At 47.5% G+C, this 121,896-nt stretch overlaps 1 long non-coding RNA gene across 1 annotated transcript; it reads left to right on the top strand.

Moving 5' to 3' along the window:
• Positions 1-323: 323 nt before the first annotated feature.
• LOC138283297 (uncharacterized) lies at positions 324-114,873 on the top strand. Its single transcript, XR_011201172.1, has 5 exons — positions 324-481; positions 70,806-70,865; positions 97,501-97,582; positions 102,668-102,749; positions 114,459-114,873. It is a non-coding gene; the product is annotated as an uncharacterized lncRNA (long non-coding RNA).
• Positions 114,874-121,896: the final 7,023 nt, after the last annotated feature.

The raw sequence follows: 121,896 nt of genomic DNA, 5'->3' as shown, positions 1-121,896 counted from the left end.
CAACAGGATACCCATTGCATTGCAAATGCTTGTTTTTCCCGTTGGCAGATCTGCAATATGCAGCCAAATACGTTACGATAAATTCAAGTTAGCCACTCAAGGAACAACACTACTGCCTGGCGTTGCCATAAACGGAATCCAATTGGGACTACCCCCGGATGCGTTCTTTAATGCAGTTCAATGCAGGCAAAGCAATCGCCACTGGTTTGCCCGGGAAAATACAACTGTACCAATGGCGCCCTCTGGTGGGTCCAGCCGCACATAAAATAATTGCTGCCATTTATTTTCCATGAACACGTTTGAAAGAAATTGGCGCGTAAAATGACAGCGGAATACAACTATTCTAAGTAAATTATCGGAATCACTGAAGTGAAGAATGGGCCTCAGCCTTGTTTGTAAAGGAGCAATTCAGAGTTTTGCTCTTGGCTTTAAGGTTGATGGGATGGTGACGATAGCAGAAGAAAGAGCCTGTGGTCTTGAGGTGAGTAACTAAGGCGCATTAAACTAAAATCATTGCTGGCCTGTGTTCTGACTGCCTCTTATTCTTAATGTAATTTTTGTACTGTATTGATGCATCTGTATAGCGCTTCATACCCTGGCATCGTTTCAAAGCTCTCAGATTCTCTTCGTTTTCTGGGATCCCTTCCAGAGATGATGGTCCGTGGGGGAGATTGTGTGGGAGAAGTTAGTTGAGGTAATTGTAGTGCTTGAGGTTTGAAAATATGCTGTAAACATGGGGCCGTATTTATAGGCCCCTAGCGCCACAGGAGCGTCACTTCTAGTGACGCTCCTGTGTCGCTAAACACAGCTCCGTAGTTACAAGGTGGCGTTAAGCCACTTTTTGTGGCTCAACCCCACCTTGTAAATACGGCCCCTTCCCACACAGCACTGTGCGTGGAAGTGGCATGCAATGGGTGTTGCTGTGGGCATGCCACAGCAACGCCCATTGTATTTTGACTCTGCCTCAGATTTATGAAATCTCATATACCTGAGGCAGTGGCAAAATCTAACGCCACTCCTCCTCGTTTTTTGCTTTTTCTATGCGTGCTGCATTCTGCCGCACGCATAGAAAAAGCAAAATGCCAGAAATGATTGTTTATGTGCGGTAAGGTGTCCCTTCCTGCACATAAATAATCATTTGAAAATGATTCTTTGGCACTTCTGTGTGTGTTGCATTGTGCAGCACACACAGGAGTGCCAAAGTGCCATTAGTGATTGTTTATGTGCAGGAAGGTACACCTTCCCGCACATAAACAATCACACCCCTCAACACAGACATCCTTGCACGATGGTGCAAGGATGCCTGTGTTGGTGCTGGCAGCTAAATTTAGCACCAGCGCAGGTGGAAACGCAGGGGTGTGCTGTATTCCCTTAAATACAGAGCATCCCTGCGTTTCTAAAGTGACGCAGTGTGGAGCTGCCAATTTTGGCGCAGCACCGTGCTGCACCACTTTTCTTTAAATCTGGCCCACGGTGTGGTATACGTCACAGCACATATGCATTGCAGAGAGTGTGAGACAGGACCTCCAGGCACGAGTAGGGGCGTAGATTGGTCACTATGATGGGGGGAGGGGTTAGCTTCAAATTTCCTGACAATCCCGCTGGCATTATACATTATACGACAATAAGGCGCACAAGAGGGGCTTAAGAGGCAGTGGAAAGGGAGAGGAATGCAGATTGGTAGGTGTACTAAGTGAGAGAAATTGCATTATTTTGTGAAATAACCAACATTTTTTAAGTCTTGCCAAACGAAGAGAGGGAGAGAGAATGTATGTGTTTTTGTCTGTGTGTGTAAAAATTCCTGGTGAAATCCAACAGACACTTACCATACCATACCCCACTGAAAGCACCTGCGCCCAACTGTTTATCACAAAATACATTGATTAGGGGGGTGTAACACCCCACACACCCCTGAAGCAATGCCCCTTGGCACGAAGCATGCATGCCTTAGTAGCCCATCAAAAAACAGACTCTCCACTGTAGACTCCTGAAGCAGGAGTACTGAGGATATTGATTGCAATTTAGCGGCGAAGATGAAGTCCAAAGCCAGGGAACTGAGCATGGACTCTGGAGAAACCTCCTCGGAGAGTCTCTCGCCCACCTGTGTACAGCGCAACTCCGTACACCAGGCACTTCCCAGCAAGGCTGACCCAGATCACTGAGGTGTACTCAGTGGGGATTAAGCCTCTCTATGGTGGCGGTTCCCAGTGCATTTCTTGTGTCCTGGGGATGGGGAGGCAAGCTATGCAAATTAGATGTAACCGGACCTGAAACAAATCGGAAAGTACGTGTAATGGCTACACTAAGGGCTTCTTTATAAAAATCAAGGGGGCTTATTTACAAGGCTCTTCCATCGCCAAAGCATAATTCTTTTGACGCTGCGGCCACGCAAAAACAACTTGAAATCTATAAAGTGACGCTAGAGGCCTGTGGTATTTCCAAAGAAATCCAGGAGAGTATGAAACATTAATAAGCAGGTATTTATTCACAGTACAGCATCCACGCCACTCTGGTGGTCATTAAAACCCTGGCAGTCGGTGTTAAAGTGGAGGTAAGACCGCCAACAGGCCGGCGGTAAAAATTTTGCATTTACGACCGTGGCGGAAACCGCCAACAAAGACAGCCACTTTAACACTCCGACCACCACGGCGGTACAAACAAACAGCGCGGCGGTCACCGCCAACAGACAGGCGGGAGACAAAGTACCGCCCACAGTATCACAACCTACCAATCCGCGGATAAAAACACGGCGGAAACAGGATTCCGAAGGGAAAATGCTCACCCCACGAGGAACGAGGACACCATGGATCCGGAACTCCAAATTCTCCCTGCGATAGTCTTCCTGCTCCTCTACCAGGAGCACGAATGCCATCGGCGAAGACCACAGTGAGTACTGCACCTACGACACAGGGGCGGGGGGAGGGAAAAAACAGGGACACACACATGCAACACCCCCACCCTCACCCACTACAACACACACACTAATACATATTGATACATCACAGTTACACCCCCCAACCCCCACCCCCGGAAGAATGCAAAGACCAAAGAAAATGAGTGTACCATTGTAATATATTAAAAGCAAGTAGGCAAAAATATATATATACACCATTAACAAAATATACACCAAGCATAGTAGTCCAGGTAGTGCTCCAGTTAAGTCCGTGGAACACTGGTCCCACACGGTATGGGCGAGGCCCACACAAGATCCCCGACCATGACGGAGAGAACACTGCAGGGGCATCAGAGAGCAACAAAACAGGCACCTCAGGGGGAGGGAAAGGGGGGGCACCTCAGCCGGTTGAGTGCACGACGCTAAATCCACGAGGGGGCCACATGCCCACTGTTCAATCCTGGGGAGTGCAAAGCCACAGTCTCTCAAGCCTATACAGTGGGTGGGTTGCCCACTGTTCCATCCTGGGGAGTGCAAAGCCACAGTCTCTCAAGTCTCTACAGTGGGTGGGTTGCCCACTGTTCAATCCTGGGGAGTGTAAAGCCACAGTCTCTCAAGTCTCTACAGTGGGTGGGTTGCCCACTGTTCAATCCTGGGGAGTGCAAAGCCACAGTCTCTCAAGTCTCTACAGTGGGTGGGTTGCCCACTGTTCCATTCAGGGGAGTGCAAAGCCACAGTCTCTCAAATCTCTACAGTGGGTCGGTTGCCCACTGTTCAATCCTGGGGAGTGCAAAGCCACAGTCTCTCAAGTCTCTACAGTGGGTGGGTTGCCCACTGTTTCATCCTGGGGAGTGCAAAGCCACAGTCTCTCAAGTGGATAACAGTCTCCACTGGTTCTGGAGGGGGCATGGTGCCCAGAGTGCTTCATCCTGCTAAGGACAGAGGTAGTGGATGGATCTCTCCACAGGTTCTGGAGGGGGCATGGTGACCAGAGTGCTTCATCCTGCTAAGGACAGAGGTAATGGATGGATCTCTCCACTGGTTCTGGAGGAGGCATGGTACCCAGAGTGCTTCATCCTGCCTGTGACGGACTCAGTAGCGTCAGTGCCCTTGGTGCTCATGGGCCAGCGTTGCTTGAGACGGCGGTGCCCAGTTCAGCGGTGCTTGAGATGGCGGTGCCCTGTTCAGCGGTGCTTGAGACGGCGGTGCCCAGTTCAGCGGGGCTTGAGACGGCGGTGCCCTGTTCAGCGGTGCTTGAGATGGCGGTGCCCTGTTCAGCAGTGCTTGAGATGGCGGTGCCCTGTTCAGCGGTGCTTGAAACGGCGGTGCCCTGTTCAGTGGTGCTTGAGACGGCGGTGCCCAGTTCAGCGGGGCTTGAGACGGCGGTGCCCTGTTCAGCGGTGCTTGAGACGGCGGTGCCCTGTTCAGCGGTGCTTGAGACGGCGGTGCCCTGTTCAGCGGTGCTTGGAGCGGCGGGCTCCTTTGCAGTGACTTAGCTGCTGGCGGTCCTTCATGGCCCAGCAGGGCTTGTGCTGGCGGTCCTCTCTAGCCCAGCAGGGCTTGTGCTGGCGGTCCTCTCTAGCCCAGTAGGGCTTGTGCTGGCGGTACTTCATGGCCCAGCAGGGCTTGTGCTGGCGGACCTTCATGGCCCAGTGGGGCTTGTGCTGGCGGTCCTCTCTGGCCCAGCGGGGATGATGGCGGTCGCCTCCTGGGCAGCAGGGATGGTGGCGGTGGCCTCCTGGGTAGCAGGGCTGGTGCTGGCGGTGGCCTCCTGGGCAGCTGGGCTGGTGGCGGTGGCCTCCTGGGCAGCAGGGCTGGTGCTGGCGGTGGCCTCCTGGGCAGCTGGGCGGTGCTGGCGGTGGCCTCCTGGGCAGCAGGGCTGGTGGCCTCCTGGGCAGCAGAGCTGGTGCTGGCGGTGGCGTTCTGGGCAGCAGGGCTGGTGGCCTTCTGGGCAGCAGGGCTGGTGGTGGTGGCCTCCTGGGCAGCAGGGCTGGTGGCGGTGGCCTCCTGGGAGCAGGGCTGGTGCTGGCGGTGGCCTCCTGGGCAGCAGGGCTGGTGCGGGCGGTGGGCTCCTGGACAGCGGGGATGATGGCGGTCTTCTCCGCCGTGCTGCTCTTCCCAGACTTGCTGAGTGTCTTGTGCACCTTCCCCACCTTGGAAGGTGTCGCTGCTGACTCCACACTCCCACCTGTACCCCTGGGAGAGGCTTTGGTGGCTGGAGTCTTCCCCCTCTCCCGCCGGGCACTGGCCAACTTCTGATGCTTGACAGGTGGGGGACTGTCTGTGCTGTGGCTCCGTGCCACACTGGCTGCCCTGGTGGCCAGTGCACTCCAGATTCCAGGACCTACAGGCACCACTGGTCCCGGAGATGTTGTGGCTGAGGTGCTAGTTCGGGACCTAGGAGACGGACGGGGTGGGGGAGGTGTGGGAAAGAGGTCAAGGTTGGACAGGAAAAGTTTTTTGGAGACACTGGGACGGGTAGCTGGAGGGGGTTTGGGAGTGGAGGAAGAGGTTGTGGTTGTAGGAGGTGTTCGTTTGCTGACTTTGGGTGCAGGTGCATGCGCTGGAGGCTGTCGTGAGGTGGATGGCTGTTGGGTGGGTGTGTGCCTGCGTTTTTGTATCTTGGGAGGGGGCGTCACAGACACACTGGGCGAGGACACAGGGGATGTGTGAATGGTAGTGGGGGTGGTGACTGCACGTGAGCGGGGTGTGGTGGTGGGTGTGCTGGTGATGGACGTAGTGGCTGTAGAGGTAGTGCATGCAGGTGTGAGTGTAGACGAGACTGGGAGGGAGGAGGGAGATGAGGAGGAGGGGGACACAGTGGAGGCAGTGGATGTTGGTGTGTCTGCATGTGTCTGATGCTTGCGTGAGTGCCTGTGGGATGTGTGGTGCTTATGTTTGCCTGAGCTTCCCTTGTGTGTTGACGTGTGTGCATGCTGGTCTAGAGGTGTGCTTGGGATAGGCTGGGGTACAGGGGATTGGGTCTGGGTGGAGGAAGTTGGAGGGGGAGGCTAGACACAGGGACAATGGCTGCCATCAGTGCTGAGGCCAGAGTCTGAAAAGCTCGCTGAAGGGCCGCCTGACCAGAATGAATGCCCTCCAGGAATGCATTTGTTTGTTGCAACTGCCTTTCTACACCCTGGATGGCATTCAAAATGGTAAAGTGCCCAACAGTGAGGGACCTGAGGAGGTCAATGGCCTCCTTACTGAGGGCAGCAGGGGTGACTGGGGCAGGGCCTGAGGTGCCTGGGGCGAAGGTGATGCCCACCCTCCTGGGTGAGCGGGCACAGGGCAAAGGCTGAGGGGCTGCTGGGAGGGTGGTGCTGGAAGGGGGGGTGGTGGCTGTACCTGTAGATGGGGGGGCACAGATGTTGCCGCCACCACAAGGGAGCTCCCATCAGAGGACGAGTCTGTGCCACTGGTCTCAGCTCCTGTCCCCGCCGTGGAGCTCCCCTCGCCCTCCGTCCCACTGGTGAAGTCCGAGTCCGTAGTGTGGCCCTCCATGGCCATGTGGGATGCAGCCCCCTTGTGCTCCGGTGCCACTTCTCCTCCGCCTGATGATGCTAATGCACACAAGAACAGGGAGACCACAAAAAGGGGGACGACGACAGAAGAAAGACATGTTGAGTGCATGCATTACCGCTACCGTTGGCGGACACAACAGACACAGAAGCCCCCTGCACTACGCCGCGCTCTTGGGCTCCACTGTTCAATTCCAGGGAAATGGCCTATTAGGCTATGGACGACATCTGCACACATGGATGACACAGGGGCATGACTAGGTGTAGTTGTCACTCTACAGAGGTGCGGTGGGGTGCCACATGGCCTGCCTTACGGAGGGACCTTGCCTACGGAACTCGCCCTGGCCTAGGGAAACCCACAGCCCACCTCCCCCACCCAGACCCCTCCACTGTGCGCAAAATCAGCAGAATGAGAGTGTACTTACCCCCTTGTGGCTGCTATGATGCCCTCAAGCGCCCATCCAACTCCGGGTACACCACCGCCAGGATCCTGAACATCAGGGGGGTCATGGTGCGACGGGCACCCCTCCCACGTTGGAAGGCCATCCCCAGCTGAGCCTCCGCCGTCTTCTTGCTCCAGCGGCGAATGTCCTCCCATCTTTTCCGGCAGTGGGTGCTCCGTCTGTGGTAGATCCCCATGGTCCAGACGTCCTTGGCGATGGCACGCCAAATATATTTTTTCTGGTGGGCACTGACCTACATGAGTTGTACAGGGGGAAGAGAAACTTATTACCAACTGCACCGTCAAAGTGATTGGCCCCCATCCCTACCCTTGCCATGTGGCACATGCACTCACCGTCGTTTCATGCACGCCGCACTCTCCCCCCTTCCTTCTTACATCCACCCCTCTCCACACAGGCATAGCCCATACAGCATGCTCCCAGTGTACTTACCTGTTTGTCCGGAGGACCGTAGAGTAGCGTGTACTGGGGGAGGACCCCATCCACGAGTTTCTCCAACTCCTCCGGTGTGAAGGCAGGGGCCCTTTCCCCAGACACTCGAGCCATTGTCTCTGCCAGACCGATGGTCACAGCAGCACTTGCAGTGTAGGTCCTCTCCTGTCGAAGATCAGGTATTGAGTGATTGAACAGATAGAAAATGGCGGTCACGTCCGCGGCGGTGCGTACCGTCACCGCCGGCGTACATCGTCATTGGCTCCTGGGACCCATAGGGTCCAATGTTAACCAATGCAGCATTGCGCCGCGGTCTTCGCGTCCCATTGTCCCACTTTAAAGGTCAGGCAGCTGCCATTTCAGGGGCCCACATGGCTTCATTTTCAACTGCGTCACACATACCTAGGCCTAGACTCAACACACATACAGGACACTTTTTATATTATGATTGGTGTTCTGTGTAAGCTGTGGGTACGTACCTCTGAGTTGTTTGACTCTATGCTCGCTGTTGTCCTTCATAGGCACCGTCCGCTGGGACATGTGAGGAGATGGCGGCATCCTCCGGTGTACCGACCGTTGGTGGACCTGTCGACAATGGAGGAAAGACATGAGATAATCACATACAGGCTTGACTGTGCCACAATCCAGGAACTGTGTACCCAGTTGGAGCCAGACCTGATGTCAGCTATCCGCCATCCCACAGGAATCCCCCCTCAAGTGCAGGTGCTGTCAGTACTCCATTTCCTTGCAAGTGGGTCATTTCAAACAACAGTGGCCATAGCATCAGGGATGTCCCAGCCCATGTTTCCAACGTGTTGTCCAGAGTGTTGTCTGCCCTGCTGAAACACATGCGGAGCTACATCGTTTTCCCTCAGGTGGAGGATTTGCCTACAGTGAAAGGTGATTTCTATGCCCAGGGACATATCCCCAACATCATAGGTGCCATTGATGGGACACATGTGGCTTTGGTACCCCCCTACAGGAGTGAACAGGTGTATAGAAACCGGAAGAGTTATCATTCGATGAATGTACAGATGGTATGTTTGGCCGACCAGTACATCTCCCATGTGAATGCCAAGTTCCCTGGCTCAGTGCATGACGCCTACATCCTGCGGAATAGCAGCATCCCTTATGTGTTGGGTCAACTCCAGAGGCACCGTGTGTGGCTATTAGGTGAGCACCTGGAAGCTAGTCAGTGGGAATGGTTGTCTGGGTCTGGGGATATCCCTCCAGGTTAGTGTGTGTCTAACAGTTGTCCCTCGCCATTTGCAGGTGACTCTGGTTACCCCAACCTGTCATGGCTACTGACCCCAGTGAGGAATCCCAGGACAAGGGCAGAGGAACGCAACAATGAGGCCCATGGGCAAACTAGGAGGGTGATCGAGCAGACCTTCGGCCTCCTGAAGGCCAGGTTCAGGTGCCTCCATATGACAGGTGGATCCCTATTCTACTCACCAAAGAAGGTGTGCCACATCATCGTGGCCTGCTGTATGCTTCACAACTTGGCTTTGCGACAACAGGTGCCTTTTCTGCAGGAGGATGGTTCAGATGGCGGTGTTGTTGCAGCTGTGGAGTCTGTGGACAGTGAAGACGAGGAAGCAGAGGAAGAAGACATGGACAACAGGGACTCAGTGATCCAGCAATATTTCCAGTGAAACACAGGTAAGAATACAAACCTGCCTACTACATGTACTTAAACACTACTACCTCTCTACTGTCTGTCGTTTTCACCCAGTGTATGGTCACTGAGTTGTCACTTTCCCTTACGATTTCACAGTGTGACATCTGCTTTGATTCCTCATGGACTAGAGCTGTGTGACATAGGTATGTTGACATTACAAGTGAAAGAGCTTTTTGCCACAGTAATTGCTAATACAGTATTCCGAAATCACAGACTGACTCCAGATTGTTTTGTGCTTTAAGGGTGTTTATTTTAGTGCTCATAATTGGAGGGGGTAGCAAAATGGTGAGGGGTGATGGCGGAGGAATGTCCATGGCAGAGTCCAGTCTACTAGTCTCACAGGTGCATTGCACAAATGGGCATAGGAAGTGGAGCTGGGGCAGTTTAAGGATGGACAGGGTGACAAAGTGGGACAGTAGGACGACAATCAGGGTGGTCTCATTTCTTGGCAGGGGTCTTGGCATCGTTCTCTGTCTTGTTCCTGGATCTCAGGGACCGTTTGCGAGGTGGTTCTCCCTCTGCAGGGGGTGGGGTGCTGGTGTGGTGGTCCTGTGGCGGTGCCTCCTGTCCACTAGCGCCGGCAGAGGTGGTGGGCAGTTCATCGTCCAGGCTAGTGTCAGGGGCCCCTTGTAGTGCCACAGTGTCCCTCCTGGTGTTGAGTACTTCCTTCAGCACCCCTACGATGGTGCCCAGGGTGGAATTGATGGTTCTGAGTTCCTCCCTGAAGCCCATATACTGTTCCTCCTGCAGGCGCTGGGTCTCCTGAAACTTGGCCAGTACCGTTGCCATTGTCTCCTGGGAGAGGTGGTAGGCTCCCATGATGGAGGAGAGGGCCTCGTGGAGAGTGGGTTCCCTGGGCCTGTCCGCCCCCTGTCACACAGCAGCCCTCCCAGTTCCCCTGTGTTCCTGTGCCTCCGTCCCCTGGACCGTGTGCCCACTACCACTGCCCCCAGGTCCCTGTTGTTGTTGGGGTGGTGGGTTAGCCTGGGTTTCCTGTAGTGGTGGACACACTGCTGATTGATGTGTCCTGGGGACAGAGGTATAGGCCCGCTGGGTGGGTGCTGTGCTGGTGTTTCCAGAGGGGGGTAGCTCTGTGGTGTCCTGTGACTGGGTGTGGGGAACCGACTGTCCTGAGATCCCCGATGGGCCGGGCTGGTCATCTAGATCCAGTTGGACAGAGGTGCTGTCATCACTGTGGTGGTGTGGACATGTGTGGACCCTCCTGTCCGGTGACGTTGGGTAGGAGTCCTACAGGGGTATAAAAGGATGTTTATTACATCTGTGTGTGGCATGGTGTGCAATGGGTGGGTGACCGTGTACCCCAGTGCTTGCATTCCTGTGTGGGACCTTGTGTGATGATGGTTTAAGGGGGTGTATGGGTATGTGCAGTGGCCATGCTTTAGTGATGTTTGTCAATGCGTTGTTGTTGCATGCAGGGCTTGGTGTTGGGATGGGTGGGTTGTGATGTTGGGACATTTGTGAGGAGTTAGAGTGATGGTGGTGAGGGTGAGGGTGGGGGTATGTGCTGGCATGCAGGTAGGGTGGGGGATGTAATATTTAAGATTTGACTTACCAGAGTCCATTCCTCCACCTACTCCTGCGAGGCCCTCAGGATGCAGAATCGCCAAGACCTGCTCCTCCCATGTTGTTAGTTGTGGGGGAGGAGGTGGGGGTCTGCCGCCAGTCCTCTGAACCGCCAGGTGGTGTCTTGAGACCACAGAACGCACCTTCCCCGTAGGTCATTCCACCTCTTCCTGATGTCCTCCCGATTTCTTGGGTGCTGTCCCACTGCGTTGACCCTGTCCACTATTCTTTGCCATAGCTCCATCTTCCTTGCAATTGAGGTGTGCTGCACCTGTGATCCGAATAGCTGTGGCTCTACCCAGACGATTTCCTCCACCATGACCCTGAGCTCCTCCTTCGAGAACCTGGGGTGTCTTTGTCGTGCCATGGGGTGGTGTAGGTGATGTGTGGGGTGGTGTGTGGAGTGATAAGTGTGCTGATATGTTGTGGTTGTAGTGTGAGGTGCGTGGAAGTTATGTGGGTGATGGTGTTGTGTGCCTGTGTATGCTAGTATTGTTGATGGTGGTGTCTCTCTCTGGTCTTCGTTCGTGAATTTTGGTCGAAGGGGTTTGTGGGTGATGTGGGTGTGTGTTATATATTGTATTGGGTGTGTGGGAGTGGTGTGTGTATGTGTATCAGGTGTGTGTATTTCGAATTGTCCAATGTGGTAGTGTTTTGTATATGTGTGTGTATTTTGAGCGCGGCAGTGTGTACGGCCAATGGAATACCGCGGTTGAAAGACCGCCGCGTGGATTCGTGTGTCGTGATAGTGTGGGCGTATTTCTGTTGGCGTGACAGTGGAGGTTTTGTTTTCGCCAGTTTATCACTGACCTTTGGTGTGGCGGACTTGTGTGGGTGTCTCAATTTTGGCGGATTCTGTGCTGTGGGTCATAATAGCTGTGGCGGTTTTCCGCGGCCGCAGCGGTGTGTTGGTGGTCTTTTGCACAGCGGTAAGAGGCTTTTACCGCCAATGTTGTAATGACCGCCTCTGTGTCTGCACAGCTTCTAGTCCAGAATGCACATTCTGAATTCTAAACAGCTGATACAGAGTGGAGCAACACAATTGAACACATTCCTTTGTTACACATTCATGTATAATGGCCTATACAGTAAATATGATAAAAGAAAAGGTATGCAAAGTTCTTGTTGTACAATGCAAATATTTAAATTCATCGGTATATACAAGGCCTCTGGTGTCACTATCCACCCCTGGGTGCCAGCTACCCGCAATGATATGCAAGATAGGTGTTCCTGGGTAAAAAGCCATGCAGAACTGACGCAGTGAAATTTACAACATTTCACTGCGTCATTCTGCATCTTTAATGCGCCAAAATTTTAACGCCTGCTCAGAGCAGGCGTTTAACTGACGCAGGGCTTTTTCCTATGGATGCCTTACTCACATTGCTGGAGTAGTGTAATTTTTTTTATGGTAGTTCAGCAATGTGTCAATTTAGAGCCACAAATGCATCAGAATTTCTCATAAATGGTGTCATTAGGGAATCTTTAGGCAGTGCAAGACATCTGACACATTGGACCGATGCGTCAGTTTCTTGTAAATGAGGCCCAAGGTTTCTTGATGTCAGACTGTTAAAGTTCTTCACTGACATCTGAACAACAAATCAAACTAACCCTACTACTTGGCTGAAAGCAACCATAAGAGCTGCCTGCAAACCAAGAAAAGAACACCCTAAGAGTTTGTTGTACCTCCCCCTATCACTGTTAGGTTTGGAATCCTACAGCATCTTGTGAGATGGACATGACATGAATGTCCACTATCCTCTATTTTATTTTCCTTGGAGATGGAGCCATCGCCAAGGCAAAAACCTGAACAAAGTTGTAATGGTGTGAAGGTGGAAGGCTTAAATATTTTCATTTCTGTCTGTGCAGACAGTGTATTACTGTACATTTCACAACATAACCCGCAATATTCCACACTTGCTGGTCTTCAATGGTGTGAGAAAGAAGCCTTTTTCTAGTATGGTTACCCCCACTTTTGGCCTGTTTGTGAGTGTATGTCAGTGTGTTTTTACTGTGTCACTGGGATCCTGCTAGCCAGGACCCCAGTGCTCATATTGAAATCCCTATATGTCAGTGTGTTTTGCCCCTCTCACTGGGATCCTGCTAACCAGGACGCCAGTGCTCATAGTTTGTGGCCTAATGTGTGTATTGTCAGTAGTGCTCTACTGTGTCACTGAGGCTCTGCTAACCAGAATCTCAGGGCTTATGCTCTCTCTGCTTTTAAATTTGTCACTATAGGCTAGTGACTTCATTTACCATGCCGTTGCAGCCTGCATGAAACATTGCACACACTATTTCACAGCCATTTTCATTCCACTTAAGTAACTTATAAATCACCCATATGTCTAACCTTCATTTAATGAAGGCTAGGTGCAAAGTTACTAAGTGGGAGGGCACCCTTGTACTAACAAAGGTGCCCCCACATAGTTCAGGGCCAATTCCCGGGACTTTGTGAGTGTGGGGACGCCATTACATGCGTGCACTACACATAGGTCATACCTATATGTAGCTTCACAATGGTAACTCCGAATATGGCCATGTAAGGTATCTAAGATCATGGAATTGTCCCCCCATTCCAAATTTGGTTTTGGGAAGCCAATTCCATACATCCTACGGGCTCCACCATGGACCCCCAGTACTGCCAAACCAGCTCTCGGAGGCTTGCAATGCAGCTACAGCTGCTGCCACCTCACAGACAGGGTTCTGCCCTCCTGGGGTCTGAACAGCTCAGTCCCAGGAAGGCAGAAGAAAGCATTTCCTTTGGGAGCAGGGTGTTACACCCTCTCCTTTTGGAAATAGGTGTTACAGGCTGGGGAGGGGTAGCCTCACCCAGCCTCTGGAAATGCTGTGAAGGGCACAGACGGTGCCCACTTTGCATAAACCAGTCTACACCCATTCAGGGACCTCCAGTCCCTGCTCTGGCGCGAAACTGGACAAAGGAAAGGGTAGTAACCACTCCCCTGTCCATCACCACTGCAGAGGTGGTGCTCAGAGCTCCCCCAGTGTGTCCTAGACCTCAGCCATCTTGTTTTCCAAGGTGTGGGGACACTCTGGAGGCCTCTGAGTGGCCAGTGCCAGCAGGTGATGCCAGAGACCCCTCCTGATAGGTCCATACCTGGTAAGGCAGCCAATCCCCCTCTCAGGGCTATTTACGGTCTCTCCTGTGGGTTTCTCTTCAGATTCTACTTGCACATTTCCAGGAGGAATCCTCTGCAACTACTACTTCTTCCTCTGACCTCCGATCGACCGCAGACTGCTCCAGGAACCGCTGTAACAACAACAAAGTATCCAGAAGGGCGACTTTTCCTCTACAACTTCAGCTCCAGCCAGCAACTGCAACAGTTTCCACGGTGTGCACGCTCTGGGGACTCCCTGTCTTCACCCTGCACCAGAAGGACTGAAGAGATCTTCCATGGAGTGACGGAGTCACTTCCTTGCTCACGCAGGCATCTTCTAAGTCGACGACCAGGTCTCTTGGACTCCTCTCCTGGTGACGAGCTCTCTGTGTACTACTTGCAAAATTCCTTCGTGCACAGCCTGGCCCAGGTCCCCAGCATTCTATCCTGCGACGCTCAACTCGCTGAGTTGTTCTCCGGAGGCGTGGGACATTCCTTTGTAGTGCTGCACCAACTGCAATTTGCACCTCCTTTGTCCCCGTGTCCTGGGACTCCCGTGGGTGCTCTCTCGTGTTCTGAGGACTCTCTAAAGTGCTGAGAGCCCCCTCTTCCTACTCACACAGAGTTGAGGTCCCCAGGTGCCTCCTGGGTCCAGACAGTGCCACTTTGATGCAAAACGCAACTTTGTCGGAAACAAGGCTTGTTTGACTAATCTAGCCCCAAATCTCGCCTGCATCCAACATCTCCTCGTGGGACATCCATTGCATCATGCAGGAACACGCTGACATCTTCCTTGGGTGCATTTCTGCAGTCTTCGTCCAACCGGGGACTCTTCTTTAGCATCCTCTTCTGGGTTGCCAGGGGCTCCTGTCCTTCCTGGAACTTCTTCCGACTTCTGGACTTGGTCTCCTTCCTTTGCAGGTCTTCAGGTCCAGGAGTCCACCATTTGTTGTTTGCAGTCTTGCTTGGTTCTTACACTTGTCTAGGGTGGAATTAGTGATTTGGATTCCACTTTCTTAGTATATGGTTTGTGTTGCCCGTAGACCTATTTTCTCCCATTGCAGTCTATAGCATTTCCTATTGTTTGCACTATCCTATGTCTAATTAATTACCTTATTTTGGTGTCTAATGTATATATTGTGTATCATACATACCTCCAGAAGGAGTATTGCCTCTAAGATATTTTTGGCATTGTGTCACCCAAATAAGCTACCTTTATTTTTGGTAACACTGAGTATTGTCTTTACTTGTGTATAAGTACTGTGTAACTATAAGTGGTATTGCAGGAGCTTTGCATGTCTCCTAGTTCAGCTTAAGCTGCTTTGCTATAACTACCTCTATCAGCCTAAGCTGCTAGAACACTACTACATCTCACTAATAAGGGATAACTGGAACTGGTGTAAGTACCCAAGGTACCCACTACAAACCAGGCCAGCCTCCTACATTGGTGGTGGAGCGGTGGGATAAGTACTTGCAATTGCTTTACCACTTTGTTACTGGTGCCTTTCACAAGAAAAGCTTGTTCCACTACTTAGAGCTATACATAATCTATACCTAGAAGTCATTTCTAACTTTCTAAAAAGTTATTTAAACTTTGCAAAAGTTTTACAAAGTTTCTGAAGAGTTTTCTTCTTTTCTCTAAAAAGTTAGATCTGTTAGACAACTAACATTTTACTCTCTTTTCCTTTCAATATGTCGTCTGTAGAAGCTACCCCTAGAGTTGTGAAAACAACCTATGAGAATCTTAACTTTATAAGCTTGAGGGGTCTCTGTATTGAAAGAAGTTTAGGGATTCGGAAGAACCCCAACAAGGAATTCCCTTTCAAATCTTCTCCTGAAGGATGACCAGGGTCTTAGTACTGGTCAGAGTCAGCCATATGGGGGAGTTGAGGAAGATTCCAACCAGGCAGGCTAAGAGGAGCACACTGATAATCCTGGAGAGGGTCCTTCTACTGTTCTTTCTATTAACAAACCCCCTGGTGAAACTGGGAGTGGGAAGGATTCACACACTAGTAGGGCTCCCGTCATACCTAGGGGCCAGGTCACTAGGGTGGCTCAAATTAGGGAAAGATCAGCCTCAGCAAATTCCAATGTCACTTCTGTTTCAGAAGTGTCCCACACTTCTAACCCTGAGGACCAGTCCCTAGATAGGGAACTCAGAAAGCTGAGGTTAGAAGAGGCCAGAGTGAGGCTACAGCAGCAGCAGTTGGCCTTAGACAGGGAATCCCTGGCTGTGGAATAGGAAATGCAGGGGTTTGGGTTAGTTCCCCACGGTGGCAGCAGCAGTTTCAGGAATTCTAATGTTAGGGAACCCTCATTTAATTAAAGAAATCTGCATAAAGTTGTCCCTCCTTACAAGGATGGCGATGACATATACAAGTGGTTTGCTGTACTTGAGAGGGCCTGTAAAGTTCAGAGGGTCCCTCAGGTTCAGTGGGCTGCTATCCTGTGGCTATCCTTCACTGGCAAGGGGAGAGACAGTCTCCTTATTGTCAGGGAGGATGATGCAAATAACTACCATATTCTTAAAAGTGCACTCGTAGATGGTCTGGGCTTAACCACTGAACAATACAGGATAAAGTTCAGAGAGACCAGAAAGTAGTCATCACAGGATTGGACAGATATTGTAGACTGTTCAGTGAAGGCCCTAGAAGGTTGGTTAAATGGCAGTATAACTATGAACGCCTATATAAATTGATTCTGAGAGAGCATATATTGAATAATTGTGTGTCTGACTTGTTGCATCAGTATCTTGTGGACTCAGATCTGACCTCTCCCCAAGAATTGGGAAAGAAGGCAGACAAGTGGGTCAGAACAAGGGTGAGCAGAAAAGCTCATACAGGGGGTGACAAAGACAGCAAAAAGAAAGATGGTGAAAAATCTCAGGACAAGCGTGGGGATAAAAGTAAACACAAAGATCCTTCTTTAGGTCCAAAACACTCCTCTGGGGATGGGATAACACTTCTTCATCTTCTTCTCACTCTTCACACAATCAGAAAAAGCCTTGTGGCTATGTGTGCAGAAGTAAAGGCCATTGGCCAAGGTATACATCCTGCCCAAGTAAAGCCCCTGAGCCTACCACTACTAATACATCAAACTCTAGTGGGTAGTGGTAATAGTGGTGGGACTACTGTCAATAGTCAAACTAAAGGTGTAGTTGGGTTCACTTTTGGGTCCATAATAGAAACTGGGGTAGACAGTCCCAAGACAGTTTCTGTCACACCTGGTGGCACTGACCTTGCCACCTTGGCTGCTTGTCCCCTTAACATGGATAAGTACAGGCAGTCAATCTTAATAAATGGTGTTGAGGCCCAGGCCTACAGGGACATAGGTGCCAGTATCACTTTGGTGACTGAAAACTTGGGCCCATATTTATACTTTTTTAGCGCCTCATTCACATAATTTTTTTACGCAAAAGCGGCGCAAACTTGCAAAATACAATTGTATTTTGCAAGTTTGCGCCGTTTTTGCGTCAAAAAGTGGCGCAAATGTGGCGCAATTTTTTTTTAAAATATGGGCCTTGGTGTCACCTGCACAACACCTCCTTGGACAGAAGTACCAAGTTACTGATGTCAATAACTCCACTCAGTCTCTTCCCTTAGCTGTAGTTCAACTTAGTTGGGGTGGAGTTACTGGCCCAAAGCAGGTGGTGGTATCACCTAGCTTACCTGTAGATTGTCTCTTAGGGAATGACCTAGAGGCCTCAGGTTGGGCTGAGGTACAGTTAAGGACCCATGCATCCATGCTAGGTATCCCTGAGGAATTGCTTCCTCTCATTTCTGGTGAAATAAAAAAGCAAAGGAGAGAAAAAGGCCGGAAATCTCAGGATCCCTCTCCACCAACAGGTAAGAAGGGTATCAAAGTGTCCCTTCCCCACCCTGCCACTAAGGATACCATTCCTGTGGTGGGAGAAACCTCTCCTCGGGTGGAACCTGTACCAAAGGAGCCCTCAGCTACCACAGCTGGACTCCCAGAGGTAAAAGTACCTCTCTGTGGAACCACTAATCCAGGTGTGCAAAATGGCACCATTTTAGTAAATATGAAGCATCCCTCCAGCCCTCCCAGAGAAACTTTAGTGCAGCAGCCCTGACCTAGTGTGGAGCTTATAGGACAATAGCCCGGCCTTGCTCCAACTAAAGAGACACAGCAACACTGTTGTCTCTCACAGCCATATGGACAAATGTTTTGCCCAGTTATGGCTTTATTGAGACAGCATCTCTGTCTAGCATTTTCTGCCTTTGACATAGGCCCAGTGGACCAATCCCACTGCCCAACTTTAAAATATACTAATAGGAACTCTGAGAATTTACACTCACACTGTTGGTTAGGTAAAAATCTCCAAACAGGGTGGTTTACATCCCCACCGGGAAGTAACCATACAGTGGATGATAAATGGAGTAATCACTCTATTGCAGATCTGCTCTCCGCTTATCACCACTTAGACAATAAAGTCTCAACTGACCAAGGTTAGAATTATTGTCCTTTGTTTGGGGGGGGGGGGCTTATGTGAGAAAGTAGCCTCTTTCTAGCATAGTTACCCCCACTTTTGGCCTGTTTGTGAGTGTATGTCAGTGTGTTTTTACTGTGTCACTGGGATCCTGCTAGCCAGGACCCCAGTGCTCATAGTGAAAACCCTATATGTCAGCGTGTTTTGCCTGTCTCACTGGGATCCTGCTAGCCAGGAACCCAGTGCTCATAGTTTGTGGCCTAATGTGTGTATTGTGAGTAGTGCTTGACTGTGTCACTGAGGCTCTGCTAACCAGAACCTCAGTGCTTATGGTCTCTCTGCTTTAAAAATTTGTCACTATAGGCAAGTGACTTCATTTACCAATTTCAATTGGCACACTGGGCCCCCCTTATAAGTCCCTAGTATATGGTACCTAGGTACCCCGGGCATTGGGGTTCCAAGAAATCCTTATGGGCTGCAGCATTTCTTTTGCCACCCATAAGGAGCTCAGACAAACCCTTCCACAAGCCTACCATTGCAGCCTGCGTGAAATAGTGCACACACTATTTCACAGCCATTTTCATTGCACGTAAATAACTTATAAGTCACCTATATGTGTACCCTTCTTTTAATGAAGGCTAGGTACAAAGTTACTAAGTGTGAGGGCACCCTTGCAGTAGCAATGGTGCCCCCACATAGTTCAGGGCCAATTTCCGGAACTTTGTGAGGGCGGGGACACCATTACACGCGTGCACTACATATAGGTCAATACCTATATGTAGCTTCACAATGGTAACTCCGAATATGGCCATGTAAGGTGTCTAAGATCATGGAAGTGTCCCCCCATTCCAAATCTGGTATTGGGGAGCCAATTCCAGGCATCCTGGGGGCTCCACCGTGGACCCCCAGTACTGCCACAACAGCTCTCGGAGGCTTGCAATGCAGCTACAGCTGCTGCCACCTCACAGACAGGGTTCTGCCCTCCTGGGGTCTGCGCAGCTCAGTCCCAGGAAGGCAGAAGAAAGCATTTCCTTTGGGAGCAGGGTATTACACCCTCTCCCTTTGGAAATAGGTGGTAAAGGATGGGGAGGAGTAGCCTCCCCCAGCCTCTGGAAATACTTTTAAAGGCACAGATGGTGCCCTCCTTGCATAAGCCAGTCTACACCGGTTCAGGGACCCCCAGTCCCTGCTCTGGCACGAAACTGGACAAATGAAAGGGGAGTAACGACTCCCCTGTCCATCACCACCCCAGGGGTGGTGCCCAGAGCTCCTCCAGTGTGTCCCAGACCTCAGCCATCTTGTTTTCTAAGGTGTGGGGACACACTGGAGGCCTCTGAGTGGCCAGTGCCAGCAGGTGACGTCAGAGACCCCTCCTGATAGGTCCATACCTGATAAGGTAGCCAATCCCCCTCTCAGGGCTATTTAGGGTCTCTTCTGCGGGTTTCTCTTCGGATTCTACTTGCAAGTTTCCAGCAGGAATCCTCTGCAACTACTACTTCATTCTCTGACCTCGGATTGACCTCAGACTGCTCCAGGAACTGCTGTAACAGCAATAAAGTATCCGGAAGGGCTACTTCTCCTCTGCAACTTCAGCTCCAGCCAGCAACTGCAACAGTTTCCATGGTGTGCACACTCTGGGGACTCCCTGTCTTCACCCTTCACCAGAAAGCCCAAAGAAATCTCCTGTGGAGTGACAGAGTTACTTCCCTGCTCACACAGGCACTTTCTAAGTCGATGACCGGTTCTCTTGGACTCCTCTCCTGGTGACGAGCGTGCTCTTTGGAACACAGGTGGTGGACCCCTTCGACACAGACTGTCCTGAGGTCCTACTGTCCCAATTTGGAGGAGGTTAGGCCTTGCCTTCCCCGAGCACAACAGTTCCCCTGTGCATTGCGTCATCTTCACCTCCTGAGGCCTCTGTGCACTATTTGCAAAATTCCTTCATGCACAGCCTGGCCCAGGTCCCCAGCACTCTAGCCTGCAATGCTCAACTCGCTGAGTTGTTCTGCGGTGGCGTGGGACCTTCCTTTGTAGTGCCGCACTGACCGCAATTTGCACTTCCATTGTCCCTGTGTCCTGGGACTACCGTGGGTGCTGTCTGGTGTTCTGAGGGCTCTCCAAAGTGGTGAGAGCCCCCTCTTCCTCCTCACACAGAGTTGAGGCCCCCAGGACCCTCCTGGGTCCAGACAGTGCCACTTTAACGCAAAACGCGACTTTGCCCAATCCAAGGCTTGTTGGACGAATCCAGCGCCAAATCTCACCTGCATCCAACATCTCTTCATGGGACATCCATTGCATCATGCAGGAACCCGCTGACATCTTTCTTGGGTGCATTTTCTTTTGTACCTTCTTCTGGGCTGGCAGGGGCTCCTGTCCTTCCTGGAACTTCTTCCGACTTCTGGACTTGGGCTCCTTCCTTTGCAGGTCTTCAGATCCAGGAATCCACCATTTGTTGTTTGCAGTCTTGCTTGGTTCTTGCAATAACTCTAATTACGACTTGTAGTGTGTCCTAAGGAAACTTGCAGCACTTTACACCTACTTTCCTGGGCTCTTGGGTGGGATAATTTACTTACCTTTGCTGTATTCTAACTCTTCCAGCGATTCTCTACACACTACACTTGTCTAGGGGGGAATTCATGATTCACATTCCACTTTCTTAGTACATGGTTTGTGTTGCCCCTAGACCTCTTTTCTCCTATTGGATTCTATAGCATTTCCTATTGTTTGCACTATCTTATGTCTAATTACTTACCTTATTTTGGTGCCTAGTGTATATATTGTGTATAATACTTACCTCCAGAAGGAGTATTGCCTCTAAGATATTTTTGGCCTTGTGTCACTCAAATAAACTACCTTTATTTTTGGTAACACTGAGTATTGTCTTTACTTGTGTATAAATACTGTGTAACTATAAGTGGTATTGCAGGAGCTTTGGATGTCTCCTAGTTCAGCCTAAGCTGCTCTGCTATAGCTGCCTCTATCAGCCGAAGCTGCTAGAACACTACTACATTTCACTAATAAGGGATAACTGGACCTGGTGTAAGGTGTAAGTACCCAAGGTACCCACTACAAACCAGGCCAGCCTCCTACAATTGGTACAGCAGCACAATCATGTGATGTAAGCTGAACGCATACAAACAATATATGAAATTATAGAGAACTAGAAAAAGCAGGGAAAGTGAGAAATCCTGCTGCATCATTGCAGGTGGTTTGTACATACAATGTTTAGGCATATATATGCACCACACATAAGCCTCACAACCTGTACTGTACCAGTTTAATATGCATCCTAGGCAAATGTCAACAGTACGTAAACCTGTGAGCAAGCGTAAACTTGATACTAAACAGTAGGATAGAAAGAATACCCAGGATTCTTGCAGCTGTTCCAATGTGTGCCACTATAGGAATTTAACAGTTTTTAAGACAAATACTAGCAGAGGTCTATTGGAGCTCAACAGGTTTAAGGGGATATCACTATGAAACAGTAATTCTTAGGTGGTCTGGGCCTACCTAACACACATAAATACTTTGAGGCAGCAACATTTTATACTCGGGAAAATGGCTACAAGGTGAAAACACTAGCCATGAGTAGGCATGCAATGCCCTCAGATTGAACCTACTCCAATGGACACTCTTGTTACTCCTGACCAAACAAAATAAAAAGTACAACAGAGACAGATACATATTGCTTAAATACCAGAAAATGTAAAAACCCTACTCAAGTTTATAAAAAACTGGAAATGAAGAATGAGGTTTGACATTTTGCCAGAAATTAAAAGTAACACTAACACATCTCTGGAGGGGGGGCAGATATGAGAACCACATAAGAGGAAGTCTGAAGCTAGATGCTCGTATTTTACTACCAGTACCCTATTGGGGAGAAGCAAATTCCTTTGACCATATATATGATAAATGAAGTACTCCCAATACCAATTTCAACAAATGCATACAAATCGGCCACTGCATTGCAACCACTTATTAAAGAAAAGAAAGATTATGTCATGACCACAGTACTGTGAATGTGAAGATGTTGCGCCAATCCTTTCTCCTCCCCCTCTGGTTCCACTCACCATGTGAGGAATATGGTAAGCTTTGTGAAGAAAATCTGCATTTAGGGAAAATAGTGATGAGGAGAAGTAGAAAAAGAGCTACACTCCTGCAGGCTGGTTGTTGGAAAATCTGGACTGGATTAGATTGGATTAAACCACAAATGTGAGGGAACAAAATAAGACATTTGCTAACTATAGTGAAAAGTGAAGAAGTCACAACTGGTATTGCCAGACTGTTTGCCACCGCTCAGGCTGAACTTTATATACCCTCTCTGCTCCTAATGATCTTGAAGTGTTCTTCCTAGGGACGGCCCTGCTGTAGCTGGGGAAGTACAGATGACTCCAGACGTTTGAGTTCTGATGGGATAACTCTTTATTCTCCATTGCCCTATTCTTCATCTTCTCCATACTTTCTGTTTTCAAGGTCTCTTACACCCTAACCTGCCTTGTGACCTGACATATCTGCAAACACCAATTAATAGCTGCCATTTTCAGATTGCGTATTTGTGACATTTACATGCTTTCAGTGTACTTATGTGTGACATATCATGTCCTTATGTGAGACAAATTGAGTGCCTCGTCATTGCAAGTAAAATCAGGTACTTATGCTTATGTTATGAGATATATTCCGGTATTACCTCCTTTTTATGCAACATGAAGTAGGTAGTTGAATTGTGTGACTTATAGTTTCTCTTTGTAGATGGGCTGTTGTGTAGCGGAATTAGTACTCAAATAGTGAAATGTAGCAGCTAGGCTGAGGCTGCAGCCTTTAAAAGCAAAGGGTGAAAATGAGACTATGGCCCTCATTTCAACATTGGTGGTATTGACTGCCTACTGCCATGGTGACGGCCGCCAACATACCACCGTCGAGGCTACCAGCCATCTACCGGTATCATGACCGCCAACGGTATTCTGCCAGAATGCTGGCAGAACACCGCCGACAGTCATGGCGGCGGATGACGGTAAGGCGGCGCTGCTGACAGCAGAACTGCCACGCCAGCAAAACACCACCGACCATATCAGGAGCAATGATACGGCCTGGTGGTGTTTTGCTGGCTGACGCTGCTGCTGACAGCAGCGCTGCGGACCGTCTCCAGCCAGAGGACCCTTGCATGCATGTAAGTCGGATTCTCTGACCGGAGAGGGGGTGGGAGGTGTTGTGTGTATGGGGGGTGTATGTGGGGGGTGTTGCATGTATGTATTGGTATGCGGGCATGCGGGTGTGAGTCACGTAGGATGCATGCGTGCATGAGTGATTGTGAGTGTTGTGTGTTGTGAATGCATGTGTATGACAAGGTATGTTGGTGTGTGTTGTGCTGTGTGGGTATGTATATGTGCATGCATGGGTGGTGGTGGGTATGCGTGTGTACATGTGTGTATATGTGAGCGCGTATGGGTGTGTATGTGTGCGGGGGGCAGGAGATGGAGGGGGAGGGTGGGGGAGGACTCTGTGGAGGGGTGGTGGGATGGGGGAGACCCCTATCAGTGCCAGGGAAGGGATTCCCTGGCACTGAGTGGGCCCACTGCCATGGTTTTCATGGTGGTAAGATTGGCACGAAAACCATGGCGGTAGGCCGAGTCAGAGTCCCGAGGGTGGGATTGTGGCGTCTGCTGGGCTGGAGACTGAAGTCTCCAGCCCAGCGGCCGTTACCACCCTGCCAGTCGGTGTGTTAAAGTGGCGGATTTGGATGGTGGTAACCGCCATGGTCCAAATGCCATTTTTTTTACCACCGGCCTGTTGGCGGTATTACTGCTGCTTTAACACCGACCACCAGGGTTGTAATGAGGGCCCATATGTCATAGTTAATGGATTAGTGTTGAAACTTTCTAGCTGCATCACTCTGCTCCACTCCACTCTGACACTCTTTGGGTGGTACACTAGTCAGACTCAGCCCCAAAATAGTATGCAATGACTGAATTATGTAAGGTGGTGGATTGGTGGCACACCCCCGTATGATCACATATTCGTTGGTAATGGGGCAAGGATTGTTGAATAGCAGATGAAAATGCTCATTTAAGAGCAGAAAAAGGGTGTTGATATTGTCATGTTCAAGAATGTGAATGTAATTCATGCCACTGTTCTTTTTCACTGAAGAATATCGGAACCATGGCCACCTTCTTTAGAGTCATTGGCCAGATGGACACATATCAGCGTGATGAAAGGTTTATTTTCTGCTGCAGGAATTGCAGGTACATGTTGACGGTGTGAATGGAGCATTTGTCCCATAGGTGGGCATTCGGCTCAATATGGTTGATTGCTTCATGTTGCTGTCCACTCCCTCCAGATACAGCCATACAGTGAACCACCCATGGGGACTTACACGAAGTGGGGTGATCAGACCATTTGAGGAATCAGATCGCTCAGATAATTTCCACTATTGGGGCCTCAGGCTTTACCAGGAGGGTCTGCATTTGAATGATGTTGGCGCAGTGCTACAGCAAGAGCATGGGCAGGGTGAGGTGAGATGAGGATTTAGGCGGTCCATAGGTGGCAGAAGCAGATGCACGGTCTGGAATACATCAGGCCCTAAGCCTAGTGTGACAGAGACCACTACCTGTTTCAAAGCTCTGGAGAAGAAACTGGTTTAGCTGGCAGAAAGGGCGGAAGATGCAGAAGGCCGGTCCCACCACAATAACATCCAGATTGTGCGACTCCCGGAGAGGTTTAAAGGCCTCAGCGTGTAACTCTTTCTGGAGGAGTGGCTCTCGTTGGGAGTCCTAGAAGACAAAACCTCAATATGGTTCACAGTGAAATGTGCACACCGGGTGCAGGGAAGACCATCGATTCCGTGCATGACGCACTGGGGCATACTGGCTAGGCTGCAAAACTTTAAAGATCGGGATGCTATACTGCAGGCAGCACGCTCATGAGGTCCATAGACAATAAAAGATGTGACCGTCAACAAATATCCAGGTCATGTAACACCTACACATCGCCAAAGGGAAGCATTTCGAGGGGTTAAGCTGCATCCACTATGCCGTCTTCTTTCCGGCAAAACTTAGCATAATGGAAGGGGGAGAAGTGCACTTCTTCACTGGTAAGGAGGAGGTCTGGAGCTGGCTGGAGAAACGTGGGAACCCCAGGCCACAACCTGGAGTAGCAGCACAGGTCCTGAGGTGGCAGGAATGCAGGAAGCTCTGACAGGCATGACGGCACCCACATGCAGCGCCAACAAGGGATCAGGTGAAGTCAGAAAAAGCTAAACTCATGGCAGCCATTCAGAAGACATGTGCTTGGGACTTCCCCAATAAATGAGAAACTGTAGATAAAGAGACCAATAGCTCAAATGAAGAAGGCTCTGACGTTGATAGCAGAGAGGAGATTGCACTCGCACCAAAGGTTACACTGTTGACGTCTGAAGAGACTGTCTGGCAGGCAGAGATATATGGACTACATTCCTGGACAGGTGTGGACATGTTTCAACAGGCTTGCCTGGCCTCAGCATACTAGGACTGTATTCCTGCTTGTGGGCTGCACTGTGGATCCCTTCCTTACCGGATGGACATACATAGGGTTAGCTACACTTGCAATGGTAATCCCGGAATTTGCTGTTATGGGGTGACTGACATACCATGTGTTGGGGTGACAGACAATTCGAAGACTGCATCATGGAAAGTTAGGGTGGGGGAGGAGTTGGAGAATGTTTATTTTCTTAAAATGTTATCTGATCGCACAGACCATGGGAAAGGGCAACACCACCCAGGACAAATGGCTCACTACAATGCGTGACAATGTACACAGCAGCTGTAAGGTATACTCACATAAAATATTGACATTTAAATTTTTTCATATCTGTTTTATTGATTTATATCATTTAAACATTTAACTTTTGCATTGGTGGGTTTCATGACAGACAGATACATAGACATTTGTCCAGAGATGGAAAACATTATGGTGGTCATTATGAACATGGCGGGTTGGCCTGCCATGCCGGCGTTGGCGGGTGAAACCGCCAGCCGGCATGGCGAGCCAACCCACCACATAATGAACACGGTGAGGGCCACCATTGGCAGCCCTCACTCATCGCCAGGCTTCCTCCGTCAGGCAGCCTGGCTGCGGGTGGAAACATCATCCGACAGGGCAGCCATGCTACCCCTCGGATAATGTTTCCGAATCCTCCATCCTTTCTCTGGCGGGTTTCCCCACCAGGGAAAGGCTGGCGGAGGAGGTGCCCCGGGGCACCCCTGGGGGCCCCTGCACTGCCCATGCACTTTGCATGGGCAGTGCAGGGGCCCGGGTGCAGTGCCCCGTCAAGCAGGTCACTGACCGATTTTCGGGCAGTGATCTGCGCGATAGGTGCAGCTGCACCCGCCGCACAGAGGAGTTGGCGGCAGCTCTATGTGGAGCCGCCGTCAATGTCCCAGCCAGGCCTTCCTGGGGGCCGGCTGGCGGAAACAATTTTTCCACCCGCCGGCCCACAGGAAGGTTCATTATTTGGCCGGCGGGGATCTGGGGACGCTGGCGGTCAGTGTTTTGACCGCCAGCATGAACACAGCAGTTATTACCGCCGTGTTCATTATGAGGGCCTATATCTTGCAGTTGATATACAGGAGTATTGGAAGTGCGGGTGCAATGAGGCATGGTATGCGGCATTAGTACATGATTCAAGTATTTGCTAAAGACATATGAAAGAAAACAACAAGCAATTGTTGGGAAAAGACATGAGACTTGGCGTCTGCATAGGCACCTATAACATTTATCGGTACAGGAGAGCTCAGGTGGATGAGCTTAAAACAAAAGGAAAGAAGCCAATGGTGAGGTATGCTGTCTTTGGTAATTAGGTATTGAGCCTTGGCTCGACCTGATGACACTCACTGTGCTGCAGTCTACTCCAAGATCTGCATACATCATTATTATAACTAGGTGGGCTAATTTTATATTGTCAGCACCTGTGAGCCCACTGACATGGAACGTTAACAGACTAGGTAGTCATATTTAGCAGGGACAAAGTACTCAGGCGCTATGTAGCGTTATGTTATTTCTGAAGGGAATACCTTTGAGAGGGTCTAATTGTGGCATCCTGGGGATGGGGGAGATACACAGTGAAACAATAACACACAAATGACAAGAAATCAACCTAGAGATCCCAAAGATGATCTCACCAGCTAGATATACAGCATATTACTTTGGAAGAAAACTGCCCTCACCCACTAATAGTGGCATGCTTCATAATAGGACTATGCTGACATATTCCCATGCTAGCCAACGTAAGGGATGGAGCAATAGGGAGGGGGAACAAAAAACATGACTGACAAACAGGGATCACATACATATAGAGCACCTCACTCAATAATTAAAACTATCTCACGTGAAATCCATTTCCAGTCTTTATTCCAGGATTCAGCAGATAGGATTAAAACGGTTTAAAGAGATGGTGTTGATATGGGGATATAATCACCCCTTCACCCCAAAAATTCTGTACAAGGTCAACATGTTTTGGCCATTACCATTGCCCATAAGGGTTGTTCGGCCTTCATCAGGACCATACATCCCCTTAACATTCCATGCCCTACCTGTAGAATACTCAATTTATGACCAAAAATACATATGGGTTCAATATACCCCTGTACTCACTTAGAATTACATATAAGGGAATATAAAGACAAACATAAATTTAGCAACCAAACTCCTTTACCCCCATGTTACCTCTTGTTCCCTCTTGAAATTATGTTTGCACCCATGTGCCCAAAGCCCCATCATTGTGCATGCCCTCCATGCTCAGGCTTCTCCCAAATCGGGACTTTTTTAATATATAGAAGCTTAGTGCAACCCTCATAACAACACCCACCATCACCCTAAACAGTGCCTCAGGTTTCTCGATATGTGAATACAATTCCACTTACCGAGTTCTCATTATTAATCTCCAAAACTGGAGTATGGTGGGAGCACCTCCCTGTAGTCACACACTAAATATAATAAATATGAACACAGGTCGATATGAACAAGCATTCTTTAAAAACCGTCCCTCACACCTCTCGTTCTTTGAGAGTTTCTTTCTCTTCCCCTGTTATTGATCGCTGGCCCCCTTCCCTGCTCACCTCATCAAGGGCCAAGTACCGCCCCTCTGCCACACGTAACTCCATGAAGGTTAGGGGGCCGTACGCGGTTCCATCTTTTTATTCTATTCCGCGATCAGATGATTGCACATTACCTGCACACAACTAGACTGGTCGGCCTCTTCCGATTCCCTCCAACAGTGTCCGCCATGTTGAAGGAATGATATTCCTTCTGCTTCCGTGACTCGAAAGTCACATGTTAGGGAGAAGTAGCCCATCTGTTCTGCCTGCATGAAAAATATCTCCGTACGCATCCGCCATATTGAGTATGGTAAAACATGACCCACCTCCATAGGTGGCGGCTATTCTCAACCTAATATTTCCTGCAACCAATAGTCTACCCATCTATCGTCCACTATCTGGTGCGGTTCGAAAACATTCTCTCAAAACCCTTAATGCTGGTGTATCAATCCCATAGGTAGTATAGCCTTCAAAGGCATATTATAAAAACGCATATGTGGGTAAACCTATTCTACCTGCATGTAAATATATATCTCTGTAGGCGTCCGCCATGTTGAATTTAATACAACATAACCCATTTCCAACAGTGGTTGCCATTCTCAGTAGAGCATTTTCTGCAGTTTCCTCCCCATATATAGTCGACTATTTTGTGTGATTTGAAAAGAATCTCTCAATATCCCCAAAACCCATGTCTGAATTCCATCAATACTATAATCTTCCAAGGCACAGAGGTATATTACACCAAAGTCTATGTGGGTATAAACGGGGCTATGTTGGCTGCACACATCTGTTCTCTCAAATGGTCACTATATTGGATCTGGCATCACATACCAATGTTCTTAGCTACATTAGTGGTCTCACTTCCCACAATCAGGTGATTCTGTACTCTGTGATCTACTTGTTATTGCCTCATCTATGCAATCAATATGTTGGTATACTGATCGAAGTAGTCAATACCAATTGAATTATAACAGGCGCATGATATATCACTATATGGATGTACTCAATAGAGTCACAAATGCAATTGAAAATGTGACATTGAAACCTGGTATAGTCAACTAGGAGGCCTTTTGATGGTATATATTCACTTATCTCCTGCGAAATCCACCTCAAGCCACTACCTATCTCTAGGTTGGTGTCCTGTCCCTACATATATCTTATCTATACGGGGGGTCTAGAAGAATTATTAAAATTACAGTTACCCCTCTAATTTCTTCAGGTTCATGTGTTACCCCCATCTCATCACCCCCATCTTGGAGTCATCATGGGACCAGTAAGGTCACCTGGGATACTGTCTCTGAATGCATGTATCCCCTTATCTTGCTACAAATTACTAGCAATTCAGTTGGTGCCAGGGTATATCGTCGTTCAATCCCTGTTCATGGCTACAGATATGATAAATCCATTGTTGTTCTCGTCTGAACAAAAGCGTTTTCGTGTCCATCGTGTGTGGGGGGATAGTAGGTTTAGCCAATACTGTCCAAGTGAAATCTCCTGCCTCATGATCCATTTCTGAAAAGTGAGATACCATTTTAGTTACTGTTCTCTTACATCTGATTTTACTACGATGCTCCATGATGCAAATCTTTACCTTTCGTGTGATCATCGCAGTATATACAAGGTTGCAAGGGCATTTGATCAAGTAGATCACATTTTCAGAATTACAATTTGTATGTTTTGTCTGTATCCAAGAAGATGTCAAACCTACATCCACCATCTTGGTGTTCTTCGTTAAGGGGCAGACACTGCACGAGCCACAAGCTGTGTGGCCCCTTACTGGTGGTGAATTCCACACAATGGGTCCATTTCTATTCCCCGGACAAGGGTTTCTAGTGTGTATCAGGAGGTTCTGTATACTCGCACTTTTCTTGAAAGAGAACTTAGGTTTTTCTGATTGGAAGCCACCTGAATTTATAATTTGCCAGTTCTTATTAATAATCCGTTTCTCTTAGTTGGAAGCTGTGTTAAAGGTTGTGACACAGATAGATCGATCTATTGCCGGTTTGCTCCTCTCCTCCAAGAATGCTTAACAGTTCCTTGCTCTCTTCTTTGCCCTCTGCACAATAGCCAAGGGGTAGTCACGGTCCACCAATTGTTGCTCAAGAACCTTGGCTTCATGGTTAAAATCAGCCATATTCGAACAATTCCTCTGAATACGGAGGAACTGTCCATACAGTAAGTTCTCTCTGAAAGACCTGGGATGGAAACTTTTAAGTGAGAGTAAACTGTTCCTATCTGTAGGCTTATGGTAGCCACCTTGCGTTAATGATATGCAAGGTAGGCGTTCCCGTCTAAAAAATGACTCCAAGGCATGTGCGCCTTATTTAAACTCCCGTGCAAAAATGACGCACGGGAGTGGGCGGGTCCAAAAAAATTACGTCCAGCCGCTTTTGCGACATTTTTTAACGCCTGGTCAGGGCAGGCGTTAAGGGACCTGTGGGCTCGGAAGGAGCCCAGAGGTGCCCTCCCATGCCACCAGGGACACCCCCTGCCACCCTTGCCCACCCCAGGAGGATGCCCAAGGATGGAGGGACCCATCCCAGGGAACTTAAGGTAAGTTCGGGTAAGTATTTAAAAATAAAAAAATTGTGGCATAGGGGGGCCTGATTTGTGCCCCCCTACATGCCACTATGCCCAATGGCCATGCCCAGGGGACATAAGTCCCCTGGGCATGGCCATTGGGCAAGGGGGCATGACTCCTGTCTGTGCTAAGACAGGAGTCATTTCAATGGGGGTTGGGAGTAGAAAAAAAATGGCGCAAATCGGGTTGAGGCCAATATTTTGCCTCAGACCTGACTTGCTCCATTTTTTGACGCCCAAGCTCCATTTTCCCCTATGCCGGCGCTGCCTGGTGTGGGTCATTTTTTTTTACGCACACCAGTCAGCTGCACCGGCTAACGTCATTCCATAAATAAGGCGCCCGCATGGCGCTTTGGAATGGCGTTAGCCGGCATTAAAATGTTTGACGCACAACTGCGTTGGCGCAGTTGTGCGTCAAAAAGTATAAATATGGCCCCAAGTGTGTGGCGTTACCTCATTGCCTGCCGTTGAAACTCCCTGACCTGGATAGGAGTCATATTTGCAGCTGTTAAGACAAATAGAAAATCAAACATTAGGTACTGCATTGTGTGAAATGGCACAAGAAGTAAATCAGACAATACATCCAATGTACTTGTAACAGCACATATCATCAAAGAGATCATTGATTGTCCCTGAGGAAGTACATGGCAAGCCAGCCTACAAAGGTCCTATCACACTTAGCACATCCAAACCCCACAAGATGGGAAACAACTGGCATGATTTTGGCATCTTAGTTCTGCCAGTTGTCAGCTAAAAATCATGCTGCACATCCTCCACCACTGCCAGGGCAACAAATGTCATTGTATGGGATGGCAATCTCCAAATAGGAGACAGCTAACCCTTGGACAATCCCATCAACACTCATGTTAGGAAATGCAGACCTTTATCCACATCATTTACTACCAGGAAGCCACGACTTACAATAAACAGAGAGTTGCAAAAACACCTCTGGCCATGAGTTGCATGCACACCTAGGCCATTGTACTCAAGTGCCACATACTCGTAGCACTACATGTAGAGCTACATGCTGCTAGGATGTTTAACATACAGTTCAACATGTTCATTAGTGAATAGGGAAGCAGAAGTCTGTGGGTAAGACTTTGGCATCCCTATTCTGGGAGAATTCGGGTCTGACTGGCTGACTAATTCACTAATATGGTCCACTGCAACTTTTTCTGAATCAAGTTTTATCCACATGACTCATCCCTATTCACATTGCCGTGCCTACAGGACTGACCTAGAATACCAAAATATGACAATACGATAAGGATTGGTCAACTCAAAGATGTTGATAAAATGATATTCCACTCATGGAACAAAACAAATAACTGGCCGGCGCATCACACCTTGCTATGTGTCCAACACACAGGAGTCCATCACACAACACCAGCAAACACAACACATAACAGAAATATCAACACTTACTGGAGATGTCTGGGTCCTCAAATCGAGCCACCTCGCCAACAGTGTAGGGTGCCGGTCCACCTGTAAGGCATGGAAGGGAGAAATGTGCTCAATGTGCACTGTACAACAATTCAAAAGACAAATACTATGTGTAAGATTACATCAGAAAGTAAAGCCTCTCAGACATGATGATACTGCATCCTACATACCACGGCAAACATGTACATACTCTGGGTCTCCAGTGAGTGATACACACATATCTGCACACATGCAGTGGCCCTAACTATCATGTGGTGGCAAACATGCTCCTTCATTAGTGGGCAGACAAAATCATGGATTGTATTCGTCTCATCATGTGTATCCATGAGAGACATCCAAAGCCACTTTCCGTGAGGACTGCATTAGCAGTCAACCAGCCATTGTGACTATGACCAATTTATGACACACAGGTACAATGTACAGAGGGCCAGGGACAGTTGTTAGCCCTCAATTTGTTACAGTTTCTTCATTTGATGTGGCACAACTATGATGAGTTGCACCAACCATAGAGATAAGAACCCATGTGCATACCTTTTGCCAGCCATCCCTAATTTAAATGTGGCACTATAAACTCCAAATACCAGTCTAAGATGTTAGCTGAGCGCAGCTAGAACTTGTTACCTATGTGTCCAAATCCAGATCAGACATGTATCCGAAATTCAGGAGGGGCACAATAATTCCTAATATTTTCGGGATTTCTATGATCGGTTTCCTTACACACTCACCAAACACACATGAGACATATGTTTGCGCCACATTGCTATCATCAATTGACATGAAGCCTGCACTAATTTTAAGGCTCCTGTTGTGTTTATAAAGTTAGTCTAGCTGTTGCGTCAACAAATGACGGTAATGTGTCGGAAAATTCTATACCTCACAGGCAACTGTGGCGTAAATCTATACATAATTTGCACCTGATTTGTGTTGCTGTTTGACACAAAGGCGGCAATAACGTACATAATACAAATGTATTCAATAAGTTTGCTGAGCTCTTGCTTCCAAACAGCTCGCAATTGTGGTCCTTAACAAAGTAGAAATATGGCCCTGTATGTTTCAGTAGCATTCCACACGCTCAACAACATTGCCGCAGATATTGTAAAAATCAGCTAATGTCACTACAGAGCATTTAAACGTGCACATTAACATGATTTGTGCTCACCAACAGGGCCACCAATCACAATCCCCAGGTGGTCCAGCAGATCTTGCTCCCTGGAGACAAGGACAGTCCAGCGGTGCTTCAGCTGGTGGTTGTTTCTTGGTGTCTTGTATATCCTTTGCAGATGATGCAACACCTTTGCCCACCGGAGCCTCCGTGCCTCAGTGTGATACCCCTGGATCACACACCCACCTGCCTCAATCATCAGGGGTAGGAAATGGCACACCAGCCAAATGAACCCCTCCAGCTCCTCCTCTCCCATCCTGCCAAGACGAGGCCTACCCAACATAATGGTACAAAAATAGAAATAGGGGATAAAGGGGAACAAAGGAGAATGGGGAAAAGTAGGACAGGAAAAATTAAAAAAACTACTAACACAGCCCAACTATACCCAAACTAACACTACCCACAACAGAATCCCAAAAAAGAAAGACAATTGTTTACAACACAAATGACCAGAAAAACCCTCAGACAGGACACCACAGACAGTTTTTAATCACAAAAGACAAATAAAAGACCACACTGGAGACAAATACACTAAATTCACAGAGACAAATCGAGACACAGCCACACAGTCAGGAAATATCACAGACTGCAAAGTGAAAGTGAAAGTACACCCACTGTACCTATTCTGTAAACAGGATTTCCTATTACATCACTTCCTGCCTAAAATGCAGTGTGTTTTTATTGTCATGCGTCAAAATATTATGACGCATACAGTCTGCGCATCATTTTTTATTGACGCACAGGAGTAGATTTCACCCCGCATCCATATGGTTCAAAATTGTTTCTAACTTAACCAATTTTCTGAGGTACAGTGTGGAAGATACCGCTCAGGGCCAATGGTTCTTTCAGGGCATTATGCGTAATTTTTCGGGCATAAGCATCATTTTTAGATGCATGTGCGTCATTTTTTGACGCATATGCAGCAAAATTTCAGGCATTAACTGGGTTTGGGTCATTTTTCCATTTTAATGATACATTACAGTTGTGACAATACTGAGATAGACTGATTGCACCCACTTTGGGCATGATGGTGTATGGGCACATGTGACACATCATAGTACTATGGTCCATGATCCGCTACTTCATGTACAGGACCCACTGTGTGACCATCACAAGATGCATTACAGCAAATATGCTTGTATGCATGTGGAGTCAATGTGTCTGACCCTCAGATGCAAGTCGGTGTGGAAATGAGAGAGGACATGTGTTAGTCATACATGTAGCAACAAATGCTGTGTGCAGTTTTTTTGTTTTTGGGTAACATTAACACCACAAATGACTAAGCATGCACTGGATAGATAGCAGACGGTCGTTCATGTCAATGGTCCAAAACTTGGCCATCACATGTTCTGGAATTTTGGATACAGCTTCCTAGGCACTTGTTGGTGAACCCACCATGAGTCAGGCACATGTACATACTAAGTGGGTACTGTGTTTGTGACACGGAGAGCCAAAGATAAACCACAATTGTAATGTCACGTCACAGTTGAGGTCATATAACTGAGCCACAACTCTCCTGTGGCAGTGGAGGACCAGCAGACCAAGAAGTAGGTGGCCACATATTTCCAGTTATCAAATGCACAGAGGTGTCTGGTTCATGTGTGTGGGCCAATGTTTAGCCTGTATATTTTTAGGGGTCTATGTTGTCACAGTTATGTCCAGGTCTAGTCATGAGTCTGTGGTGGCTATTCCTGTATCTACTAAGTATCCTTCAGAGATCAATGGAAGTAAAGCCAATGAGGATTTGAGAACCCACATGGGGATGGTCCTACCCTGTCACAACAGACGTGTTATGAGACTGTCAACAGGGCAACCTTGGTGTGCTGAGTAAGATAATATCTCAGGATTCTTGTACCAGCAGGTGTCATCACAACATTTGTACACAGTTTGGCCTCTAAAATTCCCACTGCATCTGGGAACATCATAGCCTCTGTACTGATTATTCTCGCAGCTATTCACCACGCACGGCCCATCAATATGTTGTGAGAAATGTGAATCAGTGTGTGGACCGTAAGGGTCCTAACATGTGTGGACTTTTCATGCACATTATCTGACGTTGCTGGTTCTGCTGGAGGCACCATACCCAATCCCTGTATACGGCCATGGTACACTGTCACAATTTGTCACTCATGCATACATGAGACCCAGACAAGTGATAGGCCATGATTTGGATATTTGGAGACAAGTTCCGAACAATGGTACAATAAATAAACCGATTATGCTATACAATGTATTTGAGTATGCATTGTACACCCACCAGACAAAATACCCCAGGGGGAATGTGAGGGTTGGGAAAGCAACTATGATCAAATGTAGCCACAAGGAACCTTTAGGGTAACACACAGACAGGAGCCAGTCAGGCTAACAGGATGCAGGGTCAATCGGGATCCAGACATTTCACAAGGTACATACCCAGTGGTCTGACTGAGACTGGTCAGAGGAGGAACAAGACAGTTGAAATGGAAAACTGTGTTTGTCCTGTGTTTTGGAAGGTGACACATTAACCCAAGGGCTGTGTTACACAGCAGATTTTTATGGCAATGCATAACAGTGTAATCGATAAAATGGCACCTTCTATGCTGTTCCAAGCATCTGCAAGGACAGTGCATGTTAAAATGGCTGGTCTGCATGGAGGTGCTCACAGGTGTGTGCTGCATCAGTTTCTCATAAGTCCTGTAGGTGAGATTCAAGTTCACATGGCCAACAGCACCTTTCACATGGGAAGCAAAGTACAGATGATAACAGGTCTTAGAGACTACAAGCCAGTGCATTATTTAACCTGACGTCCATGCAGACAGAAGTACAATGACTATGGCATACCATACTAAAGGGTGAAGCACACTGGATTAACATTGTGAGTCTGGGTGTGTGTAGAGGAGGGATTATCTGGGTACACATATTACCATTCCAGGGACCTCTTAAGACGGGTGGGATGAGACCGGGAACATTGGTGTGTCAGGACTTAGGACATGGGCTGACATGTACATGGAATGTCATGTGTGCAACGCTTGTCATAGCTGTGGCACTTGTGCTATCTATTTTCTGCTTATATGGAATTCTAGTCACACATAGTCCTTGCAAAGATAGGTGATGTAACAGTTACTGCTGTCAAGGGTCTGGTCATACATTACTGTTACTAATGCAATTGCACATTCACTGCCTCATTTATGATGCTTTTTGTTCCATTATTGACTGATGGTGTCTTAGTTGTGTGCTATATGCTGCAATGAACCATGTTGCCAACATGTATGTGTGAAATAGGTGTGGTCCTCTGCTATTGCCCTTCAAAGGTTAAATGTACAGGATATATGTCATTTACAGTGTTTGTGAATGTGACTGTTGATTCATACGCATCACAATTGCTTTGGAAATTTCTGTGTCCTGATCGGTATATCAGCAATGCTCCATGAGGCTACACTCTTATTCTGATAGTTAGATATAAAGGTAAGCAAAAATGATTACCCAGACCATGATATGGTGATTATTATAAGTGTTTATTTACATATGTTACAACAGTAGTGATGGTGAGTTTATTCAAAAGAAATTGTTGACAATATGTTGGCGCCTACGCAATCCTGCAGCTGTGTTTGGTTGGTCCCCCTCATGTTGATGGCCAGCATCCTCCTCTTCCTCCTCTTCAGGCATTTGTGGCTCTGGTTCTAATAGGGGAATGTTCCTTCGTACACAAATTTTGTGCAGGATGGCACAGCTTAAAATGATCTTGCAGACCATTTCTGGTGAGTATAGGAGAATGCCCCCAGTGATGTTGAGGCACCTGACTCTTGACTTCAGGATGCCAAAGGTCCTCTCGACTATGGTGCGTGTCCTCCTATGTGCCTCATTATAGGCACACTCTGCTGCAGTGCTTGGGTTGGCAAATGGTGTCATAATCCATGGATGGATCCCATACCCCTGATCAGCTGAAAGAGAAAATGATTGAGATCATGTTGATGCAGCTTGCCCCATTAATATCACCTTGCATGCCAGTAGTTCTCTTGTGTTGTCTGTGACTCATTTGTGTTTGTGTTATTGTGTCAATTCCTAGGCTTCTAGGATGTACCATCAGCATTGAGTTGCTTCCTTGGCTGAACGAGTGTTTGGCTGCTGTCCGGATGTCAGCAGTATAGTTTGAGAGTTGCAGTACAGTGTGTACTCCCTTGCATTGTGACTTGTGATACAGGTGTCCCTGTGTCTTTACTGGGGGTGAGATGATAGTTCCATACACAGAATCAAATCAACAGTGGTGGTAACACGTTTGCATCTATGTACCCTGGACATCCCATACATTTTGACATATGCAATAGATTAATTTAACCATCAGTGAGACACTTACATTTTGCAAGGTGACAATTAGCCAACCTTCTCCGTACGTTGTGATCACTGACGTCTTAACATTTGACTATACACTAATTTCACATGTGTGACAAGTTAACTGCAGACCTATTTCTCTGCCCTTGGCAAGTTGACTCAGGTTGTAACGTCTACCTAGACTACTGCACATGGTCTAGTTCAGCTGGCTAACTTGGTTGTGAGGTTGTCGTTTTGAGTTTCAGAAGGTCCATATGGCAGTACATCTGTTGTGTGTGTGTTAATTTGTCACAATGCGTATCTGTAGGAATGTGCACTTTCCGTATTGTCCCATCAAGATGTGTTCTTTGCAAAGTCCACTTGCCTCTTGGTAGTGGGCAATGTAAGAGCAGGAGTGATGTGAGATATTGGAACGGCCTCAATGATTGCATGTGCCCTTTACTGTAGTCATCATAATGCTATGTGTGTCATGGTGTTTGACCTGCAGCAAATAACATTCCACACCCCTTGCACAGTACGTATTGATTTGAAGGGTGTTTGATTGGGTGTTATTGAAGTTTAATCTTCGCAGATGTACTGCCAGTTGGGGCCATGTGTTTGTCATTGTGTTGTTTTACATTTTCAAAAAAAAAACAAGAGATGGACGGAATGCTGAACATTGTCAAACACTCACCCCCAGTCATAGATCTGGGTTCAATCCATCGTTCTTTTGCTCACCATGCCACCCCAGTTTGGACCCAGCCCTATGCAAATCAGTCTTGACCCTGTTCCTCATGGGAACAGTCCAGACCAAACTGCCAAGCCAGGTCCTCACTGGACCGGAAACAAGCATCCTGGGACCGGTTTCAAGGTTTCACCCCTCATCAGCCAGGCTAGCTTGAATCCAGTGGCATGGGAAGCACGGGACCCACGTCTGGGCATACCCTTCCCACTTAGGGCGACAAAGCAAAAAAAAACAAGAGATGGACGGAATGCTGAACATTGTCAAACACTCACCCCCAGTCATAGATCTGGGTTCAATCCATCGTTCTTTTGCTCACCATGCCACCCCAGTTTGGACCCAGCCCTATGCAAATCAGTCTTGACCCTGTTCCTCATGGGAACAGTCCAGACCAAACTGCCAAGCCAGGTCCTCACTGGACCGGAAACAAGCATCCTGGGACCGGTTTCAAGGTTTCACCCCTCATCAGCCAGGCTAGCTTGAATCCAGTGGCATGGGAAGCACGGGACCCACGTCTGGGCATACCCTTCCCACTTAGGGCGACAAAGCAAAAAAAACAAGAGATGGACGGAATGCTGAACATTGTCAAACACTCACCCCCAGTCATAGATCTGGGTTCAATCCATCGTTCTTTTGCTCACCATGCCACCCCAGTTTGGACCCAGCCCTATGCAAATCAGTCTTGACCCTGTTCCTCATGGGAACAGTCCAGACCAAACTGCCAAGCCAGGTCCTCACTGGACCGGAAACAAGCATCCTGGGACCGGTTTCAAGGTTTCACCCCTCATCAGCCAGGCTAGCTTGAATCCAGTGGCATGGGAAGCACGGGACCCACGTCTGGGCATACCCTTCCCACTTAGGGCGACAAAGCAAAAAAAAACAAGAGATGGACGGAATGCTGAACATTGTCAAACACTCACCCCCAGTCATAGATCTGGGTTCAATCCATCGTTCTTTTGCTCACCATGCCACCCCAGTTTGGACCCAGCCCTATGCAAATCAGTCTTGACCCTGTTCCTCATGGGAACAGTCCAGACCAAACTGCCAAGCCAGGTCCTCACTGGACCGGAAACAAGCATCCTGGGACCGGTTTCAAGGTTTCACCCCTCATCAGCCAGGCTAGCTTGAATCCAGTGGCATGGGAAGCACGGGACCCACGTCTGGGCATACCCTTCCCACTTAGGGCGACAAAGCAAAAAAAACAAGAGATGGACGGAATGCTGAGCATTGTCAAACACTCACCCCCAGTCATAGATCTGGGTTCAATCCATCGTTCTTTTGCTCACCATGCCACCCCAGTTTGGACCCAGCCCTATGCAAATCAGTCTTGACCCTGTTCCTCATGGGAACAGTCCAGACCAAACTGCCAAGCCAGGTCCTCACTGGACCGGAAACAAGCATCCTGGGACCGGTTTCAAGGTTTCACCCCTCATCAGCCAGGCTAGCTTGAATCCAGTGGCATGGGAAGCACGGGACCCACGTCTGGGCATACCCTTCCCACTTAGGGCGACAAAGCAAAAAAAACAAGAGATGGACGGAATGCTGAACATTGTCAAACACTCACCCCCAGTCATAGATCTGGGTTCAATCCATCGTTCTTTTGCTCACCATGCCACCCCAGTTTGGACCCAGCCCTATGCAAATCAGTCTTGACCCTGTTCCTCATGGGAACAGTCCAGACCAAACTGCCAAGCCAGGTCCTCACTGGACCGGAAACAAGCATCCTGGGACCGGTTTCAAGGTTTCACCCCTCATCAGCCAGGATAGCTTGAATCCAGTGGCATGGGAAGCACGGGACCCACGTCTGGGCATACCCTTCCCACTTAGGGCGACAAACCAAAAAAACAAGAGATGGACGGAATGCTGAACATTGTCAAACACTCACCCCCAGTCATAGATCTGGGTTCAATCCATCGTTCTTTTGCTCACCATGCCACCCCAGTTTGGACCCAGCCCTATGCAAATCAGTCTTGACCCTGTTCCTCATGGGAACAGTCCAGACCAAACTGCCAAGCCAGGTCCTCACTGGACCGGAAACAAGCATCCTGGGACCGGTTTCAAGGTTTCACTCCTCATCAGCCAGGCTAGCTTGAATCCAGTGGCATGGGAAGCACGGGACCCACGTCTGGGCATACCCTTCCCACTTAGGGCGACAAAGCAAAAAAAACAAGAGATGGACGGAATGCTGAACATTGTCAAACACTCACCCCCAGTCATAGATCTGGGTTCAATCCATCGTTCTTTTGCTCACCATGCCACCCCAGTTTGGACCCAGCCCTATGCAAATCAGTCTTGACCCTGTTCCTCATGGGAACAGTCCAGACCAAACTGCCAAGCCAGGTCCTCACTGGACCGGAAACAAGCATCCTGGGACCGGTTTCAAGGTTTCACCCCTCATCAGCCAGGCTAGCTTGAATCCAGTGGCATGGGAAGCACGGGACCCACGTCTGGGCATACCCTTCCCACTTAGGGCGACAAAGCAAAAAAAAACAAGAGATGGACGGAATGCTGAACATTGTCAAACACTCACCCCCAGTCATAGATCTGGGTTCAATCCATCGTTCTTTTGCTCACCATGCCACCCCAGTTTGGACCCAGCCCTATGCAAATCAGTCTTGACCCTGTTCCTCATGGGAACAGTCCAGACCAAACTGCCAAGCCAGGTCCTCACTGGACCGGAAACAAGCATCCTGGGACCGGTTTCAAGGTTTCACCCCTCATCAGCCAGGCTAGCTTGAATCCAGTGGCATGGGAAGCACGGGACCCACGTCTGGGCATACCCTTCCCACTTAGGGCGACAAAGCAAAAAAAAACAAGAGATGGACGGAATGCTGAACATTGTCAAACACTCACCCCCAGTCATAGATCTGGGTTCAATCCATCGTTCTTTTGCTCACTGTAGGAAGTTGGCTCTGTATGTGCTATTTCAAAGTAAGGAATAGCATGCACAGAGTCCAAGGGTTCCCCTTAGAGGTAAAATAGTGGTAAAAATAGATAATACTAATGCTCTATTTTGTGGTAGTGTGGTCGAGCAGTAGGCTTATCCAAGGAGTAGTGTTAAGCATTTGTTGTACATACACATAGACAATAAATGAGGTACACACACTCAGAGACAAATCCAGCCAATAGGTTTTTATATAGAAAAATATATTTTCTTAGTTTATTTTAAGAACCACAGGTTCAAATTCTACATGTAATAGCTCATTCGAAAGGTATTGCAGGTAAGTACTTTAGGAACTTCAAATCATCAAAATTGCATGTATACTTTTCAAGTTATTGACAAATAGCTGTTTCAAAAGTGGACACTTAGTGCAATTTTCACAGTTCCTAGGGGAGGTAAGTATTTGTTAGTTTTACCAGGTAAGTAAGACACTTACAGGGTTCAGTTCTTGGTCCAAGATAGCCCACCGTTGGGGGTTCAGAGCAACCCCAAAGTCACCACACCAGCAGCTCAGGGCCGGTCAGGTGCAGAGTTCAAAGTGGTGCCCAAAACACATAGGCTAGAATGGAGAGAAGGGGGTGCCCCGGTTCCGGTCTGCTTGCAGGTAAGTACCCGCGTCTTCGGAGGGCAGACCAGGGGGGTTTTGTAGGGCACCGGGGGGGACACAAGTCCACACAGAAATTTCACCCTCAGCGGCGCGGGGGCGGCCGGGTGCAGTGTAGGAACAGGCGTCGGGTTCGCAATGTTAGTCTATGAGAGATCTCGGGATCTCTTCAGCGCTGCAGGCAGGCAAGGGGGGAATTCCTCGGGGAAACCTCCACTTGGGCAAGGGAGAGGGACTCCTGGGGGTCACTTCTCCAGTGAAAGTCCGGTCCTTCAGGTCCTGGGGGCTGCGGGTGCAGGGTCTCTCCCAGGCGTCGGGACTTTAGGTTCAAAGAGTCGCGGTCAGGGGAAGCCTCGGGATTCCCTCTGCAGGCGGCGCTGTGGGGGCTCAGGGGGGACAGGTTTTTGTACTCACAGTCTTAGAGTAGTCCTGGGGTCCCTCCTGAGGTGTTGGATCGCCACCAGCCGAGTCGGGGTCGCCGGGTGCAGTGTTGCAAGTCTCACGCTTCTTGCGGGGAGCTTGCAGGGATCTTTAAAGTTGCTGGAAACAAAGTTGCAGCTTTTCTTGGAGCAGGTCCGCTGTCCTCGGGAGTTTCTTGTCTTTTCGAAGCAGGGGCAGTCCTCAGAGGATGTCGAGGTCGCTGGTCCCTTCGGAAGGCGTCGCTGGAGCAGGATCTTTGGAAGGCAGGAGACAGGCCGGTGAGTTTCTGGAGCCAAGGCAGTTGTCGTCTTCTGGTCTTCCGCTGCAGGGGTTTTCAGCTGGGCAGTCCTTCTTCTTGTTGCAGGAATCTAATTTTCTAGGGTTCAGGGTAGCCCTTAAATACTAAATTTAAGGGCGTGTTTAGGTCTGGGGGGTTAGTAGCCAATGGCTACTAGCCCTGAGGGTGGGTACACCCTCTTTGTGCCTCCTCCCAAGGGGAGGGGGTCACAATCCTAACCCTATTGGGGGAATCCTCCATCTGCAAGATGGAGGATTTCTAAAAGTTAGAGTCACCTCAGCTCAGGACACCTTAGGGGCTGTCCTGACTGGCCAGTGACTCCTCCTTGTTATTCTCATTATTTTCTCCGGCCTTGCCGCCAAAAGTGGGGCCTGGCCGGAGGGGGCGGGCAACTCCACTAGCTGGAGTGTCCTGCTGGGTTGGCACAAAGGAGGTGAGCCTTTGAGGCTCACCGCCAGGTGTGACAATTCCTGCCTGGGAGAGGTGTTAGCATCTCCACCCAGTGCAGGCTTTGTTACTGGCCTCAGAGTGACAAAGGCACTCTCCCCATGGGGCCAGCAACATGTCTCGGTTTGTGGCAGGCTGCTAAAACTAGTCAGCCTACACAGATAGTCGGTTAAGTTTCAGGGGGCACCTCTAAGGTGCCCTCTGTGGTGTATTTTACAATAAAATGTACACTGGCATCAGTGTGCATTTATTGTGCTGAGAAGTTTGATACCAAACTTCCCAGTTTTCAGTGTAGCCATTATGGTGCTGTGGAGTTCGTGTTTGACAGACTCCCAGACCATATACTCTTATGGCTACCCTGCACTTACAATGTCTAAGGTTTTGTTTAGACACTGTAGGGGTACCATGCTCATGCACTGGTACCCTCACCTATGGTATAGTGCACCCTGCCTTAGGGCTGTAAGGCCTGCTAGAGGGGTGTCTTACCTATACTGCATAGGCAGTGAGAGGCTGGCATGGCACCCTGAGGGGAGTGCCATGTCGACTTACTCGTTTTGTCCTCACTAGCACACACAAGCTGGTAAGCAGTGTGTCTGTGCTGAGTGAGAGGTCTCCAGGGTGGCATAAGACATGCTGCAGCCCTTAGAGACCTTCCTTGGCATCAGGGCCCTTGGTACTAGAAGTACCAGTTACAAGGGACTTATCTGGATGCCAGGGTCTGCCAATTGTGGATACAAAAGTACAGGTTAGGGAAAGAACACTGGTGCTGGGGCCTGGTTAGCAGGCCTCAGCACACTTTCAATTGTAAACATAGCATCAGCAAAGGCAAAAAGTCAGGGGGCAACCATGCCAAGGAGGCATTTCCTTACACAACCCCCCCCCAAACGAAAGAGGATGAGACTAACCTTTCCCAAGAGAGTCTTCATTTTCTAAGTGGAAGAACCTGGAAAGGCCATCTGCATTGGCATGGGCAGTCCCAGGTCTGTGTTCCACTATAAAGTCCATTCCCTGTAGGGAGATGGACCACCTCAACAGTTTAGGATTTTCACCTTTCATTTGCATCAGCCATTTGAGAGGTCTGTGGTCAGTTTGAACTAGGAAGTGAGTCCCAAAGAGGTATGGTCTCAGCTTCTTCAGGGACCAGACCACAGCAAAGGCCTCCCTCTCAATGGCACTCCAACGCTGCTCCCTGGGGAGTAACCTCCTGCTAATGAAAGCAACAGGCTGGTCAAGGCCATCATCATTTGTTTGGGACAAAACTGCCCCTATCCCATGTTCAGAGGCATCAGTCTGCACAATGAACTGCTTAGAATAATCTGGAGCTTTGAGAACTGGTGCTGAGCACATTGCCTGTTTCAGGGTGTCAAAGGCCTGTTGGCAGTCCACAGTCCAGTTCACTTTCTTGGGCATTTTCTTGGAGGTGAGCTCAGTGAGGGCTGTCACAATGGATCCATATCCCTTCACAAACCTCCTGTAGTACCCAGTCAAGCCAAGGAATGCCCTGACTTGAGTCTGGGTTTTTGGAGCTACCCAGTCCAGAATAGTCTGGATCTTGGGTTGGAGTGGCTGAACTTGGCCTCCACCTACAAGGTGTCCCAAGTAAACCACAGTTCCCTGCCCTATCTGGCATTTGGATGCCTTGATAGAGAGGCCTGCAGATTGCAGAGCCTTCAAAACCTTCCTCAGGTGGACCAGGTGATCCTGCCAGGTGGAGCTAAAGACAGCAATATCATCAAGATAAGCTGTGCTAAAGGACTCCAAGCCAGCAAGGACTTGATTCACCAACCTTTGGAAGGTGGCAGGGGCATTCTTTAAACCAAAGGGCATAACAGTAAACTGATAATGCCCATCAGGTGTGGAGAATGCTGTCTTTTCTTTTGCTCCAGGTGCCATTTTTATTTGCCAGTACCCTGCTGTCAAGTCAAAGGTACTTAGAAATTTGGCAGCACCTAATTTATCAATGAGCTCATCAGCTCTTGGAATTGGATGAGCATCTGTCTTGGTGACAGAATTGAGCCCTCTGTAGTCCACACAAAACCTCATCTCTTTCTTTCCATCTGTGGTGTGAGGTTTGGGGACTAAGACCACTGGGCTAGCCCAGGGGCTGTCAGAGCGCTCAATGACTCCCAATTCCAGCATCTTGTGGACTTCCACCTTGATGCTTTCCTTAACATGGTCAGACTGTCTAAAGATTTTGTTCTTGACAGGCATGCTGTCTCCTGTGTCCACATCATGGGTACACAGGTGTGTCTGACCAGGGGTTAAGGAGAAGAGTTCAGGAAACTGTTGTAGGACTCTCCTACAATCAGCTTGCTGTTGGCCAGAGAGGGTGTCTGAGTAGATCACTCCATCTACTGTACCATCTTTTGGGTCTGATGACAGAAGATCAGGGAGAGGTTCACTCTCTGCCTCCTGATCCTCATCTGTTACCATCAACAGATTGACATCAGCCCTGTCGTGGAAGAGCTTAAGGCGGTTTACATGGATCACCCTTTTGGGGCTCCTGCTTGTGCCCAGGTCCCCCAAGTAGGTGACCTGACTCTTCCTCTCTAGTACTGGGTAAGGGCCACTCCATTTGTCCCGGAGTGCCCTGGGAGCCACAGGCTCCAGAACCCAGACTTTCTGCCCTGGTTGGAACTCAACCAGTGCAGCCTTTTGGTCATACCAAAACTTCTGGAGCTGTTGGCTGGCCTCAAGGTTTTTGGTTGCCTTTTCCATGTACTCTGCCATTCTAGAGCGAAGGCCAAGTACATAGTCCACTATGTCCTGTTTAGGCTCATGGAGAGGTCTCTCCCAGCCTTCTTTAACAAGGGCAAGTGGTCCCCTTACAGGATGACCAAACAGAAGTTCAAAGGGTGAGAACCCTACTCCCTTCTGTGGTACCTCCCTGTAAGCGAAAAGCAGACATGGCAGGAGGACATCCCATCTCCTTTTGAGTTTTTCTGGGAGCCCCATGATCATGCCTTTTAATGTCTTGTTGAATCTCTCAACTAAGCCATTAGTTTGTGGATGGTAAGGTGTAGTGAATTTATAAGTCACTCCACACTCATTCCACATGTGCTTTAGGTATGCTGACATGAAGTTGGTACCTCTGTCAGACACCACCTCCTTAGGGAAACCCACTCTGGTAAAGATACCAATGAGGGCCTTGGCTACTGCAGGGGCAGTAGTCGACCTAAGGGGAATAGCTTCAGGATACCTGGTAGCATGATCCACTACTACCAGGATATACATATTTCCTGAGGCTGTGGGAGGTTCCAGTGGACCAACTATGTCCACACCCACTCTTTCAAAGGGCACCCCCACCACTGGAAGTGGAATGAGGGGGGCCTTTGGGTGCCCACCTGTCTTACCACTGGCTTGACAGGTGGGGCAGGAGAGGCAAAACTCCTTAACCATGTTGGACATATTGGGCCAGTAGAAGTGGTTGACTAACCTCTCCCACGTCTTGGTTTGTCCCAAATGTCCAGCAAGGGGAATGTCATGGGCCAATGTTAGGATGAACTCTCTGAACAGCTGAGGCACTACCACTCTCCTAGTGGTACCAGGTTTGGGGTCTCTGGCCTCAGTGTACAGGAGCCCATCTTCCCAATAGACCCTATGTGTTCCATTTTTCTTGCCTTTGGACTCTTCAGCAGCTTGCTGCCTAAGGCCTTCAAGAGAGGGACAGGTTTCTTGTCCCTTACACAGCTCTTCCCTTGAGGGTCCCCCTGGGCCTAAGAGCTCAACCTGATAAGGTTCAAGTTCCAAAGGCTCAGTTCCCTCAGAGGGCAGAACTTCTTCCTGAGAAGAGAGGTTCCCTTTCTTTTGCTGTGTTGCAGTTGGTTTCCCAACTGACTTTCCTGTTCTCTTGGTAGGCTGGGCCATTTTTCCAGACTCCAGCTCTACTTTTTCACCCTGTGCCTTGCGTTGTGCTCTCGTTTTCACACACACCAGTTCAGGGATACCCAGCATGGCTGCATGGGTTTTTAGCTCTACCTCAGCCCATGCTGAGGACTCCAGGTCATTTCCAAGCAGACAGTCCACTGGGATATTTGAGGAGACCACCACCTGTTTCAGGCCATTGACCCCTCCCCATTCTAAAGTAACCATTGCCATGGGATGTACTTTTCTCTGATTGTCAGCGTTGGTGACTGTGTAAGTTTTTCCAGTCAGGTATTGGCCAGGGGAAACCAGTTTCTCTGTCACCATGGTGACACTGGCACCTGTATCCCTCAGGCCCTCTATTCTAGTCCCATTAATTAAGAGTTGCTGTCTGTATTTTTGCATGTTAGGCGGCCAGACAGCTAGTGTGGCTAAATCCACCCCACCCTCAGAAACTAGAGTAGCTTCAGTGTGGACCCTGATTTGCTCTGGGCACACTGTTGATCCCACTTGGAGACTAGCCATACCAGTGTTACCTGGATGGGAGTTTGGAGTGGAACCTTTCTTGGGACAGGCCTTGTCTCCAGTTTGGTGTCCATGCTGTTTACAGCTATGACACCAGGCCTTTTTGGGATCAAAGTTTTTACCCTTGTACCCATTGTTTTGTGAAGAGGCTCTGGGCCCACCCTCCTGTGCAGGTTTTTGGGGGCCTGTAGAAGACTCTTTACTATTTTTAGTTTTGGTTGTCTCATCACCCTTCTGCTGGGGAGTCTTTGTGACCCCTTTCTTTTGGTCACCCCCTGTTGAAGTCTTGGACACCCTTGTCTTGACCCAATGGTCCGCCTTCTTTCCCAATTCTTGGGGAGAAATTGGTCCTAGGTCTACCAGATGCTGATGCAGTTTATCATTGAAACAATTACTTAACAGGTGTTCCTTCACAAATAAATTGTACAGCCCATCATAATTACTTACACCACTGCCTTGAATCCAACCATCTAGTGTTTTCACTGAGTAGTCAACAAAGTCAACCCAGGTCTGGCTCGAGGATTTTTGAGCCCCCCTGAACCTAATCCTGTACTCCTCAGTGGAGAATCCAAAGCCCTCAATCAGGGTACCCTTCATGAGGTCATAAGATTCTGCATCTTGTCCAGAGAGTGTGAGGAGTCTATCCCTACACTTTCCTGTGAACATTTCCCAAAGGAGAGCACCCCAGTGAGATCTGTTCACTTTTCTGGTTACACAAGCCCTCTCAAAAGCTGTGAACCATTTGGTGATGTCATCACCATCTTCATATTTAGTTACAATCCCTTTGGGGATTTTCAACATGTCAGGAGAATCTCTGACCCTATTTATGTTGCTGCCACCATTGATGGGTCCTAGGCCCATCTCTTGTCTTTCCCTCTCTATGGCTAGGATCTGTCTTTCCAAAGCCAATCTTTTGGCCATCCTGGCTAACTGGATGTCCTCTTCACTGGAGTTATCCTCAGTGATTTCAGAGTTGTTGGTCCCTCCTGTGAGGGAACCAGCATCTCTGACTATTATTTGTGGAGTCAGGGCTTGAGAAGCCCTGCTCTCCCTAAGTAGGACTGGAGGGGGGGAATTTCCCTCCAAGTCACTATCTTCATCCTCTGAGTTGCCATCCTCAGAGGGGTTGGCCTTTTCAAACTCTGCCAAAAGCTCCTGGAGCTGTACTTTGGTAGGTTTGGGGCCCATTGCTATTTTCTTTAGTTTACAGAGTGACCTTAGCTCTCTCATCTGTAGATGGAGGTAAGGTGTGGTGTCGAGTTCCACCACATTCACATCTGTGCTAGACATTATGCTTCTAAAAGTTGGAATACTTTTTAAGAAACTAAAACTGGTTCTAGAATCTAATTCAAACTTTTACAAACTTTTAAACTCTAAAAGAAATGCTAAACAGGATCTAACACAAGGCCCTAGCAGGTCTTTTAAGAATTTAGAAAACTTTTCAAATTGCAAAAATCAATTTCTAATGACAATTTTGGAATTTGTCGTGTGATCAGGTATTGGCTGAGTAGTCCAGCAAATGCAAAGTCTTGTACCCCACCGCTGATCCACCAATGTAGGAAGTTGGCTCTGTATGTGCTATTTCAAAGTAAGGAATAGCATGCACAGAGTCCAAGGGTTCCCCTTAGAGGTAAAATAGTGGTAAAAATAGATAATACTAATGCTCTATTTTGTGGTAGTGTGGTCGAGCAGTAGGCTTATCCAAGGAGTAGTGTTAAGCATTTGTTGTACATACACATAGACAATAAATGAGGTACACACACTCAGAGACAAATCCAGCCAATAGGTTTTTATATAGAAAAATATCTTTTCTTAGTTTATTTTAAGAACCACAGGTTCAAATTCTACATGTAATAGCTCATTCGAAAGGTATTGCAGGTAAGTACTTTAGGAACTTCAAATCATCAAAATTGCATGTATACTTTTCAAGTTATTGACAAATAGCTGTTTCAAAAGTGGACACTTAGTGCAATTTTCACAGTTCCTAGGGGAGGTAAGTATTTGTTAGTTTTACCAGGTAAGTAAGACACTTACAGGGTTCAGTTCTTGGTCCAAGATAGCCCACCGTTGGGGGTTCAGAGCAACCCCAAAGTCACCACACCAGCAGCTCAGGGCCGGTCAGGTGCAGAGTTCAAAGTGGTGCCCAAAACACATAGGCTAGAATGGAGAGAAGGGGGTGCCCCGGTTCCGGTCTGCTTGCAGGTAAGTACCCGCGTCTTCGGAGGGCAGACCAGGGGGGTTTTGTAGGGCACCGGGGGGGACACAAGTCCACACAGAAATTTCACCCTCAGCGGCGCGGGGGCGGCCGGGTGCAGTGTAGGAACAGGCGTCGGGTTCGCAATGTTAGTCTATGAGAGATCTCGGGATCTCTTCAGCGCTGCAGGCAGGCAAGGGGGGAATTCCTCGGGGAAACCTCCACTTGGGCAAGGGAGAGGGACTCCTGGGGGTCACTTCTCCAGTGAAAGTCCGGTCCTTCAGGTCCTGGGGGCTGCGGGTGCAGGGTCTCTCCCAGGCGTCGGGACTTTAGGTTCAAAGAGTCGCGGTCAGGGGAAGCCTCGGGATTCCCTCTGCAGGCGGCGCTGTGGGGGCTCAGGGGGGACAGGTTTTTGTACTCACAGTCTTAGAGTAGTCCTGGGGTCCCTCCTGAGGTGTTGGATCGCCACCAGCCGAGTCGGGGTCGCCGGGTGCAGTGTTGCAAGTCTCACGCTTCTTGCGGGGAGCTTGCAGGGATCTTTAAAGTTGCTGGAAACAAAGTTGCAGCTTTTCTTGGAGCAGGTCCGCTGTCCTCGGGAGTTTCTTGTCTTTTCGAAGCAGGGGCAGTCCTCAGAGGATGTCGAGGTCGCTGGTCCCTTCGGAAGGCGTCGCTGGAGCAGGATCTTTGGAAGGCAGGAGACAGGCCGGTGAGTTTCTGGAGCCAAGGCAGTTGTCGTCTTCTGGTCTTCCGCTGCAGGGGTTTTCAGCTGGGCAGTCCTTCTTCTTGTTGCAGGAATCTAATTTTCTAGGGTTCAGGGTAGCCCTTAAATACTAAATTTAAGGGCGTGTTTAGGTCTGGGGGGTTAGTAGCCAATGGCTACTAGCCCTGAGGGTGGGTACACCCTCTTTGTGCCTCCTCCCAAGGGGAGGGGGTCACAATCCTAACCCTATTGGGGGAATCCTCCATCTGCAAGATGGAGGATTTCTAAAAGTTAGAGTCACCTCAGCTCAGGACACCTTAGGGGCTGTCCTGACTGGCCAGTGACTCCTCCTTGTTATTCTCATTATTTTCTCCGGCCTTGCCGCCAAAAGTGGGGCCTGGCCGGAGGGGGCGGGCAACTCCACTAGCTGGAGTGTCCTGCTGGGTTGGCACAAAGGAGGTGAGCCTTTGAGGCTCACCGCCAGGTGTGACAATTCCTGCCTGGGAGAGGTGTTAGCATCTCCACCCAGTGCAGGCTTTGTTACTGGCCTCAGAGTGACAAAGGCACTCTCCCCATGGGGCCAGCAACATGTCTCGGTTTGTGGCAGGCTGCTAAAACTAGTCAGCCTACACAGATAGTCGGTTAAGTTTCAGGGGGCACCTCTAAGGTGCCCTCTGTGGTGTATTTTACAATAAAATGTACACTGGCATCAGTGTGCATTTATTGTGCTGAGAAGTTTGATACCAAACTTCCCAGTTTTCAGTGTAGCCATTATGGTGCTGTGGAGTTCGTGTTTGACAGACTCCCAGACCATATACTCTTATGGCTACCCTGCACTTACAATGTCTAAGGTTTTGTTTAGACACTGTAGGGGTACCATGCTCATGCACTGGTACCCTCACCTATGGTATAGTGCACCCTGCCTTAGGGCTGTAAGGCCTGCTAGAGGGGTGTCTTACCTATACTGCATAGGCAGTGAGAGGCTGGCATGGCACCCTGAGGGGAGTGCCATGTCGACTTACTCGTTTTGTCCTCACTAGCACACACAAGCTGGTAAGCAGTGTGTCTGTGCTGAGTGAGAGGTCTCCAGGGTGGCATAAGACATGCTGCAGCCCTTAGAGACCTTCCTTGGCATCAGGGCCCTTGGTACTAGAAGTACCAGTTACAAGGGACTTATCTGGATGCCAGGGTCTGCCAATTGTGGATACAAAAGTACAGGTTAGGGAAAGAACACTGGTGCTGGGGCCTGGTTAGCAGGCCTCAGCACACTTTCAATTGTAAACATAGCATCAGCAAAGGCAAAAAGTCAGGGGGCAACCATGCCAAGGAGGCATTTCCTTACACTCACCATGCCACCCCAGTTTGGACCCAGCCCTATGCAAATCAGTCTTGACCCTGTTCCTCATGGGAACAGTCCAGACCAAACTGCCAAGCCAGGTCCTCACTGGACCGGAAACAAGCATCCTGGGACCGGTTTCAAGGTTTCACCCCTCATCAGCCAGGCTAGCTTGAATCCAGTGGCATGGGAAGCACGGGACCCACGTCTGGGCATACCCTTCCCACTTAGGGCGACAAAGCAAAAAAAGACAAGAGATGGACGGAATGCTGAACATTGTCAAACACTCACCCCCAGTCATAGATCTGGGTTCAATTTCACCCCTCATCAGCCAGGCTAGCTTGAATCCAGTGGCATGGGAAGCACGGGACCCACGTCTGGGCATACCCTTCCCACTTAGGGCGACAAAGCAAAAAAAACAAGAGATGGACGGAATGCTGAACATTGTCAAACACTCACCCCCAGTCATAGATCTGGGTTCAATCCATCGTTCTTTTGCTCACCATGCCACCCCAGTTTGGACCCAGCCCTATGCAAATCAGTCTTGACCCTGTTCCTCATGGGAACAGTCCAGACCAAACTGCCAAGCCAGGTCCTCACTGGACCGGAAACAAGCATCCTGGGACCGGTTTCAAGGTTTCACCCCTCATCAGCCAGGCTAGCTTGAATCCAGTGGCATGGGAAGCACGGGACCCACGTCTGGGCATACCCTTCCCACTTAGGGCGACAAAGCAAAAAAAACAAGAGATGGACGGAATGCTGAACATTGTCAAACACTCACCCCCAGTCATAGATCTGGGTTCAATCCATCGTTCTTTTGCTCACCATGCCACCCCAGTTTGGACCCAGCCCTATGCAAATCAGTCTTGACCCTGTTCCTCATGGGAACAGTCCAGACCAAACTGCCAAGCCAGGTCCTCACTGGACCGGAAACAAGCATCCTGGGACCGGTTTCAAGGTTTCACCCCTCATCAGCCAGGCTAGCTTGAATCCAGTGGCATGGGAAGCACGGGACCCACGTCTGGGCATACCCTTCCCACTTAGGGCGACAAAGCAAAAAAAAAACAAGAGATGGACGGAATGCTGAACATTGTCAAACACTCACCCCCAGTCATAGATCTGGGTTCAATCCATCGTTCTTTTGCTCACCATGCCACCCCAGTTTGGACCCAGCCCTATGCAAATCAGTCTTGACCCTGTTCCTCATGGGAACAGTCCAGACCAAACTGCCAAGCCAGGTCCTCACTGGACCGGAAACAAGCATCCTGGGACCGGTTTCAAGGTTTCACCCCTCATCAGCCAGGCTAGCTTGAATCCAGTGGCATGGGAAGCACGGGACCCACGTCTGGGCATACCCTTCCCACTTAGGGCGACAAAGCAAAAAAAACAAGAGATGGACGGAATGCTGAACATTGTCAAACACTCACCCCCAGTCATAGATCTGGGTTCAATCCATCGTTCTTTTGCTCACCATGCCACCCCAGTTTGGACCCAGCCCTATGCAAATCAGTCTTGACCCTGTTCCTCATGGGAACAGTCCAGACCAAACTGCCAAGCCAGGTCCTCACTGGACCGGAAACAAGCATCCTGGGACCGGTTTCAAGGTTTCACCCCTCATCAGCCAGGCTAGCTTGAATCCAGTGGCATGGGAAGCACGGGACCCACGTCTGGGCATACCCTTCCCACTTAGGGCGACAAAGCAAAAAAAACAAGAGATGGACGGAATGCTGAACATTGTCAAACACTCACCCCCAGTCCATCACTTGTTGTTTTTGCATTTTTCGCCCTAAGTGGGAAGGGTATGCCCAGACGTGGGTCCCGTGCTTCCCATGCCACTGGATTCAAGCTACCCTGGCTGATGAGGGGTGAAACCCCGAAACTGGTCCCAGGATGCTTGTTTCCAGTCCAGGGAAGACCTGGCCTAGCAGTTCGGGCTGGACTGTTCCCATGGGGAACAGGGTCAAGACTGATTTGCATATGGCCGGGTCCAAACTGGAATGGCATGGGCAGCAAAAAAACGATGGATTAAACCCAGATGTGTGACTGGGGGTGAATGTTCGACAATGTTCAGCATTCCGTCCATCACTTGTTGTTTTTGCATTTTTCGCCCTAAGTGGGAAGGGTATGCCCAGACGTGGGTCCCGTGCTTCCCATGCCACTGGATTCAAGCTAGCCTGGCTGATGAGGGGTGAAACCCCGAAACTGGTCCCAGGATGCTTGTTTCCAGTCCAGGGAAGACCTGGCCTAGCAGTTCGGGCTGGACTGTTCCCATGGGGAACAGGGTCAAGACTGATTTGCATATGGCCGGGTCCAAACTGGAATGGCATGGGCAGCAAAAAAACGATGGATTAAACCCAGATCTGTGACTGGGGGTGAATGTTCGACAATGTTCAGCATTCCGTCCATCACTTGTTGTTTTTGCATTTTTCGCCCTAAGTGGGAAGGGTATGCCCAGACGTGGGTCCCGTGCTTCCCATGCCACTGGATTCAAGCTAGCCTGGCTGATGAGGGGTGAAACCCCGAAACTGGTCCCAGGATGCTTGTTTCCAGTCCAGGGAAGACCTGGCCTAGCAGTTCGGGCTGGACTGTTCCCATGGGGAACAGGGTCAAGACTGATTTGCATATGGCCGGGTCCAAACTGGAATGGCATGGGCAGCAAAAAAACGATGGATTAAACCCAGATCTGTGACTGGGGGTGAATGTTCGACAATGTTCAGCATTCCGTCCATCACTTGTTGTTTTTGCATTTTTCGCCCTAAGTGGGAAGGGTATGCCCAGACGTGGGTCCCGTGCTTCCCATGCCACTGGATTCAAGCTAGCCTGGCTGATGAGGGGTGAAACCCCGAAACTGGTCCCAGGATGCTTGTTTCCAGTCCAGGGAAGACCTGGCCTAGCAGTTCGGGCTGGACTGTTCCCATGGGGAACAGGGTCAAGACTGATTTGCATATGGCCGGGTCCAAACTGGAATGGCATGGGCAGCAAAAAAACGATGGATTAAACCCAGATCTGTGACTGGGGGTGAATGTTCGACAATGTTCAGCATTCCGTCCATCACTTGTTGTTTTTGCATTTTTCGCCCTAAGTGGGAAGGGTATGCCCAGACGTGGGTCCCGTGCTTCCCATGCCACTGGATTCAAGCTAGCCTGGCTGATGAGGGGTGAAACCCCGAAACTGGTCCCAGGATGCTTGTTTCCAGTCCAGGGAAGACCTGGCCTAGCAGTTCGGGCTGGACTGTTCCCATGGGGAACAGGGTCAAGACTGATTTGCATATGGCCGGGTCCAAACTGGAATGGCATGGGCAGCAAAAAAACGATGGATTAAACCCAGATCTGTGACTGGGGGTGAATGTTCGACAATGTTCAGCATTCCGTCCATCACTTGTTGTTTTTGCATTTTTCGCCCTAAGTGGGAAGGGTATGCCCAGACGTGGGTCCCGTGCTTCCCATGCCACTGGATTCAAGCTAGCCTGGCTGATGAGGGGTGAAACCCCGAAACTGGTCCCAGGATGCTTGTTTCCAGTCCAGGGAAGACCTGGCCTAGCAGTTCGGGCTGGACTGTTCCCATGGGGAACAGGGTCAAGACTGATTTGCATATGGCCGGGTCCAAACTGGAATGGCATGGGCAGCAAAAAAACGATGGATTAAACCCAGATCTGTGACTGGGGGTGAATGTTCGACAATGTTCAGCATTCCGTCCATCACTTGTTGTTTTTGCATTTTTCGCCCTAAGTGGGAAGGGTATGCCCAGACGTGGGTCCCGTGCTTCCCATGCCACTGGATTCAAGCTAGCCTGGCTGATGAGGGGTGAAACCCCGAAACTGGTCCCAGGATGCTTGTTTCCAGTCCAGGGAAGACCTGGCCTAGCAGTTCGGGCTGGACTGTTCCCATGGGGAACAGGGTCAAGACTGATTTGCAGATGGCCGGGTCCAAACTGGAATGGCATGGGCAGCAAAAAAACGATGGATTAAACCCAGATCTGTGACTGGGGGTGAATGTTCGACAATGTTCAGCATTCCGTCCATCACTTGTTGTTTTTGCATTTTTCGCCCTAAGTGGGAAGGGTATGCCCAGATGTGGGTCCCGTGCTTCCCATGCCACTGGATTCAAGCTAGCCTGGCTGATGAGGGGTGAAACCCCGAAACTGGTCCCAGGATGCTTGTTTCCAGTCCAGGGAAGACCTGGCCTAGCAGTTCGGGCTGGACTGTTCCCATGGGGAACAGGGTCAAGACTGATTTGCATATGGCCGGGTCCAAACTGGAATGGCATGGGCAGCAAAAAAACGATGGATTAAACCCAGATCTGTGACTGGGGGTGAATGTTCGACAATGTTCAGCATTCCGTCCATCACTTGTTGTTTTTGCATTTTTCGCCCTAAGTGGGAAGGGTATGCCCAGACGTGGGTCCCGTGCTTCCCATGCCACTGGATTCAAGCTAGCCTGGCTGATGAGGGGTGAAACCCCGAAACTGGTCCCAGGATGCTTGTTTCCAGTCCAGGGAAGACCTGGCCTAGCAGTTCGGGCTGGACTGTTCCCATGGGGAACAGGGTCAAGACTGATTTGCATATGGCCGGGTCCAAACTGGAATGGCATGGGCAGCAAAAAAACGATGGATTAAACCCAGATCTGTGACTGGGGGTGAATGTTCGACAATGTTCAGCATTCCGTCCATCACTTGTTGTTTTTGCATTTTTCGCCCTAAGTGGGAAGGGTATGCCCAGACGTGGGTCCCGTGCTTCCCATGCCACTGGATTCAAGCTAGCCTGGCTGATGAGGGGTGAAACCCCGAAACTGGTCCCAGGATGCTTGTTTCCAGTCCAGGGAAGACCTGGCCTAGCAGTTCGGGCTGGACTGTTCCCATGGGGAACAGGGTCAAGACTGATTTGCATATGGCCGGGTCCAAACTGGAATGGCATGGGCAGCAAAAAAACGATGGATTAAACCCAGATCTGTGACTGGGGGTGAATGTTCGACAATGTTCAGCATTCCGTCCATCACTTGTTGTTTTTGCATTTTTCGCCCTAAGTGGGAAGGGTATGCCCAGACGTGGGTCCCGTGCTTCCCATGCCACTGGATTCAAGCTAGCCTGGCTGATGAGGGGCGAAACCCCGAAACTGGTCCCAGGATGCTTGTTTCCAGTCCAGGGAAGACCTGGCCTAGCAGTTCGGGCTGGACTGTTCCCATGGGGAACAGGGTCAAGACTGATTTGCATATGGCCGGGTCCAAACTGGAATGGCATGGGCAGCAAAAAAACGATGGATTAAACCCAGATCTGTGACTGGGGGTGAATGTTCGACAATGTTCAGCATTCCGTCCATCACTTGTTGTTTTTGCATTTTTCGCCCTAAGTGGGAAGGGTATGCCCAGACGTGGGTCCCGTGCTTCCCATGCCACTGGATTCAAGCTAGCCTGGCTGATGAGGGGTGAAACCCCGAAACTGGTCCCAGGATGCTTGTTTCCAGTCCAGGGAAGACCTGGCCTAGCAGTTCGGGCTGGACTGTTCCCATGGGGAACAGGGTCAAGACTGATTTGCATATGGCCGGGTCCAAACTGGAATGGCATGGGCAGCAAAAAAACGATGGATTAAACCCAGATCTGTGACTGGGGGTGAATGTTCGACAATGTTCAGCATTCCGTCCATCACTTGTTGTTTTTGCATTTTTCGCCCTAAGTGGGAAGGGTATGCCCAGACGTGGGTCCCGTGCTTCCCATGCCACTGGATTCAAGCTAGCCTGGCTGATGAGGGGTGAAACCCCGAAACTGGTCCCAGGATGCTTGTTTCCAGTCCAGGGAAGACCTGGCCTAGCAGTTCGGGCTGGACTGTTCCCTTGGGGAACAGGGTCAAGACTGATTTGCATATGGCCGGGTCCAAACTGGAATGGCATGGGCAGCAAAAAAACGATGGATTAAACCCAGATCTGTGACTGGGGGTGAATGTTCGACAATGTTCAGCATTCCGTCCATCACTTGTTGTTTTTGCGTTTTACATTTTCCCCTTCTGTCTGTGGAGTGGCATCAGTTTTTATTTGGAACGGTACTTTGTCCCTAGGTGTGTCTCCCATTGGGTGAGGATATCAAACATGCCTAGCGGTGTCAGAACCTCAGTGTGTTCCTATCCACATGTCGATGTCGTGGTGTATGTGTTGTTTGTCCTATAGGGTTGCTGTGCAGTGTGTATATAAGTAGGTTTCTTGACTTACCAACAAGTAGTCCATTTCCATATCGTCCATCCTGGAAGTGTTGATTGATGGTGCAGTGATGGAAGATGAATGAATCATGTACACTCCCAGGATACTTTGCCACGATGTTGGTGATCAATCCCTGGTGATCGACAATGGCCTGCACATTGATGGAGTGTGTGTGCTTCCTGTTGCAGTATAGATGTTCAGTTGCAGCAGGTGGCACAAGGCGTACATGTGTGCAGTCAATGGCACCAAGGACGTGTGGGAATCCATTAATGAGGTAAAACCCCTGTTTTGTCTCCTGCTGCTTCTGCTGTGTGTTGGGGAAGCAGATGTGGCGCGGTGTGAGTGTGATGATGGCATCCAGTACCTTGGGCAGGAAGGCAGAGAATGATGGCTTTGAGATCCCAGCAACCAGGGCGCCAGTGGTTTGAAAGGAGCCACTTGCCAACATGTGTAGTACAGCTAGCAGCTTGGTTTCTGGTGGGATGGTGCGGGGTGTCTGCAAGCTGGGTGCCCACTGTGGCTCAATGTTGCGCAGCAGCTGCTGAATGGCTTGCCAGTTCAACCTGTACCTCTGGATGATGTCATGTTCCCTGAGGCCATGAAGGGTCGTTCTGGTGCGGTATATCCTCTCCTGCCTTCTGCGTTGCCTTTGGGGTCCCTGCTAGTGTTGTGGAAGCTGCTGTTGCTGGTCCTGTGCTCTGCGTCTGCATGCACGCTGGATGAGAAGCACCTCCATGTCTTCCTTTTGGAGCTCTGCTGTTGCTTCTGTGTCTTTTCATTAAATACAGGTGTGTTTGCCCCATTTTAACGCCTGTCCTGACCCAGGCATAAATTTTTGACGCAAATCAGGATGTGCGTCATTTTCCGCCTCCGCCTCCCGGCCGTGCAGGATTTTTGCGCGGTAGCATAAATAAGGCGCACGGGTGTTTGAGTAATTTTTGGGACGGGAACGCCTACCTTTCATGTCATTAATGCAAGGCGGTTTCCCGCATCCAGAAAATGACGCACACGGTGGGATTTTGACGTCCGCGGGCGTCAAAGTTTAAATATGGTGCACGGTTTGCACCGAATGTCAAAGTTTTTGACGCACATTTGGCACAGACGGAGTATAAAGATGCCCCTAAGAGATTTAAAAAATGGATAGATGTGCAGGTATGACTACATGCAATATCACTTCTGCCAAGGTAACATACACTAATGCATTCCATGTTAGAGTGGCATATTGTGTCCGGAAATGCACTGATGACTATCTGGTGAGGATGCCTACCCACATTCCAAGTTCACAGAAGCCCCTTCTGTTGTAAAAAATGTGATGCATGGTAATGGTAAACATATACCTACTTGGAAGTCATCACACTTGTTTTGACTACTCAAGCTGACCTCGTGATGACCAAAATATAGGCTAACAATTGAGCCAAACACTTTTCTGCAGGTGTACTGTGCATGTGCCACACATATTGTTCCAGGCACCAAGCCTAGGCAGCAGATGTCCCACAACATGATATGGTGATTGTTGGGTATTTCTGTATGGTAATAGTTGTTTCACACATATTAACATGTGCCATATTGGTCTAGTCACATACCTTACATATCTAGACAGTCAATCTCTGACCAGGATGCCACATACACTGAAGACTGGCTGAAGCAGCCAGTGTTTGTCATTCCCTGAGTGTGTATTGCACATATCCTATGTCTGGAATGCAGACAGATAGTATGTTACACACGCTTTGCCATTATCATGTACTGCAATGTATATTAAATTTGCATAGAACTGCAATATGTAAGTATTTAAAGAAAAACTACTACACACCTATCCATGTCCGGCCAAGCATAATACAAACTATAAGACATATAAATAATGTCAAGCCCTCAAGAATTCACAAAATGTCAGAGTATTTCACAGGATATATTGCATGTCCCACTGTCTGCACCATTAAAGCAATGAGTCACATATATGTGCATTGTTAACATACACATGCAGCACATTCCAAGTTGCCAAACATGTCTGGTTAGAAATGGTGAACCCAATAACTGATCCCTGGGAGTGTTTACCTGCACTGCATAGTACACTACACTGTACAACACACAATAGGCTAGTTGTGTCAGTGTAAATACACACATTTGTCTTATGCATGACGCATTGCACCCGTCCCGTTGTTCGGAAGCCGCACATCAAAAATAAAGCAATGTGCATTGGCATGTGTCATGCGTAAATCACACATTGCCTAATTTGCCAACTATGCATCCGAAAAAAACGATGCATACACCCAATATTATGCAATGACTCTGCCATGCTGCAAACCATAAAGGTTGAAATTACTTTCACTTTCACCTACTGTCCTTTTGTCTGTGCTGGCTGGTGGAGGTGTTTGGTGTCTGGTGTTTGCTGGAGAGATTGGTGGTGTTTTTTGGTCTTGTTAGTGTCTGCACTGTCCTTGTTTTGTCCCAAAGTGTCATTTTTGTCTTGTCATTGTATTTTGTATTGTGTTGTTGTAGGAAGTTGGCTCTGTATGCACTATTTCAAAGTAAGGAATAGTATGCACAGAGTCCAAGGGTTCCCCTTAGAGGTAAGATAGTGGCAAAAAGAGATAATACTAATGCTCTATTTTGTGGTAGTGTGGTCGAGCAGTAGGCTTATCAAAGGAGTAGTGTTAAGCATTTGTTGTACATACACACAGGCAATAAATGAGGAACACACTCTCAGAAACAATTCCAGGCCAATAGGTTTTTGTTATAGAAAAATATATTTTCTTAGTTTATTTTAAGAACCACAGGTTCAATTTCTACATGTAATATCTCATTTGGAAGGTATTGCAGGTAAGTACTTTAGGAACTTTGAATAATTACAGTAGCATATATACTTTTTACATAAAACACATTTAGCTGTTTTAAAAGTGGACACTGCAATTTTCACAGTTCCTGGGGGAGGTAAAGTATTGTTAGGTTTTGCAGGTAAGTAAACCACCTACGGGGTTAAGATTGGGGTCCAAGGTAGCCCACCGTTGGGGGTTCAGAGCAACCCCAAAGTCACCACACCAGCAGCTCAGGGCCGGTCAGGTGCAGAGCTCAAAGCGGTGCCCAAAACGCATAGGCTTCAATGGAGAGAGGGGGGTGCCCCGGTTCCAGTCTGCCAGCAGGTAAGTACCCGCGTCTTCGGAGGGCAGACCAGGGGGGTTTTGTAGGGCACCGGGGGACACACAAGTCTACACAAAAAGTACACCCTCAGCAGCGCGGGGGCGGCCGGGTGCAGTTTGCAAACAAGCGTCGGGTTTCCAATGGGAGTCAATGGGAGACCAAGGGGTCTCTTCAGCGATGCAGGCAGGCAAGGGGGGGGCTCCTCGGGGTAGCCACCACCTGGGCAAGGGAGAGGGCCTCCTGGGGGTCACTCCTGCACTGAAGTTCCGATCCTTCAGGTGCTGGGGGCTGCGGGTGCAGGGTCTTTTCCAGCCGTCGGGATTTTAGAGTCAGGTAGTTGCGGTCAGGGGGAGCCTGGGGATTCCCTCTGCAGGCGTCGCTGTGGGGGCTCAGGGGGGACAACTTTGGTTACTCACAGTCTCGGAGTCACCGGAGGGTCCTCCCAGAGGTGTTGGTTCTCCACCAGTCGAGTCGGGGTCGCCGGGTGCAGTGTTGCAAGTCTCACGCTTCTTGCGGGGATTGCAGGGGTCTTTAAATCTGCTCCTCTGAAACAAAGTTGCAGTCTTTTTGGAACAGGGCCGCTGTGCTCTGGAGTTTCTTGTTCCTCTTGAAGCAGGGCAGTCCTCTGAGGATTCAGAGGTCGCTGGTCCTGGAGAAAGCGTCGCTGGAGCAGGTTTCTTTAGAAGGCAGGAGACAGGCCGGTAGGACTGGGGCCAAAGCAGTTGGTGTCTTCTTTCTTCTTCTGCAGGGGTTTTCAGCTCAGCAGTCTTCTTCTTCGGTAAGTTGCAGGAATCTGATTTCCTAGGTTCTGGGGAGCCCTTAAATACTAAATTTAAGGGCGTGTTTAGGTCTGGGGGGTTAGTAGCCAATGGCTACTAGCCCTGAGGGTGGGTACACCCTCTTTGTGCCTCCTCCCAAGGGGAGGGGGTCACATTCCTATCCCTATTGGGGGAATCCTCTATCTGCAAGATGGAGGATTTCTAAAAGTCAGAGTCACCTCAGCTCAGGACACCTTAGGGGCTGTCCTGACTGGCCAGTGACTCCTCCTTGTTTTTCTCATTATCTCTCCTGGACTTGCCGCCAAAAGTGGGGGCTGGGTCCAGGGGGCGGGCATCTCCACTAGCTGGAGTGCCCTGGGGCATTGTAACACAAAGCTTGAGCCTTTGAAGCTCACTGCTAGGTGTTACAGTTCCTGCAGGGGGGAGGTGTGAAGCACCTCCACCCAGAGCAGGCTTTGTTTCTGTCCTCAGAGAGCACAAAGGCTCTCACCGCATGGGGTCAGAAACTCGTCTCTCAGCAGCAGGCTGGCACAGACCAGTCAGTCCTGCACTGAACAATTGGGTAAAATACAGGGGGTATCTCTAAGATGCCCTCTGTGTGCATTTTTTAATAAATCCAACACTGGCATCAGTGTGGGTTTATTATTCTGAGAAGTTTGATACTAAACTTCCCAGTATTCAGTGTAGCCATTATGGAGGTGTGGAGTTTGTTTTTGACAGACTCCCAGACAATATATTCTTATGGCTACCCTGCACTTACAATGTCTAATGTTTTGCTTAGACACTGTAGGGGCATAGTGCTCATGCACCTATGCCCTCACCTGTGGTATAGTGCACCCTGCCTTAGGGCTGTAAGGCCTGCTAGAGGGGTGACTTACCTATGCCACAGGCAGTGTGAGGTTGGCATGGCACCCTGAGGGGAGTGCCATGTCGACTTAGTCATTTTCTCCCCACCAGCACACACAAGCTGGCAAGCAGTGTGTCTGTGCTGAGTGAGTGGTCCCTAGGGTGGCATAAGACATGCTGCAGCCCTTAGAGACCTTCCCTGGCATCAGGGCCCTTGGTACCAGGGGTACCAGTTACAAGGGACTTACCTGGGTGCCAGGGTTTGTGCCAATTGTGGAGACAATGGTACATTTTAGATGAAAGAACACTGGTGCTGGGGCCTGGTTAGCAGGGTCCCAGCACACTTCTCAGTTAAGTCAGCATCAGGATCAGGCAAAAAGTGGGGGGTAACTGCAACAGGGAGCCATTTATTTACACAAGCCCCCCCAGCCCACAGGCCAGGAGACTCAGCCAAAGCTGGGAGAGTCTTCCTAGTCTGTCAGGCGAGGAAGAGTAGAGGAAATAGGCTGGTTTGTTGCAGGGCCTACTCTGCCTTACATCCTCCTGTCCAGGTCATTCCCTCTGGGGAACTGACCCACTTCCACAGTGATAGGACCTAGTCTGAATTGCCTCTTGTCTGTGTCTTTAATGTCTCCACCCATTCTCTCTATTTTGTGGTTAGAGGTATCTACCTCTGCTAATCTTATCTTAGCCAGGGTCACCCCTAGCTTACCCAAAGAGGTTACCCAGAGCTGGAGTAACCCCACCATGACCAACAGGGTCAGGGGGCCTAACTTACTATTTGGCATGGGGTCAGACCACCATGCCAAGGATAGTGCAGCCATAAAGGCTAACACCCAGCAGAGGCCACTGACAGCTGTCAGTGCCCAGAACCACACCTTTAGCTCTTCACCTACAAGGGAAGGGGCTAAGTTACAGGCTTCTTTGGGTTCAGGGTGCCTGTCTGCTGTATTAGAGTGGGGGGTTACCACATCTTGTAGTAAACACCCTTCTTTCACTCTTTCTTCTGTTAGCTGAGGAGCCACCCACTCAGGCTTAACAGTTGCCTGACTAGCCAGGACTTCTTGTGGGTCAGGTTGGACTTTATCATAGCCACTTTTGGAGTTCTACCCTATTGGAGCAGAATCTCCTTGGCTTGCTGGAACCTTGGCTAAAGGTTGTCCACCCTTCCTACACTGTTTTCTATTCTTTTTCTTCTGAGGCCTGCTTGCAGTTACTGCAGGTGCAGGACCTCCAGAATCCTTGGGAGAGGACTGGCACTGGACCAGTTCTTCTCTTGGGCTCTGACTAACCTCTGGGTAGTCATTTCCAAGGAGACAATCAAGGGGGAGGTCTGTACTGACTACCACCCTTCTCCAGCTAAAAGTCCCACCCACTTCTATGGGCACAAAAGCCACAGGCCTATCAGTGACCCTGTCTGGGCTAACTCTTACTCTGGCCATCTCACCTGGGATGTACTGGTTTGAGAACACCAGCCTGTCATGCACAATAGTGTGACTGGCACAAGTGTCTCTCAGGGCAGTGGCTGGGATTCCATTCACCAGTAGGTGGTGGAAGTGTCTACTTCCCTCTGGAATCTCCAACTCACCTGTTGGGCCCTTTTTCCAGTTGAAGGCTATGAAGACCTCCTCATCTGTGGAGTCATCCCCAATGGCTACACTGGCCACCCCTGGGATTTTGCTAGGGGGTTTGTTTTTGGGACAAGAAGTGTCCTTGGTGTGGTGCCCTGTCTGTCTACAGTTTTGGCACCATGCCTTAGTGGCATCCCAGTTCTTACCCTGGTACCCACCTTTGTTTTGGGTTGTGTCTCGGGACCCACCCACCTGGTCTGGTTTTTGGGGGCCTACAGAGGACTCTTTTTCTTTGTTTCTAGTGTCACCCACTTTCTCCTGGGGAGGCTTTGTAACCCCTTTCTTTTGGTCACCCCCAGTGGAAGTTTTGGTTACCCTAGTCTTGACCCAATGGTCCGCCTTCTTTCCCAATTCTTGGGGAGAAATTGGTCCTAGGTCTACCAGATACTGATGCAACTTTTCATTGAAGCAGTTACTTAAAATGTGTTCTTTCATAAACAAATTATAAAGCCCAACATAGTCATGCACTTCATTTTCAGTTACCCAACCATCCAGTGTTTTCACTGAGTAGTCAACAAAATCAACCCAGGTCTGGCTCGAGGATTTTTTAGCCCCCCTGAACCTAATCCTGTACTCCTCAGTGGAGAATCCAAAGCCCTCAATCAGGGTACCCTTCATGAGGTCATAGGATTCTGCATCTTTTCCAGAGAGTGTGAGGAGTCTATCCCTACACTTTCCAGTGAACATTTCCCAAAGGAGAGCACCCCAGTGAGATTTGTTCACTTTTCTGGTTACACAAGCCCTCTCAAAAGCTATGAACCATTTGGTGATGTCATCACCATCTTCATATTTATTTACAATCCCTTTAGGGATTTTCAACATGTCTGGAGAATCTCTGACCCTAGTTATGTTGCTGCCACCATTGATGGGTCCTAGGCCCATCTCTTGTCTTTCCCTTTCTATGGCTAGGATCTGTCTTTCCAAAGCCAATCTTTTGGCCATCCTGGCTAGCTGGATGTCCTCTTCACTGGAGTTATCCTCAGTGATTTCAGAGAGGTTGGTCCCTCCTGTGAGGGAACCAGCATCTCTGACTATTATGTTTGGAGACAGGGCTTGAGAGGCCCTGTTCTCCCTAGTTAGGACTGGTAGGGGGGAATTTTCCTCCAAGTCACTATCTTCATCCTCTTTGTTGCCATCCTCAGAGGGGTTGGCCTTTTCAAACTCTGCCAAAAGCTCCTGGAGCTGTAGTTTGGAAGGTCTTGGGCCCATTGTTATTTTCTTTATTTTACAGAGTGACCTTAGCTCCCTCATCTTAAGATGGAGGTAAGGGGTGGTGTCGAGTTCCACCACATTCATCTCTGTACTAGACATTATGCTTCTAAAAGTTGGAATACTTTTTAAGAATCTAAAACTAGTTCTAGGTTCTAATTCAAACTTTCACAAAACTTTTAAACTCTAAAAGAAATGCTAAACAGGATCTAACACAAGGCCCTAGCAGGTCTTTTAAGAATTTAGAAAAATAGCTCAAATTGCAAAAATCTATTTCTAATGACAATTTTTGGAATTTGTCGTGTGATCAGGTATTGGCTGAGTAGTCCAGCAAATGCAAAGTCTTGTATCCCACCGCTGCCACCAATGTAGGAAGTTGGCTCTGTATGCACTATTTCAAAGTAAGGAATAGTATGCACAGAGTCCAAGGGTTCCCCTTAGAGGTAAGATAGTGGCAAAAAGAGATAATACTAATGCTCTATTTTGTGGTAGTGTGGTCGAGCAGTAGGCTTATCAAAGGAGTAGTGTTAAGCATTTGTTGTACATACACACAGGCAATAAATGAGGAACACACTCTCAGAAACAATTCCAGGCCAATAGGTTTTTGTTATAGAAAAATATCTTTTCTTAGTTTATTTTAAGAACCACAGGTTCAAATTCTACATGTAATATCTCATTTGGAAGGTATTGTAGGTAAGTACTTTAGGAACTTTGAATAATTACAGTAGCATATATACTTTTTACATAAAACACATTTAGCTGTTTTAAAAGTGGACACAGTGCAATTTTCACAGTTCCTGGGGGAGGTAAAGTATTGTTAGGTTTTGCAGGTAAGTAAACCACCTACGGGGTTAAGATTGGGGTCCAAGGTAGCCCACCGTTGGGGGTTCAGAGCAACCCCAAAGTCACCACACCAGCAGCTCAGGGCCGGTCAGGTGCAGATTTCAAAGCGGTGCCCAAAACGCATAGGCTTCAATGGAGAGAGGGGGGTGCCCCGGTTCCAGTTTGCCAGTAGGTAAGTACCCGCGTCTTCGGAGGGCAGACCAGGGGGGTTTTGTAGGGCACCGGGGGGGACACAAGTCCACACAAAAAGTACACCCTCAGCAGCGCGGGGGCGGCCGGGTGCAGTGTGCAAACAAGCGTCGGGTTTCCAATGGGAGTCAATGGGAGACCAAGGGGTCTCTTCAGCGATGCAGGCAGGCAAGGGGGGGGCTCCTCGGGGTAGCCACCACCTGGGCAAGGGAGAGGGCCTCCTGGGGGTCACTCCTGCACTGAAGTTCCGATCCTTCAGGTGCTGGGGGCTGCGGGTGCAGGGTCTTTTCTAGCCGTCGGGATTTTAGAGTCAGGCAGTCGCGGTCATGGGGAGCCTGGGGATTCCCTCTGCAGGCGTCGCTGTGGGGGCTCAGGGGGGACAACTTTGGTTACTCACAGTCTCGGAGTCGCCGGAGGGTCCTCCCAGAGGTGTTGGTTCTCCACCAGTCGAGTCGGGGTCGCCGGGTGCAGTGTTGCAAGTCTCACGCTTCTTGCGGGGATTGCAGGGGTCTTTAAATCTGCTCCTCTGAAACAAAGTTGCAGTCTTTTTGGAACAGGGCCGCTGTGCTCTGGAGTTTCTTGTTCCTCTTGAAGCAGGGCAGTCCTCTGAGGATTCAGAGGTCGCTGGTCCTGGAGAAAGCGTCGCTGGAGCAGGTTTCTTTAGAAGGCAGGAGACAGGCCGGTAGGACTGGGGCCAAAGCAGTTGGTGTCTTCTTTCTTCTTCTGCAGGGGTTTTCAGCTCAGCAGTCTTCTTCTTCGGTAAGTTGCAGGAATCTGATTTCCTAGGTTCTGGGGAGCCCTTAAATACTAAATTTAAGGGCGTGTTTATTTCTGGGGGGTTAGTAGCCAATGGCTACTAGCCCTGAGGGTGGGTACACCCTCTTTGTGCCTCCTCCCAAGGGGAGGGGGTCACATTCCTATCCCTATTGGGGGAATCCTCTATCTGCAAGATGGAGGATTTCTAACAGTCAGAGTCACCTCAGCTCAGGACACCTTAGGGGCTGTCCTGACTGGCCAGTGACTCCTCCTTGTTTTTCTCATTATCTCTCCTGGACTTGCCGCCAAAAGTGGGGGCTGGGTCCAGGGGGCGGGCATCTCCACTAGCTGGAGTGCCCTGGGGCATTGTAACACGAAGCTTGAGCCTTTGAAGCTCACTGCTAGGTGTTACAGTTCCTGCAGGGGGGAGGTGTGAAGCACCTCCACCCAGAGCAGGCTTTGTTTCTGTCCTCAGAGAGCACAAAGGCTCTCACCGCATGGGGTCAGAAACTCGTCTCTCAGCAGCAGGCTGGCACAGACCAGTCAGTCCTGCACTGAACAATTGGGTAAAATACAGGGGGTATCTCTAAGATGCCCTCTGTGTGCATTTTTTAATAAATCCAACACTGGCATCAGTGTGGGTTTATTATTCTGAGAAGTTTGATACTAAACTTCCCAGTATTCAGTGTAGCCATTATGGAGCTGTGGAGTTCGTTTTTGACAGACTCCCAGACCATATATTCTTATGGCTACCCTGCACTTACAATGTCTAATGTTTTGCTTAGACACTGTAGGGGCATAGTGCTCATGCACCTATGCCCTCACCTGTGGTATAGTGCACCCTGCCTTAGGGCTGTAAGGCCTGCTAGAGGGGTGACTTACCTATGCCACAGGCAGTGTGAGGTTGGCATGGCACCCTGAGGGGAGTGCCATGTCGACTTAGTCATTTTCTCCCCACCAGCACACACAAGCTGGCAAGCAGTGTGTCTGTGCTGAGTGAGTGGTCCCTAAGGTGGCATAAGACATGCTGCAGACCTTAGAGACCTTCCCTGGCATCAGGGCCCTTGGTACCAGGGGTACCAGTTACAAGGGACTTACCTGGGTGCCAGGGTTTGTGCCAATTGTGGAGACAATGGTACATTTTAGATGAAAGAACACTGGTGCTGGGGCCTGGTTAGCAGGGTCCCAGCACACTTCTCAGTTAAGTTAGCATCAGTATCAGGCAAAAAGTGGGGGGTAACTGCAACAGGGAGCCATTTCTTTACAGTTGTGCACTGTATTGTTGGGTGCTTGTCTTTATAGGGGTTTGAAATTTTAGGGGTGGGGAAGTTTTAGGTTCAGTTAGGTAGTAGTTAAGGGTGTTTTGTTTGTTGAGAGATATGTCGGGGAGGGCAGATCCAGAAATCTCTTGGAGGAGGAGTTTGGTGGCCTCCTGTGGCTCCTACTACACTACCTTCCCAATATGATTGCAAGGGGTTAGGGCGACCCAGGGGTACCCTACCCAAGAGATGAAGGAGCGCTGAGAGAAGGTGCAGGTGCACCTGAGTTGTGTCTTTGGTGTCAAAAGAGCAGTCCATCAACTGAAACACAGATGGGTAGATGTTGTCAGTCGGGAGGCAGATCTAATTGATCATCTCGGCTTGGAAGGTGATGAGCCTGTTGGTAAGTACATATATACCATGAGCTTTTAGCTGTGTCACCTTTGTGAAAATCTGTGATTTCTTTTATGGCTGGAAGGGTCAGATATGTTTTGGGTTAGTATGCAATGCTACAGCCCAACTTTGTTATGAAAACAATACATGCCACAGAAGCATGTTCACAGTGGCCTAGCACTAGCCCAAACAGACCATGCAGTGCAGGGGACGATCAGAGGTGCTTGGGGACCCATCTGGCACTGTGCATGGAGTGTTCTCACTGGCCTGCCCTGTCATTACTACCTCCAAACTGTGTGGGCCATCCCCTATGTATGTTGTGGATAAGCAAACTCACATGTCATCACTTCACAGGTTGGACAGGATGTTTCATGCACCCCTAACAATTTAACGTGCATGTTATTTTGAAAATGATCACTATTTCTTAATGAGCTTGTTTCTATACAGTGCAGTAGTAACATGTAATGAGCTAAGTGAAGTCAATAAACACAAGCATGGCTACTATCTGATGTGTGTGCCATTGTTCAGAACATGTATTGATTTGAAGAAGTGCTAGCAACATTGTTACCATGCAGAATGTGGTCTGTCAATTCATTCTGTTCACATAGCCATTAAACCCTTGTTCGCCACGGATGTAATGGTTACGTCCGTGGCTGCGCCTCTCAGGTGCCACGGATGTAACCATTACGTCCGTGTACCGGCCCTCAGGGGAAGAGCTAGCGCTCCCCGAGGGAGGCCCCCCAGGTCAGGGCTGGAAGGAGAATCGCTTCCCCTTCCACCCCTACCCCCCCAGTGACGTCTGATGCTGTCAGCACACGATCGCGTCCTGACCTCATCAGAGGTCACCTCCCATCTTCCAGCACGATGCGGAAGAGAAATGCAAAAGCATTTCTCTTCCGTCCTGGAGGAGGGGGCCGGCAGAGGCATGAAAGGAAAGGAAAGGCCTTTCTTTTCATGTCTCTGCAAGCATTTCTGCTGCCGATCACAAGCGATCGGGCAGCAGAAATGCCCTCTAGACACCAGGTAATTTTTTTGTTTGTGTAATGGACATGAGGGGAGTGGCCCCTTGGGCAAGGGCCACTCCCCATGGGGCCAAATTATTTTTAATCCATTCGGCCTAAAATAATTGGGCCGATCTGCCCCAGGGGGGCGGGAGGGTAGAAAACCCCTAGACACTGGGGATAATGTTTATTTTATTTCGTTTTTTTCTTTTATGTGTGGGGAGCGACCCCTTAGGCAAGGATCACTCCCCGGGGAGCCAAATTATTTTTAGCCCATTTCTGCCCCCCTGGGGGCAAATAGGCCTAATATAATTTGTTTGCCCTTCTGCAGCCCTTTTTTCCCAAAACGAAATTTTCGCTGTATTTTGGCTAATTTCTTGGTCTCCTTCAGGGGAACCCCCAAACTGTGGGTACCTCTAGAATCCCTAAGATGTTTTGAAAAAAGGATGCAAATTTGGCGTGGGTAGCTTATGTGGATAAAAAAGTTATGAGGGCCTAGCACAAACTGCCCCAAACAGCCCAAAAAAGCTTGGCACCTGAGGGGGAAAAGGCCTGACAGCGAAGGGGTTAAAGGCTTTGCACCATGTAGCAATGAGTGAAGGTTTTAAACTTTGTCTGCACTCTATGCACCTGAGACGTTATTTACCTGATATCACCCATAAACACTGCAACATGGCATACCTATGTTCATCATTAAGCCATTTAAACTTTGCCATTTGCTACATGTCTTATGTGCAGACTTTAAGAGACATTTATGAAGTAAATGTTCAATGCTTCATATGTACACAGTGTACGTGTTCTAAATTCACAGAGCAATATACCATGTTTTTGTCTTGAAGGTTGACCAGAACCATACACAGCTGCAGAGGTGGAAACATTCTGGGACCCCAGTGCTACCAGTGAGTGCCAGCTGAATGTTTACTATGCTCTGTAAGGATTGTGTGTGATTGTGTATAGCAATCATTTACTTGGATTCCCCTCTTAGACCACATTTATCATGATATTTGGGAAATGTCATCCAGCATCATGGGTACCTGAGCATTTCTCATATTGCTGCATATCAGTGACATGTGAGAAGAGGTATGTTTTTTTTAAGTGTTTTTGATGGAACGTCTATGTGAACCTGCCTTTGTACGGGTAAACCTCAATCTGCCTGTCTGATGCATGTTGTTAGTGTACACATGGCAATATATTGTGATTTTCTATGGCAGGTCTGCACAGAATGAATGTGAGGATTCTTACTTCAGTGCAGACAGAATATGTATGACCAGATATGGCACATGTCATCAGTGCAGTACCAGTGGCACATGGTAATGCAGTCAAAGGCCTGACTCATGTCTTCATATGCCCAATGTCCTATAATCAACACATGACCATACCTTTCTAGTATTTTGTGATAAAAGGACAATGAGTAAAGTAATACATGCATGTCTGCACTGTATGGTCAGCATGCTGCCCATTGCACAGTCTGACTACTGGTGGTGTTACCCATACTGCCTCTCCCTAAAACATTTCACCCTTGATTAAATTTAGGTAAATATATGCAAGGTACAGCACAGGATACTCATACATACGAGAACTACAGCATTTGTGCACATACTCATCACATGGATGTGGGTTGAGTTTATGTGCATCAAGGTGACATTCCAAAATGACTTATAGGGGCAGACACTAGGATATGTATAGGGCCACATGTTATTGCTTGAATTTCATTATATGGAGCATGCAATTCAGCTCCATGTATTGCCATGAGTCAATACTGGAGACGTGTCCAACAGGTCAGTATGAAGGGAGGATAGCTAGCCACCCTCCATCTATGTTTCAACCCTCTTGCATGCTGCTTGAAACACCCCAGGGAGTAGCTATGTTAGCCATGTGTACCATTCCATGTACCAGTCCATTTATGAATCTGTCTTAGTAATATAATGTGGAAATATATAGGCCCTCATTGTGACATTGGCAGTAAATCCCACTTACAGCCACGCTGACGGCTGCCAACTTACCGCGGCGGTGGATATAAGTTCACCATATTATGACACACACACCAATCTGACAGAATTCAGCCACGTACACAAATCCGCCAGACCAAAGGTCAGTGATAAAGTGGCGGTCCCAAAACCCACACCGTTACGCCAACAGAACAACGCCCATCACATTATGACCCACAAATTACCATGGCGGACATTGAACGGTGGTAAACCATTGGCGGTACATACCACCGCTCTCACAATGGACACCCACATACAAAACAACAGCACATTGAAACAACACACATCTGACACCCATACACACACCACACCCACACAACTATAAAACACAAAGCTACATTTACCCGCAACCCTTTATGACTACAAAGCATTGCCACCATAGAGACACCAAGACCACTGACACAACTACAGACACACACTACTCACACCTATACACCACTAACGCACTCCACATCACACACCCCAACACATTACCCAACACACCCTCACTAGCACATCACATAACACCCATGGCACAAAGACACCCCTGTTTCACAGAGGAGGAGCTAGAGGGCATTGTGGAGGAAATTGTCAGGGTAGAGCAACAGCCATTTGGAGCACAGGTGCAGCAGATATCAATAGCCAGGAAGATGGAGCTATGGCCGAGAATCGTGGACAGAGGCAACGCTGTGGGACAGCACCCCAGAACAAGGGATGACATCAGGAAGAGGTGGAGCGACCTACGGGGGAAGGTACGTTTCATAGCAGCAAGACACCAGCTCGCTATCCAGAGGACTGGAGGTGGACCCCCACCTCCTCCCCCACAACTCACAGCATGGGAGGAGACAGTCTTGGCAATACTGCATCCTGAGGGCTTGGCCGGACTCGGAGGAGGACTGGACTCTGGTAGGTCAACTCTCTACTATTATCACCCCCCAACCTGCATGTCATCACATACCCTCACCCTCACTCCCATCACTCCACTACATCGCACACATTCAACCATCACCTCTCACTTATCCCAATGGCAAGCCTTGCATGCTGTACCAATGCATGGACACACCTCACAGCCCTGCATGGACACTCATCACTAAAGCATGCACACCATAGAGAACTAACAATCCCAGCATACACTAACATACGCAAGTGAAAGCTAGCAGGGCAAATCCAACCATAGAGGGGAACTGATGTACAATATGTCAGACATATTAACCATAACACATCATTTACATCCCCACAGGTACCCCAGCCAATGTCAGCGAAGAGGAGGTGCCAGCACTATCCAGTCCCCCAACTGAAGAGGTCCACAGTGATGACAGTAACTCTGGTCTTTAGGATCTGGACGAGCTACCTGGCCCATCAGGGACCATTGGACGACCGTTACCCAAGCCCAGTCACACACCACCACCGAGCCTCCCCCATCTGGAAACACCACCACAGCACCCACCCAGCGTACCCACACCTCTGTCCCCAAGACACGTCAATCAGCAGAGTGTCCATCTCTACAGTAACCCCAGGCCACACCTCGCACACAAGACAAACAGGGACCTGGGGTCAGTGGCAGTGGGCACACGGTTCAGGGGACAGAGGCACAGGCCAACTGGGAAACTGGGAGGACTGCTGTGCGCCAGGGGGAGGACAGGCCCAGGGAGCAGACTCTCCAGGAGGCACTCTCCGAGATCCTGGGAGCCTATCAACATTCCCAGGACACAATGAGCCAGATCCTGGACAACGTGCAGGAGAACAGGGGGCTGCAGGAGGGACAGTACCAGGGGATCAGGGAGGACTTGCAGGCCATCAACAAAACCCTGATCTCCATAGCAGGGGTGCTGGCAAACATGGGCAACATTATGAAGGAGGCAGTCTCACACCAGTGGGCCCCTGCCACTAGCCAGACATCTGAACAGCCTTCCACTTCCACTGCCGCTAGTGGCCAGGAGGCCCGCCACAGGACTCACAGGCCGCCAGCACCCCCCACCCCTGCAGAAGGTGAACCATCCCACAAACGTTCCCTGCGATCCAGACAGAAGCCAAAGACACTTGCCAAGACCCCGCCAGGAAATTAGACTCTCCTGATTGTCACCCTTGTGTCCCACTCATTCACCCTGTCTACCTTGAACTGCCATTGCTCCGCTTCCTATGTCCCCTTGGACAATGTAACTGTGCTACAAATAGACTGGAACAATACCCTGGACTTTCCTCCATCATCACCCCATCCCATTGCACTTTCCCCCTATATGTTAGCACTTCAATAAACACCCATTGAAAGAAATCTATTTGGAGTATGGCATGTCTATCATAAATGTATTAATTGAAATAGGTACAAACATTGCTAATTAACCGCACATACGATGAGCATAGATTAATGACCTGTAGCTGGCTGTAGTGATTACACCAGGAATATTTGTCACATCACCAACATCTGCAAAATGAATTGCCAGAGGGAACAATAAGTGGGCATAGACTTGGGGAATATCAGCATGCTATTTCCACACAGATTATAACCAAAGTCATTGAAATGTAAAGTTACACTGTCCTACCTGTGTGTCATTGGAATTACTGTCATATAATTGATGTTCTCTTGTCCTCATCCTCTGCCTCCTCATCCTCACTGTCCACAGAGTCTACTGTTGCCACAGGGGCATCTCCAGTCTCCTCCTCCTGCAGGAAAGGGACATGGCGTCTGAGGGCCAGGTTGTGCAACATGCAGCATGCCACTACTATCTGGCAGACCTTCTTGGGTGAGTAGCACAGGGATACACCTGTTAGATGGAGGCACCGGAACCTGGCCTTCAGGAGGCCAAAGGTTCTCTCTATTATCCTTCTGGTTCACCAACGTTCTTCTGCCCTTGTCCTGGCATTCCTCACAGGTGTCAGCAGCCATGATAGGTTTGGGTAACCAGAGTCATCTGCAAATATTGAGGGACAACATTTAGCCACACACTATCCTATATGGCCCACACCATACCCATACACCAACATCTACTGGGTGGGAACCAGAGCTCACCTATTAGCCACGCCCTGTGCCTCTGTAGTTGGGCCATCACATTTGGGATTCTGCTATTCCTCAGAACAAAGGTATCATGCACTGACCCAGGATACTTAGCATTGGCGTGGGAGATGTACTGGTCCGCCATGCACACTATCTGAACATTCATGGAGTGGAAACTCTTACGATTTCTGAACACCTGTTCATTCTGCCGGGGGGTACAAATGCAATATGTGTACCATCAATCGCCCCAATTATGATGGGGATATGTCCCATTGCATAAAACTCGCCCTTCACAGTGGCCAAATCCTCAACCTGGGGGAAAACAATGTAGCTGCACATGTATTTTATCCGGGCAGACAACACTCTTGTCAGCACGTTTGAGAACATTGGCTGTGACATTCCTGCTGCCAAGCCCACTGTCACTTGGAAAGAAACAGTTGCCAGGAAATGGAGTACAAATAACACTTGCATAAGAGGTAGGATCCCAGTGGGGTGACAGATAGCAGATATCAGGTCAGGCTCCAATTGGGCCACAGCTCTGTGATTGTGGCCCTGTCAAGTCTATAGGTGGGGATGATGTGCCTGTCCTCCAGTGTTGCCAAGTTCACCAGGGGTCTGTACACTGGGGTATGTCTCCATCTCATATTCATCTGCAGCGGTAGGTATCTAAGGGACACGAGAGTGAGGAGGCTGTCACAAACTGAACACTGGAGCCACAACAGGAGTTTGAAATCTGTAAACTTGTAATGGGTCAGTGTGATTTGTCCAGAATGTGCCTTTTTCTCCTGTGACGCAGCATTATTCCATAGGGTTACTCCCCCCCCCTGAATTGGCGTCCACCTGTCCTGTGTGGAGGGGACAGATGGAAGTGAGGTAATTCTGGTGACGCTGTGTGCCGTGGCAGGAGGTGGTCGTGAACCGCTGTGCAACTCCTCATTGTTTAATATTTGGCCCAATGGGGTACAGTGGCCAATGGTGATCTACGCCGGCGGTGACGGTGTGCACCACTGCGGACGTGACTGACATTTTCTATCATATTCCTCACTTGCTACCTGACCTTCCATAGGAGAGTACATACACTGCATGTGCTGCTGTGACCTGTGTCTGGAACCTACCATGGCCCGTGTGACCAGGGAAAGGGCCCCAGCCTCCACTTTGGAGGAGTTGGAGAGACTGGTGGATGGGGTCCTACCCCAGAACGGTCTGCTGTATGGGCCTCCAGACCAACAGGTGAGTACACTGTGGGCATGATGCATGTGGCATGAATGCATGGAGTTGTGTGTGTGAAGGCCTCATGTAAGGGGGGGTGGGTGGATGTCCTCTTTGCAGTGTACACACTGTGTACCGGGCTATGTGTGTGCCAATGGTGATGGAAACGGGTATGGTGGGCCATATGTGTGACAGGCTGGACTGTTTGTCTAATGGTGTTTTTCCTGTGTGTATTGCCTCTGCAGGTCAGCGCACATCAAAAGAAGGGTATATTGCGTGCCATTGCCAAGGAGGTGCGGACCGTAGGGGTCTATGGCAGGCGGAGCACCCACTATCGCAAATGGTGGCAGGACCTGAGATACTGGGCACAGAAGACGGCGGAGGCCCAGCTGGGGAGGGCCTCCCAATGATGAAGGGGTGCTTGTCAAACCCTGACCTCCCTGATGGTCCGCATACTGTAGGTGGCCTATCCAGAGCTGGATGGGCACTTCTGGGCATCACAGCAGCCACAAGGGGGTGAGTACAGTGGCTATCATTACAACGTATGGCTGATGGGGTGGTATCCGGGTGGTGGATGTGTGCCAGTGGGTGCCCCTAGGCCAGGCCTGACATAGCAGCGTAGGTCCCCTGGTCGCTAGGGTTCTGAAGGGATAATCCTAGGTGTGCTGCAGTTGGCGGTGTGTGCCCCTCCTCATGCCATGGTGGCTAGCGATATCAGTGGTGGTGCAATGCATAGTGCGTAGGCCTGTTCCCTGTGTGTGAGGGTGCTGTGTACGCCAATGGTGGTGTTGGTGCAGCCATTGACCCAGTGTATCCTTTGTCTCTCTCTCCCCCTTTCTTTTTTTGTCATCCCATCCTTATGTGTATTAGCATCATCTGGTGGAGGAGCAGAGGCACTGGCGACGGAGGGAGCTGCATCCCACAGGGCCCAGGAGGCAGAGTTCACCGACGCTGAGGGCACCAATGGGATGGAGGGCGAGGGGAGCACCACAGCGGAGACTGGGAGGGACATTTCAGACACAGATACCTCCTCCGATGGAAGCTCCTTGGTGGTGGCGGACACTTCTGTGACCACCCCAGCTACAGGTACAGCTGCCATCCCCCGTACCAGTACCGCCCTCCCAGCAGCCCCTCATCGAGTTGCCCATGCCCGCTCACCAAGGAGGGTGGGCATCTCCTTCGCCCCAGACACCTCAGGCCCTGCCCCGGTTAGCCCTGAGTGAGGAGGCTATTGACCTCCTGAAATCCATCTCTGTATGGCAGTCAACCATTGTGAATGCCATCCAGGGGCTGGCAGCCCAGATGCAACAATCTAATGCATTTCTGGAAGGCATTCACACTGGATTGGCGGCCCAACAGAGATCGATCCAGGCCCTGGCCTCCTCTCTGATGGCAGCCATTGTCCCTGTTTCTACCATCCCCCCTCCAACTACCACTTCCCAGTACCATTCTCCTATACCCCAACCCATCCCAAGCACACAGCCAGACGAGCATGCACACAGGACAATATCCAAGAGTGTCACATGCAAACACAAGCACTACACTTCATCCCACAAGCACTCACGCAAACACCATACAGTTGCAGACACTACAACATCCACTGCCTCCAATGTCTCCCCCTCTTCCCTCTCCACCACCTCCCTCCCAGTCACGTCTACACTCACACCTGCATGCACTACATTAGCATCCACTGCCAGCATCACCACACCAAGCAGAACACACACCTCACTGGCAGACACCTCCACAACATCCATGCACATGTCCCCTGTGTCCTCTCCCACTATGTCTTTCCGCCCCCCTCCTAAAGTACACAAACTAAAGCGCTCAAACACCCAACAGCCATCCACCTCACAACAGCATACAGCCCAACCACCTGCACCCGAACACCAACAGACAGACACCTCCAACAACCACTCCCTCATCCTCCACTCCCATTCCTTCCTACCCACCATTGACCTCTTCCCTATCCCCCCCGTCCTGCACGTAAGGCCAGGCTATCACGAACCCAGCAAGCACCTCAGCCACACTGTCCACAGGCCCAGTTCCATCCGCACCTACTCGGGCAGGCAAGAAGGGCAAGGAGCCTGCACCTGCCACCCGAAAGGGGAAGGAGCCTGCACCAGCAGGAAAGAAGGGCAAAGAGCCTGTACCAGCAGGCAAGAAGGGCAAGGAGCCTGCACCAGCCGGCAAGAAGGACAAGGAGCCTGCACCAGCAGCTGTCACGGAGTCCCCACCAACCATGGTTGTGCATCCATCTGTGGGTGCAGGGGATGTGCAGAGCCTCCCACCACCACCAGCATCACCACCACAGTGCATCCATACGAGGGTGCAGGGGATGTGCAAGAGCCTCCCACCACCATCAGCACCACCACAGTGCATCCATCCGAGGGTGCAGGGGATGTGGAGGAGCCTCCCACCACCACAGTGCAAAGTGTGATCCTGCCTCCATGGCCTGCTGTGCGGCCTGTCCACTCCCGAACCAGTGGGGAAGACACCCACTTGAGAGACTGTGGCCCATCACTCCCCGAGAGCAAGCACAGGGCTTGTTGCCCCCTCCAGAACCAGTGGGCAAGACATACCCACTCGAGAGACTGTGGCCCATCACTCCCCAGGACAAAGCATAGGGCATGTTACACCCTCCAGAACCAGTGGTCTTATTTCTGCTCCCTGCTGAGGTGCTTCTCCTCCCCCTGAGGTGCCTGCCTATTTGCCATCTGATGTCCCTGAAGAGTTCTCTCCGTATTGTTGCAGGTGACAAGTGGGGCCTTGGACTTTGCCCTGTGGCCATGTGGCCCACACGAACTGAGGACTGGGCAGTGTCCCTTTTTCTGTACATTTGTAGATATCTGTAACATTGGCTAAGTTATTTTTATACTGTGTTGATATTATTACACGCACTTTAGGAAATTTGTTTTTTCCTTGCATTATTCAGCCGATATAAGGGGATTAACTTGTTTTCTTGTGCATCTGGTTGTGCGTATTGGTTGTGTGTATGGGGTGTGTGTGTCACTGTTGTTTTCCGCCCTCCCTCCCTTGTGTGCTAGGCAGCTGGCCTCACCGTTGTCATCTTCTCCGGCTATGGTGTTAGTGGTGGAGCAGAACATAGAATATCATCGAAAATACATACAGTTCAGGTTCCATGACAGCGTGGTTCTTCCCTGTGTCTCCAATGGTGAGTCCTTTCACTTCTGAACTCTCTTTCTGCCAGGCTTTTGATGTTGTTGGTACCACCCCAGAAAAGGTGGCAGTTTGCAGGGTCTTAATATGGTGGGCGGAACTTTGACTTCCGCCTGGCTGTAGGCGGCCACCGCCGCGGTGGCTGTTGTTTCCGCTTTGGCAGTCGGCGTGGTACATTGGCTGTCTTTCGGAGATCTTTCCGCCATGGTCATAATTTGGCGGTAATTACCCCCGGGCTGTTGGCGGTATTACCGCCACTTTATCACCGACCGCCAGAGTCGTAATGAGGGCCATAGTTTTGCAAACACTGCTATTTAATATAGCTACTATAACGACATGAGTACCTTTGCATTGTTTCATTCGTCGAAGTATAGGTTTCTAAAGAGTCTTTGTCATTTTTACATTACAAAATGAAATTTATTGTCAGGGCATGCCACATGTGATGCTTTTGTTGACTTATGCCTATTATTGATTACAACATGTACAGCTTCAGCTTTGTCTGACACATATTTCCATCTTCTCCACAGACAACATGACGTCTGCCCAAGAAAAGGCCTATGGGATCCGTCTTGAAAGGTATGGTCACCTCAGGCATGTTCCACAGACATACGGTCAGATGGTCTGGATGTTTGTTGAGGGGAATGCAGCCGGTACAAGGAGCTCAGGACCGTAGGGGCACCAAGGAGCAGACAATACAGGAACCAGCCAGGCAGGCAATGTGCACCATGGTGGGGGAGATGTAGTCATTCCTGGCCCATCTTCAGGACCTTACCACACAGGCAACACAGGGCCAGGCACCAACCCAAGGACAGCCATCTCTGTTTGAGCAATAGGCACTGAATGACCTTGTCAAACTCAAAAAACATGCTGCGGGCATGGAACAGCATATGGACATTATGTTAAGGATAATAAAGACTTTGCAGCAGTCCATGGACCAGATTGCTGCACAGATCTAGGCCTCACTTTTACATCCTGCCCTTCCCTTGTTTTTATTATGTAGTTTTATAGATGTGTATGTTAGCGTAGTTCAGGTTAGTTATTAGCATAGGTATAGGTTATCTTAGTTTAGTAGTAGTGATTTATAGGATTTTATCCCTGTTTTGTGTTAGGTGGGGATATGGGTGGGTAGGTTGTTAAGGGGGGGGTGATATTTAGTATATGTTGAACAAATAAAATAACAAAACAATTTCTTTTAAACAATACAAAAAATCTATAACTTTAGGTTTCAATGTGTAGTTAGTTTGTGTCTCGGTGTAGTTTATGTTGTTAGTGTGTGAAAATGTGTATTAAGAGGTGTGGGGGTTGATTAACATGACATGTCTGTTGTGGAATATGTGTAGAGTAGTACAAATTAAGATTAGGTAGGTTAAGGTTGTTTTTAGTTAAATTAGTGTGGGTTAGTTAGCTAAGTTAGTTTAGGAATATTATAGATATGACAGATTTGCTAAGGTAGTGTAGTTAGGTTCAGATTTTATAGTTTTTTATCTAGATATGAGTAAAATATGTTTTCCACTTTCACAACTGCTTCATGACTGACTGCGTAGGGGTTGACATATATTGTTAAGTTGTGTTAGGCACATGCTGTGGGGTTTCCATGCAGTGTTTGTTTACAAGCTTGTGAAACATCTACGGAGAAGATCCTGTCAAGTTTGCAGTGGATTCACTTACGGGATCCTCAAACATGATTGTACAATGTAAGTGGCACTCTTGCTGTGAATGGACAACACAGCCCAAAACAGGTTATTTCCATACGGTTGCAGTGTGTGTAAGTTGTGCTGCAAGTGTTATATGGATGATCATGTCAAACAATTGTCAGTATTCAAGGAGGTTTCGGCTCACACACTGATGCCAGCCACTTACACACTCACCCTTGCACCACTTTTTGTCACAGCAGTGTTGTTTACTGGCTAGTATCCATGGAGGTGTTGTCCTCCTGTGCTGTAACTTTATTCACCCTTGCCATTGACTGAAACTTAATTATTGCACTTCATGTTTATAACCTTGAGTAACTACTTGCTAGTTTAGATGCACATAGGGTTCACATACACTATTCCCCTTGGCCTGTGTAGATGGTCGATGGTTGTATGAAACACAGTTCCCTTTAGGTAGTAGGTAGTGTATTTAGGGTCGGAACATCAACAATGGTCTACCTAGGCAAATCTTCAACAGACATACACAGGTTGAAGATATTGCATTTATTTAGATGTGTGTAAATATGTAGGATCACAGTTGCAGTTATTTCAGTAACAACCCCAACATTGTTTTAGAGCTAAAGGATGTCCAGACAGAGTCTATGGGGGATACATCATGAGATGTATGGGATAGGAGTATTCCAGTGAGGAGAAGATCCAAATTGCCATTAGAGAAGGGAGGATGCATTGATACTCCACAAATGGATAAGAGCAACAGGTGGGCAATCACAAAGTAGGCAGTGCCAGATGACAAGGGCAATAGCATGTTACTCAACACAGGTCCAATGGAAATCTGGCCAAGGGCCAGAGACAAATGTTACTGGGAAGTTATCTGCCTAAAAGTGGGGAAATCTACTTCTCTGTCCTCTGATGCATGGTATGCCTCCCCTGAGGGTGGTGGTGTTTGTGCATGAGATATTTAAGACACACCCATATCAGAGGCTGAAGATGTGGTTCCCATGTCCCCAGCAGCATTTTCCTGTGCCAACTAGGAAGGCAGCACAGCGCTGAGAAAGACCTGCTGTCTTGTCAGCACAGCAACAACGTCACAGTGGAAGGCTCCTATTGTTGTAATATAGGAGTCCTGCGTCCGCTCGATGGATTGTAGGATGTTACATATATCCCCCAGCTGGGTGACAAACTCACTGGTGTCACATTGGCAGGGCTATTGTTGTTGTTTCTGCCTCATGACACCAACGATGTCAGCCAGGGACTGTTCCAATCTCTGCAGCAGAGAGTAAGTGTCTCTAATTACATCAGAAGTGAACTTATTGGAAATGAGGCACCTATGGGCTCCCTCTAGGGTTCCCACAATGGTTTCCATCACTGTCCAAACCTCATCCAACATCTGCCGCTGGACTCCTATCGCTTGGTGTGGAAATGCATCCTGTGGGTCCTCGGAGTCCAGAGCCAGCCTGGGACTTGCTGATGGGGTAGGTTGGATTATAGGCAGTTCCTCTGGAGACCTGATGATGCTGTCAGCCCCTCCCACTCCCAGAGAAGGAAAGACAGTATAATCTAGGATTTGCTGAAAGGTGTCATCATCCATGGGAGACAGGATGTCTTTGGTAGCAGGTTGGTCTTCCTGGACAGGCAGCTGACCAGGAGGAGTTGTTTCTCCCTCTGCAATAAAATGGATATATGTCAATGTTGTTCAATGATAGATTTTGACTGTAGTTATCTGGCTCACATACAGTATTTAAACTATTCACTTTCAACTCAACATTGATGTGTGGTACCTATGTGACTTGTATGTACTGAGGGGAAGTGGCAATCCATTTGCCTTTCAGATGACAGTATCTGTGCATTGTTCACATGCCACTGTGTGACAAGGGTCTTTGTTTGTGTCATACTACACATTACAACACAGTTACAGAGCTTGTTGGCCTGCCCTGCCAGTGTGGATATGTTGAGTTAAGGTACACATCCAGCTTGGTGATTGGGATTTCTTTTCATGATGGCTATGCCTAATGTTTTTTCATGTATTCACAGCACTACTGTGCACATTGCACCAACATTGTCCCAGGTCACCAGTGTACTTAGCATTCCCTGTGGCCACCACTTGGGTCACAGCTCCTCTAAAAGTGAACAGTGTTTGTTGGTGTATTCAATTTGGTCCTCCTGTGAGCCTTACACCCACTACATCATGGCAGTCTGGCTTGTTGAGCTGTCTATCATGCACATTGTGCATTTATGTGTGCACAGTTCATATTGGTGATGCATCCACACTACTCTACACAGCTAGCAACCTGCTACACTGCATGAATGTGTAAGTGCATGTACTTGCAATGGGTGTGCTATCTGTCTAAAGAGTGGCCAGTGTGTGCGAACTCTGAGGGGATATATACATTGAAGCTAGGTAAATAGCTAACACTGTTGCGCAGCCATTTCTTTGTTGCCAGAGTTGATTATCTACTGAGTATCACACATTGTTAGACTCATCCCCACTTACTTGAACATGTACATGACTCCTAGCAATCCTCAATTAGGCTCAGTGACTCCACTTACTGTCACATACAGATGGAAGCCTGATCATACATTGACTCACATGTGATGCCAAATCCTACATTTACATTCACCACTTCCAATTGCTTAACATGGCTGTGTGGTGTGTATTTGTGAGCTATGTATCAGGCTGTACACACACATGCTAGTATTTTTTATAATGCATGACATGTACCTACCCTGGTTTGCCACACAACTTTACCCATACTTCACAGCCTCAAACTATCAAAGATGCATGCCCATAGGTATGGCAACCTAGCTCATCCTCTCACTTCTTAATTCACTGTTTATCATCCTCCTGCTTTGACATATGGATCCCTGTACGATTTTTCTTCTTCCATGCCCTTCCTGGCACATGGTATATCTTCTCCCTGGTGCACATCACATGTTGGATGTTGTACACCTATATCCTCTTCCATGTCATCCTTTCCCAGCTGCAAGAGATGTGTGACAATATCAAACACAACAATGCACGTGTATAGCTCAGGCTACCTTGCAGTACACATGCCACTTCTCATCTCCTTGCTATGCAATGTGCCCCCATTCAAACGCAGTTCAATGTACTTAGCCACATTTACATGAAATAGCACTTCTAGGGGACAACCTGTCTCACACACCATCCATTGTTTGACAAAACACACAACTCATTATTATATGCAACACTTACTTCACCCCCGAAGATATTTTGGGGCATATTTATACTCTGTTTGCACCGAATTAGCGCAATTGTTTTTACTCTAATTCGGTGCAAAACTAACTCCATATTTATACTTTGGTGCTAGACCCGTCTAGTGCCAAATTTATGGAGTTAAAGTCATTTTTTGGAAGTGGAGACCTACCTTGCCTTAATGAGATGCAAGGTAGGTGTTCCCGTGCAAATAATGACTCTATGGCCTTAGCGCCATATTTAGGGGCATATTTATGCTCTGCGGCATATTTATACTCTGTTTGCACCGAATTAACGTCATTTTTTTTACTCTAATTTGGTGCAAAACTAGCTCCATATTTATACTTTGGTGCTAGACCCGTCTAGCACCAAGGCCCTGATTTATCCTTGTTTTGCGCCGCACTAACGTCATTTTTTGACGGAAAAGTGGCACAAACTTACAAAATGTTGGCCCTTATTTATACTTTTTGCTGCAAAACTGCACTAACTCAGTTTTGCACCAAAAGTTTAGCACCGGCTTGCACCATTTCTGTGCACCAGCCGGCACCATATTTATGGAATGGTGCAAGCGTGTGCAAAGGGTAGGCTAGAGTAAAAGAAAATGACTTTAGTCGGGTGGGGCTGGCAGTATAGAAGAAGAGGGTTTAGCACCAAAAAGGTTAGAGTAAAAAAAGAAAACCGATTAGCGTCATTTTATGGTGCCAAACCTACCATGCCACATGACTCCTGCCTTAGAAAAGGCAGGAGTCATGCCCACCACCACAAAGGCCAACACAGAGGACAAGGGTCCCCTGGGCATGGCCATTGCACCCTGTGCCATGTATGGGGGCCCATTTCAGGGCCCCCTATGCACTTTAAAAAATAAAATGCTATCTTACCTGTACTTACCTGGAATGGGGTTCCCCATCCTCCGCAGTCCCTCTGGTGTGGGTGGGGGTGCCCCTGGGGCCTCGGGAGGGCAACTGTGGGCTTAATCCATGGTGTTACACCATGGAAATAGGCCCACAGGTCCCCTAACGCCTGCCCTGACCCAGGCTTTAAAAAATGGGGCAAAGCAAGCTTTGCCTCATTTTTTTACCCCTCCTCCCTCCCTTGCACTATTTCTGCATGGGAGTATAAATATGGCGTTAAGGCCATAGAGTCATTTTTTGCACGGGAATGCCTACCTTGCATCTCATTAAGGCAAGGTAGGTTTCCACTTCCCAAAAATGACTTTGGGGCATATTTATACTCCGTTTGCGCCGATTGTGCGTCCAAAATTTTGACGCACAATCAGCGCAAACGTTGCCCCGTATTTAAACTTTGACGCCCGCGGACGACAAAATGCTGCCGTGTGCGTCATTTTTTGGATGCGGCAACCCGCCCTGCGTTAATGATATGCAGGGTAGGCATTCCCGTCCAAAAAATGACTCATGAGGCCGTGCGTCGTATTTATGCTTTTGGGCAAAAATGACGCACGGCCGGGAGGCGAAGCCAGAAAACGACGCACAGCCCGATTTGCGTCAAAATTTAACGCCTGGGTCAGGGCAGGCGTTAAAATGGGGCAAACACACCTGTATTTAATCAGAACACACAGAACAAACAGCAGAGCAGCAGAGCAGCAACAGGGAGCCATGGATGTCATTCTAATCCAGCGTGCACGCAGACGCAGAGCCCAGCAGCAACAACAGCAGCTACAACAACACCAGCAGGGACCCCAAAGGCAGCGCATAAGGCATGAGAGGATATTCCGCCCAAGAACCACCCTTCAGGGCCTCAGGGAACACGACATCATACAGAGGTACCGGTTGAACTGGCAGGCCATTCAGCAACTGCTGCGCAACATTGAACAGCAGTTGGCCCCCACTTTGGTGACACCCCACACCATACCAACAGAAACAAAGCTGCTTGCCGTACTCCACATGCTGGCAAGTGGCTCTTTTCAAACAACTGGTGCCCTGGTAGGCGGAATATCACAACCATCATTCTCCGCAATTCGTCCAGGTCTCATCATGAGTTATTGGCAGCTAATCGTGTATCTAATGAGTATCGTTTGTAGCTAAATGTGACTAAAGTCATTGAGGACATGGTAACCTACACGTGGATGGTCCCACCCTGTCACTGAAGACGTGTAATGAGACTTTCAAATGGGCAACCGTGGTGTGCTGAGTGAGAGAATGTCTCAGGTGTCTGGATCCGAAATGTGTCATTGCAACATTTGTACTCAAGTTGGCCTCTGTGGATGGAAATGCATCAGGAAACATCATAGCCTCTGTGCAGAAGTAAATGGCTGGTATTCACCACACACGAGCCATCTCTATTATTTGAACAATGTTACTCAGCGTGTGAACTGTCAGGGTCCTCATATGTGTCGACTTTTCATGGACATTATCTGAGGTTGCTGGTTCTGCTGGAGGCCACGTACACCATCAAAGGCTATGGCCCAGGTACACTGTAACACTTTGTAGTTTAGGCATTAATGAGGCCCAGACAACGGATGGGCCATGATTTAGCTATTCAAGGGCACTGTCACAAATATGATACAAATAAAAGTCAGATGATTGAATACAATGTATTTGAGTATACATTGATGAGGCAAATGACAAATTAGCCTCTGAGGAAAGAGAGGTTTTGGACAGCAAGTGTGGTCCATAGGTGGCCACCGGGTATCTTTAGGGTGACCCACGGACAGGTGCCAGTCAGGCTGACAGGATGCTGGGTCAATCAGGAGCCAGCTCTTTCACAAATTACATGATCAGTGGTCTGACTAGGACTGGTCAGAGGGAGCAGTAGACAGTTGACATGTCACACTGTGTATGTCCTGTGTTGTTTTGAAGGTGACACATGAACCCTGATAATGTGTTACACGGCAACATTAGTAGCAATGCTTAATGGTGTAATTGCCCAAATGTCTACATCTATGCTGTAGGAGGCATCAGCAGGGACGGTGCATGTAAATTTGGGTGGTGTGCATGGAGGGGATCACTGGTGTGGCCTCCATCAGTGTCTCACAAGTCCTGTCGGGTGAGATTTGCTTTAAAATGGCCTACAGTACCTTTCACACGAGAATCAATCTACAGGTGATACCAGGCCTTAAAAACTTCAAGCCAGTTTATTATTTGAGCTGACTTCCATGCAGTGAGATGGTACTATGACAATGGTAGGCATAGGAAAGGGTGTGGCACACTGGATGACTCTTGTGAGTGTGTGTATGTAGATGAGGGAATCTCAGGGTACACATATCAGCATTCCAGGGACCTCTTCAGACAGGTGGGGTCTGACCAGGCGCATGGGTGTGTAAGGTTTGTAGAAAAGGGCTGACATGTAGATGGGATGTGATGTGCTGGATGCTTGTCATATGTGTGGCACTTGTGCTGTGTATGTTCTGCTTATGTGTAACTCTAGTGACAGATAGTCATTGCAAAGATTGTATGTAGTTGGAATTACTGCTGCCAAGAGTCTGGTCATACATTCCTGTTCGTGAAGCAAAAGCATGTCAACTGCCTGATGTATGAGGCCTTTTTTACCCTAGTTGTCTGATGGTGTTTTAGTTGTGTGCCATCTGCTGCGATGAACCATGTTTCCTACATGTATGTGTGTAATAGGTGTGGTCCTCAGCTATTGCCCTTCAAAGGTGAACTGTACAGGATGTCAGTCATTTACATTGTGTATGTATGTATGTGACCGTTGTATGATAGGCATCACATTTGTAGTGTATTTTTCAGTGTCCTGATTGTTATATCATTAATGCTCCCTGAGGCGACATTCTTCTTCTGATATTTAGAGCTAAAGGTGTGCAGAAATGAATAGCCAGACCATGATGTGGTGTTTGTTATCAGTGTTTATTTACAATAGTTCATTAAGTGGTGATGGTGATAATAATTTAAAACAATTGTTCACAATGTGTTGGCGCCTACGCACTCCAGCAGCCGTGTTTGGTTATTCCCCCTCCTGTTGCAGGGCAGCATATTCCTCTTCCTCGTCTTCAGGAATGTATGGGTCTGGTTCGAGGAGGGGAATGTTCCTTTTGACACAAATGTTGTGGAATATTGCACATGTGAGGATGATCCTACAGACCATCTCGGGGGAATATAGTAGGCTACCACCAGTGATGTTGAGGCAGCGGAACCTTGACTTGAGGATGCCGAAGGTCCGCTCGACAATGCTGCGTGTCCTCTTATGGGCCTCGTTGTATGCCCGCTCTGCAGCAGTACTCGGGTTGCCAAATGGTGTCATTTTCCATGGCTGGATGCCATACCCCTGATCAGCTGAAAGAGAAAAAGAATGGGATCATGTTGATGTAGCTGGCACTATTGAAAAGACCTTTAATGGCAGTAGTTGTCTTCTGTTGTCTGTGACTCTTTTGTGTACTGATGTGACATCCTATACTTGTAGGCTATACCATTTGCATTGTGTTGTTTCCTTGGCTAAGCAAGTATTTGTCTGCTAACTGTTTGTCATCAGTATGTTTTGGGATTTTTAGTGCAGTGTGCCCTCCTAGCATTGTGACTTGTGATACAGGTGTCCTTGTGTCTTCACTTGGGGTGAGTTGATAGTTCAATGTAGAGTTTAATTTATAAGTGTTGTTAACACGTCCATATCAAAGTACCCTGGACATCCCATACCTTTAGGCTTATGAAATGTATTAATGTAAAGGTCATTGGGACACTTACAATTTGCAAGGTGACATTTCGGCAACCACACTCATTAATGTCTTCACATTAGGCTGTACAGTAAATTCCGATGTGTGACAGGTTCAATGGTGACTTAAGAAACATGGCTAGTGTTGTCAGGACCTCAGTGTGTTCCTGTCTAGATGTTGCTGTTGTGGTGTATGTGTTGTGTGTCCTAGAGGGTTGCTGTGCAGTGTGCATATAGGTAGGTTTTTGTACTTACCAACAAGTAGTCCATTGCCATACCGTCCAACCTGGAAGTGTTGGTTGATGGTGCAGTGACGGAAGATGAATGAGTCATGTACACTCCCAGGATATTTAGCCACGATGTTGGTGATCAATCCCTGGTGATCGACTATGGCCTGCACGTTGATGGAATGTGTGTGCTTCCTGTTGCGGTAGAGGTGTTCAGTTGCAGCAGGTGGCACAAGGCGTACATGTGTGCAGTCGATTGCACCAAGGATGTGTGGGAAGCCACTGATTGCATAGAACCCCTGTTTAGTTTCCTGCTGCTTCTGCAGTGTGTTAGGGAAGCAGATGTGGCGGGGTGTCAGGCCAATGATGGCATCCAGTACTTTGGGCAGAAATGCGGAGAATGATGGTTGTGATATTCCGCCTACCAGGGCACCAGTTGTTTGAAAAGAGCCACTTGCAGCATGTGGAGTACGGCAAGCAGCTTTGTTTCTGTTGGTATGGTGTGGGGTGTCACCAAAGTGGGGGCCAACTGCTGTTCAATGTTGCGCAGCAGCTGCTGAATGGCCTGCCAGTTCAACCGGTACCTCTGTATGATGTCGTGTTCCCTGAGGCCCTGAAGGGTGGTTCTTAGGCGGAATATCCTCTCATGCCTTCTGCGCTGCCTTTGGGGTCCCTGCTGGTGTTGTTGTAGCTGCTGTTGTTGCTGCTGGGCTCTGTGTCTGCGTGCACGCTGGATTAGAATGACATCCATGGCTCCCTGTTGCTGCTCTGCTGCTCTGCTGTTTGTTCTGTGTGTTCTGATTAAATACAGGTGTGTTTTCCCCATTTTAACGCCTGCCCTGACCCAGGCGTTACATTTTGACGCAAATCGGGCTGTGCGTCATTTTCTGGCTCCGCCTCCTGGCCATGCGTCATTTTTGCCCGAAAGCATAAATACGATGCACGGCCGTTTCAGTAATTTTTTGGACGGGAACGCCTACCCTGCATATCATTAATGCAGGGCGGGTTGCCGCATCCAAAAAATGACGCACACGGCGACATTTTGTCGTCCGCGGGCTCGGGCGTCAAAGTTTAAATACGGGGCAACGTTTGCGCTGATTGTGCGTCAAAATTTTTGACGCAAAATCGGCGCAAACGGAGTATAAATATGCCCCTAAACTGCCTAACGTCATTTTCTTTTATGCTAGCCTACCCTTTGCACCGGCTTGCACCATTCCATAATTATGGTGCCCAGCTAGTGCTAAAAAATGGTGCAAGCCGGTGCAAAACGTTTTGGTGCAAAACTGCGTTAGTGCAGTTTTGCACCAAAAAGTATAAATAAGGGCCTTTATATACTAAGATTTAATGAGTTGGCTACCATGGCAAGCTACACCTGTGTGCTTACACATAACACATCATGGCATCAGTGTGCAATATAGTTTAATACTAGGGACTAAAGGATATATTTACAAGCAGCATGCACCACCAGTGCAACGCTTGTGTTGATGCACCAGTGGTGCAGATTTCAGAACCATATGTATGAGGCCACGCAAAGGCTATTTGTGTGCATTTGAGTGGCCTCATAAATATGGAATAAGGCAAGGCATTGGAAAATGGTTGCTTTGCCTTAGTCTGTGTCAGGGGGCCATTCCATGGGCACTGTGTTGGGTTTTGTAACGCAGCACCTATGGCTTTTGACTCATTCCCAAATGTTCAAAAACAAGTCAACCTGGGCATGCGTAACAAACATATGCCTACGCAGGGCAGGCATGACAAGGAGACATAACTGTTTCTCCTCTTTTTTGCCTCTTCACATGTATGCTGCATTCTACGAATAGGTAAATGCCTCCATGTAACGTTATTGTGCAGGACGGTATGCCTTCCTGCACAAAGACAATCCTGCGTGCAACGGAGGCACCCTTGCAGCATGTTGCAGGTGTGCCTGGGTTGACGCTAGGCAGCCATAAGGGCTTCAACGCTGGGGGAAGGAACAGGAATGCACAGTGTTTTTAACATAGATAGCATTTCAGCAATTTTCCTGTGGTGCAGGGCAGCACAGCATGGTCACTTGTGCTACCCTGAGCCAGTATTGTTGTACGTATTTCCCTCTGGACATGGCTCTGCACATGCTCCTATGTGGTGGTACTTCACATGCCCAACACCTGACTCTCCTCTCAGGTGAGGAATTGATCCTCTGACACCTTCATTCCATTCCATTGTTTTGCAGTTGAAATTTGGCTGCATGGCCCCACGAGAAGCCCACTAGCCTCATGGTGCAAGGGAGCATACATTATCAAAGTTAGGGTGGTCAGGGTTCCTGTGGCCTGCCAAGTTGTGGTGTTCCAGTCCAGATCTTTTGCTTGGTATTGTGGGACTTGTAGTCCTGGACACTGATGTGATGTAATACATTGCACGAAGACCCAACTGTGAAGCTGGACTGGTGCAGCACATCAAACATGGACTGAACACACATGATGACTTTGAACTGGGCTGTGCAATGTGTGTGTTTTTCTTAAGCTACAATTCTATGACGTATGACTGGACATGTGGCCATTTCCATGCCCTTCCCTTACACTCAGAGCAGTGAATCCCAGAAAGGTAGCATGCTGTGCTGCAGAACCTGACATATTTGGTTCAATTGACCCTTGTTGCCACTTACCCTGTGTCTCTTATTGGTCTTCATAAGCTTCACTGTCATGTCCTTCCACTCCTGCCCCCAACTTGGCTGGGATGACTGAGACCACCTGCTCCACTTGACTTTAACATGGCCTCTTTCTTCCCTAATGGTAATTTTGAGGTGACAAACTGTTGATGTTCATGCTTTCTCACGTGTGTTACTAGTATTTCATTCTCCTCCTCACTAAAATGTATCTTCTTCTTTCCCTGTAACTCTTGACATCCTGGCTGGTGTTGGGGTTTTATGGATTGGTACCCTGGCAGCTGCTACCTGCTCCATATTATCATCTCTGTAAATAGCGAAAACTATTTTTGAAATGTGTCACTTTTTGAAGGATTTCTGACACATTACATATTCAAAAGTGACTCAAGACTGATTTGCCTTGCTTTACGTGCCACAAATCAACTGTATGTCACTTTTGCAGTACATGCGTCAGTTTTCTTTGCAACGTCCTTCCCATGGATGTGTAATTTTTTTACGCAGCCTGGGACCTTATGCCATGCTGCACTGTGTTGTAAATTCGACACATCCATTGCGTAAGAAACTGGGGTACCGAAGCGCAAATTATTTTGACGCATCACTGCCACAACACATCGATGCATTACTTCTTGTAAATATGCCCCAAAGTGACTTGTCCCTACTTTGTGCCTGTTGGCAGGGTGATGTGGGGGAATTTGACTGGCGAAGACTGGAGGGGCACCCTATAGTTCCACAGTGATGTGGCCATAAAGGCAAGCTATTCACTCATTCACTATAAAATCCTGCATAGGATTTATTATACCCGTCTGCTCCTACATAAAATTGGTAAGTCCCAAGATGAGTTATGCCTTAGGGGCTGTGGAAAACAAGGGACTTTCATGCATACATCATGGGAGTGCCCCAAGCTTGCCTCACTCTGGTACAGGGTTATGTGCACCATCATGGAGGCCATGGGGGTCACAATTGACCGTGAGGCCCCTCCCATATTGTTGGGTGTTTGGACAGGCTCAGATGCAACAAATTATAACAAAAAACTGGTCAACCTGGGATAGGTAGTGGGGAGAAGGTAAAATGGTAAAAAATAGGGAAGCAACCACAACCCACACATATGGGACTGAGTGAGGGGGGCATGGAAACATGCAGAATATGGTATAGCAGGGGAGGGGATGCCCCCACAAGTACAATATGATATGTGGGGCGCAGAGCTGTAGGCAAACAGACAATGGTGACTATAGGGCGCCACCTATAGCTCGATCTCCCCAACTGAGTACTGGACCCTAGTCTGAAACTCTGATCATCAAAACGAAAACCTGTGAAACTGTTACACTGAACTCAATAACTGTGGTACTTTATTGGGTGGGAGAGGAGGTGAGGGAAGAATATTTAATTTGTCTGCTGTGGCGGCTTAGTATGCTATTCATGACTGTTTAAGTGTTATCATTTGAAAACATATTACAAAAAACATAACAGCTGTCAGAGGAAATGTTTACTTGCCACACGACTGGAAACTGGAACAAATGCTCCAGACGTTTGGTGCAATGCAACAACTTGGGGAGCAGATTTAAGAGCCTCAGGAGAAGAGCTATCTTTCAGGTCACGCTAATTACACTGGCTTATTGAATACAGCAACCTCTCCCTCTCCTCGTGAAATAAATGCTGCATTTGTGTGCCAAGTCCCGGGTTTTCATGCAACCTGTGGAAGACTAGAGATAAAATAAACCAACCTGATTAAGTTTGCTCTTTAGCCAAACCTGCCAGAAATATACATGTTGCTCAACTTTTATGGGTAAGCTGAGAAGGGAGAGCATCAACAGAAGGTGGGGAGGTGAAGGAGGAAGCAACGAGGAAGCAACAAAGGGGAACAGGGAAAGAAAATACATGCACTATCATGGAGTGCTAAAAAAAAGAAAAAAGTAGTGCTCTGAAGTGAGCAGTAGAATTGTAATTGGACACACTATATCTTTGACTACAAACAACTATGGGCTGATGTGTAGTGAAATGATTGTTCAGGCACTGAATGATAGCGGCTAGGTACAGGCTGCATCCTTGATAAGCATGCTGTGAAAAGGGGGCACTTTTTCATGCCTAATGGATTAGTGTTTGAACACACTAGCGGTGACACTATGATGGCACTCTCAAGGTGGTCAACACTTAGAGGCCTCAGACTCAGCCCCATGGGCAGTAGGCAGTGACCGAATTACCTCATGGGACAGATTGGTAGTGCACCATGCTGTGAGCACCGGATGGGGTTGCCAAGTCTCAGTGATTGCAGTGGTGAGGAGGACGACCTGACTGCCACAATGGGACCAAATTAGCCTTCTTACCAGGATGGAGAGCCAGACTGGGCAAAATTCACAGTCAGTGGTGCAAACACAGTGTCAGTTTTGGTAGCCTACCAAGCCATGACTGCCTCTCAGAGACTGTGAGGCCCATATTTATACTTTTTTAGTGCAGCATTTACGTCGTTTTTTTACGCTAATGGTGCGTAAACTTACAAAATATGATTGTATTTTGTAAGTTTGCCCCTGTTTTGCGTCAAAAAATGACAGAAATGCAGCGCTAAAAAAGTATCAATATGTGCCTGAGTGCCTGACCAGCAGCAAGAGTGCTGCAGGGCAGCACTGTGCTTGTGCCGGGTCAGGCTGACAGGTACTCTGCTGATGGTTGGTCAGGTACCTTGCCCACACAAAAATCCCTCTAATTTTGTGGGGATTTCACTTGTGGTGGGCCCTTCATACTGCCGTCCACACTCCTTGACCTTAGGAGGTCTCTTTAGTGATCACGCTGATGTCCCATTCTTCATTTCTCTAAATATACTCGGGAACGCGATGCTGATGGAAGCACAGTATTGCACGTGTGAGATGGTCAGAGTAGAACATTTCTTAGTAAGCCAATCAGTGGCAGGAGGAGGGGCAGCACAAAATAACACTGATATGTTGCTGTCCAATGAAAGTTGAGCCTTTCAAAATCTTCCGCTGGAGACCCAGCAGCCACGTACATTTAGGAATGAAATGTTGCCTTGCGCTAATTTGCGAGGCCCAGTTAGAAGAAAGCTAAAACTCAGCTGTGTTTGCTCCGCTGCAAAGGCGTGACAATCTCCGACCATTTCAGTGATGCCAAGAAATTAATTAAAAGCGTTAGTCTAACTCAAGATGAGTGGCAGAGAAGCTAATCCTGGTAACCTATTTTATAGATCAGGAAAAGAAAGGAAACATATGACCAGACCTACAAGAAAGTGGCACATCAGTCCTGATTTGCCACTTTTCTTGTGTCGCCCTTAGTCCCCCTAATATCACCATGGTAGAGCTGTATTTACAATACAGCGCACCATGGTGCATGTTAGCACAATTGTTTCAGAATTTATGATGCTATTGTGGTGCTTTGCAGGATTAGTGACATTAATTATGGTGCTAGTCCAGCAAAGCACTAGGGTAGCCCATACGTTATTATGGGCCTGTCACTATAACTCCTGCAATGTGCAGGTGTTAAAAATGACAGAAAAAATGACGCATTTCACTGTGCCATTTTTTGCGGCCTCCCTGCGGGGGAACGCCCCCCCTTGCATATATTATGCCTTGTGCAGGCATAATGTGGCACAACTGGTTATAAAGTGGCACAATGCTAGCATTGCACCACTTTGTAAAATGGCACATCAGAAATGCCTACCCAAAGCCACGTTAGCGTAAACAAAAATTACACTAATTTGGCACAAGGGCCTTGTTAATCTGGCCCATGATCTGACATTGAGGAATTAAATGCCAAAGCTATGTTCTCAGAGAAACAAAAGCAAAGGAATTGAAATCTGTGGGAAGAAAATCAGAGGTAGATGAACAGAGAGTGGGGAAAGCATTACTGGGGGTTGGTGTTCCCATCTGCAGTGAAGCTGGAATTGAGGGGCATATTTATAATGCCCTAGCACCACCTTGTGCCACATTAACGTTATTATTTTTGATGTTCATGTGGACCAATGAGGCCGAAATCCCCATGTCGTATTTACAGGGTGGCCCAATGCATATATTTCGCCACTCTGTAGCCCTTTGCGCTACATTATGCCTGCACCAGGCCGTTCCCCCGTTAGGAGAGTCGGAATAATGGCATAAGGAAATCTATGAGATTTTCTTACGCCATTTTTTACGGCACTTTTAACGCCTGCTCAAGAGCAGGCGTTTAAAGGGGGCTTCCATTCTTTAGAATGGGGTCATATGTACTCTTCAGGAGTAGCGCCAATATTTTGTCGCTACTCCTGCAGAGTACATCAATAGCGTCATGAAAAATTATGCTATTGTCCCCTACCCTGTGCCATGGTGCGCAGTATTTTTAAATATGACACACATGGTGGTGGTAGGGGGGCGCTAAGGGGCGCAGGGAAAGTGGCGCTGCACTCAGTGCAGGACCACTTTCCATAAATCTGCCCCTAAAGGTGTGAGGGTTGCTACCCCACCCCCACATATTAATGGAAGATGTTCCAGGAAAACCTGACACAATGTTACATTTAAAACATCTCTGTTCAGAAATATGTCTTGGAAAATCGATTGCTGGGCATAAAAAAAACTAAGCACGAACAACTGTTTCTAACAAAGGACTACTTTTTTCTCATGATACGGGTCTGTTTTTATTTGTCCAAGGGCAAAATGAGAGTATTTTGTAACTTGAAACTAATAATACTTGGCACAGTGAACGAGAGAACAAAAGAAGAAAGACTTTTTCCAAGATTTCTTAACTCACAAATATGGATGAACTTAATTGGAAGTGGAAATGAGACATGAGACTTCTTAATATTGAATTGTGACGAGAACAAAGCTTCTTATGAAGGATCGAAGCCAACCAAGGCTTCATTTTGTAGTCGTACAACAGGTGAAAAGTAGTCCTGGGCAAAATTTTAATTATGTCGGCAAAATTCCTTAATTGTCTTCGAGTTTTGCATTATGTAATTTTGTGTAATTTCTGCACACAGGAGACTTGTTTGTGGACAAAATGTGTCATTGAAAGACAGTTTCTGCTTATAAAGGTCTCCTGCATGTATTTTCTAAGACTTTTTCAGGCATGGCGCACCCTCTCCCAACAAAGTCATGCAACATACTGCCAAACAGCATTTTAAATCACCTATGTACATCTATAGTTAAAACCATTCGTTATTTATATTTCTTTTTCTTGGAAATTGTATTTTTCAGTGAAAACTAGCACAATTACATATCAACAAATTTCTAGACATCACAGCAGGTCTAATGCATTAATGGTATGTGTGTATATTGTATATATATATATATATATATATATATATCAATGTGTGTGTGTGTGTGTGTATATATATATATATATATATATATATATATATATATATGCCATCCATCACTTTTTTGTATTTGCCAATAATATATACCATTGCACAACACTCTAAAGTAGTAGTATTTTAGCAACTTTTCTGTTGCTACACAAACATTCACATGTTGTTCAAGTTTCCAATGGGCGGCACGCACAATGTTTTGAATGGACATGTAGAAGTTTTTAGAGTGGTACCTGCTGTGGGGGAATACAGAAGTATTAGATCAGTTTACCACAAGACCATTATTTGGGTGCTATGAAAGTAGAGGTCAAAATAAGCACATCTATTATCAAGAAATGCAGCATGAGTGAATTAATCTAGGGGGCTGTTGTGGGTAAATGTATGGAGCTTCCGTTTGATAAAGAAAAAAAAGGTGAACACACACAATTCTTTTAGAGAATGGAAGGTTGTTTCTTTTATTTTGGTTCGCTGGTGTTCAATAGTTTTTGTCCTTTCTTTTCTTTCTCTTTTCCTTCTTGTCTTAGTAGATGTTTATGGCTGTTTTATTTCTCTTCTTCTAGGTAGCTTCAGGTTTTTCCGAGGCCCAGTTCCCGTAAACAAGGATCGCGATAACAATAGAAGAGAAAAGAAATATAGAGATGGGTAAGTATAGACTTTCCTTTTCCTAGAGTAATGTGATTGTACCTATGGGGATGGGGGATAGGAAAAAGGAGAGTGGGACTGGTGAGGTCTGTGCCTAAAAGGGTTGATCCTAGCCCTTTCCAAGAGTCCCAGTGCTTTGGTGAGTGCAAACAAATGAGAAAACAAACATGATCTGAAAGAGGTTATTTACCTCTTTCAGATTAGTTTTTTCCGCTCTCCCCCTCTTTACTACGTGTGAAATAACTATACGGGTCTGAAAACACGCCCGTACCTGCAGTAGCCACGTCCCTCCTGGGACGTGACGGGCAGTTCCAGAGTCTTCCAGCAACTCAGTCCTGGGTAGCTACTGCTCCTCACAAGCTCTTTCCGTCTCCTTGTGCTCGTCGTCGCTGCCAGTAGGTTCTGCGTCTCCGTCGTCATCGCTGTCTGTTGGTGCCGCGTCTCTGGCTTTCTACCAATTCTGCCTCCTCTTCTCTCTCCGTACGTCCTCTCTGATCTCTTCTCTCTCTTCCAGCATCTTCTCCTCCTTTTCTGTGTTGTGTCGACCGTCTCCTTCCTGGTTCACGCATCCCGCGGACCGGATGTTGTTTTTGTGAGCGCAAGTAGTGGTATCCGATGTAACAGCCACTTTGTTACATATGCTTTCCCCGAAAGAGGACTGATCGAGTCCTGATCCCAAGGGTTATCTAGATAAGTAGTCTGCAGGGGCCATATGTTTTCCTGGGCTATGCTGTACCTGAAACATAAAAGGTTGTAGTTCCATGATCCAACAAAGAATTCTCGAGTTTGTATCCTTATTTTTAGCCAGCCACGTGAGAGGAGCATGATCGGTGATTAAGATAAAGGGATGTCCAAGCAAGTAATATTGTAAAGACTCAACAGCCCATTTTATAGCTAAGAACTCTTTTTCAATCACAGGATAATGTGTTTCTCGAGGTAACAGTTTTCTACTTATAAAGACAAGAGGACGATTTAGCTCGTCGTCATTCTTCTGGGACAGGACTGCCCCAATGCCTACATCTGATGCATCCGTTTGTACAAAAAAAAGTTTTGTAAATTCAGGGCAATGTAATACCAGCTTGGTGGTCAAACAGTGTTTTAAGGTTTCATAGCTTTTAAACGCCGTGGTTGTAAGATTTTTGAGTTTGTTGGGTTGATCCTTGTTTAGTAGGTTGGTCAACGGAGTTGCTATGGTAGCATAATTAGGGATACATCTACGGTAGTAACCAACTAACCATAGAAATGAACGAATTTCCTTTTTTGTTTATGGGGGAGAGATTATGAGTATCGCCTCAATTTTATCGATCTGTGGCTTGATCTGTTTTTTTTCAATTATATAACCAAAATATGGTTGGATTCTTTGGCCAGATTACATTTTTCCAGATTAGCGGTTAATCCTGCTTCCCTCAATGTATGGAAAACATCTGATAAGTGACGTAGGTATTCTTTCAAAGTCTCACTATCTATGACAATATCATCTAAATAGGCGGCCACTTAACCCATATGTGACAGTAACAATTTGACAATTAGACGTTGGATTGTAGCTGGAGCCCCATGTAGGCCCAATGGAAAACAGTGAACTGATATAGCCCTGAGGATGTAAAGAAGGCAGTCTTTTCCTTATCTTTGGGATTTCAGGGTATCTGCCAATACACCTTAGTTAAATCTAAAGTGGGCATATATTTGGCTTTCCCTAGTTGTTCAATTAACTCATCCACTCTTGGTATGGGATAGCTATCAAAGTCTGATATATTATTCAGTTGTTTGAAGTCAATACAAAAACGAACATTACCATTGGGTTTGGGGACCAATACCACTGGAGAGCACCAGGGACTAGTGGAGGTTTCAATGACACCCATTTGTAACATAGTTTGTACCTCTTGTTCCACCAGCTTCTTACGGGCTTCAGGGAAATGATATGGTCTAAGACGGACCAATTTCCTCTCTGTGGTATTGATCTTATTTTGTATCAATGAGGTTTTACCAGGCTTTATGGAAGAGAGGTCTTTATGTTGTTCTACTACCTTCAATAATTGTTGTTATTGATCAGTGGTTATATGAGGACTTATGTGAGGAAGCCATGTAGCCGAGTTATCTGGTTGTGGATATAGATTTATGTCTAGGGGTTTCACTTTGTTTATGAAAAATCCTGTTTTTAGATGTGGAAAGGAGGTATCATGTTCTTCCCATTTCTTTAATAAATTAATATGATAAATCTGTGTTCTTCTAGGTGATTCAGACAGTTGTAGACAATAAGTGACAGGTCTTACCTGTTCTATTATTTCATATGGTCTTGACATTTTGCTAATAACTTATTGTCAGAACTAGGCAAGAGTACTAGGACTTTTTCCCCCACCTTTATAGTTCTCAATGCGGTTCCCTGGTTATAATATCTCTTTTGTCTATTTTGGGCTTCTGTGAAATGTATTCTAACCTCCTCCCAAACAGTTTGTAGTTGATCTTTCAATTGTTGTGTGTATATTCTAGTATCTCTTTATCTTCTGTCTCTTTTTCCTCCCAACTTTCCACGGCCATATTTAATAGGCTTCGGGGTTGTTGACCAAAAACAAGCTCAAAGGGGCTGTGTCCAGTTGAGGCCTGTGTATGGGTTCTTATGGCATATAAGACTAAGGGTAGTTTTTTATCCCAGTTACGTCCAGAGTTGGCTATAGTTTTTTTAAGGATTGTCTTGATAGTTCGGTTGTATCTCTCTACTAAACCATCTGTTTGTGGATGGTACACAGAGGTGCAAAGATGTTTTACCCCCAATAGCCGGCAAATTTGAGTCATTAATCGGGAATAAATGGGGTTCCTTGATCTGTTAATGATTCTCGAGGGAATCCTACTCTGGAGAAGGAACTAATCATAGCATGTGCCACATTTTTAGTGGACATACTGGATAAAGGGATCGCCTCTGGGTATCTGGTTTCATAGTCTACTAGTACAAGGATATACATATTTCCTCTAGATGAAGGGGTTAATGGTCCCACAAGATCCATAACCACTCTGGAAAAGGGTATGTCGATGATTGGTAAAGGGTATAAGGGGGCTTTCCTGACTGCCCCTGGATTAACTAGTTGACATTTTGGACATTGAGCACAGTATTTCCGTATATCTGAGAAAACCCCGGGCCAATAAAACCACTGGAGCCGATATTCTTCTGTTGTTTCTCTTCCATAATGTCTGCCCCCTACTTGAGCATGTGCTAATTGTAATACCTGGTTACGATAATGGTTAGGGACAACTACTTGAGTCTTCTCCATGTTATTATGTCTTGTCACCCTATATAGTAAACCATTTTGAGTTATAAAATGTGGACCTACCTGTCTGTCTCAGTAAGTACAGAGGTCCAAGCGTGCTGTAAAGTGGGATCGTCCCTTTGACTAGCACGGAAGGGTGGTATGGAAGCCAGGACAGGTTTGTCTGTCAGGGGTAAAGGGAAAGAATTATAGTTAGAGGTCATGCGATATACTCTTTTTTGTTCCCTGTTTTCTGATCTGCTCAGTTTGACCTTTTCCTTACCCGTGCTAAGAACTGTTTGAGCGAAAGGGGCCTCTGATAACCAAGGATCCAGTGTCTCTTTTTGTCTTATGGTGTTTAATAGGTCTGGAAAGGCACCGTAATCTGTTCCTATGATAACCTCCTCTACGAGGTGTGGTATTACAGCTACTAAAAGTGTTTCCTTTCTGTCTCTCTATTCCAATTGAATTTTGGCTGAGGGATATTGTCTCATATCACCATGGATACAACAAATGGAGACAAATGTATCCGCTTTCACATGGTCCTGGGATATCAGCTCTGCTTTAATTACTGATTGACTACATCAAGAGTCCACTAATACTCTAGCGGATCTCTGGTTGACTATCATCTCTTTTATATAATGGGATGTTCCTCTGGCTGTAAACAGGACCCTTACTCTTATAACACCTATTTCCATTGGTTCAGGCTTGGATACTTTGTGGGAACAATTAAGAGTGATCTGACCCTACTGGGCACAACTATAACATTGAAGAGCCTGGTTGGATTCTCTATCTGATAGATGACTATTGGAGTTTTCTTCTATCTCTCTTGTTACTCGAGATTTGGAAGATGCTCTTCCCCCAAGGACTGGTCTCTTTTGATGACTAACCCTAAAATCAGGAGCCCTATGAAATGTGCAGGCTAAATCTATTGCTGTGGATGTGTTGACATTCGGATGTTGTTTTATCCAATGACGTGTTTGTAATGGAAGGGCCTCCAAATATTGTTCTAACAATATAATTTGTATAACTTCCTCTCGATTTGTCCCAAGTGGACCTAACCATTTTAATCCTAAATCCTGCACTCTATAATAAAGAGCTCTAGGGTTCTCCATGGGTATCCACTTTGTTTTTCTGAACTTTATTCTGTAGTATTCTGCATCAAAGCCTACTCATTCTAAAATAGCCTTTTTTATCTCTACATAGGGAGTGGTACCTCTGGGATTTACAGTCTAGTAGGTGGACTGTAAAGTCCCTATTAATAGGGGGCTATATATTGACCCTATTGTTCTTGGGGCCAATTAGCCGAAGTGGCAACCCTTTCAAAATTCGTAAAAAATGTGTTGGGGTCTTCACCTTCTTGAAATTTCTGTAGCACTGAACTAGGTATGTTAGGGTGTACTCTAGTGATAGCAATGGTGTCTGTTAGTTTTTGTAAAGCAGTCTCATGTTCTAACTGATTATTGGCAATAATGGTTGCCTGACACTTTCATGCATTTTGTAAGGTTTCCCTAACAATCCTGGCTTCATGTACTTGTTCCTTCCATACCATCTGAAGGTGTCTCTGTCCCTCAGCAAGTTGTTGGATCATATCTTCCAGAGATGGTTTTGACTCCATATCCCACTTCTGACACCACCATGTTGTGGGTAAATGTATGGAGCTTCCGTTTGGTAAAGAAAAAAAAGAGGAACACACACAATTCTTTAAGAGAATGGAAGGGTGTTTCTTTTATATTGGTTCGCTAGTGTTCAATAGTTTTTGTCCTTTCTTTTGTCCTTTCTTTTCTCTCTCTTTTCCTTCTTGTCTTTGTAGATGTTTATGGCTGTTTTACTTTTCTTCTTCTAGGTAGCTTCCGGGTTTTCCGAGGCACGGTTCCCGTAAACAAGGAGCATGATAACAATAGAAGAGAAAAGAAATATAGAGACGGGTAAGTATAGACTCTCCTTTTTCTAGAGTAATGTGATTGTACCTGTGGGGAAGGGGAAGGGAAAAAGGAGAGTGGGACTGGTGAGGTCTGTGCCTAAAAGGGTCGATCCTAGCCCTTTCCAAGTGTCCCAGTGCTTTGGTGAGTGCAAACAAACGAGAAAACAAAAATGATCTGAAAGAGGTTCTTTACCTCTTTCAGATTCGTTTTTTCCTCCCTCCCCCTCTTTACTACGTGTGAAATAATTATACGGGTTCTAAAAACATGCCCGTACCTGCAGGAGTGACGTGGCAGGCAGTTCCAGCGTCTTCCAGCAGCTCGTCCTGGGTAGCGACTCCTACTCACAAGTTCTTTCCGTCTCCTTGTGCTCGTAGTCTCTGCCAGTTGGTTCTGCATCTCCGGTGTTGTCGCTGTCTGTTGGTGCTGCGTCTCCGGCTTTCTCCCAATTCTTCCCATCGTCTCGCTCCGTACGTCCTCTCTGATCTCCTCTCTCTCTTCCGGTGTCTTCTCCTCCTTTTCTGTGTTGTGTTGTCGACCGTCTCCTTCCTGGTTCACGCCTCCCGCGAACCGGATGTTGTTTATGTGAGTGCCCCTGGGGTACTCCTTTGTAGTTTCTGTGCAAGTAGTGGTATCCGATGTAACCGCCACTCTGTTACAGGGGCATATTTATGCTCTGTATGCGCCGGATTTGCGTCATTTTTTTTTACACAAATCTGATGCAAACTTAACTCCATATTTATATTTTGGCGCTAGACATGTCTAGCGCCAAAATATTGGAGTTAAAGTAATTTTTTGCCTGCAGAAAACTACCTTGTGTCAATGAGATGCAAGGTAGGTGTTTCCGGGCAAAAAATGACTGTAAGGCCCTAGCGCTTTATTTATACTCCCAAACACGACGGGGGAGGAGGGGTCATAAAATGGTGCAAAGCTTGCTTTCCACCATTTTTTAACGCCTGTGTCAGGGCAGGCTTTAGGGGACCTGTGGGCCTATTTCCATGGTGGAACACCATGGAATAAGCCCATTGGTGCCCTCCCCAGACCCCAGGGACCTCCCCCAACCACACCAGAGGGACAGCAGAGGATGGGGGACCCCCTACCAGGTAAGTATAGGTAAGTACAAGTAAGTATTTAATAACATTTTTAAGTGCCATTGGGGGCCCTGAAATGGGCCCCCCTCCATGGCACTGGGTGCACTGTCCATGCCCAGGGGCCCCTGGTCCGGTCCCCTGTGCTGGCCATTGGGTTTGTGGGCATGACTCCTGTCTTTTCTAAGACAGGAGTCATGTGGTATGTATGGATTTGCGTCAGAAAATGTCTCTAGGCAGGTTAGAGTCATTTTTTTTTTACTCTAACTTGCCTAACGTCATTTTGTGGTGCAAATCCCCCTTCTTCCATACCGCCAGCCCCACCGACTAACGCCATTTTTTTTATGCTAGCCTCCCCTTTCACTGGCTTGCACCATTCCATAAATATAGTGCCCGGCTGGTGCACAGAAATGGTGCAAGCTGGTGCTAACCTTTTTGGTGCAAAACTGCATTAGTGCAGTTTTTCACCAAAATGTATAAATCAGGGCCTAGGTATTTATCAATAGCAAATCTTTATATGAGTATTAATAGGAGTGAATCTTGAGCGAGAGTGTCAATAACAAAAAGTGTAAAGGTAAAGAGGTTTGTGTTTCACCAGGAAGAGAGTGCTTAGCCAAGCTGGGTAATTTAAATAGCACAGTTGTCCGTAACTCTTGAAGCCTCAGTATGTTGTGACTCTAAATGCTGATAACGTGATGGCTAGCCCTTTTGGAATTTATGAGATCCATGGAAACACTTGCATCTGTTTAGTTTGGACAAAAGATTTCAACCACTAAAAAGCAGCTTCAGTTTCCTTATGAATCTTTGAGGAGAAATTATGAATTACTAGAGGAATAACAGAAAGAATTAGTGAGTCTGGTAATTCCTCTTTAGTAAGAAGACCACAGGAGGACCATGTACAATCCCCCAGTAACTCCCCACCCCCAAGAATTACTGCTAACCCCAGTATCAGTAATTACAGGAGTAGAGATATCAGGAGGATTACAAGCCACTTGTAATGATGGGCCATGTGTTCAAAAAACGAAGTGCCTGATGGGATACTCCATCACAAATGTACGGGATATCCCGTCCGGTGTATTACGATCTCTATATGATATAATGGGTTTTTCATATGGTGTACGGGATATTCAACACTTTTGTGACGACGTATTACCCTCTGCCAAGATCTAAATCAGGCCCCAAGTCTGTGAGTGAATCTGTTTAGTACACCCAGATTTATTTTTAAAGGAGAGACACTGTAAACTGTAGCAAGTGATTAAGATCTGTTTACCAGTACTTTAAGACTGGAGAGTTGACTTTCCACTAGTTATCTGTATTAATTCATGGCATTGAGAAGCATTTGGATAGAAAGCATGCTCTCTATAAATGTTCACATTGTACCAAGGACCTGATTTAGATTTCGTTGGAGGGGCTACTCTGTCACAACAGTGACAGATATCCCATCCACCAAACTCTAAATTCCCTAGGAAACAACAAAATTTAGATTTTGGCTGATGGGATATCTGTCACCGTTGTGATGGAGTAACCCCTCTGCTGAAATCTAAATCAGGCTCAAAGTTGAATTAATGTTTTGGAACAATGTGCTTTAGAAAAATAATTTCTATCTTATTATGTCCAGGATTTGATGACAAAAGGGTCAACACTCTCAACTGCAAAGAGTGTGTCACTTTATAGACTAATATACTTGATAACATCATAATTGTTCAAAATCCCTATGACTTTAATGGAGTGCTACAACTGGCCAGCACCCCCACTCTGAAAATCATTTGAGCACCATTACCCCTCTGTGCGAAAGACAGCATGCTCTCGGTATGGAAGAAATCCAATGAAAGTGACAATGCTTTTTCAGGGTACTGACTTAGACAGTCTGCTGGGCACAGGACAAAGAGGGACGCCATAAAGATAAACCCTGGCAAGTCCATTCAGAATTTTCCAAAATAATGAACGTCCAAAGTGGTGGACAAAGATTAAAACTTCTGGAGATATCTTTAGAAAAAAACATCCTGTCTTGTTCAGAACAGAACCTCTTTGAATATTAAACTAAAAGAACCTAAGAAATATCTCCTAAAGTCACTGGTATTGATAGGAAACTAGTGCCTCGGATCGAAAAGGGTAAATGGCCTTAAAACTCCTATAAAGAACATATGAAGCAACAGATTGAAGGATTTTAGAGAAAGTAGTGAATCTAATATAAACATGACAACCAAGAAGTGTTCAAGATACAGTGTAACATTTACGTCATGATCCATTACTTAACACCTAGTGGTTCCAGGTAAAACCTAAGCCCTCATTATGAGTACCCTGGTCCCCAAACAAGGGACATCTTAAGAATTTCGGGGGCCCTGGGCCAAACGTAGTTTGGGTACTCCGGTTCGGAACAGCTTTGAACTTATGATCGAATTGCAGCTCTTTCTGGCCCTCTTTGAGCAGGTCACTGACAATGCACAGACAGAATGGTTCAAACTGTAAATGTGTTTACATCTAATATTCATGGATAGTGAAGTGCGTTTTCAGTATTATAACACCGCAGCGGCTCAGTAATATTATTGCAAATAATTTTTGTAACCCGCTCTAAGTTCTCACATGTGAGTTCCCGTTTTAATCTAAAAGAAACTGTGTGGAAAAACAACATTTCTCTGCATAATGTCTATAATAGACTCCCATACTTCACACACATTAAAGGAATACGGTATTTAAAACAATCTGTTTAAGAATTATTGTCATCAGGGCAAGACTCTGCAGAACAGAGCTGGCTATAGCATGGGGCTCCCTAAAAGGTTGTGGCCCTGGGCCAGGGCCAACTTTACCCATGCCTCAAAACGCCTCTGGCAGAAGCTCAAAAGCAGGAAATACTGCTCCAGGCAGCTACGAGTTTCCAGGTATCTCTGTACCACGACTTATCAGGTCTCCAGAACAAAAAAAAAAATCCAGGACCAGATAGCTGGGTCAAGCCTTGCTAGAAGAGCTGCAGGGGCTACAGGCAGCTGATGTACTCGGCCCCCGCCCGCACACTGCATCATGGGGCGATCAGAAAAAGGTCACCCCACCTGGAACCCAGACGCTCTGCCATCCTGCCATCCTCCCACCCCAGTCCCTACACCAGGGCCAAGAGAAAAGATCCCATGCACATTTACCACCTGCTCCCAGCAGGAAAAGAGAACATCACGCAGAATTTGATTTTTGGCTCAGTGTGCTATTCTCTATTCTGAGAGGGAGGGGAAATATGAAATCTTTGGAGCTATGGCCGTCTGGTATGCCTCTATCTATGGGGAACTCCGAATGAGGCCTTTATTTGGGAAGTTCCACCTAACACTTGGGAAGTTCCACCTAATCCAAGAGTCATTCTGTCATTTCATGTTTTAAAATGTAACTTTTGTCACTTTTATTTTACTTTTATTTTACAATGCCAGCAACTTAACACTTGGCATCTGCCATCTTTCCCCTTTCTGCGAGTCCCTGGCACCTTTAAACCGGAAGTGGCATAATTGCGCTTTGATGCAAAAGAGGAGAATGTTTTGTTATTTTATGAGGGGCACTCATGCCAAAACAACAATACACACATATGGGTGGGTGCACAGGCACACATAAAAACACTCGAAACTGCACATATAGTTTAAAGGTAATTTGAGTGCCATCGAATCGTGCATGGAATATGTATTAAATTCTGCTACTGCCTGGGACAGAATTTATGTTGCATAAACAAACCGTGAATAAAGAAAGGACTTTGGGTTTGTAAGCCCCTTGGGCTGGAAATCAGAATAAAAAAACATGCCAGGCTGGAGGGCTGGGTTAGGACAATTTGCATGTTAGGGGGGAGGGGATAGAAAAGAGCTAGTCGCATGTGAGGGCAGTGCAGCGAAGCAAGAACCAATCGTGTGGCAAGGCAGTTAAACTACAGCAGAGCCAGTTGTGTGATTTCAGTCAACGTAGAAAGGGTACTGGTAACTTGAAATCTCAGAGAGCTGCTCAAGTAATAGAGGAGTTTAATAGCCGGTCATCCAGAGATGAGTAATTTCATTCTTCTTATCTGTGCCACTACCACTGCTATGCAATTAGAGAAGGTTTGTGAGGCTGACATCTACAGCAAGAGAACATATTCATTCTCCACATGAACTTGAGGAACTTGTGACATGGAAGGAGACATCCTGTAGGTTGATCTGGTGCCCCTGGTGAAGCTGAGAGCATATTTAGGGTAGAACCCACATCCTTTACTTTTATTTCTTGGTCCATTTGCTTGTGGTTATCAAATATAGAACGAATATGAACTATTTCTTCAATCCCTTCTTTTTAACCTCAAGGCAAGAAAAATAAATTCAAATTCCTTCTTTATGAGGTGGGGCAGGATCCACAGCTTGTCTGTGGAGCAAGTGTTGACTTCTACTTGTAACTGCTGGTGGTGGTACTCCGTCAAACTTGTTGGGTGATTTGATGGAAGAGAAGACTTAGGCCCAAATGTACAAAGCATTTTAACAATAGCAAACACACCAGTTTGGCAATTTCTTAACAGTACATTGCAACTGGATATTCATACATCTGGCCCTTAAACCCAAAGACATCATTTTGCACAGTATTTAGCTTCCATGTGTCTTTTGTTAAGTTTTACCACTTGTAGAAATTTTGACATTTTTCTCCCCTCCGGCGTGGTGTAGTCATGGTTTACCGCCAGTCAAAGTTTTTCCTGTGGCTACATATGGTTGTTGGCATCCTCTTACTCTCACTGACATACAATGGTACACTGAGGAGTGCTTGGTTTACTGCTGTTGTTGTTGAGGGGTTGGAACCCTCTGCTAGTATAAACTTTGCTAATAATATTTGCATTTAGGTCTCATATTCATCCTTCTTTTCTAGCTACACCGTCGTCAGACTTCATATGGTGCATTTTGTCATGTATGTATCTTATGGATTTTTAATCAAAATGAACAGATTTAAGACCAAGTAATGGTGAAGGGAAATACTGTTCACAGCTGGTTCATGCCACTGAGAAGAGGGCTGTAATGCAGACTAGGGAGAGCACAAGAATGTCAATCTGTCATGGACTGGAAGGGAAGAGTTAGTTCTACCCCAATATGTGGTATAACTTAGATTTGACACGGATGCCACTCCCTATATGTTGATCTGAACGAAAGTGCCCCCCATTGAACACACTGACCAAAAGAGTTGGGAAGTTCTTCAAAATAAGGCAATACATTGGGTGGACAAAAAGGGTGGGATGCATCAGAGATCTCCTCAATGATATTAGCATGGTACGTGGAGTTCCATGGATGTTTGCGTCGTAATGAAGTTCAGGACACCAAATGTAGTGAAGTGGCTACTATCAAGACTGAGGGATGCTCTGTTTGTATTCACACAGATCAGCTGTCCCACTGGGTTTCTTTTACAAAGCAAATTATTATTTTGCAAGGAATAATGGCACAGTAAGTACAATACGACTTAACAGTACAGCCTTCGGAAAACTGCTTATCACAACAAACCGCTTCTCGCTCCTGAGGGCTTTTGAACGAATTGAATGAATCAAACTGTCTCACCCCAAAAGGGCCTAATTATCCTACGGTATCATTGATGGTACTTCTTTCATCACAACTGATGCAGGCCCGTAGTCAGCAGTATATTTTTAGTGGGCATGGCCCTCAGCTAATACCAAACATTAGAGCTGTGCTCTGTGGGTGCATTCTTTCCCAAGTACTGGTTTCTCCTCAAGTAAGGTTAGAAAATGTCATCTCCTTCATAAAGTGTGGAGTTTCCAAATTCTGACCAACTTTGTGAGTGAAGTTTTAATTTAATTTGGAACTAATTTAAAATAACTTTACAGAGAGCTTGCAGCATATCCATCAAGACCATTTTGGGAAATTAGTGGTGAACAGTGTGTTTTAAACATTTTAGGGGTGCAACAATGGGAAAACCTAAATAGAATTTCGATGTCAATTCACAGGGGGAGTGGGGAGGTCGCACAATGATATTTCACTGTAAAGTTGTGACAAAAGATGGATAGTTCAATTACATTTAATCAAAATCCCTAATCTAAACTGTATGGACAGACTCCAATACTGGCATACAACCCTTATAGTTACAGGCAGATTGTGTGAAAGATGTTGTACAAAAGGACACCCTCATTAGAAGTTATTAACCAGCAAGACAGGTAGGCATGTTAAAGTATAGGTGATTCTGTGAGCCCAGGATAGATCTATTGAGCCCTGTGGCCTGGTTGAGGTCACTAGCAGCTACACTGCCTCTAATATTCTGAATGATAGTTTCACGGTTCGCATCTATGATCCTATTCTGTGATAACCTCTCTCTTTGATGGTGCTTGCATATTACCTCCTATTTGGATGCTACGGGGTCCACCACTTCCAGTATTATGGGCCTTCTCTACTCTTTTACATGCAGTAGGCCCCTAACATAGGACCCTCAAAGTGGAATTCTGTATGTGGCTGACATTGCTTGGATGAGCATGCACATTTCTGAGTGATGAATATAGAAAGCATGGCTGCCTACGATATATACTAGAAATCTAACATATTTACTTGCATTACTACAGGTGCAGATAAAAGTCAAGCTTCATGTTATGAAACAGTTAAGAAACTGCCATATTTAAATGTACACTAGAAAGACAAATCTCTTCCTAAATAAGAGCTTTAACTTCTCTGTAAGTAGTCTGTACTTTCCAGCAAATGTAAACATGAATGATATGTAATACAAGAGAAGGCATCAGCACTTCTCATCAAGAGCATATAGCAACAAATAAGGGGATACCACTGTTAAGCAATTTTCAAAAAGCAATGTGTATCAAATAAAACAAATTAAAACACCAGAAACATTTTCTTTTCCATAATCAAAGTCAGTATGCAAGGGACAAGCTTCCCAATAGTCTGAAGTCACACAGTCAAACAAAGTTAAAGCAGATCACACAAACAAGTCTGGGAGAAATAACATGTTTACAATTTTCCCAATCACAGTAGCATAACATCTGTGTGAATGGACTATCACATGTGAAAGGAAAGGCTCCCCAAGATCCCAATGACACAAAAAGATCAAGATTTTGCCATGAAAATTGACTAATCAGTGCCCTGTGGGTAGCAAAGGTATTTAAGCCAGGGCTTGGCCAGCACTCAGAGAAATCTTCCAGGCCCAGACATTTCTGAAAACAAGGTACCTAGGGAAGTCTGCGGTGGTGTAGTTTTCATGGATCCAAATAATTTTTCTTAGCCAGTATGCCCTGTGAACTCCAAACTTTGGCTAAATCACAGATTTTCCTTATATTTTTGTGATTGAAAATTCAGGAATCTGAGAGGATCCATAGAATTCCTAACACCCAGTGTTCTCACACTTCTCCCAATATAAAAACTGCCCTAAATGTTCACCAACTATTATGCATTTAGTACATTAATTACATAGGACCTCATAATAGCAACTTATCTGCTTTGACCACACATAAGATAAAGCAGAATTTGAAAGGAGTCAATACATTTCAAAACACAGATTCATAATACAAAGGTCATAAGTTATATGTTGTTGTTAAGACAGAAACATTTATGACATTTCCTATTCGTGATACATGCATGGTTTGCACAGCCCAAACCTATCACTAGTCACATTTGACTTATATTTGAGTGACATTGCTCTAGCCTACACTTGCCAGTTGTGAAATATAGCCTAGATAATGTATCTGTTCTACTGATCATTATTTTGTTTGTAGGAGCCAGATACTTTGCTAGGTTGATGTGCCTTCTACAAAGTGGTGCAAATATCGTAACTAGCAGTCGTTTGAATCTGAAATAACCCAGCATAGACTGCCATGTAACAAAGGACTGGTATAACAGACTATACTTTAAAAATCGTTTAATATCTATATAACTCTGCCAGGGTCAACACACTGAGGATTTATCTCCTTGACCCAAATATTGTGGAAGCCATAATCAGGGCATCTGAGGCTAAAAGCATTTGTACTACAATTGACCTCTCTAAACATCTCTGCAGAACATCAACTAACATTTTCTGATTTTTATATATTGTAATTTATGATCTTTGTAGTATGAATCTGCTTTTTGAAATGTATTGACCTCCTTTGAAATTGTGCTTTATCTCATGTGTGGTCAAACAGATACATTTTTGTTATGAGGTCCTATGTAATTAATGTACTAAGGCCCATATTTATGAAATGTTTGGGGTGCCTTAGCATCTTTTTTTTTACACTAAAGTGGCGCAAATAAAACTCCATATTTATATTTTGACGCTAAACCCGTCGAGCATCAAAATGTAAGAGTTAGCGCCATATTTAGGGAGCACCAATCCACCTTGCGTCTCATTGCGTCAATGTGATGCAAGGTAGGCGTTCCCTTCCAAAAAACGACACTATCCCTCTCGTGCCATATTTACCAACAGACATAAAAACGACGCAAACGAAGGAAGCGAACCTAAAAAAATGGCGCTAAGTCCGATTAGCATCAAAATTTAACACCTGGTATGACCAGGCATTAAAAAGAGGCCCACACTCCATCATTCAAGAAAAAAAACACAGAAGGAGCATTTGAAACCTCCAAGAGAGCATGGAAGTGGCACTGCTGCAGCTTGGCACACGCCACAGACGTCAGTGAAGAAAGCAGGTCCCTCCACCGCCACCGCAGCAACCCCAAACACCAGCACAACAGCCACAAAAACAGTGCAGAAGGCAGGAGAGGATCTTCAGAAGGCACACAAACATCCTTGGCTTCAGGGAACAAGATGTGATCAGGATGTACAGACTGAACCGGGAGTCCATTGTACGCCTGTTGCACCATATTGCACCACACATCACAGCATGGTGCAAACTCCCACTACTATTCCACCCATGACCAAACTCCTCACTGTTCTCCAAATGCTGGCGTCTTGATCTTTTCAGATAACGGGTGCACAAGTGGCTAGTATGTCCCAGCCATCCTTCTCGGTCCTCCTACCCAAGGTCCTGGACGCTATCATACCCCTCACACCCCACCACATCTGCTTCCCAAACACCCAGCATTTGCAGCAGGAGACCCATCAAGGTTTCTATCAAATTGTTGGGTTTCTGTGTGTCCTGGATGCAATAGACTGCGCCCATGTGCAACTGGTGCCACCTGCAGCAACGGAACACCTATATAGGAACCGCAGGCACACACATTCAATCAATGTGCAGGCCATTGTGAAACACTGTGGGCTCTTCACCAACATCCTTGCTAAATATCCCGGCAGCGTCCATGATGCATACATATTTTGCCATTGTACCATCAGCGAGCAGATCCAGGAAGGCAAATATGGCTATGGTCTACTCATAGGTAAGCCACCATACCAATCATAACACATACACCAACACACCAACCATCTAGGACAAACAAGACAAACACTACACTAAATACACATGGGCAGTGGTACATAGCTGAACAGGCAACAACACATATGCAACATGCCACACTACACCACATACACTGCACTTCACAAACACATACACCCACATGTATATAACACAGCCACACCCTGACTGGCACACCACTTGTAGACAGGTGGAGCCAAGCCCCCTTTGCACACAGAAGCTGCTCACAAACCACTACAAGTGTCCACAGGTTGACAACTAAATACAGATCACACACACATTACACCAGAGAATGGCCCATGCATGTCAATGGCCATTTTAAGAAAGTCACACATAGACACAGTCCTACATAAATCATGGTGTGCAAGCCTCTGGCAGAACCTAAATTAAATGGCACCAAAGTGGTGCCATAACCAACTACATATCATCTACACATACCTGACATACCTGTAGTTTGCACATAACCCTGTCTGCTGCATTGTGTCGCACATATATGAATACAAAATTATCTGCCATTAAAGACCATGGGGCAGAATCATGAGAAATGGGGCTGCACCTACTCCAGTGCCACTTCACATGTGCCCCTCGTGCTCCCTTACACCACCAATTGTACCATATACCAGAAACGGTACACCATGGTGCAGAATTGTGAAAAATCTTTAACAATCATGGATGCCATAATAGGGCTAGGTAAGAGTATAGAGGATATACCTGACCTAACATGCACCGTACTAAGGGACCCATGTGAAAAGCAGCTTTGCCCTCTCCCAAAGCATGCACTCTGCATGTGTAGAAAGTATCTGTGAGAAATCATGTATTGGAAGCTAGGATATACCACTGAACCAAATTACATCATCCTACTAATGTGTGATACACATCCTCATGCAATTGATGGCTGCCACAAGCATCATCTGCCACAAAGGTTCACAAAGTATTGCACTGCATGCGTAATGCCACATGATAACATGGAAGGCACAGTCTGGCCTTTGTAGGACAACTATGGTGTCTCAACATCTGACACCATTGTGGTGCAAGGAGATGGTAGGTTCCATTTAACAATAGAACACTGCTTCAAACATGGACTATGCAACACATTTTCCTAAATTATAACCATAATTTTGGGATCAATATTAAAATTCCCAGGGCCTTGAGCCACTACCCAAGTTTGTCATGTCCATCAACACAGTCCACTGAAACCATTTCACAAGAACAGGATCATACACTGTACCAAAACTAACAACTGCAATGGTATGTTCCAAACCCATATCAAGCTTTACCAACACATCTTCTCTCTTTCCTTTGCAGCTGATCAAGGGTACGGCATACAGCTGTGGGTTATGACTCCATTTGCCAATCCCACAATGGTGGAAGAGCGGGCCTACAATGAAGGGCACAGAAGAACACGCAATGTGGTGGAGAGGAAAATTGGGCACCTGAAATCAAGGTTCAGGTGTCTGGCCCTGACAGGAAGAAGCCTCTTGTATGCTCTATCAGTTGTATGCAAAATCATACTGCCTTGTGCAAACCTCTACAACATGCGTGTCAGAACAAATGTCCCCTGGGATGACTAGGTTGATGTTCCAGATGATGATGGAGCAGATAATTTGGAAGGGAAACAACAGAGCACTGCTGCAGGAGACTCCACATTTTAGAGAGCTTATATACATAGTCACTGGACTAACAACATCACATTGTAAATAGGACAAATAAAATACTTTGAACCTGATTCTCCTTGATCTACTCATTCTCCACTACATATACCATTGGAATGTGACTCAAACCTCAGGGAGCAGGTAAGAAACACAAAGGTGACAAGTATGGTAGCAACATCATTTGTGATGTAAGAGGGTCTACTGCCTCCATCTCACGTATCAGTGACACGCAATTCATGGGCGTGTGACTCCAGAAGGCCTAGATCCATGCACCACTACATATACTGTGCCGTCAAGTGGGCAAGGTGCTAATACCTAGCCCATTCACCACAACAACACCATGCCTAACAGGATGTATGCAAGAGGGGCAAACATAAGGTAGGGGCTGTCAACAAATGGATATTAAGTAATGTTGGAACAGAACACTGTCACAACTTACGCTGATTGCATCTTTGCTTGCACGGTATATGTGTGACAAGGGTGGGACATCATGGGTAACTATGGACCTTCAGTAATTGTCCAGGGATTGTAACCAATGTACGATGCTGAGCCTGCACAGTGTATCCATGGGATTATGTCCTGGCACTGCCATTGGGCACAACCCTGACACATGGTGGACTCTACCTCACCTATGGCACACACATGTTGGCTGTGGAGTGCGCAATGGGTTGCCAGACGAAATAAGCAGCTGTGGGTGCAGAATCACTATCCAAGCGCATGACCCATTGTCAGGTTCTAAGAATTTAATGGGTTGAATGTAGGCAGAGTGTTTTACACTCACTACGTTTATGAGCTGCAGACTTGTCACACAAATCTGCTGTCTTGACACATGCTTAAAGCAAATCCAAATAAACATTGAAGACTGATGTACAGGTATATGTCCTAGGTAGCAACGGGTTTGCCAGTTTCAACAATATTTGCAAGTATCAGCATTTTTACCTAGTATGCTTAGTATAACAACATCACACAGCACATAGCAAGACACACCACTCATTGTCACTCACATGACAGAACAAGTACATGGTAGCAACAGTAACAATTTATCTCATACATGTTTTGGGCTCCAACATCTCCATCAGGTGTGGGATGTGCTACTATGTCCAGCATTGTTCAACAATGTCAGAGACACAACATCAAACTGAGTGGGAGTAGACCTAGCCATATATGTTGCATTTGACTAATGAAAAAAACAGCACTGAGATGATTTCATACCTCATCGTCATTCAGTCATGGTAAGAGTTACCTAGGTTGTGGCATGCTGGAAGAAATGCATACCCATGTTCAATGGAGGATGTAGATGGACAGCTCAGAGACACCCACAGATACTTGCAAATAAAACATGGGAGGTCACTTGGAGACAACACAAGTGCAATGGCGGGTGTAATGTCACTTGTACGTGGCACTCGTTATATCTCACAAATACCGTCAATGGAACCGTAACTATCAAGTAGCCAATTGTAGGAGATGTGTACATCTACAAATTACACAAGTTGCATCCTGTCCATCGAGACCAGACAGTGTTGCTGTAGAGGATGTGTATAAAGTGTAAGCAGCATAAAGAATGGGGGCAAAGTAGTAGACAATACATACCTTACCAGTATTTCAGGAAAACATGGAGAAGGGACACACATAGAACAATACTGACTGTCAAACACATCAATGTCTACATGTCAACATTTAACATATGTACAGAGAGGGTAGCCAGGTCAGTACATAACCCAGTCATGTTGGCCACTAGCATACCCTGGTATTTGCTCATCGCATGCCACCATGACAGGAGGCAGTGACACACAACATCATCTGTACCCTGGCACGTTTCCAATATTGAAGTCACAACAGATATACAACCCCATACAAGCTGCCGATGGAAACAACTAAGGACATCAAATGAAGAGACTTGTCCAAAATCTGCAAGCACCCAGAGCTCTGTGCATGAGAGGGGAAGGCTGACATCAAGTACCGCTGAGGAGAATGTGATATCCTGGGATGTATGATCACAATTGTGCACATGTCTGTCTGCTGGGAAGTGTGCTTAGTTCTGCTGAGTAGGAATCGTGAAGAGTATAGACCTCCACTCAATAAACCCACACACTACTGCTCTGGCTCCATTAATGTATGACATTGCCAGGGGCCTGATGCATGTGCACAGGAGGCTGAGTAAACTGGAGCACCATTAACCTATCCCTGTTGCCATACAAACCCACTCAGTTGTGATGAAGAGTAGGCTGGCATCTGTGCCAGACTGGAACACTGCTACACAGTGGTATGCCATTGTATATGACAGTCATAACAAACATGATGTTGATAAGTGTGAGTGCCGAGTTTGAGGCATGCACACATGTACCACATATCTCAGCACACATGTACCACTATGATGGCTCAGGTATGGTAATGTGCATGGATTCTGACCTCCACATGTATTCCGACCTACGGAAACATAGGTGGCACTGATGTGACTACAAATGTATTTGTAAAATGGCAACATGTGTCCATGCAGGAAGATAGTAATGTGATGTTTCACATTCGATGAACATACCACTGTGGTCATATGTTACAGAAATGGCACTACACATGTCTCTACACACACACGGCATATGCCAACCTTCCCTAACACATGTGTACATAACATCTCCTGCAACTAAGATGCATGGGGAACCAAATTGCACACGTGTAGCAGAGGAGCAACATGAAGTAAAATTCAACAACACACCACAAAGTGGACACACATGCACACGCAAATTGCCAGGGGTAACGTGATGTCAATGCAGTCCTAGTCCACTGAATACTCTGATTACAAATTGTCATGGTTGTCACATGCCTTACCATGTGTTGGACATAGGCCATCATATATATTGTGTTGTAGGTATGCGTACATTTGCATCTCAGACATAACAATGTAGTCCACCCACAAATTAGTATTCATATACATATGTACACACATAGCACACCTGTGCCAACATGTATGTGGACACAGTGTAGCTACACATGTACATATGCACAAGGAATGAGTATTTGCATGCAGCAGACTCAGACAAACCTATTGATTTAACATACCAATGTCACCGTTATGACATTACTGGATAGTCATGTACATGTATCCAAACCACATATACAACATTGTAGTACAGCCCATGTGACATATTAAATTAATCAGGGTGCACTCAAGGCCTACAATGAAAAAATCCACCTAATTCCGTCATGTGTTAAAAAAATGATGCAAATGCATTAAGTCCACCCTGCAACATACGTAAAATGACGCCTGGGCCTTGAGCGGTAATCACACGTTCACACTCCTTTTAACGCACCATGGTGAAAAATCAACACATGACCATCATGAGTCAAAAAAAATCACGCTTACACACATACCATACTATTCCCCAAAACTAAAAGACGCCTAGCCCCTGAATGTCTATCGCATATCCACAAGCAATTTCACGCAAAAGGTGAAAAAATCAACGCATGACCGCCATGCGTCAAAAAAACGATGTATGACTAGAAATGTGACGCACTGGCCCAGGAAGTGATAAAACAGGACATCCTACTGGCAAACATTATACAGTGAGTACACTTTCACTTCACAGTCTTATTGTCTGTGACTGTGTGAGGGTGTGTGAAGCTGGTGCTGTAGGAGTTTTGGAGCGTTTGGAGTATTTATTGTGCTGTGTCCTGTAGGTGTTGTGTTTTATTAGTCTTTAAACCTGTCTTTTGTATTGCAATTGTACTGTTTTTGTCTCTATATTTTGGGGTGTTTGTCTAGGGTAGTATAGTTGTTGGGTTAGTTGTCTGGAATTTCATTTTTTGGGGGGTGAACTGCATTTGCAGTCCAGTATCTCTGGGAAAGGCAGGGTGGCGAGGATGGCGGCCAATGAGCTGGGGAGTTTTATATGGCTGGTTCAGCACTACCTCCCCATGATGCTGAACTGGGTGGCCGTTTCATTCTAGGCTACCCCACAGAGGCAAGGAGGCTGCAGTGGGGCAAGGTGCTCCACCACCTAACATGAATCTTTGGGACAGGAAGGAATGACGAACAACTTAAGCACAGCTAGGTAGACCTCATTACAAGGGAGTAAGATCTGCTGGATCATCTGGGCATAGAGATTGGTGGAGCAGTTGGTAAGTCTCCCATTTCCATACAAAGTCCTTTTTTTGCATGTGCATGACAGCTGCAGATACGGTTGAGTGATGCATGTAATGGTTGTGGATATGGAGATGTCGTATGCTACCTGTATGAAGAGCCCCAGCACCACCCTAGGCCTGCAATTCAAATGCACAACCATTACAAAGTATAGTGATGGATGCATAGGGCAACTCGGTATGAGCAGCACCAAGTGAGGCCTGCGCCATGCATCATGTATGGAAGAGGGTCCCAAAACCTGTTTGGGAGGCAAATGTATAAGCCGCTGGGAAAAATTAAAAATATCTAAATTCCATTTTTCATGCACTCTGAATGGCTGCTGAGACAGGTGTTATATGGGGGCATATAACTGTATGTGATGGGCCCCCAAGTGCTCAACAGAAGTTGTGATGATCTGTTACAACTCCTGCTGAGTACATCATTTACCTACCCATAAATAGATGCAGTTAAACCCTACCTGCATCATGCTGTGCCTTAATTCTCATTAAACACACCCATGGTGAAGGTAAGGGGTGCACTGAGGGCCATAAGGACTGTATTGATGCAATTGGTGCTGCACCACTGTTGTTCTATCAGCCCCTTTGTGTCATTGGCCAAGGCCATTTAAGGGAGCTCAGACTACTAGCACTTTCCTCTTCCTGTACGTTGTGTATCACATACACTCTATACTATGGCCCTCATTACAACCCTGGTGGCCGGTGTTAAAGCGGCAGTAATACCGTCAACAGGCCGGCGGAAAAAAAATGGAATCACGACCATTGCGGAAACTGCCAACACAGACAGACACTTTAAAACTCCGACCGCCATGGTGGTAGAAACAAGCACCAGGGCGGTAACCACCAACAGACAGGCGGAAGTCAATGTACCGCCCACTGTATTACAACAGGCCTATCCGCCACCTTTTCCGGGGCGGTACCAACGCCATCAAAAGCACGGTGGAAACAGTACACAGAAGGGAAACCACTCGACACCCTACGAGGAACCAGTACGCCATGGAGCCCGAACTTCAGGTGCTACCAATGTTGGTTTACCTCCTCTTCTACCAGGAGCAGCAAAGACAGCGGTGACGAGTACTGCACCTAGCACACAGGGAGGGGGGGAGGAAAGAGAGAGTGACACACACACGCAACACCCCCACCTCCACCCTCACCCACAACAACATACACACAAATACATGCAGCAACATTACATATACATCCCGTCACCCCCTGGAAGAACGCAAGAACAAAATGAAATGATTGTAACAAGTGTAATCATCGACAATTCAGATATGGAAACAGCTCTGTAAAAGATCATTATATACAAATATGTACAGCAACTACACAAGTCCGGATAGTGTGCCAATCAATGTCCGTGGACCAGTGGTCCCAAAATGCATGGGCGAAGCCCACACATGATACCTGATTCTAAACAGAGAGAACACCGCTGGGGCATCAGCTCAAAAATAAACAGGCGCCTCAGGGGGAAGGGGAGTGGGGGCACCCCAGCCAGTTGAAGGGACGATGCCACTGCTCCACGAGGGGGCTCCATGCCCACTGATTAGCCCTGGGGAGTGCAAAGCCACATTCTCTCAAGTCTCTCAAGTGGGTGGGTTGCCCACTGATTGGTCCTGGGGAGTGCAAAGCCACAGTCTCTCAAGTCTCTCAAGTGGGTGGTTTTCCCACTGATTGGTCCTGGGGAGTGCAAAGCCACAGTCTCTCAAGTCTCTCAAGTGCGTGGTTTGCCCACTGATTGGTCCTGGGGAGTGCAAAGCCACAGTCTCTCAAGTCGGTGACATGTTCCACTGGTTCTGGAGGGGCTTTTGTGCCCAGAGTGCTTCATCCTGCCAAGGACTGGGGTAGTGGATCCTTTTCTCCACTGGTTCTGGAGGGGGCTTTGTGCCCAGAGTGCTTCATCCTACCAAGGACTGGGGTAGTGGATGCTTTTCTCCACTGGTTCTGGAGGAGGCTTGGTGCCCAGAGTCCTTCATCCTGCCAAGGACTGGGGTAGTAGATTCTTTTCTCCATTGGTTCTGGAGGGGGCTTGGTGCCCAGAGTGCTTCATTCTGCCAAGGACTAGGGTAGTGGATGCTTTTCTCCACTGGTTCTGGAGGGGGCTTGGTGCCCAGAGTGCTGCACATGCAGTGTGGCAGGTCCCATTCCCTCACCTGGGTGTGTGTGCCACAAGATTGCCTGGGAACAGGTAGCATGATACTCCATGGAGTCAGAGATACACTCCACCCTGCTGCGACTTTGCCTGCCACCTGCTGGTACTAACAGTGCTGAGTGTGGTGCCTCATGTACGCTGTGCAGGGTCCAGGACGTCTCCTGCAGCTTTGGACAGCTGTCCACTGGGAATGTTTGCCATGTCGGCTGTGGTGGCACTGTCTGTGCACGTCGCGTGGCTGGTGGTTGTGGCGGTGTCTGTGGTGGAGATCCTGCCGGTGGTGCATGTGTCAGCACCTGTGGAGGGAGACACCAGGACATCTCCTGCAGCCTCGGGCGGCTTCCCACTGGGGATGATGCTGGGGTCTGTTGCTGAGGCAGCAAACGTGCAGGTGGCGGTGGAGGTGGCAGTGTCCACCGCCGTACAGGTTGCTGTTCTGTTTGCCAGAAGGGGTGACACCAGTCCCTCAGCCGGAGGGTCTGTGCCCTGTGCTGACTTCCCCTTAACCTTGTGACTCTTCCCCACCTTGGATGTCGCTGCTGGGCCCTTGGCACTGTCCCCTTTTGGCTTGGAGGAGGCCTTGCTGGGTGGTTGGTGCGGCTTTTCCCTACGGCATGTGAGCCCCTTCTTCACCTTGGCAGGTGGCGGAATGGGCTGATGCTTGGCCTCGCTAGGTGGCACACTGGCAGCCCTGATCGGTGCAGCCTGCGATGTTACAGGACTTGCTGGGACCACAGTGCTGGCTGAGGTACTGGGCTGAGACCTTGACATTCTGGCCCTAGGGGAAGGATGGGTGGGTGTGGGGAAGAGG

This window comes from Pleurodeles waltl, chromosome 3_1 (genome assembly GCF_031143425.1).
Source record: "Pleurodeles waltl isolate 20211129_DDA chromosome 3_1, aPleWal1.hap1.20221129, whole genome shotgun sequence".
In the NCBI taxonomy this organism is placed as follows: Eukaryota; Metazoa; Chordata; class Amphibia; order Caudata; family Salamandridae; genus Pleurodeles; species Pleurodeles waltl.
The sequence above is the reverse complement of the archived record's forward strand: the minus strand, read 5'-3'. Positions and strand labels throughout refer to the sequence as shown.